Source organism: Scomber scombrus, chromosome 3 (genome assembly GCF_963691925.1).
Source record: "Scomber scombrus chromosome 3, fScoSco1.1, whole genome shotgun sequence".
NCBI classification, from domain to species: domain Eukaryota; kingdom Metazoa; phylum Chordata; class Actinopteri; order Scombriformes; family Scombridae; genus Scomber; species Scomber scombrus.
Window position 1 is genome coordinate 33,858,830 of NC_084972.1, and position 144,179 is coordinate 34,003,008.

Genomic DNA, 144,179 nt, shown 5'->3' on the forward strand with positions numbered 1-144,179 from the left:
TGACTCATTGAGAAGAAGGAAACCACTTGTATGAACCGTCTCCCTCCTCCGGTAAACCTGCATAGCAACTGCAGACACCGTCCTCTCCTCCCTCCGGTCTCCTCGTGCAGCTCCGGTATCGACGATCTCAGCCAATCACGTCGCTCTCTCCGTGTGACGTCTTGTTTGTTGACAACTGCCATTAGCTCGCCACCTGTGTGACGTCACTGCAGCAGGTTGGTGTGGGGAGGGGGGGGGGGCAACCAAAGCGACACAAAGCATCCAGAAAAAGGAGGAGGTCTCACTCCTGCCTGTTTTTATCTGACTCAAATTCAACCTCTACCTTTTCCAGTGAAGTTAGATTAGTAAAATAGTACAATATGTGAAAGTATGAAACATTTTTATTATATATGGACTTCCTTACAGTCAGGGAGAAATAACAATCTCTTGATATTCATCTGTAAATGATGCTGCTCTCTCATTTAAATCTATAAATACCGTAAACAATCTAGTAACTACATAACCTCAGATATCCCTCATGATGTTGGTAGAACTGGTTGTAATGAAATAAACTCCAAACTACCATGAAACTAGAGTCGATAAATAAATCATACTTTATGCATACAGCAGCTTTCATTCAGGTTAAGGTAGTTCAAAGTGCTTCACAGTTGATTGACAAGATGATTATAAAACAGAACAAGTGACAACATGACAAAAAACTGATTTAGAAAATGTAATTAAAATCAGTAAATAAATAAAAACATACAATATTAAATAAATACGTAAAATAAGAGAGAATAAGAGAAAATGTTTGTTAAAAGTTAGAATAAAAGGTAAAAATAGATTAAAAAGACAAAAGAAAAGTAAAATAAAATAAAATAAATAAAGTTTAATAAAAGCTGGATTTAAACTACGTTAAAAAAACAGATTAATAGACAAAAGACACAGAAAATAATAAGAAAAAAACAGAATGATAATGATAAAATAACAAAATATAAAGTAGAACAAAATTAAAACGTCAAAACAAATACAATGAAATAATGGTTGCAATATACAACTTCACCACTAGATGTCACTAAATCCCACTCAATCATAATTAAGTTTAACTTGTTTACTTTGAAAAGCAAGTACAGTTTATTTATATAACCACCTTTCTCAGACACCAGTAACAAAGTGCTTCATAGTCACATAAATAAAAACAAAAACACCCAGAAAATATACAAAGTGAACAGATATAAGAGATAAATTAAAACATAAAATATAACAACAACAAAAACACTTTCTCAGGATAATTTACTGTTTTAACACTGCAGTGATATTCTGTTTAGAAACTACACTTTTGATAAGTATAAGAGACATTTATGTTTACCTGTACTCTGTTTAATAAGATCACATTTAATGCACATGAACAGCTGGTTAAAAATAAAAACAAGATGTACTAATACAGCCAACCTACAGGGGGCGCTGTTTACTCTGCATTACTTTGTTTTTGTGGCTGTGACATAATAGATTTGCTGTTGAGAGACATCCTGTGTGTGTGGCGCAGTTCTTACACAGAGTGATCCCTCCTCTCATGTCTGAAGGATCTGTGCAGTCAGCTGCTCCGCACACACGTCGCTGGATCGATACTCTGCCTGGAAACACCGTAAACTACCGGAACCAGCGGCTCACACACACGGACCGTCTCACAGGCTACGTGAGGGTCGATTAGGTGGGATACAATTAATTTCTGTTTCCCGACAGCAGTTAACACACACACACACACACACACACGCACACACGCACACGCACGCACACGCGCACACACACACACACACACACACACACACACACACACAACACACTCTCTGTTGTTTACATGTCAGCTCTGCAGGTTTGCAGTCTGTGGTCCACGTGAGGCCAACATGTCACACAAAAACTCACAATACAAACAACCATTTACACAATAACCTTATTTTACTGTTTATTATATTTATTTACAAAACAAGTAATCAGTTTGACACTATAACTATTATCATAATTATTATTATTATTATTATTATTATTATTTTTATATTATACATATTCAAATATTACAAATACTCAGATACTTAGAAGTAAAAATACCAATACAGCATGTTACTGTTGTAGCTGCTGGAGGTGGAGCTAGTTTACACTACTTTATATACAGTTAGCTAGTTTAGTCCAGTGGTTCCCAACCTAGGGATGGGGCCCCACCAAAGGGTCAGCAGATAAATGTGAGGGGTGGTGAGATGATTAATGGGAGAGGAAAGAAGAACAAACTAAGTTCTGATACACAAATGTGTTTTCAGTTGTTGGACTTTTTCTCTAATCTTTGAGTTTAGAGGGAAAAATCACTATTAGGTGGAGCTGTTAACAACTCATAGACATCTGACATGTGAGCCGACTACACACTGCTGTTTGGTTTCATCTTTAACAATGTGTTGTATTTATAAAGCTTGTTATATTATCCATTGTGTCAAATCTGCATCTGAAAAGTAACTAAAGCTGTTAAATAAATGTAGTGGAGTAGAAAGTACAATATTTCCCTCTGAGATGTAGAAAGTAGCATCACATGGAAATACTACAGTAAAGTACCTCAGACTGTACTACAATAAAGTACAAGTACCTCTAACTGTACTACAGTAAAGTACAAATACCTCAACTGTACAACAGTAAAGTACAAATACCTTAAACTGTACTACAGTAAAGCACAAGTACTTCAAATTATACTTAATACTTGAGTAAATGTATTTATTTACTTTCTTTAAAAGCAGATTAAAGGTTTCTTCTGGATTTAATGTTGCGTTTTCATTAAAGTAGAAAGAAGAATAAAGTCATTCTCTGTTTAATCAGATCAATAAAGCAGCTGAGCTGTAATTAATCTGCAGATGAACTCCATTCATCCCAAAACGGTTTCATTTAGTAAAGCAGAGAAACACAAAGCGCTCACACAGTTTCCTACAATGAAAAACACTCAGTCAGTTTATTAGATTCACACAGATGTAATAATACAGTATAACACAAACACAGCAATAAATGATATGTTTATGAAGGTTAAAATGTTTCATTTCTATTTAGTCTGTTTTAAAGATGTGTTGGTTTATTTTATGGCAGCAGTTTGTGGTGTTGTTAAACTCTATTTATACTGAGGAGTGTTTCTATTATTCTGTCCATCCCTAGGGTAGATTAAATATAGTATGAGCCTAAAATAAATAACATAACACCTCTTTAAAACAGATTAATATTTACTGAACTTTATAGCTGCAACAATAACCGTTTCAGAAGTTTAAGGCTGAAACGTATTAATATTTTATTATTAATATTTTATTATTTTTTAAGTATCTGATTAAAATGTCAGAAATGAGAGAAACATGTCCGTTAGAGTCAAAGGTCTTCAGAGGTCTTAAACATCAAACATTCAGTTATCAATCATGTATGACGGAGAAAAGCATCAAATCATCACATCTGATCATTTAAAACAGCAAATGCAGGAAAACAGCTTCCTGTTCATTTCCTATCAATCAACGTATTGATTAATTGACTCATCTTATGCGACTTGCTGAATATTTGCTGGTTGCAGATTATCAAATGTGACAATTTCAAACTTTCCAACATTTTTTATCACAGTAAATTGAATAATTTGTGTTTTTGGACGGTTGATCAGACTTAATAAGACATTTATAGACGTGACCATGAGCTTAATAGATAATAGAAATGATCATTAACTAACTAACTGATAATGAAAGCCAGTATTATATTATAGTTTATTACCTGAGTTTACCTCATAAACTGTCCTGGTTGTTCTGTGTGTGAGTGTAACCCTCCGACCCTTTAAACATGAAGTCAAACTGAGACACACAGACAGAAATCAGAGGCAGGTTTCTGTGTAACATTGAGTTTAGTTTGGACTGAAGATGGCAGCAGCAGAGACGACGAGGAGACGAGTCAAAACAAAACCGTTTCTCTGAGAAAGAGAGAGGGAGTCTATATTTAGCCCGGCTCTCTCTCCAGCTGTGACTGCTGCTGCACAGATAGACAGCTGGGGAGGGGAGGAGGGGAGGAAGGGAGGAGGGAGGAGGAGAGGAAGGGGAGGGGGGGGAGAGGGGGAGGAGGGGATGAAGGGAGGAGGAGAGAGGAGGGGAGGAGAGGAGGAGGGGAAAAGGAGAGGAGGGGAGGAAGAGGGGGAGGAGAGGAGGAGTAGAGGAAGAGGGGAGGAGGAGAGGAGGGGAGGAGGAGAGGAGGAGGAGGAGGAGGAGGGGAGGAGGATAGAAGGAGGAGAGGACAGGAGGGGAGGAGAGAAGGAAGGGAAGAGAGGAGGAAGAGAGGGGGAGGGGAGGAGGAGGAGGCGAGGAAGATAGGAGGGAGAGGAGAGGAGGAGGAGGGTAGGCGGAAGGGAGGAGTAGAGGAGGGGAGGAGTGGAGGGGAGGAGGAGAGGAGGAAGGGAGGAGGAGAGGAGGGGAGTAGAGAAGGAAGGGAGGAGAACAGGAGGAGAGGAAGGGAGGAGGAGGGGAGAGGAGGAGGAGAGGAAGGGAGGAGAGGAGGAGGAGGAGAGGGGAGGAGAGGAAGGGAGAGGAGGAAGGGAGGAAGAGGAGAGGAGGAGGAGAGGAGGAAGGGAGGAAGGGAGGAGAGGAGGAAGGGAGGAGCGGGAGGGGAGGAAGGGAGGAAGAGGAGAGGAGGAGGACAGGAGGAGAAGAGGAGGGGAGGAAGGGAGGAGAAGAGGAAAGGAGGAGGGGAGCAAGGGAGGAGGGGAGGAGAAGAGTAGAGGAGGAGGCGGCACTGAATCTTGATTGAGATGCTTTTAAGTTCATGAATGAATGTGTAAGATTAGCTTCATATTGTCCACAGTTTAACTGCTTGCCTCAGATTTTGTTTTATTTGGCAAGAAGAAGAAACGGCTGCTCAGAGATGCTTTTTCAACCAAATCATATCAGTTTTGCACCATAAATCCAATAATTTCCTTCTCATCTTCTCTACTCTGAGCTCTGCTGCGGTTGTTTTTATGTGCGTCCAGCAGAAGGTCCCGCTCTGATGTTTAAATCCTGGTCCGGAGTTAAAGGTTAGGCCTGTAATCAACTTTTATGTGAAAATTATCACAAGTTATTGCTTTGTAGTTCGGCCAGAAACCTGGACCGCCATCACACATCTGTGAGGTAGTTAATTTCTCATTTTTAAGAGGCGCGCTGGCTGATTTTACTGCTGCCCGTTCCTTGTGGCCGGCTTATTGACGCGCTGGTTCCAGTCTGCGTTTGTCACCCTGCTGTGAATACAATCAGTTTGTGTTAGCATTTTGTTCCTGTTTATTGTACAATGGCTGACAGACGACTCAGTTACCTAACCAGGGTTTGAACTATAGACAGAATAAAATGGACGTAACATCCGTGACGTCCCCCATTGGTTTGTGGACTGCTGCTCGGAGGCCAATAGTATCGGATCTGAGCAGCACCATCTTGAAAACGTCCGGTGCATGCTGGGAAAAATAAAAACACGGATTCTACTTATATGGGCATCAGGAGGAGCATGAGGCGCCCTCCTGAACCTGTGAACCAATCAACCTGTCAATCACGACGTAGCCACGCCCTAATGCATACCCTGCTTTATCGTCACATATAAAATCAGGGAGGCCAAAATGTCCCAAATGAACATCATACTGCATTGAAGAAGGCTTTAAACTAGCGATTGAGACCATAAACACATTTTGAAAACGTTTACTGAGGTTAGAAATCAAGTGAGAAGTTGGTGAATTCTCCATTGACTTGTATAGAGACGGAAGTCCTTTTGACACCAAAACGGTCGCCCCCTGGTGGCCTTTTGATAGAATGCAGTTTTAAGTTACTTCCTCGTTGGCCTCATTTCAGAGGACCAGAACTCCCCATCTGGTCTGAACAGACGACTGAAACTTTACTTCACTTTAATTCTAATCCATCTACTATCTCGGAGCACTTCTCACACAGAGCACATCTATTCCAGACTCTTTATTTCACAGAGACCCAACAGTCCTCCCGTGATCAAACACTTGGCGACGGTTAACCAGCTCTCAGCGTCATGATGAAGGTTTCCAAAGAGAACGACTGGCTGGTAAAACAAAGTCTGATCTCAAGGAGTGCTCCAACAGGCAAAACATATATAAAATACAACATGAAACCATTGAAGTATTCATTATGAAAATATACTAATGCCAGTGTGTACAGGTGGGTTTCTGACTCAGCTGAACTCCAGTTTCTCTAACATGAAGACTTACAGCTGGTTTTAACGTCACTTCTTTATATTCACACACATCTGGAAGCTTGTGATGACATTTATCTTCATTTTCTGATATTTTCTACTTCATACAGTGAATCAGTAGTGAAGATAATGTCTAGTTTCATCTCTAATGGGCAACTTGGTTTGTTTTTGCCCTGAGAACCCCCCCCCCCCACAGACGTCTAAAGACCTTTCTGGTAACATGTAATTTCCCAGCATGCATTACAGACCACCGGGAAAGCTTTCAGCGATGGTGTAAAGTGTTGAGCAGAGTAAGATGATCCCATCAGATGCCTCCGCTAAACTGATTGTGTTGTGTTTGATTGGATTGGCGTCCTGGACAGATCATTCTGGGAGGGATTAGAGATGTCCGAGCCGATAACCAGGAGAGGCTGTGATCTCTCCCTCTATCTTCATCTCTTTCCCTCTTTCTATCTCTGCCCTCTCTCTCTGTCTCTCTCTCTCTCTCTCTCTCTCTCTCTCTCTCTCTCTCTCTCTCTCTCTCTCTCTCTCTCTCTCTCTCTCCATTTGATTCCCTGAAACACTCAAACCTCCCAGCTGACAGATATCTGACTTTTTCATCTGTGAAGCTTCATCTATGGTTCAGGTCCCAGCATGATTAACCGCCTTCGGAGCTCAAAGATTTCACATAAAATATGATAAAATAACAACTAGTCAGCTCTGACATATGAGTCTGAACTAGACCACATTAAAAACAACTACAAAAGCAAAAATGGAGCAACTTCAGTTTCCAGTTATCATATGTTCACCTTTCTTTTAGTCTATAGAGTTCCACTGTTTACTCACTGTGTTTTATTGGTATAATAATTCACATTTAATTAAACAGTGGCACTGACTGGATTATTAAACTACTGTTTCATTTTAATACACACCTGTGTTTTTGTCCCAGGTTGACGAGTGTGATGATGGGAGGAGATCAGAGCCATGAGAGGAAGGCTGAGGAGGAAGAGGAGGAGACGTCAGGAGAGAAACACCAAGAGTCAGAAAGCAGCTCAGGATCTGCTGCTGAAGGTAAAACAGCAACTTAGTTTTTTCTTCTTTCCTCTCCCATTAATCATCTCACCACCCCTCACATCTGCTGACCCTTTGGAGGGGCCCCACCCCTAGGTTGGGAACCACTGGACTAAACTAGCTAACTGTATATAAAGTAGTGTAAACTAGCTCCACCTCCAGCAGCTACAACAGTAACATGCTGCTCTAACACTGATGCTTCACTATTAATAATCTTATGATGTCATATATAATAGTTTTAGTATGACTTACTTTGAAATCAACTATTTTCTCTGAAAGTGACTTAATGCAGATATAGTTTGGTGTCACTTTCAGCTCTTTATCATCTCAGAAGCATCAATACAGAAAGTGTTTCTGTGTTTGTACCTGCAGACGCTGCAGAGCTGCCTCAGTGCCGGATGGGGAACAGGACAGTGGACAATACGTGTTTCATGATCTCGTGCACTAACTGGTACTGAAGTGATCCTGCAACACAGAGGATCAGAAGTTAATGTGAGCAAGACTGAGAGAGAAGCTGGAAAATATGGCGTTTGAACTGTGGGCCAGATGCTGCATTCAAGAACCCACCGAAAACCCCAGCGTCACATTCTGCTCCTGAGAGGACGAGTTTGGAGATTCCTGCAGAGTGAATCTGAAGTTAGAGGATGAGTGAAGCTTCTCTGTAACGCTGACTCATGCTTGTGTGCTTTGACCTTTGACCTGCTGTTCTTTAGACATCCTGTATTATACTCTGACAGGAGCTGACTGCATTCCTTTTCACTTGAAGTTAAAATAGTGTGTTCCTGTTACAACCCTGGATGTTTTAGGGGCACATGCAGGTGTTTGCAGTGGAAAAAAAAGATTAAGCGGACAAAATGTTTTATTTTCTTATTGATTTTTTTTCTGTATCACCTCGAGTGTTTCACATAAAACATTCACAGAAAAGCGTTGGGAGGTTTCCCAAATTATACCCTTATTAACACATAATCACTGCAGTGTCTGTTTAGTTTTGGAGGGACTTTGGTACTAAAAACACTAACGCTGAAACATTTGGACGGCTGAAGCTTGATATTAGCTTTTAAATACATTTCTGCGCAGAAGGAGGACTGTGGATTTAGTCCTCCATCACTTCCATTGTAAACATTATGAAGGGATCTTCTAATGGTCAGTATGAACAGGAGGAATCATTACAGCAAGATAAACACACTTCATGATCATTTAAGCTGCTGACTGTGAACCTGTGCTTTAAAACTGCTGTAAATAAAGGAATCATAATTAAGATGACTGGCAGCTTTTATTCTCTATTAAAACTCTCTCTGTAACAAAAATGATGTTTCTACTTGTCCAACTGTCTCTGAACTACGTTTACCGATGTAACAACCTGAAGTAGAGTTTAAACTAGATAATGTCTAGCACCCGTCTAGCACCCTCGGGGCATACGTGCAGGTATGAGAGCTCTCTCATACCTGCACGTAGAAATGTGATTCAAACTTTAAAACGGAGGAAAACTTGTGCTCTCTCCAAAACACCAAACTGTTTTTACATAACATGTAAACTTTTCAAACTATGAGCAGTCAAACGAGGAGTGGAAATCACCTATTCTTCAAAGTTAGAGTGGAAGCGTCAGTTAGCTTGAGTGTGAGAACCAGTAAAAAATAACCTCAATTTTTATATTTATCTCAAGCTCAAGGCCAAACCGTGAAAAGGATACAAATAATTTTTTGTCAAAATGTAGACATAGGTGTTGGGATTCATAAAATGTGACGTTGAGAGACGGGGTCTGCACAAAATTTAAACGGGGGGGCTGCGACCGGTGGCAATACCTGTCTCGCTCCCCATTGACTGTAATGTAATCGTTTTGTTTTTTTCAAAAGAATCTCACTCTGTCTTCACACTGAGTTTACGCGCTCATTTTAAGGAATATCTGAATAAAATAAACACTGTCAGAATCTGCCGGCTTCTGTGTCTCTCACGGTGTTTTCGGTTTTTGGACAGAAGTTACGGTTTTCTCACAGTTTGCAATTGTTTGGGACCTTGTCAGAAGCCAAATTCTGGGGCATTTTAAGAATTTTTTCCAAGCAGATTCTCAAATCGCCGTAGCAACCGTAGAACCTCTGCTGTCCTTGACAGCCTGTTGCTGGGCAGAAACTGAGCTACTTTTTTGTGATTGGCTAATTCCTGTCTGTCTGTTTTGCCAGCTAACCTAGCTAGCTCTCAGCAATAGCGTCCATGTTTAGGGTAGAGGTGGTGACTTTGATTGACAGGTGACACTCGGTAGGGGGTGGGGCTTCAGCGAACTCGGCGGGAACGCCCACAGAGGTGGTGACTTTGATTGACAGGTGACACTCGGTAGGGGGCGGGGCTTCAGCGAACTCGGCGGGAACGCCCACAGCGTTTGGGAGCAGAGACCAGAGGCTGATTTTTACACAACTTTGAAGCCTAATTTAACATATTTAGCAATTTTTTTAATCATTCGAATTTGGCAGGGTGGTTAACAACACACTTTTCTGTGGTATGTCAAACTCAGAACACATATTTATTCTTACTTTACAGGGACTTTAATTTGTTTAAATAAATATTATTTATGCTTAAATATGATTAACATTTACTTAATATTTTCAGGTATGTTAAGTTGAGAATAAAGTACATTACACTTGATACTGACTAGTAAGATGTACTTAATACTTGAAACCAGAATATGATCAGGGTGACCTTTGAACACTGGAAATAAATCGTGTACTCGTTCCGGCAGCAGCCCCGTGGCACTCAAAATTTCCCTGGAATTTTCTAATTTAAACTCTACTTCTGGTTGTCATAGGGACAATATCTAGTTTAAACTCTACTTCTGGTTGTCATAGAGACAATATCTAGTTTAAACTCTACTTCTGGTTGTCATAGAGACAATATCTAGTTTAAACTCTACTTCTGGTTCAGCACAATCTTAAAGGTGTAAACATTTTCATCAGTAACTGTAGTTTAATGACACATTTAGTTCAACTAGTTACTCTCTAACACGACTAATAACAGGCTGATAAATAAAAACAATGTGATAACAGAGTCTCTGTCTGGCTGATAACATGATGTATTTGTGTCTTTATCGTCTGGTGAGTAGATGAGCACAAACCAAAAGCATCCAGCAGGAACCTTTAACTTTGGTAAATGTTGACGTATTGATCCATTGAGGTCAGAGTCAGTGCTAAACATAAGTCAGTGAAACGCGACCTAATGATCCATTAGTCCAGAATAAAAGAAATGAAATGTTCTCCCAAAAACCAAAAATGACAAAAATTAGCATGAAATGAAAACGGTGCTGATGGCGTCAGTGTGTAGAGAGGCTGGCTGTCCGCTCTCATTATCGGGCAGCTGGTTGAACATATTGCATATCACCACAGGAGGCACATATATATCCCTAAAGGAGTATTTCAGCAAAATACCACAAGGCAGATTTATTATGCACATCTGGTAGATTTATACTGCACATAATCTCACAGATGCTCCTAAAACTGTTAATGATCTTTTAGAAATTCATTTAGTGTGAGCTGCACTCATCAACTGTGTAACACTGAACACATTTAGAAACTCACTCTGGACATCGGAGCATCTGCAGGTTCCTTAAAAGTCAAAGTGCTGAATTCAGTTTCCTCAAGAAGTTACTTTAAACTTTAAAAAAGTTTGAATATTTAATAATTTGATGTTCATGCAGAAAACAGTGACACTACTGCAGCGACAGTCAGGAAGTGTTTAGACTTCAGAGAAAAATTAAAGATGAGATCCAGACACGTAAATTAAAATACTTTGCTAGAAACAATGATTATATATCTGATGGGATTTTTCCACATATGATTTTAAGATTCTTAAATTTACATTTCTTCCTTCACCCTCATTAAATCCTGCTTAAAACTAACTATTAATACATATTCTATATATAATAAAGATAAGTAGTCAATGTATATATGAGTGAAACAGAAAACTATTGGGGATCCATTGAAATACATGTGTATATGTGTAACATGTAAGAATCAACTCCTGTGAGACAATGAAGTTTTCACTTTTATTGACATTTCATTGTTAACAGAACATGGTGTGATTGGTATATAATTGGCGTGAGACCAAACATAGAAAAGAATCTGTTCCAGTTATGTTAGCATTTAAAATAACAAAAACTTTGTCTCGTTAGAAATGAAACCGGAGTCATAGAATATCTTCAAGTCTTAAACGTAAACATGCCTATCTGATATAAGCACTGTCATAAAAATGATATAACTTTATGTGCAAAGGATCGTGACTTTCATCTTAAATAAGAGACAGAAATAAAAATACAGAAAAAATGTCAAAAGCTTTTGTCGGTCTTATTTACACGAGCTGATATCTGACTGGACACGATGACTCTATTAAAAAAAATGGTGCATCATTTTGCATGTAAAGAAGTGAGCCAAGGTCAGATTTTTTTCATTTTGATTTTATAATCAACCCATTTAGTCAAAAAACCCAAAAACCAAACAAAAACCAGAATGTATTTACAGAAAACTTCTCCTTTTTAATAAGAAAAACTAACTGAATTGAATCTCTCTTAAAGCTATATCTGATAAAATCTCCCTAGAAGTAGTAGTAGTTTGTGATATTATCCAAAGAACTTCAATATATCTTCAAAAAGTCTTCCAAGACTACCTTTGATATGTTTTATTTCACCTACGTATATTATTATCCTTTTTTTTTTTTTTTTTAAGAAAAGAGAACGTTAAAAACGAAAGGCAACAACAGGCAACTTAAAGGAAGACTTAGAAAGCTGAAGCCACAGGCCAAACACACAGCAACGGTTGCCAGAGACGAGTTGGATTTTAAATTGATGATTGATATTTAAAGTGTACGTGATGGCTAAAAGAAGCAGTTTTACCTCAGCAACGGGACAAATCTAACGACACCTGTTGATGGTTTGAATGCAGTTTTGTGTTGCTAGGCTACCTTTTTTTTAATTAATGCCATTCGAGGTGTGGGATACAGCTTACCAAGGCAGCTATAGGCACATAAACACATTTTTGTTTTACAGGTTTCATAATTTCTTAAAGGAGACATATCAAGCTTGTGAATTTCTGTTGTTTATAACCTGTTCTGACGTTGGATAATAAACACTGAACTGAGCGGCTGCATAAAGGACCAGTAGAAGATAAATAAGGAGTTTTTAACTGTAAATCATGTAAAGATATTCCAGCAGAGACACAGAACATTAATATAGAAGATGTGAAGAATATGTCGGCTTTATGTCTTAATTACTGTATGTTTGTAGTTTGTCTAGGTTGCCTCTGGAGCTGGAGTGTGCCAATTAAACACTGTCATTTTTCTCTATAATTCGTCCTTTTAACTTTTACAGTTATGTGTCATTTTTAGGATATTATGGGAAACTATGAAACCTGTGAAATAAAGCACTGAGCTCTGAGGTTTTCTCAGACGTAGCATCTCTGGCAAGCGTCACTGCTGTTTGTGAGTGGCGAGGTCCGATAACTAAGTCTACCTTTAAAGGCATCTCACTGTTGTCTGAAGCCACCAGAACATCACCAGACCTGGGACAAAACGACGTGGAGCTCTCACTGGAGGTCAGCTGCTCTGCTTCTTTTCTGAAGGAGCTGTGACGCTAAACTCCAGGAAACTTATCTGTATTTTTTGTTAATAGTTATTTCTTTTTTCTGTGGTTTGCTGAACTGGTCTGCCTGGCACACCCAACCTCCTTCCTTCCTCTTTTAAATGTAATGTTTTCATGATGGATGCAGAGTAAGTGGTGATAAAAGAGGAGGAAATGTGACTTGTTGTGGCGAGTGCGGACTGTCTCCACCCAGCTGGCACTCCCAGGCAGACAAATCCAACGTACCAAAGTGTAAAACATGTCAGTTCATCCCAGGTCTGCATACAATATCCATAAAAGAGGCAAATATTCAGAGGACCCTTTGCCCTCTGTGACAAGTTGAATAAATACGAAGAGCAGCGGACAGACGGTGTCCAACATATCATCTAAAAATCTCATGTACATATATTTTGTCTTCATGTGTGTTCCATAAGTAATATGAATAATGCAATCACTATGTTTTCTTCAAGTAGCCTTCTTCCATTTCCACAAACAGACATCTGCTGAAATACACTTTACTTTTGTAAACTGCTAATCTTCTGTAAATCTCAGTAAATATATACAAGGTTCAGACTTTTCTCCCAGACAGATAAAAGAGGGGGGGGGGGGGGGGGGATACTGTAAGCTTTAAATATATCAAAGCAAAGATGTTTTTTACAGGTAAAACATGATGGAAAAGAACGATTTACCTGCTCACCCCCCCTTTACATTTCTATTTCAACAGATCGCCGTCCGTCATTAAGTTCTGCAGGCTGCTCAACGAGCTGAATCTAACTCACCGCTGTGTCCAGTTATAAAACCACTGCAACCAGGACCAGTATTTATCAAAACTTATCAGAATTACACTCAACCAACACAGTAATAAGTTGTTGGCCGAGTGTGAACAACAAAGACACTTTTATCAAGTGAATTACTGCTTCTTACATGAAGGAACAGCCAATCAGAGACAAGGATCGACTCTACATCTGTAATATTGTACAATTTGATTTTAAATAAAAAAAAAAATAAAAAAAATCTTTCAGTTTATTCTGCAGTTCATTTCATGTCTGTGAAATCTTTAAATCTCTAAATAAGAGAATATGTGAATGAACAACAAATATTTAGAATGATTAATGATATAAATAGGTGTGAAATGCTGTAAAATTGTAAAACATTCTGCATTTTTTAAGAAAAGGTACCTCAGAGAAATATTATAATCAGGACAATTTAGTTCCACACTGACGAGTTAAGATGATTAGAAAGTGATTGCTAATCAAGTCACGGCAGATTTGTTCTTGTTGTTTTTCACCCTTGATATCAATTTTTTTTTAAACTGGTGTAACATCCCATCAAATGTTCAAATGCCTCTTCAGCTAATGTGCTATGCATCATTACAAATGATAATTAGTCCAATCAGTCAGAAAACAGAAGTCTGTCTCTGATAAACCATCTACTGAAACTTTGCTACTAAAATCTATTTAACAACTGTTATTCATTCGCTGATTTATTTCACCAAATCTGAAATATTATTATTGGCCCGTAAATCTCAACTTCTTTATCAGTCTGTAGATGTGCAGATGAATTCTTTGTGTTTTATTTAAGCTGACGTACAAATAACCTTTTAAAACCTGTTTGTTTCATTGACTTTCAACAAAAAATGTCTTTTTCTGTACTGAAAGTCTGCAGCTCTCTGACATTTAACGGCATTTTGATAAACACGGGTCCTGATGAAGATGATGTGAGAACAGGACGCATTCAAAGCAACATCAGGGCGGTCGGAGCCTTGATAAAAAACAGTTGCAGGTTGCTTGAACGCTCCCTAAAAGCGCTGCATAAATCAGCAGGAGGGACTGCATGAGAAGTGCTCTTCTTCTCTTTCCCCATCAACATCTGCTGCTGAGGTGCCCTGAAGCAAGGCACTTAATCCCCGATCAGTGCATCAGTGCAGCGCCTCAGTGGCTTGCAAACAGAAGGATATGAAGGACTGCACTGTGAGACCTGCAGTAAGTACCTGATAGCAGCACTGACGTTAGCGATGGTTCTGTATGTGAGTTATTTCCAGCAGACACTCCACCTCTGCCACTTACATTATGAATGAGCACCAGGAACAAACAATGACAATGAGCGCGAGTGAAATTACACGTGAGTGCGTTGAGGTGGGATGGAAACCCCTCATTAGCTCGATGAAATGTTTCCCCCGCCCCCCCTCAGGGAGAGTCGCACTGAGAGAAAGCTACGACTCTCCCTTTCCATCATCTCTCGTGTTAAATTACAGCTGATGACAAACCTGCACTTCTTCACAACTCGCCCGGAGCTCTACTATTTACAAAGTGCACCGACGTCGAGACAACACAGCCGACAACCACCTTCACAGGACATTGATCACATGATATCTACCCCCGTTTTTACCCAGAAGTGCACAAAAGCAGAAAAAACTGAAGTATTTCCAAATCAATAAAGGTTTCAGCTTCAGCGGAGATGTACATGAACACATCAGATCGAAACCTTCACCTGCAGAATGTTTCATCCTCCAAGAAAAATAAGGAAGACAATCAATAAATTAAAGCAGAACACAGTGGTATCAAGATAAACAGTCAGAAAACTGGAGCATCTCTTAACTAGTAATGGCCGCAGTACAGCGTGACATTATCAGCAGAATAACTCCACTTGAATGTTAGTTTTGCCTCAAGTAAACATAAAGGCTAAATCCCTTTTCCTGTCAGATTACATGAACTCATTTTCTAATGATCTGATTACATAATGAGTCATATATTCAGTGTTCTGCAGCTCGTTTCAGACTTAAAATTGTCATTATTTCAGCTTTAACTGAACTACTTCCTCAATAAAAGATCATATTCACATCACCTACATAAACTTAATATTCATGTTAAGCTTGTGGTACCACTTTACAATGAGTCTACCCTTATAAAGGCTTTGTGAATGGTTTATAATTGGCTTGTTAATTAGGTTGTGAAACATTTCTAAATCATTAATAAGGTGTTGTAACTCACTGGCAAAAAAGGGTAGCAGTGACCAGTTGCTTGCCAAATAGTGATCCCATATTTATTTATTGGATTGTATTATTGTATTGGATTCTTAGCTTTGTCTCCATCAGGCAGCATCCTTGGTTTCTATTGTTTGTTGAGTGGATTCTCTTCATGTTGCTGAGAGTTATGAGCATTTATTTATGAGTTACAAAATATTGTGTGTAAAACATATCACCATGCACCAGGAGGAGGTAAACTTAACTTAATAACAAGCTGACAAATAAAAACCTTACTTCTAACTTCTTGCATATTTGTGTGTGACTTTATGAGCAGTTATAAAAATCTATAACTCATAAATGAATGCTCATAATGAGATGAGATAGATGGGGGAACAATCTGCTGACTGACAAATATCTGATCGCCTATTTAACCCATCTTGCCAAATAGTGACCCTGCATTGATGTATGGGAAATTAATGGTTTATAAAGTGTTTACAACCTAATTAATAACTTGCTCACAACCATTTATAAATCCTTTATAATGGTAGTCTTATTGTAAAGTGATACTGCCGAGGTTTAACTTCACTTCAGTTTTGCTCTGGTGTACATTTCTATTTGACTCAAGCAGCTCTGTCCAGATCATCAAACACAAGTGACACAAAGACAAGTTTGGTCCAAATAGGCAATTTTTCTTTGGATAGACATTCATGTTTCCACAGACGCACACACACATGCCCTCCCTGCAGACTGTGTACAAGCTGAAAGGTGAAAAAAAAGGAGCAACATGTCTTGTTCTGTGTTTATTGAACACCCTCCAGGAACAAATATGCGCTTTCCACCGAGTCAAAATAGCGCTGTAAGGATATTGAACGACATCGATTTGTGCTGAATGCTGCGTGTGCTGAATTGCTCTCGACAGCGGCGAGTAATTGCGAGGATATGGGCTGAGAACACATTCAATTACTGCAGGACAGAGCGAGGCGAATAAAGTACAAAGCTGAGCGAATGAGAACAAGGGAGGCAGAGAGGGATATAAAGAGGCTGACATTATGTACACTTTCAAATGTATGGAGTCTCTCGTAGCCTTGAAAATGATGTGGAAAGGAAGCGCTGCTGCAATATTAATGTGTATATATTTATATATGGATAGTACAGTTAAAAACTCTTAACAACTTTTCAGGAATGAGATTAAACAGTAAAGTTTTTCACCTGATGGCAGCATTTTTTAAAAGAACATCTGGTGAGTTTTTAACCAACTAAAAAAAAAAAAAAAAATCAGCAGTGTGGATAAACAGTGACTCAGTCAGGATGTCCCAGCTTGCCCTACAGCAGTGGTTCCCAGCCTGAGTGGCCTTAAAGTGAACCATTATGAGTCACGCTGGAGTTAATGACATTTAAATGAGCAGCTTGTGTATTTAAATAAAGCGTGCTGTATAGTTAGAAGTTCAGTGCTGCTGTTTCAGAGGATAAAGTGTGTCCTGTTTTAAAAGGACAGACTTCGTGCATGTGTCGCTCCCTCTGCATGCTCAAATAGCAGCTGACTAAAACTCCCAAAAACCTCAAAATCAAAGACAATGTTAAGAAGTCGTGTAACACGCCATCAGAAAACTACCTCATGTTTACCAAACAGGCCAAAAGTGAGGAGAGAAGAAGAACATATCAGTTTGATCAGTCACTTTCATGCACCTCTTAATATATCACTCTATATTAATCTGATGTTAATTAATCTCATGTAAACTACGAGGTCAGACCTGAAACATTTCTAAGACTCTGAATCGAATGCCGCCAGTTTAACAGACATAAATAAATCTAACGCTCTATCTTCATTTCTTCTTCACAAAGAAAATAAAACCAGTTTAATAAACTATGAAATGCTGTAAAAATCGAGGTTGATGAGGAGATTCTTCTCAGATCAGACTATAAAAACTCTTTCCACCACGCTGTGCGACCGGAGCAAAATGAGGTTAAGAACAACTCGAACAACCACAGTAATAATCTGAGCAGCACTCTCTCCCCATTATCACTCTCTAATAAATGATGAAACTGATGTCGTGCCAGAAAACAGCTCTCTCTGTAAATGTCCTGTCATGTCTGAATGAAGCCGTGGGGAACATTTCCGTAAAAGTCACCTCTATCCGAATGACAAAGAGCCGTCACTTCAACAGACAGATGAAGCCAGCAGCGTAATGTAAAACGCCTCTGAAAAGGGCTTTAATTTGGGTCTTTTTGAAAAGTGGAAACCCTTCCTGACATCCAGTCGATCAGAATCAAATGTATTTTATATCTGGCCCTTTTTTTTTTTTTTTAGCAGTTTGAATAATCCATACATCCTGCCATTAACTCTGTAAAGCACGATCTGAACTTGACTGAACCAGTATCACAGCTTTGGCTTCAGCCTACAACAACACATTTCAGCTCTTTTTCCAGCTAAAGGCAAGTCTCAAGACAACTGATGTTTCTATTGACACAGAAAGTAACACAAGCAGTTATGGATTTGTTGAAAATGAAAGGCTATTTAGATTCAGGGCCAAAGACAAAGAGACATTTTGGCACTTTTGAGAAAACTGGAGATGAATTACGACAATCAAACAATAAAAGCACTTAATACATGATAAAGAAAGCAGCTGCATTCTTATACGTGATACTGAATGTGGACAAGCAAACTGGATAGAAAACAAGAAAAGAAAGTAGAAAAGAAAAGAAAGATTGAGTGAGTGAACCGAGTAAGGAGAGGCCAGACAGACGAGGAGAAGAGACGAAGGAGGACAGTCAGATTAAAGCGAGGGATGTGGAGGGCGAGTGGCCCCTATTAAAGCTTTGTGAACAGAAGTACTTCATTAAGCTCAGTCGATGTCGCCGCACCACAGCCAGCATACTAATATACACCCACATATACTACAGGTCAAAAGTTTTTATTGAAATTTAAGCAGCTCAAGTCTGTTGAAGAACTTTAAAAAGGTACAAAGGTAATCCGTGAAAACTGCCAGAGGTTAAAAAACAAGAGATTAGTTTAGAATGATAATCGATTAATCATTTTTAAAGAAAGACAATGTCCCAATTTTCTGATTCCAACTTCACGAATATAAATCTTTTCTGGTTTCTTTAGTCGTCTGACAGTAAACTGAATATAATTGAGTTGTAGGCAAAACAAGACATCTGAGAACATGATCTCAGGCTCTGGATGACTAACATGTTGGACCATTTTCTGACACTTTATGTAACAACAATTGATGAATCAATAAAATAGCAAACAGATGAATTAATAAAGACAGTAATCGTTAGTGTCAGCACTAAAACCAACTGTAGCTGATTATTACTGTGTGTATAAAACCTTGGAAGAGGAAGCTAATGGTGTTCTTTTGTTGGATCCAGAGCTGATGACTGGTAGTATTTAGCAGAGCCATGCAGATCCCTCTGGTCTACACCTAGCTGCTCAGGGCTTCATCATACAGCAAGATAATAGAACAACACATTGGGCTTAAGATTATGCAACCAGCACAGTTATCGAGCTGGTTTAGGAGGAACGGGACAGAGGGGTTAAAGCAAAGCAGCTTTAAACTGCAACCCATTTCAGGAACTTCTGCAATAGTGTTGGGAAGAACTTTCTGATAATATTTGATTTCTACTATAAGATCTATATCTACAAAATGTGGCTGCTTTGATGGTTTAAAAAAAAAAAATCTCCAATCGATTGTACATTGAGGCATTAAACTGCATAGATTTCAATAAAAACTGAAGATTGAAGCATTCTAAAACTTTTGACCAGTAGTGTGCTTCCCCCCCGCCCCCTCCATCTCACTATCTTCACACCAAGCTTTATTCTGCCTCCTCATCCTCCCTGTTACTTTCTCTTTCCTCCTTCTCTGTCACTCTGAGCCTCCCTTCTTGGTAGAGCATGGAGACAAAAAAATACAAAAACAGGGTTAAGACAAAACCTGAGGGAACAAAACTAGTTCAGCTCTGGTTGTCTTAGTGCAGCTTGTTAAACGTGAGCAAACGTGTTAGGCCTGTGGAAACACAGATAAGGCTGTTAGACTGATGTTAATCTATTCTATCATTATATGCCGATGACACGATAATGTTCCCCTGAAACCCACGGGTCAAAGATGCATGTTTTGTTTGACTAGGTGAGGGGAGTTTTAAGTCGATAAAGGTCTGAGTTAATGCTGATGAGGATGTTCTTGTTGTGTATGGTGAGAAAAGAGAGAAAAAGGTCCTCTTTGACAGTTTTAGATCTCCACACAACTGAAAATAATTTTAACAAAATTCAGCGATCCGCAGAGAGATCATTGGTTTTCTTTTTGTTATGGCCTTTCTACCTACATTTTATCTTCAAGTTGGATTTTAAATTATTTCTTTTGTTTTTTTTTTAAATTTCATCTGACTTGAGAGTTGAAATAGTTCAAGCTGTTGTTGGAACAGTCTCAGAGGTGGTGTCTGGCTTTGAGGAGCATATTCTGCCCCTACTCCTCTTTCTTTTTATTTTCACAGAGAAGGAGAGTCATGTGTTGTAGGTCCCAGGAGAAAGAGTCAAAGTTCAGTATCGCTCATAAGATCCCATTTCACTTGCAGCCAGAGACGTTGCGGGCGAGACTGAAAAATCTGCAGTTGATCTGCTCCTAGCCAATCAAATCTTCCCGGAGTCTTTGCAGACTTGCCCTTCCTGTTGTCAGCCATGTTTGTTTTAAGCGTCCTTGCCCGGAGAAGAACAGGAGAAAAGACTAAATCAGAATCCTTCCTGTTTTACACAAGACAGGCACAAATCTCACACTCACTCTGATCAAATGTCTACATCTACTCCTGCAGAGCATTTCCAGTGGGCTCCCTTCTTGTAGCAGTAGCTAGCACAATTAGCGTCTTTCAGCATTGATTTTAATTTTTCTCTGCTAGCATACTTGGCTATTAGCCAACATAAGCTACAATATGACGATTGCTCGACCCCCTTCACTCCACGATCTTTGACCTCTTCAAAAGCAAAGTTGCCTGTCATACCCACTCCTGAACGGGGTATTTGTAGTAGTGCTGCGTCATGGTGTTCTGCTGCACTCCTTTGTTTTTGAACTGAAAGATCGTGTACACCAGGACCAGGATGCACAGCGACAGGATGCAGGGGATCACCACGGCGATGGCATTGACCGTTGTCGGGACGTCATTGATGGTCACCATGATGTCCACGTCGTCGAGGGGAAGCTGGCGGTCACCGCGGTTTCCGTTGCCACCGGAGCGCTCCATGTCGGACTGGTCACAGCCCATCCAGTCACGTAAGATGGACTTTGGGTATCCGGGTTCCACCATCAGCTTCTGGTTGTCAAACTTCCAGTAATCCTTCCCCTTGTAGAAGAAGGTGTAGTCTGAGGGGGAAGATGACAGGGAGGATCACAGAGACATGGGGGATGGAGGAGGAAGGAAAGAAAAAGTGGGAAGGAGGTGAAAGAAAAGAGCAAAGAGGAATTAGTGTATTTGTTTTTTTAGAGTTATATAAATGTCTTCCACTTCACCCTCGAACCATAATGAGAAAATTATTCTTGACATGGTGTGTTTAAAAGGAGCTAAAACAATTAGAAAATCCATCAGAGCAGCTGCACTGTGACAGAAATGAATTGAAAACACTTTTACATGAAGTTGGAAGCTAAAAAACATCTTTCTAAAGCAAAAGTGCTCCATGATTAATATGAGAGGCGTCATGTGACCGTCGATATTAGAGGAGAGAAGATTACAGCTTACAGGTGATGTTACATGATGCAGGACAGAGAGCTGCAGAAACTGAGGAAACTTTTTACAATTACTGACATAAACATCTTCACAGTGGCATGACATGATGTTTCCACTAGGGGGCAGCTCTGTGTATTTATATACGCAGCAGGGACTGCTGGTGACTAGCAGCTAGATTAAGTATAAAACGCCATCGGGAAGAGAAAAGTACTCATGTTTCTGTAATTATATATGGTTCAAATAAAAAAAAATAAAAAAACAAACCCTGAAATGTGTACACAAACACGACTAAATCTATTTTTCATTAAAATATGTATTTTACAATTGAAATTGCAGGAGGGGTATGTTTTAAACTTCAAATCAGATTAATACATTATATAGAAAATTGATAAATACTACAAATGCTTTGGCCTGTCACACTAACCACTTTTGTTGGATGATATGTTGTCTTAGAAATAATTGCAAATATATATATATATATATATATATGTGTGAAGTGTGGCAATACTGAAGTCAAAAAAATGATCAAGTTCATGTCCATGTATCATATGATAAGCCCATATATAGACATGATGATGCTGATAATTAGGTTATTGTACGATAAGTTGAATTATTGTGATAGGCCTACAAATGCACTTAAATCTATCGTGTGTGCTACTTAAGAATGAATCTGTTTGCTGAGGTGAAATATATTGGATTAAAAGAAAGCCACAACAGGCAGAAATATGAAATAGCTCCACCTTTAAAGTGTAAAGAATAGAGGCTGAACACATTATGACTGCCATCCAGAAATCTCTAACTTGTTTTCTAAATTCCTCACAGAATCACACTCTCAGGAGACACGACAAATACTGTCCTCCACTACTTAAGAAAAGCCTTTTCTCTACAACTCAAAACATCCGTCTTCAGTGTCCTCAGCTGCCTCTCTCAGCTCTGGTGTCTCCCTGTGGCGCAGAATCTCATTAGAGGCAATAACATTTCTATTGTGACACCAAGCTTATAGGCAGCTACAGTATTTTGGTCCCAGCAGTGGTTGTTTTTTATTGAAGGGCAATATCATGTAATGCCTGTGAGACAAACTCTGTAGCTGGGAAACAAATGGGACTGCATGTGAGAAAGAGAGAGACACTAACACATAGTTTACAACCTAAAAACAATCAGTACAACCTGTTTTAAGCATGTTACGTTTTACCTTTTCTTTAATCTCTTTTATATGATATGTGTTTAGTAAAAATGATCTGTAACTTTCTTCAGGTTGTGAAAATGATGAATTATGAAAACTACAACAAAGATGGCAAATTCAGCTTTCTATTTTTATTCGCATCTTTGATAATTTGTCACATCTCGCTAAAAAGAAGGAATTATACACTAGATAAGCATGAGATGATGCAAATGTTGTAAATTTAGATTCGCACAATTTGCCCTGGTTTGAACACTTTATTTTCGTTGTCAGCGCAGAGAGCTTGTAAGGTTTTATTAAGAGCAAAGAAACTGAAGATGAGCAGATTAAACTGCTGCATATGTGTCTTAATGTCTGACAAAACTCCATTGCAAAGATTAAATGAAATTATAATATTTTAAGGAGAAAAGTTTTAGCTTTCATCTTAAAAGGCTGTCTTCTTTTGCCTCTAAAATAGAATATCCTCCTGATCCTTCGAGCATTTCAGGAGTTTCTGTAGAAAGTTTTAGTGTCCTCAGATGATGTAATTTTGAAAGTCTGTTTTATTTTTGGCATGAGAAAGGTCAAATGTAAGCTCTAAATATCACGAGATTTGCAACAATTAACCATCAATCCACACAAAATCAAGCAGCAGTTATTCTGATAATCAAATAATCATTTTAGTCATTAAAGGAAAATAACAAATATTTGCAGGTTGCAGCTTCTCAAAAATGAGGATTTGAAGCTTTTATGTGTCACACGTGACAGTAAATTGAACAACTTTAGATTTTAAACTCTTGATCGGACAAAATAAGACGTCTGAAGGCATCAAATGTGAATATTTTCTGCTTTCTTCAGTCCTTCATGACAGTAAACTGAATATGTTTGGGTTGTGGCCAAAACAAGTTGTCTTCAACAGTGATCAACATGTTTTCACCATTTTATAGACCAAACTAATTGATTAATGTATAAAATAATCAACCAATTCATAATGAAAATAATAAATAGTTACGGTGTTACACAAATTCACCAAATTATAGACTGCAATTTACAACAGAAAAGTTTTATCTTTCCTCAAACTGACAGCAGAGTGACTCACTGCAGCAGATGATGCTCACCTGTCACTGATTAAACAGACAATCTGCACTAACATCACAAACACATTACACCAGGGCTGAAGTCCTTCAACCCTGCAACCTTTTCACAGTGAGATTCATAACTCATAATGACAATAATCCTTAGTTGCAGGCTTAAATATCAGATGTCTGCAGCTTTAACACACACACACACACACACACACACACACACACACACACACACACTCACTCTAAAGTCCCTGCAGGACAGCTCCTTATCTAACACCAGGACACCACACCCGACCAACCATGTCACCGCCTCTGATCTCACACTCTCACTCACACACACACACACACACACACACACACACACACACACACACACACACACACACACACACACACACACACACACACACACACACACACACACACACACAGAGCTCTGAATCTGGTGTTGTCGACTCCCTCAGAGGCAGCCACAAGGTCATGAGTTCATGATCCAACAAGCAGAAGTGATGATGGGCAGTTTTTTCTTCTAGGGGACACTGTGTGTGTGTGTGTGTGTGTGTGTGTGTGTGTGTGTGTGTGTGTGTGTGTGTGTGTGTGTGTGTGTGTGTGTGTGTGTGCGCGTGTGTATGTGTATGTGTGTGTGCGTGTGTGTCTGGCACGTTTGCTTGAGGCACGTTATGTTGCTATAACATAAACACTGTGTTGAGAAAGTGTCTGTCTGGTCTGTCCTGCAGCTTCAGTGACTGACTGGTTAACTCACTGACTTCTTCTTGTGATTATTTAAAACAGTGGATGTTTTTCTCTTGAGCTCAATTTGTTGAAAGATAAAAATAAATAAAAATAAAAACAATTTCTGCATATGAAATGTAGGTGGATTTAATTTTATAGCAGAAAGTACGTTTGGAGTTTAGAAATCACCTCCAGTATCTGCAGCACAGTGGAGCATTTAGATATTTCCCTCAGGAGTTGGTAGAGAGTAAAAACAGCTAAAAGAGAGAATATTGGACTTATATTCAGCAGATTGACAGAAACACGACTCCTAATGAATGATAATGTTGATCAATAACTGCTGGATGTGGAGTTTTAATGAAGAATCGATAAAAATGATAAAAATCGATTATTAAAAGTGTTTGAAACGAATTTCATTATCGATTCGTTGTGTCGCGTGATTAATGCGCCACTCTCTATGTCGGTTTACTTCACCTGCAGACAGAACTGAGCGGAGCCGTTATCAGCAGAGGTGGAGAAAATGGTCCGACAAAAATCTTCTAATCTGTGGGAGCAGTGTATGCTACATAAAACTAGAAAGTGTGCAGCATGTTGCCATTGAAGTTAGCACAGAGCTAACTAGAAGTTATCTTCTTGGCCAGTGGAAGTCTCTGGTGTGCAGATAGAGCATGCTAAGTGTGCTTTCATCGGGCCAGCAGATTAAAAACTGTATACTATGAAATACAACTGTGATTGTCTTAATGAGCGTTGTGTTAACCTCTTTGACGAGGGCTGACTTTCATTTAAATGTAAAAGTTCTGCACTGTAGGTTTAACTGCAACCTGACCCGGGTCACCTCGCCTGTCTTACTTACTTTTCCCCCCTTTTTTTTAATGCTTTTCTATTCTTACCGTCCACTTTGCTGCTGTAACGCATTACATTTCCCCATTGTGGGGAAAAGATCTTATCTTACCTGCTATGGTTAACAAGATTGTTTTGTGAAGTTTGAGCTAATATAACCAGCTGATACAAATAAAGAAAGGTTGATGTGAGAAACATGCATTGAGAAATATACGTTCATTTTCCATAAGGGAAGCACAAGAAACTTTGTGCTAGATTTGGTAAACACAAAGGGAAGAACCACAGAACTGAACACAGGAGTTGTGATATCAAGACTCCAGCAGAAAAATGGTCAAATCAAAAATGTTCAACAATGAAATGCTGTTAATGTCCGACTATGTAGTTCTGGAGATCTGGAGTTTAAATTTATTATCATTTAATTCACCTCTGCTGGACCATTGACCAGGAAATGTGGTTATTTAGTAGACCTCTAAGACACTTAACTAACACCCTGTATACCACAGCTGAGTGGATATTGGCACTTTGAGTGATTGAAGTCAGATACTCACATCCCTCCCTGCTGATGAATGCCCCCTGCGGTGCGTCCGGTACTCCCTTCCACACAGTGATGGGTTTGGGATATCCCGGGTCGGCCGTGCGCTTCTCCTCGTTGTAGCGCCAGTACTGGTCCCCTTTGAAGAAGTAGGTTTTCCCGACCGGCTCCCAGCGCAGCGCCGTGTCGATGCCGTCTTTGGGGAGGCAGCTGCCCAGCTCCACAAGGCTGTGAGGGTAACCCGGCTCAGCCGTAACTTCCTTAAACACCCAGTACTTATCGCCTGGAAGATGTGAGAAGAAACGAGTCAGCACTGATGATACACATATTTATCATTAACTTCTGTTTTTTTTAAAGGTAAAACCTGCGAGAACTCTGCAGATATCACTCTGGTTATACTACAAAGAACTTTCATTTTGTGTTGATGTTAGCGCCCCCTGTGGACAAAGGCAGGACTGCTTCCAGGAATAAAGAATGCATTTCCCTCGAGCCGTAAAATGTTGGCTACCACGTTCATTTGTTTTGGAATCGAGTAAAAGAAACATGCAACTTATTTTTAATACTTTTTTCTTTTTTAAATATTGTTTCCAGGATGCACAGCGATGAGGTCATGTATCTATTTGTGGATATTAATAATTGATTTAAGATGAATAATTGTAATATGATTATGGTGAAACAAAGTGAATTTTAGTACTGTTCATACAGCTGGGTTACATGTCAGGCTGCTTTCATACCAAATCTGGAAATGCTGCACTTTCCTGCAGGTTTGAATTTATTTGTGCTTTTGAACGTAACAATCAGAAAATAACATTTTATTTCTCAGATTCACTCCTTTGTTCTCGCTACACCACCACTCGCTCTCCTCATTCACTCTCTAGCACACTTGATCACTGCTGCTCTCTCTCTCTTCTTTATTAAAATGAAGCTCATAACAAGTCTAACCTTACTTTAACGTCTTCCCCTCATCCTCATAACATCTTTCTTCTCCTTCATGCTACATGTAGTGTTCACTCTCCTTCGTCTGCGTGCCCTAAATCACATCGTCTGATTTCGTGGGGAATCTGACCTCATGGCACATTTAGAATAACTTTATAGAAACAGCCAATATTCTCACTGATGGTCTCTCTGCTTATGTAGGTCACACAGAGGCATCATGATGAGACTGTTTTATAACCAGTTAAAAGATCTTTGGAGTAACTTTGAAGTCTGAGCTGAATTGATTTCCTTACCTGTCTTGATTTTTCTCCCTTACTTTACTATTTATAAGTAATTATCTAATGTTAGAAATACCAGATTCACATTATTACCAAAATCTAATCAATTGTTCTTTGGCACAAAAACTGATCTGTCTGCTAAGTTTTGCAGAAATGTGATAACAGGTTCACAGGAGACAAAATAAAAGAGACAAAAACATGTCAAAACATAAAAATAACCTGTATAAATTAAGGTTAAATTCACTGAAACTAAATACTAAAACACAGTAGCTTCTACTACTGTTATTGTATTTAGATTAAATACATTATCTGCAGCTGTTTTTGGAAGAGAGATGCAAAAATAACAAAAAACACACAAGAGATAAAATACAGGTTGTTAAATCATAGCGATACTCCATAAAAACTCTTTATCAGCTTATTAAATTAGCCGGACTTGACGGCAACTCTTCTAAACAGCTTGTTCTTATCCTACAGGAACAATAAAGATTAAAACAAAGATTAAAAGAATCCTTATTTTATCCTTTTTCTGACATTGACAGCTTTCCTCCAGGCAGCTATAAGGAAGTTTGACTCAGCATTAATTTTTAAGATACACGGTGCTGGAAGATGCTGTGCGGCCTTTAGCAGAAGCTTTTATCATTATAATAACTCACAGAACCAGGAGTATGTATATTTAAACCCACTGTGTGTGTCTCCTGTGTCTGTGCACTGAAGAGTTACATACAGAAAATGCTATTTACTGTTGCATATTAAAGAACGGTGTGTAAGATTTAGGGGCATCTATTCGCAGAAATGGAATATAATATTCATAAGTATGTTTTCATTCGTGTATAATCAACGGAAAATAAGAATCATTGTATTTTCGTTTACTTTAGAATCAGTTTTTATATCTACACGAGGAGCAGGTCCTCTTCAACAGAGCCCACTGTGTTTCTACAATAGCCCAGAACGGACAAACCAAACACTTGTAAAGAGGGATTTTTGCGTTTTTTGCAAGTTTTGCAGCAACTGCACTAAGTCTCACACGCTGCACCTTCAAGGAAAATCATATTTTATTTCATAGCTTTGGGCACCACTTCTACTGGTAATCTGGATTTATTGTTACAGTCTCAAATATTAAAAAGGAAACAACAGATTCTGGGTGTTTGGGGTCAAAACACTTGCTTTGTTTAAACAAATCTGGTCCTTTGAAAATGTGTGAAAACCAAAAACAGTGAGCCTTAAAGGTCACTAGTAGAGCTCATGAGACTGTGGACATTTGTGTTGCAGTTTCAGAACCATCACACCTCTAATTGGTACCTGTATCTGTTCCTGCTGTGCATGCTGTCCATGAAAAGATCCATTTTTGTTGCAAAATGCATTTAGAGGTTCAACTGAAGGTAATACTCAGCTTCAGAAGTAAATCAAATCAACCGTGTATCCTCCAAAGTCAGCATCCTTTTACTGTAAAACTTTGCTTTTGTGCCTCTGACCGTTTTTATCTGCTGAGCTGCAGCAAAGAGAATTTCATACTAAAAAAAGACTAAACTCAGACTGCTCAAATCTCATATTAGCTTTTTGTGCATTAATGTATGCACAGAATTATGCGTGTTGATTTTAACCCCCATTATCTATTGATATCTATTGAATTACATCTATTAACAATTATATATCTATTGAAAGTGTTTTAAGAAGGGATCTCTCTCAGTTTGGACAGCAGCCAACAGTGCTTTCAGTGTAGATATGAGATTGTGAGTGTTGTTTTAAGAGAGAAAAATGGAGACGTATCCTTTGAAGATAGAAGATAAAAGTTAAATACGCTTTCATAGCACAAAAAAAGAGTGACGATTTAATTAATTTTGAATTAGTTAATCTAAAGTCTTCCACCACCTTCAACAAGCTCCCGAATAGTAAATCAAATACAAGATTTTTACCTCTGAACTAGAAACGCTAAAAGTATTACCTGCTACCAAAACAGCCTCAAACACACTGACAAACAAAAAATCCTTCCTCTCATTCTGTGTGTGTGTGTGTGTATGTGTCTCAGAGTGTGTGTGTGTGTGTCTCAGTGTGTGTGACGGCAGCTGAGAGCTCTGAGAGAGCAAAGCTATTAATATCTGCTCCTGGCTGGCCGCGATAGCAGGACACTCCTTCAGAAGATGTCGGTGTGTGTGTTTCCGTGTGTGTGTGTGTGTGTTTCCGTGTGTGTGTGTTAGGGAGAAAGTGAGAAAGAGTGAGTGAAAGAGAGAGAGAGCGCGCGATGGAAGCAGAAAGAGGTAGAGATGAGTGAGTCCACAGTCAGCAGGCAGGGGATGAGGGAGGTTTCATACATAGATTGAAATTCTATTACTTTAGGCCGGCTGCTCCCTGCTGCCTCGCTATTCTCTATTTCACACTTTATTAAATATATTTTCAGGAGGAGGAGGAGGGGGGAAGGCGGAGAGTCGGACAGAGTCTAATAACACCAGAGCAGATGGTAGACACAGATTTGAACACCCTCGTTGATTTTGAGTTTTTCCCGATGAAGATTGCGAGATAAAAAATCTGTTGATTTTGAAGCAGCCTTGCAAGATCATGCTTACACATACACACACACACACAAAAACTTAAAATCCCAAAAATGCAATGGGCCTCATGCATGAAGCACTCATACAAGCAGACTTGTTATTAAGAGGCATGTACAAGTCTAACTGCTAATGTTTATGCTCATTATTGATTTATTTGTCAATTATTTTCTCCATGAAGTGATTAGTTGTTTGGTCAGACAGTGGTGAAAAATGCCCCAAATGACGTACTGAAATGTCTTATTTTGTCTACAAGTCAAATATATTAAGTCTACTGTCATACAGGATTAGATAAATCAGAATTTGAGAAGCTGGAGTCAGAAAATGTTGACATTTTCTCTTTGGAAAAAAAGAGACTCCAAACACTTAATCAATTATCCAAATAGCCGACTACTAATGGACAACTAATTGATTTTAGTAAATGTGTGGCTTTCATCAGTTTTCTTGTACTTAGAATATTTTCTCAAAGGTAAAAAGGAAAATTACGAAGTCAGACAAGTCATCAGCAGATGTGGAGAAAAACACATTTGACCAAGAATTATAATGTCTTACTCTGAATTAATTTGGAGTTTAAATATTATTTATCTATTATTTATTGTGTAGATGTTTTTTTATTTTATTATACATTTATATGTTGTTATTTTTTCACTATAAATACCGGGAACTCTTTCATTTATTTACATGGCTGGAATGACATAAAAAAACCTTGAATCCTTGAAATATGACTTCAAAATTAAAAAATTAACTTAAACTATATTTAAAAAGTACTTTAAATACAACATAGTTGATCCTTCACACAGAGGAAAAACAAACACACCAATGCCCCACAGACTGTGGAAGGTCAGCTGGCTCATTAACCAATTTTAAATCTCTTTTAAAAACCTATTTTTATATTTATATATATCTCAGAGTGGACACTTTTGGTTTGCTTTTTAAAAGTATTTATTTTATTGTTTTTTGTTTCTTGCTTAATATTTGAATCTGTATGTATATGTAATGTATAAAGGCTATGCACAGCTGTAAAAGGAAAAATTAATTAATTGTATGAAAATGTGTATATTGTACCATTGTTGATAAAAAGTAAATACAAATGAATTACTATTATAACATTGTCTCCTCTAATATCTGTGACTGTCACATCATAAATAAATCATGTCGTTTTTTATCATCTAACTTCATGTCAAACATTCTCTTTTTATTTCTGTCACAGTGCAGCTGCTCTGATGGATTCATATTTTCTAAATGTTTCAGCTCCTCTAATGCGACTGCTGACACTGATAAATGTGTGATTATCTTCTGATTCTCTGAATGAAACTCGACCACAGATGGAGCAGAACAAGAAGCCTTATATGGACATTGTAGGGTGTTACTGATGCTGATGATGATGAAGGTGACATTCATCAGCCTGGAACCAAAGATTTACTAGTTTAGAGAGTTTATTGAATCTGACTTAAAGCAGTTTCATGAGACTTTTAGAGGAATGTGAAAACGTTGCTGCATGAGGCCCAGCGAGTTGCTTTTTAATGTGAAATTAAGTAATGTATGACTAATTAACCCCAACAAGCTCTGTGGCAGGTGACAGAAACATAGTAACGGAGACATTTTTCACAACATGGATCGTATAAGTTATTGAACCTGCAAATCAGTGAGCTAAAATAGACTCAAAGGAAACATCTAGATCCAGATAAAGTGAGAAAGATGTCAGTCACAATGCAAAAATCTGCCATTTTTCTCTTTGTTTGGGTTCTTAAGCATCATGTAGTGATGCCAAAAAGTGTGTGATCCCAGTTACTCACTCTTAGCACCTTCCTCCATCTGTTAGCACACTGTTGGCACAGTGATACTATTTAGTCAGGTTTTTTTTTAGCGATGCCAGTTTGACTTGCAAATATGACACAGTTTTAACCATGAGACTGAGGGCCTAGATCCAGGCAGAGCTGTGATGTACTGATGCAAATGTATGATGAGTGGTCTTTTTCTTCCTACCTTTGAAGAAGACAAATTTTCCATCAGATCTCTCGTACGCAGCGTCGATGCGAGGCGGGAGGCCTTTCCAGAACTGATCGATCTGCATGGGGTAACCCTCCTGCACCTTGTTGTTCCTCAGACGCCAAAACCATCGGTCCTGCAACACAACCGGTCACAAGTGAAAAGTTGAGTATCTCTGGCGACAGCAGAGTTGTGAGTTACAGGAGAGCCAAACTTAATGTGAGACCAGGTCGTCCTCCCAGTCGCTGGTCAGAGATGACAGAAGTGTGATAACATTAAATTAAAACACATCAGGCTTAGAGGGAAAATGTCACAGATGTCTGAAACATCACAAAGAGACTCAACTACATTTCATTTAAGGGGTTGCAATCCAAAAGGTGGATTCATCTTTAATATGTATTTAATAATCTTATCATATGTTTTTATGTTAATCTGAGACTATTGATTTACTTTCATTATTGTGTCATGCAGCAATAAATCAGGATGGGGTATTTTGTTGCAATATTCAACCTCACAACTAGATGCCACTAAATCCTATTCAAACAATAAAAAACACTATTTTGTCTTTTTTCTCCCATGCATTAGAATCAAAATTTGCCTAAACATTTCCATTCCTTCTTTTCTTCATCAGCGCTCCAAATATTCACCATATATTTTACTTCTCTTCATTGTTCACTAAGTTTGCAAAACTCACACAACCTGTCCTCCTCATGGATGTTTTTAACAACAACAATATCTTTATTCGGCAAATTATCTTTAAATATTTGCTCTAATAGCTTATAATAGACTTAGTTATTAGACACCGCCACTCTCAAACAGTGACCTTGCCATCACAGGAACATTTTGAGAAATAATTCAAACATTTCTGGAAGTTAGAGGTGCTCTGGATGGAGAGAAAATCTCAGCAACACTTTATTTCACAGGTCTCATAGTTTCCTATAGTTCCTAAAAATAACATGTAATTGTAAAGGTTCAAAGGACGAATTATAGAGAAAATGGACGGGACGGGAAAAACAAACAAAGTTAAGGAGTAAAGTGGTTAGAAATTATTAAAGGGGATATATTCTGCTCTATATTAATATGCTGTGTCTCTACTGGAATATCTTTGCATGATTTCCAGTTAAAAACTCCTTATTTATCTTCTACTGGTCCTTTATGCAGCCGCTCAGTTCAGCCTCTGTCTTAAACAGGCCGTTTTAGCTCCTGTCTCTTTATGCCCCCCCCCCTCCTGATGAGCACACTCTATTCTGATTGGTCGGCTTCAGGAAGCTTCTACATAAACTAACTATAGTAACAGGATTTCACTTCTTTTTCTCCTCCTTTACTCCAAATGTCAACTTCTCAAATCCATCTGTACATGTTGGAGCTGAATCACATCTGAAATATGACAGTGGAAACACCTTAGCAACCACCTTAGCAACCAACTTTACAGAATGGATGGTCGTTTATAGGCAGGTGCAATGAGCCGCTGTCAGTTCATCAGTAAGGTAGAAAAAACCCAAAACTTTGCCAATGAAGTGTGGAGCAGGTTGAAGCCCTGAGGTTTGACTTGCAGGCAGCATTTCAACACACGTTCAACTTTGTCCGTGTTTAACATCCAACATCAGAACAGGATATAAATATCAGAACAGTACTTCAGTAAATGTACTTAGTTACACCCCACCAATGGGGATAGGAATAATGGATGAGAGGAGAAAGAAGCAAAGAGACAAAGAGAAAAGAACCGAAGATGAAAATAAGAAAAAGTCAGTTTATGAAAGGTATGTGGAAGAAGTAAAGGAAGGCAGGAGGAAAGAGATGAAGCAAAAAGACAAAAAGAGATGAGAGAAGCAAAGAAGGAGGAGGAAGAAGAAGAGGAGAAGAAGGCAAGCATCAATCTTAGCTCATTATCATTTGGCTTCAGTGAATCTAGGACACCGCCAAACACAGTCCCTGCTGAATCACACACACACACACACACACACACACACACACACACACACACACACACACACACACACACACACACACACACACACTATCAGACAGGTGCAGACTCACACAGAGACACAAAGACACACTGACATTCAAAAATGCATGAGCTCTTTCTCTTTGTCTCTCACACACACACACACATAGATACATACACACAGACACACACATAGATACATACACACACACACACCATCTCAAATGATCAAACATCATCCACAGGCCACTAATGCTTTTCTGTCTGAACCCAAACAGAAAAAAAGAAAATCGATGCTTCACATCGAGCAAAACAAACCGTGAGTGTTTCTCACCGAGGAAACATCCCATAATGAGTGTCTCCTTTCAAACGCCCACTGGCTCTCAGTGCTCTTTAGGTCCTAATATGCCCCCCCGTACTGGAGTTAAAGGAAAACGAAATCAGCCTTGTTCTTTTTCCGATCGATGATAATGATGCATTTCTGAAGTCACACAAAAGCTCTTTGGTGAATTTCAGGGTCGTGAACTCCCTCAGAGCACAAATCCAACATCTTCATACAGTAAATGTTTGCTGCACCGTCGCTGCACTCTGAGGAGGCTGAAAATAAAAGATAAAACATATGACTCTTTTCTTTTTACATAGTGGAAATCATTTTAAGTTTAGTCCTGAAGATATTTCATGTATTCACAAAATCACTTAAAACAATTCTCTTTCTCTTCTCTACAATTAATGATCATTTTCATTATTGATTAATCTGCTGATTATTTTCTTGAATAATCAGTTAATCCTTTTAATTATAAAATGTCAGAAATTATTGAAAAAATGTGCAATAATTTTTCAGAGTCAAACATCTTTAAATGGTTCTCCGACCAACAGTCCAAAAAATATATATATTCAGTTTATAATCATCATCACCTCTCAGAAGCTGATATTTTTACTTAAAAAATGATTAAAATAATATTTCAATTATCAATATAGCTGCAGACTGATTAATTGTTGCAGCTCTAAATATGATTATAATAATAACAGTGAGTAACTGTAAATTAATGAGGTTATATTAACAGCTATAACTGACTTTTACCATATATGTAAATAAAACTTTAAACACATGATGCAAAAGAAAAAGGTAAATAACTCTGTCCCCAACCATAATGACAGTCTGTGTTTTTACAAAAGAATAGCGCCCACTCTCCAATCCCACCCCCCCTTTACATTATTATACTATTATATTATCAGTGGTATAAAATCATCTTCAAATGACAATAATATCGTTTATCGTGATTATTTCAGAGACAATATATCGTCCAGTAGAAGTAGTTATCGTGACAGGACTATCGATGATGTAGGGTGATATGTTAGAGAGCTCCTGTGTTAAACAGTCCAGACCATCAGAATTATGAACCTGAGCCAACTGACCCACAAGGACACCAATAAAATATTTTGTCTTACTACTCAGCTCTACACCAAAGTACACACCTGCACACTTCTGAGCAGGTAATGACCTAGTTTGAAAGAGCTGATTTACATAGAATGTGTATATATTCTCTATATGTACACCTGTTCTGCAGCAGCTTCTCGTTCAAACTATAGTCTGTGCTTTAACACTGAACCAGAGTTAGTGTCCACAGCATATCTGAGGGATAAGGGATAAAATGTGATCAGACTGAATGGATCAAATTCAGATAGTGACCCTAAAAAAAAGTTTACACACGTCTCTTTCACAATTTAAGTCTATGGGAAAAAGTCTTTTTGGGCCCAATCACAGCTGACATCAACACTTTATGTAATACTTGTGAAATCGTTTGTGCCAAAACATTGCCAGAATTCAGTGTTTCTACCCCAAATTTGACACATCGCAGGATGAAAAGGCCTCTGAAATATCATTTATTTCAACACAAGACACTAAATCTCTTCATTTCTAAGCTGTAATCCACCACACTTCTTTTAAAGTAAAAACTCTTTTAAATCAAAGCGTTTGGAGAATTACTCTGATCTCATGTTTGTCTCAAACTCCCCCAACCATGAAGTTAATTCAGATTGGAAACATGGAGGGTTTCTGCACCTGTTTTATATTTTCTATTTGGCTGAAGAACTTTCAGAATATAAAGTTGACAGGAGATGTGTTCACTGAACATTAACTGTAAATAAAAGCTCTAATAAATGTAAATGTTTGATTACATGCTTGCCAGCGCTCATTCTGTCTTAATGAGGAGTTAAAAGGTCTGTAAGAATGTGTTTATCAACATTATTGCAACAGAATAGAGACAAAGAGAAGCAACGAGGGAAAACAGTAAAATAATTGACTACATCTGTTTACCTCAGAGATACAAACAGAAACAGTCAGCTGCTTCTGCTCTTTTCCTCCGACTATCTTTACAGTAACATCAGTCTATAAGTCAGCTTCTGGCCATCGAGGCTGAAGAGAAAAAGATAATTACATTCTGCAATTAGGTTCAAACAGAGTCAAACCAATTACGGAGCTGATGAAATGTATTATTTGAGCTCTGCGTTCGGAGTGTAAGAAGTCATTAAGTATTTGACAGCAGCTCCGAATCTCAGCTCTTTGGATTATGACAGAGAATCTGGTTTTAACGAACCACACAGGAATACACGACATCTGGGAAAACACTGCCTCCTATTCTCTTTCTTTCCTTTTTTACTCTGATTAGCTGTAAGTATGAATAGTACAGTTTGTATTATTTTTGTTGCTGTCATGGAGGCCCTTAAATAATCCCTTTAAGAGATAATTCACATCTTCCACCTTTACCTGAATCACTCCATCCTCTCTATGACTTTTAACTGTGGGCTCTAAATTGTTCCATCATCTTTCCTCCGGGTGCTTTTAGTTTTTCACTTATTCTACATTTTCACTCATATGAACAGATGTTACAAGTGTTTTTTTATGACAGAATAATAACTGGATTAGGAATCAAGTTTCTACTTTGTTCTAATCAGTTATCAGTCATTGTGTGTGACAGCCCAGTCTCAATCTACTCAGAGGAGACAAAGGACTGATTTATTTAATATAACCAATATGTTGGTAAAAACCACACAAAGGGTCCAAAAAGAAGCACAAATAATCACAAATCACCCAAAGTAATTTAATAGATGATTCACATCATCCACGTTTACCTAAATCACTCCGTCATCAGCACATTTTAACTGTTTGCTCCAAACTGTGTCATCATCTTATGTCCTTTACAGGAACATCTGTGCATATTTTAAAGGATCGATATTGTCCAAGATAAAGCCAATGAAACATCAGTCCTTTGATTACTGTCGTCTACTTTAATCCACCTGCTCATGTTTCAGTCCTCACAGCAGCCTGCAGTTCCCACACAGCAGACAGCAAAGCTACTATAAGTCTTAAAAATCTCATTAAGGGAGCCATAACTTCCAAAAGCACACTTATTAGAGGGCCTGAACTAAGCGACTGAGACCATAATGACTTGTTGAAAACAATGATTGATTTAGTACTTTTACAGAGAAGTTGAGGCTTTTTCAACAGGACTCAGTTGGAGCAGCTGGCTGCCGTCTGTGACACTTAAAGGGACCTCAGCCTCCAGATGTGGTAGATGCTGCTCAGTAGTGAGACAACAGCAAACTCCTCAAATCATCATATTGAGTAAAAAGACAGAAAGACAGACAGATGGAAAAGAGAGACAGATGGGGGAAAAAACAAACAGATGGGAAACAGACTGAGACAGACAGGAAGAGAGGTGGATGAGACAATTTAGGCAGTTTGGCGGATAGATGAGAATCCACCAGAGACAGAGACGTATGAACAGGTGAGCAGATAGAGAAGTGAAAGAAAGAAAAAGAAAGAAAGAAAGAAAGAAAAAGATAAAGAAAGACAAGCTTATGACCTTTTGTAACATTTAGTTTAATGATCAGAAACGTCAAATTTCTCTTCCTCTTTTCAGTGTGTAACTCTCTCTCTCTTACACACACACACACACACGGTAGCTGGCGGCAGCATATTTTACATGAACACGTGTGCATCTCATCATGTAAAGGCCTTCTGTGTGTGTGTGTATGTGTGTTATGTCATGATAGTGGTAATAAAGCTGCATCAGTGTGTTACTAACGACACTGCAGGCATATGTCTAATGATCAGAGGCTGGATGGTACCATATGCCACTGGGCTGAATCTTTCATCTGAAGAGCCTCACAGTCCTATCAGAGCACACATTTTAAGCCCTGGCAGCTCCGGCGGGAATCGAACCTGTGAAAAAAAGCTGCCAGCGTTGGAGAGACCAGTTCGGCCGTACCTCGCTCACAGCCGCTCAGGCCCCCTCATCCTCTCCACTTAATGTTCAATTAAGCTTTATCTAAATCCCCCGGTGTCACCCTGTTTTATATAGCAACCCACGGCCGTATGACTCACCGTCTGTCGCAGCTAACACCCGTTAATTACACACAGAACGGAACAGGAGTCTCTCCTCGAAACACGATTATCTGCCGTCCAACTTTAGCAGGAAAATGCAGCCTGGATTCTTTTACAATGTAAGATTTTAACTTATTTGATTTTCCTGTTGGATGGACTGACCCCTAAACCAACCTCATCTGCTTCTCCTTCAGTGTTTTTCCAGCTTTTCATGCATTTTCTGCAATTACCGACAAATGAGCATATCAAGAGCATTAAACTGTTATTACCAGAGACTCTGAGTACTGATGCTGTTACTTCTGTCCATGTCATGGGTCAGTGACAAATAAGGGTTGGCAATGAGGCTCTTAATGATCAGGCTCCATCATATCTTCAAGAGCTTATAGTACCTTATGTACCTACCAGAACACTGCGCTCCCAGCATGCAGGCCTACTGCTGGTTCCTAGTATCTCTAAAAGTAGAATGGGAGGCAGAGCCTTCAGTCCGGAGGGCAGACACTCTCTCTACTTTTAAGATTAGGCTTAAAACTTTCCTTTTTGATAAAGCTTATAATTAGGGCCGGCCAGGCTTGTCCTGGACCAGCTCCTAGTTTATGCTGCTATAGCCTAAGACTGCCGGGGGACTCCCATTCCCATGATGCACTGAGCTCCTCTCTCCTCCTCTCTCTCTATCCATCCATCTATATCCATTAACATTCATGTACTATTAATGCATTCAATAACCTAAACTTCTTCCCCGGAGTTGTCTGTGCTTTCTCGTCTCACAGGTAATCTGGGCCTGTAGACGTCAGGATGACAGATTCCAGTCCCGGACCTTCTAGCTTCAATGTTGATTTTTTAATGTGCTTCTCTCTCCTATCCTTCCTCTCTCTCCTTCCTCTCCTTCCTCTCTCTCTTCTATCCTTCCTCTCTCTCCTCTCTACCCCAACCGGTCGAGGCAGATGTTCTCCCACTTTGAGTCTGGTTCTGAGGTTTCTTCCTGTTAAAAGGGAGTTTTTTCTTGCCACTGTCGCCAAGTGCTGCTCATGTGGGAATGTTGGGTCTCTTTAAAATCAAACCTGAAGAGTTCGGTTTAGAACCTGCTCTATGTGTAAAGTGCCTTGAGATGACTTTGTTGTGATTTGGCGCTATACAAATAAAGATTGATTGATTGATTGATTGAAGATGAGCAATTCAAAAATATATTAAAGATAAAGCAGCATCAGGTTTGTTAAAATGTACATTTAGTATTTTTGTTGGTTTTATATCATTTGAAATGACATTTGCACCATTTTTTACTTTATTTTCTTGTTGGAAGCACTGACCCATAAACCAACCTCATCTGCTTCTCCTTCAGTGTTTTTCCAGCTTTTTTCCTGCAATTACCGGCAAATGAGCATATCAACAGCATTAAACTGTTATTACCAGAGACTCTGAGTACTGATGCTGCTATTTCTGTCCACGTTGATACAGTTGAGTGCTGGAGCATCTGCTGCAGAAAAGTATCACGGCTAAAATTAAATTCATTGACAGTAAATATCTTGGCGTGTTGATTTTTCTCCTCCCAGATGACATTCATTTCTCTGAACTGTGCACAGAAGTCATAAAAGTGTTACCAAAACAGTAAAGAAATACCTAAAAATGTTATTAACTACTAAATATGGTAAATAAATAAATCATAATCCAGTTCATTCCTCAGTACAATTAATTAATAAGAGCTACACTGGTCACAACCATATTTAAAAAGATATCATTTGATTAATCGTTATAGAGATAGATGTAACAGTTAATGGTGATAACGATTTTAGGTGATATTGCCCAGACTTAATGTGACATAAACAAGAAATGCACAGACATAAAGGCTGCTGAAATGAATGCTCTGCATACTGAAAGTGATATCAGTCCATTTTCAAAATAAAACTCCAACGTCTGATGGTTTTTCAGCAATAAAGATGAATAAAACAGACAAATAAAGAAACATAATGGGGCCATTAAGTTCTCCTGCTATTGCGGTAATTACGGTAGCCTAAAGACACTTGTAAGGATTTGATTGGGTGACTTATTATTAGATTACATTTTTGGTGATATTGATTTTAGGTGACATTGCCGAGCCTTAATGTGACATAAATAAGAAATGCACAGACATAAAGGCTGCTGAAATGAATGCTCTGCATACTGAAGGTGTTCCAGTAGCAACCAGCAGCCTGGATCTGGTCAATTTTCAAAATAAAACACCAACTCCTGATAATTTTTCAGCATAAGGACAAATACAAAAACCATTTAACTACGTAGCTCAACTAGAAGTCAACTAAATTTAGTTGTGCGGCTATTGCAGTAATTACTGTAGCCTTAAGGCACTCGTCGGATTTTTGGACATTACTGACAGAGACAGAACATTCTGAATCAACCTCTGACCAAGAGAAATTATTGGCTGGTCATTTGTTAATTTATTTATTCATCCATCTTAATGATGCTTTAATTTGTTTTGTAAAACATGTCGTCATAGCACTCATTGTCAAAAGGTTACCCTTCATTTATTTTTTGTCTCGTTTTCGGGGTGAAAGGGGTCATTGGCAAATATTTTTTGTCATTGTTTTCATTGATTAAATACTGAACCAAGAGCTGCACCTGAGAGTCCTGCTTCACCTTCAAAAAATGACACAGCTCTATTGTTTCCAGTTGTTTTGAATCAGTGCTCAGGGGTTCATTGAGCCACAAATTCAATAATCCAGTTGTATTAATTACTCTGAAACATAATCTAACTTTTCTTAACTGATATTCATGCTGCATATTTTTTATTTTCCTCAAATGTAAAACTTATGCTATCCTTTAGTTGTGAACAGTGAAAATGTTTTTTTCTTATCTCGGTCAAATCGTGTCTTACCAAAGAGAAGAGCAAAAACAAGAAAACATCAGTGAATCCCAGAAATCAGTGAGTACTAACAAAATAAGAACAAATCGTAGACGAATGAAAATAAGATGGAGTGTGTTCATATATGGCTTCTTGCATGAGGTCCAATGTCTCATAATCTATCAGTAATCAATCGGTACAGATGGATGACTTTCAAGACTGTGTGTCTCCGCTTACCTTGAAGACGAACATCTCTCGTCTGAAGAAGGCCACGGTGTTAAAGTTGCCGTCACAGATGTTGGGTTTGCCGTTTCCGGGCAGCGCGGGCCGGTCACCGGGCGGACGCGCCGGTCGAGAATGACGGTCATGCTTGCGTTCAGAGGTGGAGTGCGTCCGCCGAGAAGGTAAGGTGGGTAACGGCCTGGTGGGCTCCAGCATGGCTGTGGGGATTCCTGGTGGAAAAACACATGAATCATTCCACTGTGGGGATTTATTTCTCTTTGTTTTTCTGGTTATATGAGGCGATTCAGTTTGGTTGGGAACACAAAGATCCACAACAACATGAGTCACACTGTTATTGACTGATTTTAGTTGTGTAAACACGACTTTTTATGTAACATCTTCAGAGACGCCACACGAACAGATCGACAACATGAGTAATTTTTCTGTGATTCATTTTCAGGTGCAATCATTTCTTGCTGAGTACAGAGCACAGTGCTGAAGCTAGACAGATAAAAAGGGGAAGCGCAGCCAGAGTTTGTGTTTCCATTGTATGACGCACCAATAATTTTCTTCTGAAGCCACAAACAACAGGCTTTAATTGTAAATGATTTATATATAAAAGACAATTACAGCCCATTCCTGCAGCCTATATTACAAGAAGAACAATAAATCTATCCTCACAAAGCTTGCTGCTATTTTTGTTGGATGAATAGAAACCTGCACACCAGCATTTTGAAATAAAGCCCTTCACTGAGAGTGGATGGTTGGTATTTTCAGGTGCCTGAGAGACAGAGCAGCGAGGCAAAAAGGATGAACTCACAGCAGATAAAATAACAGGCTTTGTTATCCACACTGAACACAAGCACAGTGGAAAAATACTGTTGACCGCACTGTTTCGGAAGTTTTCCCTTCCGACGTTGACTCAAAATGTCACCCGTGTGTCATGACCTTTAAAGTTAAGATCCTTCTTTTATTCTGAAGGAAAAAGATAACCTTCCTGCTATGAACCTCACAGAAAACTAAACCAATATAACTGCAGAAAAAAGCTGTCAGATGAATAAATGCAACAGATTCTGCACAGTTATCAATACAAATGAAATGATTAATGTTCTTGGAAAGACTTTCATTTTCTTGCCTCTGACAATAAATGTTACACTACATTACAACAGAAGCTGTCATGATTATTTCAGAGGAGAAAGAAAGCGTGTCAGGAAATGTGTCGGCTGCTGACAGGCCGTCGCTCTTCTTTGTTCTGTTTTAGTAAAAAAAACAAAAACACAGTTTACTGAAATCGTATCTTCTCTGAGATGGAACAAAGTGTCCCTGGTGTCGACACGAAACAACAGACCATAGTTTTTAAAAATGTTTCTCTTTCCAGGGAAAGGTTATCCAGCACTGTTTATTATCAATTATCAGCCTCACACAGATTACGATTAATATATATTCACCTAGTCGATGTTCTGCTGCTGGACACTGGATAACAGTTCTTCATAATTCAGACGCACTCTGGGCTTTATGATTAATAATTAATATTCAAGGTGTGTTCTTGCTTTTGCTTTCAGGGCTCAAGTGAAGTCAAGCGTTCAGGCCGTCAAGTTTCACAGCAGGCGAAGCCAAAATTTAAAGTAATAATCCTTAAAGGTGATGTATCATGCACATTTCCAGCTTTACTTATATTCTTTATTTATATTCTATTATTTATCTTCTACTGGTCCTTTATGCAGCTCCTCAGTTCAGCCTCTGTCTGAAACAGGCCGTTTTAGCTCCTGTCTCTTTAAGGGTCCCCCCCAATGTACGACCCAAAATAACTTTAACAACCATTGATACGGAGCGATGGCCATTTGTGGGCATGTGCAACCAAACTGACGGCAGTTTAAAGCTGCAGTTGGTAAGTCTTACAAAAGTAACTTTTTGTCATATTTGCTAAGACTGTCACTATGTAAAGACAGCATTACATGAAACTAGTAATCTGTAAAAAAAAAAAAAAAAAAAAAAAACAGGCTCATTTAGCCCCATCTACTGCTCCTACTGCAAATTGGCAAATTGCTAGAATCCAACGCGACCGGACAAAAAGAACCAATCAGAGCCAGGATGGTGTCTGACAGCTGTCAATCACTGCTCACGCACACAGCCCCCTCCCCCTTCCTCCTCAGCTCGGGAGAGCGGCTTCAGGAGCGTAGAGAAAGTAATGGCGCAGCAACAACCATCAGCGAGGACAAAACTACGATACCTCCGTTACCAACAACAGCATACACGGTCGCATGCCGTCGCGCGCACATCAGCTTCTTCTGGGGGAGGGACTTTGGAGGCAGAGCAGGAGTGCAGCGGAGAGGGAGGGGGAGGGATCTGAAAGTTGTACTTTTTCAAATTTGATGCTAAGTCCTCTCTCTCCTCAAAGTTACCAACTGCAGCTTTAATGAGGAACTAGAAGTAACGAAAAGTCTGAGCAGGCTGGATTTTGACTTGAGAATTTTTATATACGTCTTCAAAAAGTTGGCAGATTGTAAACATGAGGTGTAAAAACCATCTCATGCATGGAAACATAAGCAGTGCCCTTCTAGTATCAGTATAATTATGACTACTTAAAAAGAATATTACTCTGATGAAGGTTTCCTGAATAATAGTTATCTTCAAAATGGTGGAAATATGTTCTTGGATACTGTTTGAATCCTTACCGTAGATTTTCTGTATGCCCTGCAGGTCGTCCAGAGGCAGTTTGAAGTTATGTGTGTCCATGTACTGGTAGAAAGGAGCCATGATAGCGCTGGGATCGTTGGAGTGCTCCAAACCCAACGCGTGACCCAACTCATGGACCGCCACCAGGAACAAATCATTACCTGGAGAGAGAGAGCGAGAAAAAACAAACTGATGAGGAGGATCAAGGAGGAGGAGGAGGAGAGGGAAAGAGAAGGGCTTTTTAAGATTATTTCACAGCAGAAATCAGGTTATTAAACAGAAAACAAGAGACACTTTGTTCTTTTTTTTGTTCAGCTTAAGAAAAGAAAAAAAACATACATTAGGCTACCAAAAAACCCTTCAACATGTCCCTCTTGTCTGAGCCGGAACAAAGCCTCCCCGATGTAAACACAATGGAAAAGACCAAAGACACAGCGTCAAATGCACTGCAAAAATGAGCTATAGTTAGTCTGTGATGCTGTTGAGTCATCGGCGGTGAAACAAGAGTCTCATATCAAAGAAGAATTTGTGTTAAACGAGAGAGAGAGAGAGAGAGAGAGAGAGAGAGAGAGAGAGAGAGAGAGAGAGAGAGAGAGAGAGAGAGAGAGAGAGAGAGAGAGAGGGAGAGAGAGAGAGAGAGAGAGAACCATCTCATAGACCTGAAGCTTTGTGTGTCCAGCTCTTCAAATGCTGAGGCTTGATTACTACTTAAGCCAAGGGCAAACTGTTTGCTGCCACGTTCTGTAAAATTTGTAATTTACATGAAATGAGATTTTAAAATGATAATCTGTAAATGTATAAATAATGTTTTGAATGTTACAGCTGAAGAAAAAACGATTTCAAATTAAATACCCGTGTTTTCATATTCCATGCTCGGTGCAAACTTTAGAAAAATGTTATGAATTTCATTTTGCTGTGACAGATGTATCTTAATGAAGCTAAAATGTTTGCTAAAATATGTCCTCCGAATAAGACCTTTCTGTTCTGATTGGTCAGCTTCAGGAAGCTTCAACGTAAACTAACTATAGTAGTGGGATTTCACTTATTTTTCTCCTTCTTTACTCCAAATGTCAACTTCTCAAATCCATCCATACATGTTACAGCTGAATCACATCTGAAATATGAAAGGGATGGCCCCGGGGCACCTGGGTAGCTGAGTGGTTAGGGCGCATGCCATATAAAGGCAGCCTGGTTCGATTCCAGCAAGGGACCTTTGCTGCAGGTCATTCCCCTCTCTCTCTCTCCGTTTCCTATCAGCCTCTCTACCATCCACTGATTAAATAAAGGCACAAAAGCCATAAAATTAAATTTAAAAAAAAGAAAAGCACTGACCATAAGCCCCTGAGAACGGTGCAAAGTTGTGAAGTCAGTTTGACATAGTGGCCAAACTGTATAATTGGGCCTATCACATGATGCTCAGTGATCCAAGAAGCATTTTTCTCCACACACAATTGTAAAAGGAGCATCTATAAAGTGGTGAATAAATGTTTCTGATTGAAAAAACTTGCGTTATTATCAGACATTGATCCATTCAGTCCGGTAACATTTGGAAAATCTATAAGAGCCCCACAGTTAAATTATTTTATCCACATTCAAAGTGAGCGGAGGGACAAACAGAACTGGCTCGGTCACCTCTGAGCATGCTCTATGGACCCAATGATCAGGAAGCATGACCAACATCCAGGTAACTTTCATGCTTCAAACACCACTGAGCAACGTTCTGAGCAACGTTCATAGGAATGACTGGGGGGCATCTTTATGACCTGTATCCAGTTTTTATACCAATAGGTGACGACACACCTTGCTATGTCCATCTTTATATAAAGGTTACGGTTTGTATCAAAGTGGTGGAATGACCAAGAGTAGATAAAAAGAACTGGATATTGCTGCACCAGAAAAATTGATATTGGTTTAACACTGATTTATTAATCTGTTTATTTTGCTCTGTACTTGTGCCTCTCAGATTTAGCTCTTCTCTTTTCACACACCTTCACATACAGACACTCTTCTGTATGCTGCCGTTCCTGTCATCCCTCTCCTCCTCTGCCTCCTTTTTTATTATCTCTCTCTGTCACTGCTGCTCTCCTCCTCCTCCCTCCCAGCCTTTATCTCTCCTCTCCCTGCGCATCCCTTTCTTCCATGTCGCAGGAAAAGATAAAGATGATTTTACAGCACAAGACGTACACTTCATGTACAACGTCTTGAGGGAATTCCCAGCAGGCTCTCTCTCTCTGTCTGCCTCTCCCCTTGTGGTTGGTCTATAGTCTGACTTGGCTCCCCTCGGCGACGATAACGGCTTCTTCTATCATGTTCTCCCCTGCAGTTGTCTGCGCACCAGTGATAAAGATGGTGTTTGATATAGCTGCGATGAAAACTGTCTCTCAAGTAATCCCAGTTTGACATGTCCACAGAGTCTGCTAGGTTCCACTCGGGTGGTAGTCCCGCTGAAACGTTCATTTTTAGCACAAATCTGTATAAGTGGCAACTGAAATTAACTTTCTGGCTTATCTGCTAAGTACTGGTGTAAAAGTCAAGAAGAAAAAAATGGTTGGTCTATCATTTTAATAGATATGATGGTGAATGTATGACCACTGCTTTGACCCTGTAATTGTGTGTGTCCTGAGGAACACTCTCATTCATTACATTAAAGGGTCTGGTGGTTCTTCAGATTCCTGGCTCCAAATAAGGCAGGACGTAGTGAGAAGCCAGCAAATAATTTATGGCTAAAGGCCCAAACTTCCTGTGTCACGGGGATGTTTGACCGTTGTGTGACGTGTATGTAAATGTTGTCAAATGATTAAAATATTTAATCACTATTAATAAGATTAATTTGGTCTTGTGGATAGAACATCTGGCTTTGGAGCTGAATCTGACGTTCATAAGACTCTTTTCTTTCTCCATGTCTGCTTGTTATCCAAAACGTTACTGCTGCATCGCTTCCTTATTTCTAAACTACAGGCTCAAACCCAACCTGCACGCGTTAATCGCACGTTAAAAAAAATTAACGCAGTTATAATGAATTTGCGTTAACGCGTTATTAACTTTGACAGCCCTAGTAAATGTATGTAAATGTATGCCTCCTCGTTAGGAACACCTGTGCAATATTCTACATTTTTTAAGTTTATACATTGCCAATTTTTGTTGACATTGTCAAAAAAAGGTGATAATTCCACTGTATGTTTATTATTGAGGTCGTACTGAGTGGTGGTGGTGTACTGGGATGAATTATATTGACCGATGTTCCTAATATTTTGCCCCCCTCAAGTATGTTAATGGAATGGACAAAATATTAGGAACACCATTCAATATAATGCACCCTAATAAACCACGATCACCAACTATAGTGGGTGATGGACCTCAATAATAAACATCAAGTAGAATTATCACCTTGAGTGCTCGGTGGTAAGCACTGTTGCCTCACAGCAAGAAGGTCTTGGGTTCGATACCCAGCTGGGGCAGGGCCTTTCTGTGTGGAGTTCTCTGTGCTTGCATGGGTTTGTGATGATTAATTCTCCTGTCAGTGTCCATGACGGATCTGGAGTTGGTCCCTGGGTGCTGTACAATGGCTGCCACTGCTCCTAGTACTTAGGATGGGTTAAAATCAGAGACTGAATTTCACTGTACAACTGTATGTGTGACAAATAAAGTATCTTGATCTGAATTAGACTGCACAGGTGTACCTAATTAAGAGCCAAGTGAGTGTGTATAAGATATGTTTGCAGGCATGTAAAATCAATCTGACATCAGTTCGGAGTCGATGAAGAGCAACGAAGAGTCAGAGCAGGGTTTGTTTGACCAATCACTGACATTTTCTTTGTCTTAAAACATTATAAAAGAGGTACGTTTGTCTTTGTATAGTGAGACAGAGGGATGCTTTGCTTTGTGTCATTATCTACTTATTGTACAATAATAACTGTTTAATCCTCAACTCAGCAGTGTTTGGTGTATTATTTATTATTTGTGTCAAGTATTTTCAGACAATTTCCACCACACTGGTAAAGTACAAAAAATGAACTGCCAAAATGTTCTTTCCAGCCAAAATCATTCATATGCAGTTCATTTTTTTTGTCATCTTGTTAACCGACCTCCCTTTTTTCAAACCCACGTCTAGAAACTGTTCCTGTGTGAAATGTTCTTTTAATTAGCGGACAAGAACAGATTTATTCAGCTCTTGCTCCGTCACTTCTACAACGGATGAAGTCTGTAAATCATGAAAACAAATGGTGGACTGCACTGCCAAAAAGAAGCAGCTGAAAAATTAAAAGTTTTAGGGAGTTTTCACAGCTTTTTTGTTTAGTTCTTCAGTTGAACAAAACACAATGGACATAAGGGTTCAGATTTAAATATGCCAGTAAAAATAGCAGCTATGTAAAGTATGTGGTACATTGTAGGAATGTAGCTTTGCCTCCTGACAGCAGACAACCAGGATAAAGACTTTGTATGAGTTTAAGTGTGTATAGGGGCAAAGTCTGACCCACACTTGTTTTAAAAATGTGAAACTGAAATGTCAGAGACTTCAAATGTTACCAGCCAGTGTGGAAGGCAATCTTTAGCAATTTATCCACCAAAGACACATTTTTTTATGGCATTTGAGGTTTAGGGAGAGGTCATTTGAGACCCAGAATTCAAACACTTACAGATGGGTAATGTTTCATTCTGGACACTGGCAGTGTGAGTCTCTCTCTGCCCTTTTCAAGGATTATGTTCTTTCCTCTTGTTTATCTTCAGCTTCTGCATTTTTGGGCTTACTAGAGAGCAAACAGAGTCAAGCTGTTTATACATAAACATGACAAACTATTCATTGATCTTAATGTCTGCAACAGCACTTTGCTTACAGCAGCAGGGATGAGACGAATGTCATGACCTGGATTTAAGGCGGCATTATTCATCATTCTTGTGGGATTATGAGCTTGTTGGAAGGGGAAAAAAACAAAGAAGGGAAAATAAAACATGAACACCTTTGTGAAAAACAGCAACTGTAACAATTACCAGACTGTATGAGGAAGAAGTATGTGAAAGAATATGTGATTTGCATTATTTTTTGTTATCAACCTCAGCTGTACTGCAAATGTTTGAATAATCAGTGGAGAAGCCCTTGAATTGACCTACATTTCGTTTTCTGAATTACTAACTGCATGACGACCCTGTAACTGGTCTACACTGAGCTGATTTCTTAACTGACATGTCAAAGAGAAACCTGTTTTTTGTAATCGGTGTAAGGGATTAGGGAAACCTGGCTTCAAGCAGATGCTTATAACGGTATATATATTATAAAGGTATAACAGGGTTTTTAATCAGCTTTTTACAACTGTGCATACCAACAGACTGCAGACAGAGAAAACAAAGCACAGAGCAGCTGGATGAAGGGAGAGAGCGATGTGTCTTTGTATTTAAAACAAATTCTTTCCAAAGTCCAACAGAAACCAAAACAGTAGTCTGCAGAACTCTAAATAAATAACACTTTTCCTGCTTCTTGCTGCTTTTATCATGACTTTAACTATTTATTATATCCCTGAAGGACATGCTTTTGTGTGTATATATTTACTTAATTTTTTTTTTTTACTACAATCACCAACACCTGAATATGGTATTTTGTTCTCTTTCATGTATCTACATGGCTGGAATTACAATTAAAATTCAATGAATCCATGAATCCTTTAATCGTCCGTTTCTCACTGCACTGTCAGTGTGCTCCAACATACGCATGCAAAGAATAAATAAATAAATAAATATAATTATATAATTATAAAAAGCAGAATCTTCTATCACTAATTATTTAAAATCTAGTTACTAATCTGTTGCATGTATATTCAGACAGTAACCAGGTTACAGTGCATGAAGACACATTCCCCAGTTACCCCACTTGACCTGGTTTCGCTGAGTAACCTGGTTACCTGGTACATGTAAACACTGACTGCCTCTTTTTAACTGTGTCATTGTACACAGAGTAACACAGGGTGACAGTCTTGTCTCTAAATGACCTAAAAACATTAGCGTGACACAGAGCAGACTGACAGCGCCGTCAGCGGAGGAGAGTTTCAGGAGAGAGACTCTGTGCTGAACTCAGATTTTAAAACTGAACTAAAACCAGGACACAAACTTTTTTATTACTATGGCTGTGTGGAAATCTGATTCAGATGTTTTCACATCGCAAATGATGATCAACGGCAGCTGGATTGTACTCTAACTGGATGGAGGCATACATTTCTAAAAATGGTCGGGAGGTTATATTGAAGGAATAACCATTAGTAATAATGTTGAGTATTTATAAGAACAAATATACATACAGTACTGTGCAAATGTTTTAGGCAACAGAAGTGAGGATGCTTTCAAAAATACTGACATGAATAGTTTTTATTCATCAATTAACTTGAATTAAATCAGTATTAGTAGTGAGCAGCTTTGTCTTTAAAACAGCAGCAGTTCTCCTCGGTACACCTGCACACAGTTTTTCAGGTAATCTGCAGGTCAAATGTTTCATATTCAACTGTTTCAGTCTCTTGTGTCTCTCCTCCAGGTGTTAACAAGTTAAAAACAAAACTGTCCCTTAATTGTGGCAGAAAGAAGAAAAAAGCAGGTTTTAAGCTGAGGTGAAAATGTGGCCCGTTTGTCCTCCTGACGCCCTTCTGAAGCTGATACCACAAATTAGTTTTTAACAGCGTCTGAGAACTTTGCCGTGTCACTATCTTGTCTCTAATCTTTCAATTACTGTGTGTGTGTGGAGGGATTTTAGAGATAAAGAGCTGCTCGTGACGGTGTGTGCAAGAGCAACTCAGCAACCACATATGTGCGCAAACACACATATACCGACACTTACAGATGATTAACTGATGAGTATAAGCTGTATATATTGACTCCATGATGCATTAACATACAAGCATCCTGAGCGGCTACATATTTCCTGGAACAGTTCATACTGGAGTGAGACTCACACACTGCTTGTAATGTGGTACAGCAAATTTAGAGCTCCTCTGTCAAAGCTAATTCTCTTCTCTCTGCTAAGCTCTCCCCCCTCTATCACTCCCTCTCTCTCTCTCTTCATCTCTCACTCCCTCTATCAACACGTTAGTTATTCAAGCAGAGGGAATCTGGCATAAGTCATTTGTCAAACGGAGATAGAAGAAGAGAAAAAAAAATAGACGGGGAAAAAAAACTACAAAGTCTTTTTTTTCCTCCTCCATTTTTCATCCAATGACTAAATAGCACAGTGCTCAGAGATAAGGGAGTGACGACTGAGGATATCTTCACAGTTAAAGCATTTCTTTTCTAAATACATTCACGCAAAAAATGAACAATCATTTAATCAGGTGGTATTTCGTAAAAGTCAGTCAGTTTGTTTACATGAACAACATTCAGGCATAAGAAGCTGACAAGGTCAAAAAAGGCTTTAAAGAGACAGGAGCTAAAATGGTTTCAGACAGAGGCTGAACTGAGGGGCTGCATAAAGGACCAGTAGAAGGAGTTTTTAACTGGAAATCATGTAAAAAAAATTTCAGTAGAGCCCCAGAATATACATATAGAACTTGAAATGTCAAGAATATAAACACACACCTGTTGACAAGCTGAAACCTACAAAGACTAGACAGACCACACATAAAGACTGTTTCAATTAACTGGCACCAAATGTTTTAGTCTTTAACAGTCAGAAGGAGCATAAACCTTATGACAGAGTAATCCCACACTCCACTGCTGTCAACCCACTGGAGTTCTGGAGAAAGACGACCCTACAAATCCTGCAAGAACCATACGATTGCATGTTTTTGTACCAAAACAAACATGGATGACAACCAGTCGCTTGTACAAATACATAAATGGTTTAATATATGCTGCAGTTTGTGCTGGAAACTCTCAAACAGAAGAACAAGAAAGGAAAAAAGGTGAGTTTTTTTGGGTGAGATCATGAATCGCTGGTAATGTGGACTGTAACTAGTGATAAGGTGTAAGGTTTATAAAAGAGGCTAACTTCAGGTTCTGGTCTTTGATTTGATGTTGAAGAGACGTTTGTTCTCTTTACAGATCAATCAGCTTTTCCACCATTTCACTTGTCCACAAACTGCTCGTTATTTCACTCTCTTTTATTTATTTACAGTTTATTTACAGTTGAAGTGTGGTGAGTGGATAAAAATCACAGATATGAACTCTGTGAGAGATATAATATAACCTCTAGTTATATTAACAGTCTGAATGAAGTTCTCCATTTGACGGAGGACAGCAGAATCTAATTCATTCATTCAAATTTAACTGAAGGAAAAAAAGCAGAAACTTTTATAACGCCTCACCGTCATGGTTGGCGTTGCCCAGCGTCCACGGCTCGTCAGAGTCAAAGTGTGTGTCTCCTCCGATGCCGGCGCCAGGGAAGTACGCGTGGGCCAGGAAACCCCCCTCACCATCAAAAGGAGAGCTGTCACCATGGAAACCGGAGGCAAAGAAGATCATGATGTCAGCCTCCTTCCCCTCGCTTTTGATTTCCGAGTACGGCACCTCCTGAACGGCATAAGAGAGGAGCAGAGCGTAGTAAAGAAAAAAGAAAAAACTCCTACAAAATGAGAAAACTGTGAATTATATTAAGGTTCTTTTTAAATTGTGGAACAAAATCTTATATTTGACACCAACTGTTAGTCAGACAAAACAACTGAAGACAACAATGTGGCCTCTAAGAAATGATAAAAGCAACAATCATTGGCAGATTGATAATGAAAGTTATTGTTATTTGCTGCCCTGATAATGTGAAGCTGAAATGTATGTGACATGTAATCATCTCTGACCTGGAAGGAGAGCGGAGTGACGGTCTGCCACACATTGAAGGCTTGTCGGATCGCTCTCTGGGTGTCCTTCTCTCCCACTTTAGGGGTGAAGTTAGAAATGCTGCAAGAAAGAAACAACAGAGCTTTACTTACAAATATACACAGAATGTGAACGAGACTAAAGACTAAAAAACAGAAGTAAGCTGCTCTGGAAACTCTCTATTCTGATGCTGGAATTTGGGAAAGCCCCTCCTTCAAACTCTCTTATTTGATTTGTTAGACAACAATTTGTGTCACTTCTTACATACAAACAAGAGCAACGATATGAACGCCTTTCCAAGAATCACTGTTAGAATTGTATCATAACCGTATACACATATTTACACTATTGTTGTGTTTGTGAAATTTTGCCCTGCTGGTGGCACTAGATGAAAATACAGTTTATTTTAAAGACCAGGTCATACTGTCCACTTCCATGTGACAGTGAAGGAACATGCCAACGTAATATGTCGTCATCTGCCCACGTCTGAGAGGGTCTGCAGCCCAAAATTTGAGGACTGTGCGCCAACAACAAGGATGCCAACTGTAAAAGTACAAGAAAGACAGGAAGGACGATTGTTTCATGTAGTGTATGTATGTGCTGTATCCCGATACTCAATAAGCCGTCACATGCTACTTTTTCTTGTTCTATAACATCCAAGAACTCCTCAGCTGTATTCAGACTGAAAATGATAGAAGTTTCTGTGGTGGCGTGTTCTTGCTGTCAGTGAAATACGATCAAGCAACGGATTACTTTTAAAGGCTTCAGAATAAACATTACACAGCAGTTTGTGTTCATGCATCTGTGCATGCAGATCTCTGATTGTCATATGTCTAGAACATGCCTGATGTCTGCGTTTAAGACATGGACACAGAAACCAGGAACAGGACTTAAAAACTTTAAGTATTGATTGCCTGATTAATATTGGGACACTTTAGAAATATAATCTTAAATATTTCAGTTTTTGAAAGTAATTGTTTTAATTAGGAATTTGAGATTTTTGTATTTCTGTTATTTGATTTGTTTTTACACCTTTTAAATCTTCACGTCTCGGCATCATTGAAAATGAGAGTCTCCATTAAAATCATCTAGGAGAAAATCATTAAAAGTTGACGATGATGAGGAACATGGATGTTTGAACCAGGTTTCATGTAAATCCATCCAATAATTGTTGAGATATTTCAATATGAACCAAAATGATGGACTGACCGAAACTGCTGTCCATACCACACAAGTATGTTGGCAAGTCATGTGATCCATCGTTAATATAAATGTATTGATTACAGCTGCTTTGACCACTCAACACACTACAGGGAGTAAAGTTCAGGTTACTCCTTTCCTGGAAATGGAGTTAAACCAATTAACCAGTGAGCCACCAGGATCCCTCAAATTTACTAAATGCAGATTATAAAAGCAGATGCTTCAAACCATACTCAATGTTAAATTCAGATTTCTCCACTTATTTTATTTTCGGTGATCATTAATCTATCCCAACCTGCATTTTTAGTAATATTTTGTGAGATATATTCAGTATATTCCAATTCTTTAGGTTTGGTACTCAGAAAGTGTCGCAGCAGCGGCACAGTTAAACCTTTTCCCTCCGTCGGGTGATGCATGTGCAGCAATAAGAGACGAATGAGGCAGAAAGGTCATTATAGAGTAATTGCAGGAGAGGAGACGTGCCATCCATATCTATTCAGCTGTGAGAGAGGGTGAAGGTATATCATTACATGTTTTGTATGTCACTTCACTGTCACTAAACACTTTCATCTAGCATCTTTTAAAAGAAGAAAAAAAAGAGAAGCTTTTAAAACCTCTGGTATCACTTTCTGACCGTGCCAGAGAATACGAGAGAAACGAGGAGGAGGAGGAGGGAGAGGGGTGTGAGAGGACAGATGGAGTGATTGTCTGAGGCAGAGAGGTGGGGGGTAGAGGGAGTTGGAGGAGGTGGAAAAAGAAAAGCTCGGACAAGAGCAGCAGGGGGGGAAATGCTTTGTTCCCATGTAGAAAAATACATTATGAAAGTAAATCACAGGATTGTCGTGATACAACTTTTATACACGAGCGCACAGCAGCTTCCTGATGTGAATAAATAAATTCATCTGGCTAAGAAGTGGAAATGTGTAGTGCACTTTCTGTAGTTTCACGCTGGGAGCGGATATGTACAGGTGAGCTGTGATGGGAGTGAATATAAAACACGACTGGAATAACAAAAAAAAGGAAGATACAGAGAGTCTGAATGAGATGTTTAGAGGAAAATTGTCCTTAAAAGGAGATATACAACTCAATTTAAACAATCATATTGTTCTTTTTGCCTTTTGTGTTTTCTCTTTTGTTGACTGCTAAACATGAAATATGAAGAGGCTGTTGTAGAGTCACAGGGAATTACTTTACAGGTTGTATTGTGTTGGAAAGAGTCGGTGCTGTCTCAGCTAATCTCAGAGTGCCACACTCTCTTAAAGTAAAGCACAACTGAATTTAAGCCTTTTGCTGACAGGCTGTGCTCCGAATTGCAATGTAAACAACTCCTCGTGAGATACATAAAGCAGGTTTTGAACTGAGAGGAGAAAAATCAATTCAAGCATGTTTTCACTACAATTTTATTGTGTTTTTGTATCAAATAACCATTTTGGGAAACCAAGAGGGTAGGAGGAATTTAAAACAGGAACTCTCTGATAAGCCACCCTTTGTAAATGGTTTATAAGCATTAATAAATGGCTTTATTAAAAGATTAATAAATAATTTACTAATATGTGTAAGTAATTTATAAGCCATTTATAAGGATAACTTTTGGGTCTTACAGATGAAATAAAGAGCTAAAAACACGACTCAACTTGATTGCAGTTACGCTTTTTTGGCTCTTGGTTGGAAACAGGAAACAAAGTCCACTGTTAGGTTAATGCTACATGCACCACTCCTCCTCTGAATGAGGAAATATGTCCACATTCACGTTAGCTGAACTGCATCGCTGCTCCACCTCACTGTTACTACAGCAACTAGATGGTAGCTGTCACTCAAACCAAGCAATAGAGCCAGACCAATTTATCAATCAGCTGACATAATTGGCTGATATGGGTCTATCACAGATATATTGGTATCATAAGTTACATAGGCAGCATTTCATTTTATTCTTCATTCAAGTTTGATATATGCATAAATGTCTTTTTTTCTCTGTGTGTTTTATTTATAGCTATTTATAATTATTGGATTCTCAGTGAAGCTTAGTGTTTCAGTATTATGATGTCATTTATACAATAAAGTTTATGTTTAAATTCTAAAATACCAAGCCTCCATTATATCATTATTAAGAGGTGTTTGATAATCACATTTGAGGGATCATTACAAAAATGTGTTTATGTACTGTATATAATCTGTACATACAAGATAATCAGCCAATAAATCATTATTAGATTGTTTTTTAACTCCCTAAAATCAGCATCTGCCCCAAAAATCCAGTACTGGTGGGACTCTACTGACATCTTATTGTGACGTTTTTCTTTAGCAGACACTCTCTGCATTAAAATTCCTTTTATAAAGTTTATTTAAAAATCCAACTTTCCAATCTTAAGCCCAATGATTAGTGTGTATGTAAGTGTGTGTGTGCCACGCAGACAGCTAGGTAGCAGTTTGTCTGATTTAAGTAAATGGTGTGGAACGTTATGGCGCTGAAGCCGGCCAAATGACCTGTGGCCAAAACACACAGATGGCACCACGCACGCACGCACGCGTCTAGCACTTGAGTGGGATATGCAAAGACAGCAGTTTTAATACATTTAAATAATAAAATGTTTTCAGAGAATTAAAAGGAATATTTTGGTGAGGTGAGAATGAGTGACAATCAAAGTGGTGATGAACCTACAAACATTCAATTAAACAAGAAAAAAATCAGCAGATTTAATTGATAATGAAAATCATCGTTCGATGAAACCCGAATCCAAACTAAAACTGTCAATCTCATGGTGGCGCTAGATGTAAAATCAGACTATCACCATCGTACAGAGTGTTAATTCATTCAAACATTCTGGATATCTGTGCACAATGTAATGACAATACATCGAAAAGTTGCTCAAATATTTCACTGAAAAACAAAAAAAAACTAAACGTCATTGTGGTGTGAGAGGAAATGTTAGGATTCATCCTCTGGGGAATTCAATAGAAATGTATATAATATCGCAGTTTTTATTTATTTATTTATTAACCTTTATTTTCCCTCGAAAGACCAACGCCAAACAATATCATGTGGGTAAAGAAAAGAAAACAATGAATGAATACAAGTAAACAGATAAGATTAAATTGAAATTACAAATATTTGCAATCAATTAAAACTAGATGTGAAATAAGGCCTATTTTATGATGATGAGATGAGATATTCCAGTGCTCTATAAAGCTGTTCTGCTATCAAGGCAAAAAAAAAAATCTGATACTTCGACTTTATCACAACGACATCACTTCATGAACACACACATCATCCACAGAGGACCTTCAGTCAGAAAGAGCAGCTCCAGATGCAGATGTTCTCTTTCTGTTTCTGCCTCTGATCCTCTTTCAAGTCAGTTTCAATCAAATGTGCTTTGTTGGCAGGAAAGTTACGAACAATGCTGCCAAAGCAGCAACATAAAAGTTCAGTATCTCTCTCTGTCTTTCTGTTTCGTCTTTTTCCTCTTCCCTTTGTCTTTTGCTCTCTCTCTTTCTGTGTTTTTTTTATTTTTTATCCACCTCCCTGCCCTGAGGCATCAATGGAAATTTTCATTTACAGATACAGTTGCATAATCCTGCAGCTCCAGCATGTAGCAGTGGGAGATAATTTACAGTTGCCAGCAGCCCTAAAAATTCCTCTACATGCATCTTTTTGCATCGCCTTCAGTCATCATGTTACTTCAGCTGCTCCGACGCTGCAATGCAGAGCTGAGAGCAAAATCATCCTGACTGAGCTCATCTGTATCCTGAAGAGCATTGGGCATCACATATTACTCGTTAAAATAATATTTACATTACTTATTACTCCACAGCTACATGTTTAATCCTCTGTGTTTAACACGTGTAGAAGGACACAAGGAGACATTACGGTTTAACAAGCAGCCAGACGACATTTTTTTCAGTATTTTCTACAACAACTAGATTAAAGGTCGAGTGTGTAAGATTTAGTGGCATCTACTCCTCTTCTTCTCCTTCCAAGCATGGAGGAGGACCTTTGTTGGCTGTGAAACTTGTGAAAAATATGAAAGGTCATCTCTAGAGACACTTTTTAGTTTGTCTATTCCGGGCTACTGTAGAAACATGGAAGCATGAAGATTAATTTTGGTTTTCACGTATATTTTCTTTATATGATGAGACAGTTTCTCATTTGTGATTTCACAAATACTGCTCGTAGGTAAACTCAGGTTTAAGATATGACTCAGATCCTTCTGTTTATTCTTCCATTTTTCCTCATTAAAGGATTTTAGGGGCAGGTTTTCCTCTTTTGAATTGAGAGTCAAAGGATAGACGATGATGCACTGCTATACAGATTGTAAAGAGAGAAAGAGAGAGAAAAAAAAATTTGACTGGAGGGGGACTTTAATGGATTTATGTTGTTTTCCGCACTAGATTTAACATTAACAATTGACAAACTGCACTATTTTAAACTGCACTACTGGGCAGTAGTATACTGTTTCACTTCTAAAATGTGTGCAATATTAATAACAAACTCAAGTATATTATCATTACACCAATATTACTCTCAACATACTGTTTCCTATTGTTCATATTGCTTGTATTTACTTCTTTATTGTTCTTTATTTTTTTATTGATGCTCTTTCTATTTTTGCTCTCCACTTTGCTGCTGTAACACTGCAAATTTCCAGGTATAATTAAGGATTATCTTATCTATCTTATCTTACTATAATACAAATGGTGGAATTTTAAAAATGAACTTAAAGAGGTTTAAAAGTGAGTTGTCTGATACTGATTATCAGCAGAGCGCTTAGTTAAGCTTCAGCATCTAAAACACACTTGACTTAAAGCATGAGAATCTATACAAACTATTTTCTCGAGGCTCCAAATAATGTGTTTTGTACTTAACATTTGACTGAGAGCGAGACTATCAAACTGTACTAATGTGAATAATGTAATCTAGGCAGCATTATGTCTTCTCAAAAACATTAGCCAGTGCGAATTAGTTACATATTGGGTGTGATTCATAGGAGACAGAGCTGGCTCTAGAGACGGTTCGGCGCATCAGAAGAAGCAGAATTAAGTTAAAAACGATTGCAGTAATGCAGCTTAAACAGCAGACAACAGAGTATCGACTGCAGGAATGTGACAGCTGATCGCAGGTGAAACATGAGGAGGAGGGCCGAGGAGACTCAAATACAGTAAGGGGTAACGAGATAGCACTGTGATCTCACACAATGGGTTTTATGTAACGCTGCGGAGTGGGAAGCTGTAATGCAGAAGAGATGGGATGCCTTCAGTGTCTCGTGGGAGCGGCGTAATTTACATCAGACCTACAAAGCTCTGAGTAGGACGGTGTGGAAGAAAAGGAGGAGAGAAGAGATCCAAGGAGGAGAGAAATATTTATCAAGAGTAGCAAAAAACAAGTTGTTAAAAACCTGCATAACACAGAAAAAATGTGTAATAGTCAGGACTGTTTAAAATAAGACAAAAATAGAAGAGAGGGAAGGAGGAAAATGAGGGAGGGAGAAAATAAGAAAGGTGGGTAGAATGACTCAGAGTGAGAAACTCTTTAATGTCAATTAAATTGGACATATTTTCATATTTTGTCACATTTTGTAAATGCTATATATTATATTATGCCATTTGTTTTACTGGTTTTATGTCCCATGGATTGTTACCTGATTCAAAGTTGTCTTTCACTCTGGTGCCTGTTATTAAGGTCAAAGCAGGCAAGGTGGGCAGCATGGACAACTATCGACCTATTGCTTTAGCCAGTGTACTGTCTAAAGTCCTGGAGAGCATTTTATTAGACAGATTGTCTGCTTTTATATGCACCTCTGACAACCAGTTTGGATTTAAGGCTAAACACAGCACTGATTTGGGTATCTATGCTTTAAAAGGAAATTGTTGATAGATATAGAAGACAGAATTCTTCTGTTTTAATTGGGTTTATTTAAATCGCAGAGTGATCAGTGAAACCGTGTGGTGCATTTATGTGCTGAAGTGAAGGTGGGATAACAGAGTGCCACCATTCAGCTGCCACATACCACTGCATTCCTTTACTATGATGTCTGGAAACTCAGCAGGAAATACAAATATTATTACACAGGCCTGTTATAAAAACTCCAATTGTGACAGTTGTATTAAATGAAAATCATTTTTTATTTTTAGCTACATGACAGCTTTTAAAAGGCACCAATCATAATTACTTTGAGTTATAACTGTGGTTTTGGTTGTTGGTGTGTGTTTCTGTGAACCTGAACGTTTATTTAAAAGATTTAGAGAGTTAAACGAATTTTGCAAATGACTAAAAACGCTCAAATCTGGCTGCATGTTTTGGGAACTGACTGGTTCCAGAAGTTGTTATTTGGCTTTAACATGAAAAAAACAGTGGTATGCTCTTTAAACCAGCTCATGACTAAGTTTAGAATCAGGCCAGTTATGTCAGAGCGCTCGGTGGAGTTTGAGGTCACGACACCTGATTAATTGATTAATCTGATGGATGTCTGATCAGAAAGTTTGGTCAGCTAAACAACATGATAAAAAAAAATAGCAGGTGTAATCACATTTGATGAAATATTTGGTCATTAGTGCTGTTGAAACTACAGCAAGAACAGCATGAAACAAAGCCCCACATACATGTACAGTAGTTGTATTTCTATTTGATTCATGCCATTAGATGTTTTAGAGAATAGAGTGGGAAAGAAAGACGAAGGTTGGGAGACCTACAGAAAGAGAGACAGAGGTAGAGAGAATTAAGTGGGCAGAGGGAACACAGAGTCGGGATGTGTTCGGTATCTCGAGGGACGGCTGTAATCTGCATTAGACCTATATTACATGGCTTAGCTGCCGGCTGGATTGTCGGATCACGTGGTGGAGGGTTTTTACTGTATGTAGACAGTAGAACACAATAGAATAAAAGGGTGGACAGAGAGGAGGAGCGATGATAAAGACAGAGAGACGAATGGGTGGATGTAACGCGAGGATATGTGATGCATTCAGGGTCCTGTGGGACAAAGCTAATTTACATTAGGCCATGCCAAGTTCAGACCTAGAGAGAGAAGTGAGAGGAAAGTGAATGTAAAAGAGGGAAAGGAAGGGGAAAAAAGAGAAAACGTTGATAGGCAGACAGATGGGTAAATAGATAGATAGACAGATTACCTATAGGAGATCTTTTTATCTCTCCATTTCTGTCCCGTCAGAGCGTAGCGTTTATTCCTCTGCCGGCGGCTGGTGTGAGGATGATCTGGAACGCCACAGCGAGGCCTCCTCATCCACCTGGACACAAAACCACCATGTTAGTCAGGCTGAACAGGACCCTTTAGAGGCGGCCTCTGGAGCAGTTCATTTGAATACGTTAACTTGATCAACATTTTTTTTTTACTATTTTCTGACATTTTATATTAAAGTAAACAGTTGTCAGACATATTAATTTGCCTATTAATAATGACAATAACGGCTGGCTGGAGCATTATCAACAGCTGATCAACAGATATGCCAAATGTTCTGAGAATCAATTATTAAACTTTGGTCATTTTCTAAAGACAAAAATTCCAAAATTCTCTGGTTCCTGTTTCTTAAATGAGAATATTTTCTGGTTTCTTTAGTCCTCAATGACATTAAACAGAATATATTTATGTTGTGGACTGTTGGACCACAAATAAAAATATTTATGACAATTAAAAACAATGTAAAACATAAAAGATAACAGAAACAATTAATAAAGACAATCAAGTCCAATATGCAATATAAAAGGTGGAAACAGCAGCAATACTTCTTGTAACAAACAACTTTATGTAGACAAAAACAATTTTAAGGCACATGGGTTATATTATTACATAATAATGACAACTTTATAAGAAATAAGGACAATCCTCCACATGTTGGAGGATGGAGGAAAGCGCAGCAGACGGACCCAAATGCAGAGACTGAAGAACAATGTCTTTACTCCGAAGAAACTGAACTAGATTTGACATAAACTGGCAAAATTTAAAAGGGGAACAGAAAGGGTCAATTTCAGGCAGGACACACACTCTAAAAAATAAATAAGATGGCACAACTTAAGTTAAGTATCTAATTGTACAGCTTTTTCTGAGTTTACTAAACTTTAAGAACAAATGTTGACCAAGTGTAAAGTTTTACATTCCCATTTATTGACACAATGTGCGCCCAGTTCAAAAATTTAAGTTTGTTCAACTGATTCCCTTCTCTTAGAGCTACTTGGTCCAACTTCTGTACAAACTAAAATATTAAGTTAGCACAACCCATGATGTTGGAGAGTCAAATAATTATTTCTCTCTTGTATCAAGTTGGCCCAACTTTTCTTCTAGTTAAAATATTAAATTAGCTCAACCCTTTACAGTTTACTCCTACTCATTGTTCTTCTCTGGAAGTTGTCCCAACACAATTTGCACAACAATTAAATACACAAGGATCTCATTTTAAAATCTTTATTTTTTCAAAACTGTTTATAATTACAACAGCATCCCTCATTAAAAAAAGTTTGTCTCTAAGAACACAATATAACAACAATCTAGTTCAGGTCAGCAATTTTAAAAAGGTAACCGAAAAAAAAAAAACTCTGCTCCTCCAGCAGCTCCAGAAGGCCAACCGTCATCCATCTGATGCACTGCTCCACATAAGCAGACCTGCCAACCTTGGATAAAGTCTTTGAGTACCACTTTATGCAACAACAACAGAAATTGGGTCATGTACATGTGTGCAGCAAAAAACATCAAAATATATTTTGAATATCCAACTGATTTATTGTCAGATTAGACTAACTTGAAGTAACTGTGTTGGTAACTGAACAGCAGTGTTTCCCCTAGAATTTTTTTCAGGCCCGGTGGTACCCACCGAAAAAACCCTAAACAGACGCGACGCGTGTGGCACACGCACAGCAAGGCACAGCAAGCAGTCTGCAATTCTGCAATTATTATATATGCATTCAAATTTTTGTTCACCCAGAGCGTATTCAAGATCACAAGGAGAGAGTGACTTATTAAGGTGCATTTATTGCATACAAATGGAACATGCTACATTGGCACTTCAACCACACAGTGTGCATCGTTCTCTGCTGCACTTGATTTTTCTGGGTTTTGTGAAGAACTTCACCAAGGCCTTGTCGTAGGGGAACTTGGCCACAGGGGGACCATTGATAGAAACTCTCATGCAGGCCCCCAAGTGCTCCCCCTGCAGCCTGTTCCTGAGGTCTGTTTTCACCTACCAAAAATGAGAAAGCTTATTTAGTAAATTGTTAAATTTAAGGATCATTTATTGTGTGTGTGTGTGTGTGTGTGTAAAAAATCATTGTAGGCCTATATTACTGAATTATATCACTTAAATGAAATCATTAGGCTTAATCTAACCTTTAATCAAAGTTGCATGGGCCTGAAAGGCTGCAGCGTGGTGGTCTGAGCCCATATGAGCATCAAGTGCATCTTTTCTGTACATTGCAGAAGGGATCTCAATGAAAACCCTCTGGGATGGTCCTCTTTTAACGGGCTGTTTATGCTGACGGCATAAGCGACAAAACATCCCTACACATAATTGAGATTCTATCAGTTATAAATATTTTTTTTAATAAACACATACGTTTTTTATTCATTTTATTATAACAGAGTTACATACATTTGACAATGCCTGGGAAAACTAGCCTATTGTCTGTGTTATTTTCATCATTATTGCTTACCAAAAAAAAGAAAAGAAAAGAGAGAGAAGCTCCTCAATCACAAAAATATAAGCTAAACAACAAATTGTAAACTTACCATGGGGAGTGTGGTACAACCAAGGGCTGTAGTTGTGGTTGTTAAGCCATTCGGGATCCCAGCCAGATGTTCTGTGTTTAGCTGTATTTTTTTTTGCTGGGTCAACGTTACCAGTCGGACCGGGCCCGCGGTCACCCGTCGGACGGGGGTCGGTGGTCAGACCGGGCCCGCGGTCACCCGTCGGACGGGGGTCGGTGGTCGGACCGGTGTCAGAGGCAGTAACCGAGCAGCCCCCCTCTCCACTGCAATCTGCCCCCCTTTCTTCCGTCTCACCTGCACCTGTCATTTTTTCTGGAGTTGCCTCTGTTACTCTCCCTTCATCTATTTTTCTTGGCTCCGGGGTCTGGCAGAAAAATTTCTTTATATTAAGTTGTTTGTCACCCGCGATATTTTTTCTTTTCTTCGGCGGCGCCATAGTTGGTTAGCAAATCTTAAACATCCCAGAATATATGCCCGCGCTCTCAGCAGCGGTACTCGCATCGTTACTAGGCAACGAAGCAGGTTGACTCGCTTTGCGCTGCACAGAGGCGCTCCTAATGATAACTGATTTATGAATGAATTGAATTGGCTTAATTTTGGCATATTGATTGTTTTTTTCTTGGCCTGGCGGCAGGTCACCTTGGCCAGGCGGCCCGCCAGGCCTGTACAATGGTAGGGGAAACACTGAACAGTCAAACTGAAATATTTACAGTGCCTCAATGTAAAGTGACTCATTATTAGGCTTTACATGATCAGGATTTTTGGGGCCGATCACCGATCAGTGAGTTTAAATAAACCGATCACCGATCCGAACACGTGAGGGAGCAATATGTGTATTTAAATAACTTGTTCATTTACTGTTTACTGAGTATAAACAAAAGTATTCTCAAGCATTTTTGCCAATGTTTAACAATCAAGCTAGCGTGGATCAAAGTATGCCAGCAAACATTGCAATGCCAGGTTCTCCACAATATTAAATGGCAGGTCGGCCAGCACGATAAACTCCCTGAGTTTCCTTGTGCCACCCCTTGCCTTCTCACTGTCACGGCTATACGGACGGGTACTGTCTAAAGTCGTTTGCTTTAGCATCCGTTTCGGTGTTCGTTTTTCTTAATCCACGCTATGGCATGCTCCTCCTTGTGTTCCTTATCAAGGTGCCTGATTAAATTTGTGGTGTTGAAACATTTTGCAGATGCTCCCCCACGAGGTACTTTAGTGTTGCACAGATTGCAAATAGCAAATAGTTTGTGTTTTATCTGTCTCATTTACTCCGAAGAAGTCCCACACCACCGACATGTTTGTTTGAATCCGACAGCTAATGATTCAAGATTCAAAAAACTTCATTGTCCGTCACATCGTGACAGGGCTCAAAACTAGCTGTCGGCTTCAAACAAACATGTCGGTGGTGTGGAACTTCTTCGGAGTAAATGAGACAGATAAAACACAAGCCATCTGCAATTTATGCAACAGGAGCATCTGCAAAAAGTTTCAACACGACAATGACGACATTGATCGGATCGGCGAATTAAGACATTACAGCCGATCTCACAAATTGCATAAAACGCAAAATATCGGCCTTGTGCCAAAATTAAATAACAAAATAAAATAGCCTACTTCGAGCAGCAGGTTATCTGGTATGACTACGAGCAAAATTAGAAGAAAGTATTTAGCACAGTTGATGATGATGCTCTAGTATTGACGCGACTTCTTGTAATAGTCTATCAAACGGTTATTTTCATTATTCTTGTAGGAAAACGATAAAAGAGGACAACTGTTCTTTTTCAATAACGTAAATGAAATATCCAGCAGTAATAACTATAACTACCTCATTACACCAAAATGACAGTAATGTCACACACAACGTAATGTTTTCCAGACAACAAAAATTGTATATAATGAACTATAACAAATTTAGTGAAATCCTGAGCAAAAATAATAATAAAATAAAAGATTTTCTAGATTAGAAAAAACTATTAATCACTGCCCACTGCGTGACGTTGAACCAGGGAATCTGTGTGTCCACCATGAAATAGGATCATCATTGACTTTACATTGGTATTGTTTCTGTGGTGGAATTTCGTGTTAACAGTTTGTGCCCGTCACGTATTTCTGTGAGATCAGGTTGGGTAGGCTGTTGTGGATATCACAGGGCATTATCAAGCTTTTTGCATACTTTTACCGGTGTAATTTGATGTCAAAATGCATGCCTGTTACGTAAAATGCGTACAGGTTGGCAGGTCTGCATTAGCACCCCTCTGGTTGAAGAAAACAATGAAAATATTATAAATGTTGATCAACAATGTAAGATACATTTCAGAAAATATCTCGAAAGCTTGCCACACAAGTATTTAGACTTTCACTTGTTGAACACTTTATAGTGTTGTAAAAATGTACTTAAATGAATACAATTGGCAATGTTTCCCATCAATATCCACTTAATTACCCATAATGAAAGCGTAAACATTTACAGAAATGTATGCAAATATGTCAAGAAAAAAAAAAGATTTCCTTTTTTGATTTTTAGTAAATTTGCAAAAACGTCTAAAATGTGTTTTAACTTTGTCAGTATGGTTTATTGAGTGTAGATTGATGGAGAAAATGACAATTTTATTTATTCAAAAATTAATTTAAACTATAACACTATAAAGTATGCAATAGAGGAACGGGTCTGAATACTTTATGAAGTGACCGTTCATAGCTAAATACCACTGGATGAACACAGAAAACATTTTGACATGTTATAGCAGAAAGCTGACATGTGTATTAATGACTGAGCATTTCTGGTTCACTGTTAATGTTAATGGAACTTTATGGAACTGAACCATCACTGTTATTAAGTCCCCCAGTATTTTACCTGCTGTATCGAGTCAAAATGGCTTCTGTGTAAACAGTCCATAATGTGAAAAAAATACCTCTGTAACTCTAAAGGGAGCTTCATAGAAAGCCACTCATGGTTTTATATGGCATCCATAATTTTGATAGATTTATGCACAAACTCTATTAAGACAAATCATTTCAACACACTCAGGACCTGCATGCAAAAGAATGGTCAGAGTCTGAGGTTTAAAAACAGCCGTTATATCAGACTTGCTTAAAAAAACATGTCAATACTGTCCAAATCAGCTTACCTGACAGGTCTGCACCACTGGCATTGTTTCTATAAGGTTGAGGTTGAGACCCTTTACTCCTACACTTTTCTGATGCGCAGGGATGTCTGTGGTCTGCATGGAAACAAATCATATTCACTTAATACTAGTTTCACAAAGGTTAACCATTACATGGTTCTGATTGTGAGAAGACAGGAGTGAGGCAATGAGAGGAATAGTCCACAATATGGTGATGCTTACTGTCAATTCACACCATGGATTAATAAACATTTATCTCTGATTTCTTGGATTAACACTATTCAGTAGTTTAACTGAGAAATTATGAAAAACTTGACTCACTAGTTCCAAGAAGAGGCCTAAATCTCCATCCTTGATCTTGAACACAAGCATCTTCACTACTATCCTTTCCTCTCAGGGAGAATGTGTGGTCCAGCACAGGAAGAGCTGATACTGAGAGAAACCACTATCTGAGGGTCTGCAACCACACAAAACAGGGGCACAGATGATGACTAAAAATACTTTATACAAATATCAGATAGATACATAGAATACATAGAATATTTTTACAATTACAATTTTTAAAATTACAATGTATTTATATGATAAAAACATACAAAAAAATACAACTTATCATGCATTCATGAAAGAATATGAGACACTCTATGCAACTGCCTAACCTGCTAACCGGGAATCACAACTTTCATCTTAAATTTCACTTTAAGCCACATTATCCATTTGTGCCCAACAACAGCTGAGTCATTGTCCGAGTGTCAACCAATCAGCAACGCCCTGCACCATGCCAAGCGCATGCACACAAACACACACTTTGGATAGTTCAAAGCTCAGTTAGTTTAGTTAGAGCAGCACAGTGGTAAGTGAGGCAGTGTCAAACATTCATGGAGGTGAAAGGAGGACACGTGACATGGCGGGTGGCCATCTTAGATACTATTAACTGACTGTACATTGTAAACCTTAATTGTAAATCCATTACTGGTCTAGTCCGAAAATGTTTTGCGTTGTGCTTGAAACACCAGCGGTTTTCTAATTTCATAACTTTTCCAGAAATTTCATGACCGTGTGAACCCTGCTTTGACTAATCTTCATCTACTTCTCAGCTAAATGCACTCATCATTACTGTTAGCTACCGTTAGCCAAATGTCTGTGCTACCTCTGAAATAACGTCTTGTCCTCGCTCTGCTCACATATACCTGACAGCCCATATAATGTTCACTCAGAAAAAAATTGGCATTACTGCTGGTGACATTTTTACCGTCGAATAAAGTTAATATTTATTTTAGTTACTTACCACCATGCTGCTGCTAGTTTAACTGTCAAAAACTGCCGCTCTGATCTTTATAGAACTGTGTGTGTGTGTGTGTGTGTGTGTGTGTGTGTGCATGTGACGCGGTGCAGGGCGTCGCTGATTGGTCGACACTCGGCCAATGACTCACCTGTTGCTGAGCAGAATTCAAGGCAGTCACTAGCTAAACTAGCCTCATTAACGTTAAACGATGGGTGCATTTTATAATTACATCCCAGAGCGAGCGTTTGGCCCCAGATCACATATTGGAAGATATTAAACAGCTAAATATAGAAATTGATGATTACTGTATTCATATTAAATTAATCTACTGAATTCTGTCATGGTAAAAGTGGGAGGTCCATGTTCATGCAGCCTGTCTTATATCTGTTATCTTTGATATCAGATCAGGCCATCCCTAATTCAAAATTTTTCCAAAACATTCACCTAATTCCAAACAATTTCCAGGCCTGGAAAACAGTTTTTCTAATTTCATAACTTTTCCATAAATTTCATGACCGTGTGAACCCTGCTTTGCCTTATGTTCATCTACTTCTCAGCTAAATGCACTCAACATTACCGTTAGCCAAATGTCTGGGCTACCTCTGAAATAACCCGTCTTCTCCTCGCTCTGCTCACATAAACCTGACAGCCCATATAATGTTCACTCAGAGAAACATCAACATTACTGCTGGTGACATTTTTACCGTCGAATAAAGCGTTAATATTTATTTTAGTTACTTACCACCGTGCTGCTCCGTGTTTAACTCTCAAACTAACTGCCGCTCTGAACTTTCTAGAACTGTGTGTGTGACGCGTTGCAGGGCGTCGCTGATTGGTCAACACTCAGCCAATGACTCATCTGTTGCTGGGCAGAAATCAAGGCAGTAACTAGCTAAACGAAGATCCGGCTAATCCAAGCTAAACTAGCCACATTAAACGTTACTGTATGTTCTGAGTACTGTGCTACCTGAAATAACATCTACTCGCTCCGCTCACACAAACCTGACAGCCCATATAATGTTCACTCAGGGGAAAAAAATGTATTACTGCTGGTGACATTTTACCATGGAATGAAGCCTTAATATTTATCTTAGTCACTTACCACCTTGCTGCTCCGTGTTTAACTGAAACTAACTGCTGCTCTGACCTGTGTGACGAGGTGCAGGGCGTCGCTGATTGGTCGACACTCGGCTGTTGCTGGGCAGAAATTGAGGCAGTAACTAGCTATACAAGACCCGGCTAATCTAAGATAAACTAGCATCATTAACGTTACTGTATGTTCATAGTAGAAAAGACCTCAACAGCAGCCATATAACACCAGACTCAATTAATAGGTTATCATATTATAGCTCAATGTAAAAGCACGTTTTTCTGAGGAAATATACTTAAATAGTAATTACTTACCAGTAAAGTACCTTGGATCGGGCTCTCCTGCATCTCCATGTTAAAGTTAAATCGATGATGCGCAGTTTGATCAAGGGGGGTCAAAAGGAGCGGGAGACATATTTAAAAATAACAGTGTATGTATGCTTATAATGCATACATGCACTGTAGTGTTAAAATAAATAAAAAACGTCAAATATATAAATGAAATCACTGCCCAGATAGCAAAATGAGATTGAATCAAAGTTGAAATACCATCAGGCAGAAGCGTTGAATCTATGGTGATCTCCAACATTGAAACTAAATTGAAATTGCTCATTATGTTTTACCCAGGCGGGGAGTTCTGGTCCTCTGAAATGATGCCAACGCGGAAGTAACTTAAAACTGCATTCTATCAAAAGGCCACCAGGGGGCGACCGTTTTGGTGTCAAAAGGACTTCCGTCTCTATACAAGTCAATGGAGAATTCACCAACTTCTCACTTGATTTCTAAACTCAGTAAACGTTTTCAAAATGTGTTTATGGTCTCAATCGCTAGTTTAAAGCCTTCTTCAATGCAGTATCATGTTCATTTGTGAAATTTTGGCCTCCCTGATTTTATATGTGACGATAAAGCAGGGTATGCATTAGGGCGTGGCTACGTCGTGATTGACCGGTTGATTGGTTCACAGGTTCAGGAGGGCGCCTCATGCCCCTCCTGATGCCCATATAAGTAGAATCCGTGTTTTAATTTTTCCCAGCATGCACCTGAAATTTTCAAGATGGCGCTGCCCAGATCCGAAACTATTGGCTTCCGAGCAGCAGTCCACAAACCAATGGGTGACGTCACGGATGTTACGTCCATTATATATACAGTCTATGGTTTTACCTCGAATCAACGATTCAATGATTTTCAACCAAAACTGACGCTAATTCAACATTGATTCAACGTTAATCAAAACAGTACAATTCAACTAGGTTTTATTTTATTAAGTTTTGAAACAATTGCTGAATTGACATTGATTCAACCGTTATCTAAACGTCAGTCTGCAGCTATGTTGGTTGATTTTATTTAGAAATTATGTAAGTCAAAAAATATTGGTTCAACCATCATCTAAAAGGCAGCCTACATCTAAATTCTAACTGTTTTAAAACAGTGAGTTTCTCCTGAAATACATCTGAATTTACCTTGAACTATACAAAGCATCACTGAAATACTGTCCAGCAGTTGAAGAATAACATTAATGTGCATGTACATTAATGTTACAGTTTTTATTCTTTAGTCTGCCTGATAATATGTTTTAAACAAGAATCAACTTCGCTTAAATAACATAAAATAACAATTTATGTTGTATAAAGACTAGAGACACTATTTGTTTGCTCTCCTTTGTTCAGTATTTCTTTAGATGTAAAAGCAAGTCAGCAGCACACCTCAGTGTAGGTAAACAGTTGGCTGAACTTAAATCTATGCGTTAACTCAGTATGTATCCTCCAGTATTTTAACAACACAATATAAAATGTTTTCTCAACTAATTCAGTTGCAAAAATTTGTCCCAACCATATAAAGTGCCTTTGTTAGAAAAACTGTGGAGAGTGTGGTGAGGACGGCAGAGAAGATCATCAAGGTCTCACTCCTCAAACTGACATCTATAAGGACGGATGCAGGAAGAAAGCCCTCTGCATTGTGAAGGACTGTCACCATCCAGCTCATGGACTGGTTGACCTTCTGCCTTCTGGCAAGAGATACCGCTCCATCAAAGCAAAGACAGCCAAAATGTGCAATAGTTTCTTCCACCAGGCAATACCAATTATAAATATGAATTAATCACTGCTACTTTTATGCCTGTCTTAGCTTAGGATTTTTTTTTAAATTAAGTGTGTTTGTGTATTTATCGTTTTATTTTTATTTAACTTTAGCACAAGGATCCCAGGTAACGCAATTTCGTTCCTCTATATGTATTTTATAAACGATATAGAAGTTGACCACAGGAAGTAAAGCTAACACAAACACAAGGATACAGTATTTCAAAATAAACAGGAACCAAAACACAAATAGAAAGTCCAGGCAGGATGTGAAAAACACATTCTTGATTGGACTCTGTTTGAAAATGACCTAAATTTAACAAAAAATGACTCATCTGTTGACATTAAAGCCCAAATAGATATACGGAGTTAGTACACGTTAATCTCTGCTTTCTGCTGGAGTATCAGTTAATTCCCCTTCTGAACGTTTGTTAGATTATATCAGCTATCTTTGGCTTTTATCTCACAAACACAGCCGTCTCCTTCCCCGGTGACTCACTCTATAGTCGTCTCGTCCAGTATTCCCGTCACTGGGATGCCGTAGAAGCGCTGCATGGCGGCCACAGCGGACTGCATGGCTTTCTCCTGCCGCAGGTCTGACGTGCGGACGTCGTGAGGCAGCAGATAGCCGTAGTTCTTCAGCCACGTCTGACAGAGAGGGAACAGAAAGGTTAAAGGTTACGATAAATAAAGAAAGAATCTACAACTCTCTAATAAAATCTAAAATCCAAGTTTAACTACTGAATAAAAGTGCAGAAAACACATTCTAACATACTGTATGTCAGTGATGCTGAATAATAAACTAGAAGTATTGAGCTCCACTAATGGGAGTAAGACTTCTTTGACTAATAGATTAGTTCATTTCACTGAAAACATGTGAAATGGCTCCTCCAGTATTATCATCCCACCACAAATGAACCACACAGCCATGCAGAAGGATCTCATAAAAGATTAAAGATCAAAAATGTTTGTGAATATTTCAGTGATGTTATTTTCCACAAATGACTAATGACTCCACAAAAAGATCCAACTGAACGATTAGATGACTAATCAGCAAAGCGAAAATAAAAATGAAATGTGTGTTATAACTTTTGTTATACAAACAGTAGTGAGTATTTAATTTAGACTTTGAGTGCTCTTATCTCACTGAAATCAATATGTGGATGATCAGATTTTTAGTTTAGTTTATTTTAGTCATTAAACCTGAATGCATATGTGTACATACAGTAAATAATCACGTCCTTGTTTTCTTCATCTCCATTAGAAACAGTGACAAACCAGAAGGAAATAAATTAAAACTTGAAGCCGTTTCGAAAAGGTGTGGGCTGAAGCATTTGTTTCAAAAAACTAAATGAGCATGTTTTGAGCATTTGTAGGATCAAAAGTAGAAAGACAGAAGCTGCATTCAGTCTGTTCAAACAAATTATGACACAAATTAAAGGTCTGAGACTCCTTTAAGACTACATTTTATTACTTGTCATTTAAATAAGGTCAGTTTTTTATCTTCATCACCAAAATAACACAATTTTTTAACTCTGAATGAAGCTGAAATGTTAATCATCAACTATTTTGATAATTGATTAAATGTTTTGAGTAATTTCTTAAGAAAAAAATGGTCTGTTTAGTCCTCTATGACAGAGAACTGAATAAATCTCAGTTGTGGTCTGCTGGTCTGGACAAAATAAGACATTTAAGGTTGCATCTCAGACTTTGGAAAAGAGCAATTGACATTTTTCAACATTTTCTGACATTTTCTGGGCCGAACAGCTAATCACTTAATCAATAATTGAAATAATCATTAGTTGCAGCCCTGCACAGAACACATCTCTGGCTATGTGTCAGAGTGAGCGTTTACAACCACAGATTTTATGAACTGGATGCAGGTTTACGCACCTATATGATGCATTAATGACACAGAAAGAGTAGGAAAACATGATCTTATTTCAGTATTCTGTAGAAAAATGTTGCTTATTTATAGCAACCAGCAATTTCCACACAACGGAGGAAGCAATTTGAAATTAAGTTTTTTTTCTTTGATGTGGGAAAGCAGAAAGAGAGAAAAAAAGGATGACAAACTGAAGAAGAGAGAGGACACAAAGAGATTAATCGAAACTGAAGGAGACAAAGTGAGATAAAGAAAGAGATGAAAGGATGAGGAAAGAGCTTTCCCTCCCGAATCACAGAAAATTTGATTCACACTGATCCAAAAATCGATGCAGAATCCACAAGTTTCCTCGGATGATTCGTATTATGTCATATTTTTCACTTTGCAGCGCGCCTGTCTCTTTAATGTGACATAACACAATGTCACAACCCTCCTGAGAGAGAGAGAGAGAGGAGGAAAGAGGAGAGGAAAATGAAAAAGAAGGGAAGTTAAAAGAGCAGCAGAGAGATAGAGGGGTTGAGAGGGAGAGGAGAGAGCGATAACGAGGGGGGGAGGTTGAGCCCTTCTCTACAGTAGGTCATTAATATTTCAAAGTGTGTGCCAGCCTCTCCCAGCCAGTCCAGACCCATCAGCCAGCACTCAGCTACAATATGAACGTCTGCCTAACTACCATGACGGACGCAGGGAGGTTACCAGCGCTGAGGGATTCAGTCTGTCACTTCCCCCCGGAGAGAGAGAAACAGACTCACAACACAACCTCACACACACTTTACACAAACCCTTCAAATTATCTGCAGGACGACATCAAATTATATTTCATGATCATGAATATTTGGTCATTATAAACTGATTTTTGTCCACTAGTTTACAGCAGAAACTGCAGAAGCTGATATATTGAACTTGTTATCAAATAGTTGCTTATTTCCATATCCAGCAGTTACTGATCAACATTAAAATCCATTAGGAATCGTGTTTCTATTCACCTGCTGAATGTAAGTCCAATATTCTCTCTCTTTTAGCTCTGTTTATATTCTCTACCAGCTCCTGAGAGAAATATCTAAATATTCCACCAGCTAGTCTACAGATAACTGTGTCTGTTTGCTGCTTGGTGCTGAGCTGGTAGCGTACAGTGGCATTTTCTCAGAAAACAACACTATGAGAGCGCTGAGAGTGAACCAGAACAGTAAAGTTGCAGCTGGACAGCTAAACAATGAGCTGAAACTCAATGTAAAGCTCTGTAAAGCCGAGGAGGAGCTGCAGAGTCACTCATAATTCTCTGTAGGTTCATCAAACACATTACACACTGACAGAGAAGACTGTGATCTTATTAATAAAAAAAATATAAAAATATTGATTGTAGCTGCTATAGGATTAGGTGACCTCCTCCTGATGAGCACACTCTGTTCTGATTGGTCGGCTTCAGGAAGCTTCTACATAAACTAACTATAGTAACAGGATTTCACTTCTTTTTCTCCTTCTTTACTCCAAATGTCAACTTGTCAAATCCATCCGTACATGTTGGAGCTGAATCTCATCTGAAATATGAAAGTGGAAACACCTTAACAACCACCTTAGCAACCAAGGCTACAGAGTGGATGGCCATGTATAGTAGAGTGCGAAGAGACAAAAAACGTCACAAATGAGTGTTCAGAGCAGGTTCAAGTTTAGCAGCTTTGACCATGTTTAACATCTGACATCAGAACAGGATATAAATAACTAACACTACTAAAAGCAGGATATGTCTCCTTTAATATGTAATTTTTGGAAACTCCTTCAACAAATAATCGTTGCAATGCAACAGAAAAGTTCCCAAAACTGCTGAACTGGAGGCTCAAGAACTTCAGATCTATTAAATGTCTGACTGTGCACTGCATTACACACACACACACACACACACACACACACACACACACACACACACACACACACACACACACACACACACACACACACACACACACACACACACACACACACACACACACACACACACACACACACACACTCTCATGCACACACAGCACTCTGCAATGAAGTCTCTGAGGATCTCAACACTGCATTAGTCAGTATGTTTATGTGTGTAAGTGCATCCCTGTGCATACTGTATGTGTGTGTCCTTTCACCCCTAGATGTACACTTATGTGTGTGTGTGTGTGTGTGTGTGTGTGTGTGTGTGTGTGTGTGTGTGTGTGTGTGTGTGTGTGTGTGTGTGTGTGTGTGTGTGTGTGTGTGTGTGTGTGTGTGTGAGTGAGTGTGTGTGTGTGTGTGTGTGTGTGTGTTTGTGTTGATGAGTGGGCCAGCTGCTGGCTTGGAGGAAGCAGTTTGAATTAAATAATTCACCAGCTGCTATTATACAACAATTACTACAGTGCCATCAAAGCTCTGAACACACACAAACACAAAGACCCACACACACCCACACACACCCACATGCCATTGACACAACATGTGGAAGGAACATAAATCACTGGCAAGAATAAAACCTCCATATGTGAACATGTTTAATTAATATTCTTCTCTGACTTGAACAAAATGGGTTCTCATAGCTGATGGGCAGAGAAACACTTTCAGTGACAAAAACTCTGAGAAACACAACTATTCAGAGAAGATGAGGAAGGAAGCGATGGTGGACAAAAATGAGCAGATTATGTCATCAGGACGTTGATGTATAGGGTAGGACTTGAAAAGTTCCGTACTTCCCTACACATCTTATACCCTTTTTGTACAATGAATGGTTATTATTGTGTTGTTTATCTACAGTTTGCTGTCATTACTATTTTGTGTTTCGTTATTGATCAGAACCAATAATTCAAATGTTCTGAACTGAAATATCAATACATCCTCGGTCAAGGTTTCACTGATCAATAACCTGAGCAAGAAGAGCACAATCCAACATTGCGTTTTATACATTAAAGGTGGTCACTGGTCACACTTGGCTGTTTTGTAGCTTTGTCCCATGTAATATGAACATCATAACTCAGTGGAATGTCTGTTACTGCTGCAGAAAATCAGTAAAATAGTATGAATAATGAGACTGAGAAGAAAATGCCTTAATAATACAGATGATAATAAAGCCATGAACAGCAGAAGTATATAAGCTGATTTAAGCTCCACTGATGCAACCAGTTTCCAGTGTTTCAGTTTGTGGGATGCAGCTTCAGAAAGCCTCCGCAGGCCTCTGAAGACAGCGAGGGAAAGAAAAATCAAATAAAACACATCATAAAACTAAAACAAGCTCATTGCAAAATCTATACCTTGTGCTCTTTTTATTTTGCTTTTTGCTGACCTCACAAAATGAATTTTCACGCCTACAGAGCAGAAAATTATTATCATCAGTCCGGTACGAGCGGTGCATAGAAGGAAGCAGAGAAGGTGGTGAACAGTGTCTGTGTCACAATTTTATCTTAAATCTTCATTTTCTTGTGCTTGGAGCAGAATCTGTCATTGATTTAAGGGTCAATCCCTTTTTCTTCCTGTGCTCAGCTGGTTGATATGATGACATCCTCTGTTTTTACAGTAGTTGACTCACTTTTACTTTGTAATTAAATGAAAAGAGAACAAGATGAGTGGCTGAAAAGCTTTGAAATATTGGACCTGCTGGGAACAAAATGTGGGTCGGGACTGTCCTCAGTGGGAAAAGAAACCAGTGCATGTATATGCAATATATCTGGCAGTAGAGGAGGTCGGGGTGGATGGTGGAGCGTATGAGTACTTCAACACTGGAGAACAATATTTTAGCATCTTATGAATCCACTTAACTTTAAAACTAAAAACTACCAAGTAATAACCACCGTTTTTAAAATACATGGATCATCTGGTAACACTTGAAGCTAAGAGTCCACACCACATGTCAACACCAAAGTTTAATACTTTTCTTTAACCCTGTAGTACAAAGCAAATCATATGTGATCCATGAGTTTTAGAGAGCTCTACATCATCAGTGTAAAAACCTGATGTATACGATCAGATACATGTAGTGCACAGATAAACCACCAGGGGGCCTTTTATTTAGTTCACCTATTTCTGTTTTTCTTTTATAATTTCATTCATTTGAAAGTTTTAAGTTTTGTTTTTTTTTGCTTTACACACCTTGTGTTCTTGAGCCTTTACTGCTTGGTCCCTGACAAACGAAACATTAATTAATCATTTCAATCATCACGATTTATGAGTTATTAATGATGACGTTTGTGTCAGTTAAAGGTCTGGGCTGAAAAACTGACTACCTCTGCCTCGTTTCCAGATAACCATCTTTTCTGAGAGCGTCTCCACTCAAACACACGGACATGTTTCCCTGAGCAGTAACTGAGAGCGAGTGCATGCAGCTGTCTGTGGTGATGAAGATGATGCTGAATGCATTTTAAAGTCAGTTATATTATATTTATATAAAAGGTCTTGGAGTCCTTCTGTAAATCATGTAGCACAGAGGGTTGGAAATACTTTGTGACCAGATGAAAATCTCTGGAAAAACAAACTAATTTGTGTTCTCGATTTAATAACTACTGCTTTCAATTTACCTCTTTAGTCTGTTCCCCTCTTGTAAAAGGCCTCCTCTCTCTAACACAAGCACACCATGTTCTTTGCACTTATTATGAATCCACCACAACCTTGAAGCTGCATTTTCATGAACTGGATCCCATCTACAGGAGCATAAACATTTACATGGTTTTCTGGGACATTATAAACGATCTCAGAGATAACACTGTGTTGTGCTTGAGGTATATCCACATATCTTACAGCAGGCAAATTGTGGTCCATGGGCCAAATTTGGCCCTGCAGCAAAACATATTTGGCCCTCTAATGAAAATTGACTTTCATAGTTTATATCAAAACGTTTCATCATTTTTCACAAATCTACAGATAAAAAAATAAACACAAATCTCCTGTAAATAACAATTATTGTTATTATTATTATTATTGTATATATACTTATTACATCGAATCCTGCCCCCACATCAGCAGTCATGCTATCTGAAGTCCAATAAACCTTCCAGAAATTAAAGTTTAATACGTGAATTCAACAACTTTTGGCAGTAGAATTTAAATGCTGTGTCAATGCCAGTTTCCCTTTTAGATACAATCTTTAACAGTGTTGTAAATCTGTTTTATTCTTAAATAAATTAAAAGAAATAAACATATTCTTTTTTTGTGGATTATGGCAAAAATGTCTAAGTGGTGTATAAATCCACTTAAATCCACTGTACGTGGATAAAATATTTATCATTCTTTTGTGGTTACACCATTTAAACATTTTTTTTTTACTCATAAACATAAAAACCTCCAGCACAGAGGTTTGGAATGGCACCTAATCCAGCTGTCCACCTGATTGGCTGTGTCTCTGTCTCTCTGTCTCTCTGTGTCCATCTCTCTCTGATGCTTGAACCTGTGCGTCAGCCTGCCAGTGTGTCTCCGTCTGTCTGCTGTGATAAAAATAGACCTTATCTCCTCCCTGCTAAACTATTTACCGTCTCTCAGCTTGAGTGCAATGGGTGCAACCCGCCGGGCAGTTCTGCCATCCAATGTGTGTGTTTGTGTGTGTGTGTGTGTGTGTGTGTGTGTGTGTGAGTCCTGATAAGTGGACTCTTTAGCATACGGAATATTTTCTCTACTACAAGTTTGTGGAACTATCTCAAGGTGTTAAAACTAGTTTGCAGGCTTCATTGAGTATATGCAGACCTTAATAGAGTGTCTGCCATTTATTTACATCAGCAACTGTGCACAAACAAACTCAACTGAGCTCCAAACTGAATATATCTCAACTTTTGCTGCATTAATGTCAGACAAAAAAAAAAGCAGCACCAGTGACTATCATCTTTAAAGGGTCTCAATTAGGGGTTCATGGTTCGATGTGTACCTCGGCTTTGGTATCACAGTTCGGGCCAGTATAAAAAGAAATCTAGAAAATAACATTTTGGTCCTTAATTTTAAATGGAAATATATTTTAATTACAGTGTTGCAGATTTATGGGTTATTCTGACAGCAGCGACACTACAGGTTACCCAAGCTATCTTTGCAAAGCCAGCTATACACGCACGAGCTGCAGCTACAGCTAACTGGTATGCTGCCAAAATGCTCCACACATAGGAGTAAGTGGATTATTAAACTAATTTGACAGTTATTGTTTGAGTGTATTCTTCATAGGACTGCATGCACTGACCCGTAACAGTTCAGGACAAATACACATACTGTTACGCCAGTCCGATAGGTGAGCAAGTTTTCCTGCATCCTTTACGTTAAGAACAAGACGATATCTCTGATTCTGCTATATATCGATTTGGCACCTGTGTTTCTATGTATTCTATTACTGGATAATTAATACATCATTTATGTGTAAATGGTATTTTATTGAGATCATTTTATCTATTTTATATTCTGTTGGGCAGTTTTTTCTAACAATTCATCATAATTATAAAGCTCATCATATGATTTGTATGTAAAATCTGAAAAGAAAAGATTATTTCACTCAGGTATAATAGAAGTACCTCAAATCTTGTTAATATGAACTTAAATCTGATGCTTTTTAAACATGCTGATGTCCAGACCCCGGCCTCGTCTGAGCAGGATATCAAATTCTTATTTGATCGTCATATCTTCTGTGAGAGGCGACAGAAAAGGCGCTCACCTTTTCCCGTTCTTACAAACATCACGTACCATATTAAGATCCCACAGGAGAAATCAAGGTCAACACAGACTGCAGCGTTGAGCAGCGGGTGATTAATGGATGAAATCACTCTGCTTTGTCACCCGGAGAGCCCTACGTCTGCTGATGTGTTTTTTTATATTTGTATGGAAAATGAAAAAAAGGAGTGAGCATCGTGTTCTCGGGGAGGATTCCCTCGCCGGCGGAGGTCGGGGAATGAAGAGGCAGATTTGGAGATGTTTGGTAATGAAATTCACTCCCGTCTTTTCTGCACTGTACTTCCACAACTCGATTAAAAGAATGAGACAAAGCAGGAGGAGATGATGTGGAGACAATCTCTGACGTGATCAAATTTATCAACTAGCATAAACTCGGGGGTTTTCCTTCCTCTTCCTCTGAGGGAAAAATGATGTTTAAACACACAAATGAATGTGAACGAGCTCCACTAAAACATGGATGAAGTCAACAGTGTATATTTGCATGTATGGAAAGGCCACTGGGAATGTGTGGGGACCTGTCTCCTTCACTTACTGTTTCAGATTGAATTTCTCTCTAAAAATGTTTCCATTTTTCTATTCTTCTCCTAAATTCTTCTGACTTTGTTTCTGTGAGGTTTGTCCAAAGACAAACTCTCTTAAATGTGTCATTTATTGCATCCTGATGAATGTCATCTGTTCATGAGCAGGGGAGTGTTGGTGATATTTCACCATTAGAATAAGGATCAATCATGTTTTTTTTGTGTCCATGTGGTTTAGTCAGTTGGGGAGTTCCGGTCCTCTGAAATGATGCCAACGCGGAGGTAATTTAAAACTGCATTCTATCAAAAGGCCACCAGGGGGCGACCGTTTTGGTGTCAAAAGGACTTCCGTCTCTATACAAGTCAATGGAGAATTCACCAACTTCTCACTTGATTTCTAACCTCAGTAAACGTTTTCAAAATGTGTTTATGGTCTCAATCGCTAGTTTAAAGCCTTCTTCAATGCAGTATGATGTTCATTTGTGAAATTTTGGCCTCCATGATTTTATATGTGACGATAAAGCAGGGTATGCATTAGAGCGTGACTACGTCGTGATTGACAGGTTGATTGGTTCACAGGTTCAGGAGGGCGCCTCATGCTCCTCCTGATGCCCATATAAGTAGAATCCCTGTTTTTATTTTTCCCAGCATGCACCTGAAATTTTCAAGATGGCACGGCTCAGATCCAATACTATTGGCCTCCGAGCAGCAGTCCACAAACCAATGGGTGACGTCACGGATTCTACGTCCATTTCTTATATACAGTCAATGGGTTTAGTCAAATTTAAAGGGTTAAAATATGAAAATAAACATATGAATAACTTACACACATTTTGTGGACCCAGCATCAAATTTCTGCTTTTAATCCATTTTGAGAGAATATATTAGATGATGGTAAAATGTCTAAGTGGTGTAACCATAAAAACTTTGTACCAAATAATTCAACTTGCTTAAAAACACTAAATTCTCAATAAAACACCATATCAACTAGTTCGGCTTGATCTTACATTATAACTTTTATATTAAATAAAGGTAATGGAATACAATTGTTCTAAATATTACATTTAATCTGGGGAATCGTGTCAATCAGGAACCATTTAGTTGTTTTTTTTAAATGAAGTAATTTTTTTGTATGAGTACACTTAAATACACTGTAGGATCTTGTGGTATTCTATTAAATCTACCTGCATTTGGAGCTGCAGTGTGCTGACTTTTTTCTTGCTTTTACACATTTGTTATTTGGTCCAACACCTGCTTTTCTTACTCTGGATGTGCACATCTACCACAAACTTTTCTGTACATAAATTAAGCACTAAGGTTGCACGAAATGTCTAAAGTGTATTAATAACTGCGGACAGCTTTTTAAAATATATAAATTCAGGGAATTATATACAACACATATCTATTTTACTCCACTGTGTCTCACCTACACTCCACTACTGAAAACAAACCTGTGTATAAATGTGACAGCTCCTGTAAATATACAAACCTCTTTTTCTAGGAATTGGTGTATCTCTCTCTCACACACACACACACACACACACACACACACACACACACACACACACACACACACACACACACACACACACACACACACACACACACACACACACACACACACACACTTCCATCTTCCTCCATTTACGGCCCTCTCCGTCTCCATCCAGGCAGCAACACAACAACAGCTCCTCGCCGCCAGGGACGCATTTGTCACAAATGTTCAGAAAATCTCTCTCTCACACACTTTCTCACACTCGCACGGTGCCTACTGTGATTGTTTCTCGTCTGTCAGTTGAATGTGAGCGCCACGGCACATGTGGGGGGTGGGGGGTATCTGAAGAGACGCCGGCTGAGATTGTAAAAGCCCTGACTGGTGGCTTGATTTCTGGTTTCCTGACATCTTGTGAGGAGCAGCAGGGAGAGAGTGGAGAGCTTTACCCGTCAGTTTTGATTTGATTAATACAAAAATATATGAAGTATATGGAGTGAAATTTCCTCATGAGTGTTGAGCGTCCAAAATGTTTTAATAAGTAGTCTGTCCTTTTTTTTTTTTGCTTCCCTTTAAGAACATGACTGGTGCTGCAGCTATATGTTTATTTTCAGTATAGAGTTGTGAAGTGTGAGGAGCTATTTGAGCCGCCCCCAGGTTCCCATTCATTTTTCCTATCCTCGAGTTTTATGACTCAGAGTTTGAGCACTTCTGCAATTTCAGATCAACATCAAACTCTCACAGTTGAATCATCACTACAAAAGATGTGTTAGAAAATATCTGCTTCTTTGATGAGATGTCAAAGATACAAGGCTATGGACATAAAGACTTTGAGGTAGAAGTTAACTACAACTCCCAAGGTGCATTTTGGCAAGAAACATCCAATAACAGAGCTTAAACCTCTGTTACATCCCCTTTTATGGCAGACAGAAGTTAAATAGTACAGTGTTGAGAGAGCTGAAAGTGTAATCTGCAGCTGAAATCAATTTTTTCATTTTGAGTAAATTGTGGATGAATTCAGAAACTATGGCGACACAATGAAGCAATTAGAATGTTAGGTTTTGATGATCAAACGTAGCCTGCTAGGTTGCACATCCCTGAAACTCTGCCTTTTAGTAATTCACAGATCACTGAACCAATTAGAGCTGAATTTGTGGTCAGGCAGTTGGTACCCCAGTGGTTACCGCACCTGCCACAGTCACAACATCCTGGTTCGACTCCAGCAAGCAAGGATGTTACTCTAGTTTGAGGTGCAATCTTGGGGGGTCCTCTGCCATAAAAACGTTTTCAAATTGAATCCCATTTCCTGTATTTTATACATACATTTAGAGACTAAGGTGATACAAAATCCAGGAAATATTAAAGTTGGTCATAATGAAAGTATAGTAGCACCTACCTAGACTGGTCAAATCTCAGAGTCTCTTTAAAACACAGTTTCAGATTTGTGAAAGATTTATTCTATTTGTGAAAATTCAATAAAGGCTGATTTCACAGTTTTTCCCCCATATGTAGACCACTTTAGACCATGAAGCAGGAATAGATGAAAAACAGTGATCGTCCCTGGAGATGACGCCATGCGGTTAAAAAATAAAAATAAACACATTTTAAAGTGGGGAGATACAAACAGGATTTTGAAAAGTAAGGGGGGCATGTCCATGTAATAAAGGTAATATCGGTCAATATTATCATTTTTTACTCCCGAATATCCAGTATCAGATACCTAGAAAAAGGTTCCACTAACTCACACTTAAGATACTGAGCTGAACAAGTTTTCATATTTGTGAAAAAAACAACCTAAAAGCAGAAGCTGAGCAGCGGCTGCAGAAATGCTGACCGTGATCTGTAGTAACAGCACTAACACAGTGAAGGTTCAGGGTTCAGCTCCCACCAGGACAATGCAAGCTTCAAATATATGCAGTCATGTAGCCGTGAGGCACTTTGGATAAAAGCATCTGTCAAATGGCATACGGTCGCTGTCGGGTTGAAGATCCTCCGTCTGCAAAATGTCAAACTTTTCAGAAAACCAAAAATAACGGCTCCGTTTTAGCTCGATGACGACACAGTTTGGATGTTTGTCCAGACAGTTTTAAAAGTTTTAAAGAGCCAGACGTCTGTGGAGTGAGAATTTACTGAAAATGTTAACTGAAGCAAAATATTACAAAATCTGTCCGATGTACAGATGTATGGTGTTGTTGTTTGATTTTGTTTTTTAGAAATATAATTTAGTTTTTGTCTTTATTTTCCTATCTTCACAACCTTCATATAAAGCTCAGCAAGCTGTGTTTTTTTTGGATATGAAATGTGCAGTAAATAAAACGTTTTCCTGCCTTGCTCAAAAACTGACATTTATTATTATATTGAAGGTTCAACCAGTTTGAAATGTAGATATTTACATCACATTCATTTGATGTCATTCATTTTGATTACTCAAGTGTTAGAAAATGGGTCACAACAGTATGTAAGGGTTAACAGTTTTTGGACAACAACAGAGGTCTAAGATAGAGGAGGAATACTTTAAATACTCCAGGTAGCTTTTTAAAAATGTTTTGTAATGGAGCAGCGCAGGGAGTAAAACACGGCTGCTGTTCTACACTGTAGGTTTCATGTTATCATTTGATGCACACATTCATGTATTTTCTATGGGGGGTTTTTGTGCATGTTTAATGTACCTGAGTCGGTGTGTTTATGTCTCTGTGTTTTCTATGTTCTACTTGGCTGCAAGACAAAGTTGTAAACCAGAATCTTTAAACTGATCCCAGAATCATAAACGTGTCCTGACTGAACCTTGAAGTGAAAACTGTGAAAGAATACAGAAAGTTATTTTGTCTGAAGGTTTTTCACTAACAGCCGAACTTCCCACGTCTTCCAGGCCTCCTCCTCTTCTCCTTTTCTCTTCTTCTTCTTCATCCATCCGTCAAATCTCCATGGATCTGTTGATAGATCTGTTCATCCATCTGTCAATCACACCACACTGAGCCAATGTTTCACAATCGCTGCTGCTGCAATCGAGCCTTTTGTTAAAGCCTGAGTAAGTTTTAGCTTGACGGTGATGCCGTGATGATCTTTGGAGCTCTGCTGTTTCTGCACGTTGTTCACAGACGTCACTTTAACTGCGACGGTGGTACTGTGAAAGGTATGAGCTTTGTCAAAGTAGAATTTAAAGCAGAGCTGTTACATTAGATCCTAATCTAACCCTAGAGGTGTACCTAATAAAGTGCTCAGTGGGTACACATACTGTATACACACAATTTCCAGTTGAACAATATACTTTATTATCATATATAACAGCAACAGGGTGACAGGAAAATTGGTAATTTAATTATTTTGATTACTTCTGTACTGAAATGTCAATTGATTCTTGTTTTATCAGCATGTGCGTGTGTGTGTGTGTGTGTGTGTGTGTGTGTGTGTGTGTGTGTGTGTGTGTGTGTGTGTGTGTGTGTGTGTGTGTGTGTGTGTGTGTGTGTGTGTGTGTGTGTGAGAGAAGTGTGCAGTGTTATATGACACCACAGACATGAGATCATCGCTACGAGCCCATCGGTCCCATCTGGGCGTGCTTCAAAATGGTTTCACATGACATAAACCTGCATGTGTGTGTGTGTGTGTGTGTGTGTGTGTGTGTGTGTGTTTGTGTGTGTGTGTGTATTTGGCTGTGGGTGTGCTTGTCGCTTGCATCAGAAACAGGACGTTTTATATCATTCTTTATTTGAATGTTGTGATTATTTTTCGATTACTGTGAGACGGACTTTGAAAATAATGAACCCGTCCTTGAAGATCTGGCAGGCTTTACACTTCATTTAAACAATTTCATCAGGAAAACTTTGAAGATGTGTGTACACCCTAATCAGGCTGACAGTTACTTCAATAGGCCAGGTCTTTAAGTTGAGATTTTCTTGTTGTAAATGTGTATTTTGTGTTTTTATTAGTAATAAATCCCATTTCAGTTAAAGAAAAAAAACAATTCAATTACTTTATGATCAGTGATGAACATTGTGGTGCGACAGCGGGACGATCTGTACTAGCTGCAGGCACATAGTATAATTAAATTTACATCTTGGTGTGAAATTGTTTCCTCTTCCTGTGCGACTACAGCGATCAAACGTTATCCGTGCTCTGGGTCCTTCTGCACAGCACCCGGGGAGCTTATAGAGAGGCAAGATGCTTTTTCTCTCACAACAGACGGAGCCCTGCCTCATATTCATTTTTAATTAGAAACTGCACTTGCATTTCCGTCCTGCTCGGTGTCTCGTGTTATGAGGCCCCACCACGCTGCTGGACTCTCATCTAGAGCTGCAATCTTCAGCCACACATGCTGCAAGAATGTGTAGCGTTGTATTCTGTTAAAAGTGATCTGATTGGGCTTTTTCCTGCTGTATGTCCTGCGCAATGGATTTCCATTTTGGTTGCAGTTTGTGTAGTGTTTAACACACTATAAATAAACCATAATATACAGTACGAAGGCATAAATTGAACCTTGAAGTCGTACATTTAGGTGTTGGCAGCTCTAAACTACAACAAGACATAACTGAATAATATGTGAAAAGCCATTATACATTACAGTAACTCATGCACATGTGTAGTTAAGTTTTTTTCCTTCAAACTTGTTTTGGGGTCACTTGCAGCTAAAAACATACAAAACTTTGACACAGAGTATCAGCTGATGTCGACCAAACCGTCAGTCATGATTTCTTTATAACTCAAATGCAAGTCCTAGAGGTCCACTTAATAGATTTCCACCTCATCAAAGCATTGCCGGATCTACCATCCAGGCAATCTGCTCAAGGGCCTCTGGGCAATTCATGACTTTTTGTCAGGCTCCATAGAAATACAACACAAGGCCCGTTCTTTTGACGTTGATAATTATTGTCGCTATTGGAAATGTATGTCCACCCAACAGCAAAATTATATATTCATTCACTTTCAAAACTGCTAATTCTCTAAAGGGTCACAGGGCTGTGACCCTTCCCAGCTGGAGCCAATCCCAGCTGTCATTGGGTGAGAGGCGGGGTTCACCGTGGACAGGTCATCAGTCCATCACAGGCCTAACATATAGAGAGACAGATAACCATTCACACCTATGGGTCATTTAGATTGACCAATTAACCTAATCTGCATGTTTTTGGTCTGTGGGAGGAAGACGGAGAACCCGGAGAAAACCCACGCATGAACGAGGAGAACACACAAACTCCACACAGAAGGGCCCCAGGGGGCACCCCAACCAGGGGGTTCAAACCAGGTAGGGAGGTCCGGTCCTCTGAAATGAGGCCTCGCGGAAGTAACTTAAAACTGCATTCTATCAAAAGGCCACCAGGGGGCGACCGTTTTGGTGTCAAAAGGACTTCTGTCTCTATACAAGTCAATGGAGAATTCACCAACTTCTCACTTGATTTCTAACCTCAGTAAACGTTTTCAAAATGTGTTTATGGTCTCAATCGCTAGTTTAAAGCCTTCTTCAATGCAGTATGATGTTCATTTGTGAAATTTTGGCCTCCCTGATTTTATATTTGACGATAAAGCAGGGTATGTATTAGGGCGTGGCTACGTCGTGATTGACAGATTGATTGGTTCACAGGTTCAGGAGGACGCCTCATGACCCTCCCGATGCCCATATAAGTAAAATCTGTGTTTTTATTTTTCCCAGCATGCACCTGAAATTTTCAAGATGGCGCTGCTCAGATCCGATACTATTGGCCTCCGAGCAGCAGTCCACAAACCAATGGGTGACGTCACAGATGTTACGTCCATTTCTTATATACAATCTATGGTTCAAACCTAGAACCTTCTTACTGTGAGGCGACAGTGCTAAAACATTATCCTACTGGAATAAATAAAAGTTATTTTCAAGAAAATTAAGTCTCATGATTGACTGTTTTATTTGTCAATTTGATGGCTGGGCAAGTGATGGGTAAGCACGCCACATTGCACTGTGGGTAGGTTGTATCAATAAGTGTGAGAAAAATTCAACTGGTGTTAAGTGGACACCACCAGTGGTAACCAAAATCCCAGCAGGGCACATAAGCATCAGTGCCCAGAGGCCCCTATGCGGACTAATCCAGCCTAGCATCAGAGGTGCAGTCAGGGTGCATCACATGATACAAAAACTGCAGAACTCATGAATGGAGATCTTTGTTATGAAACTGAGTCCTTAAATTTGAGCATAAAAGGATGTGATGTGCTGGTGTAAGAGTTCATTAGTGAGTTCTTCAATGTGTTCATTGTTAAAAATTGTTTGATTTTACAATTATTTATCTTCAGTCTTGATATAACGACTTCAGCTGGTTCAGTTTTTGTGTGTCTTCTTCGTGTTTTTCACAAACGGGAAAGAGTTTGGTGTCTAGTGGTGTTTCACGTTTACTCTGTTGTTATCTTTCAATGCATGTTTTTCACAGTTTTTTTTGTATCAGTGAGTTCTGAAAATGACTCGAGCCCACCTGCAGAGTACATACTGTCTGCTTTATAACAAAGGACAGAATGAACAGAAGCAGTTTCAGGTTGTGATTTATCTTGTCCTCTAGGTGACGACAAACAATGTCGGACTTTTATTTTGGAAGCAACTGTCACAGCCTCATATGCAAATTGAACACTTCAATGCCAAGTGCAGGTTTAAAGGTGATGGCAGCAGGACAAACAGCACCTTGGAAATAAATGCATATGAATACATTTTTTACATAACACGTTAAAACTCTAAAGACATAATGCATAAAATGTGCACATAAAATGAATTGCATGTTATTTGGTTTAATCCTGTTAGGTTTGCAATAAGAATGACTCACATCACAGAGGCAAGGGGGGGGGGGGGGGTCGGCTGCAAATATATATATAATATATTTAATATATTTTTATGGATCTATGGATAAAAAAATACATCTATCAGGACTTTGGGGTCACTTACTCACTGACCCCTTATATTAGAACCAGGACTTACTGATTTTTACATTCCTGACAGATGATGTTGCTTCTTGACTAACTTGTGTTAATCTTTATGTTTTGTCGTGTTTCTGAGTTGCAGCAGATTGAGAGAGGAGAGAGATGGGGTTGTGCTTTTTCTCACTGTGTGGCTGTAATTTTGTAATTTTCTGAGCTCACCATCCACACATCGCTGCTTGCAATAACCTTACAGGAGTTCTGCGACTGGTTTGTCCCTGACATGCTGCTTACAATCAATACAATAGCCTCATCAAATGCACAGTGACAACACCTCTTATTTACAGCTGCAGCTCGCACCGAGTGTGCGGTCAAGTGTGTGCGTGGGTGTGCGAGAAAGACAATGACTGAAGAGGAGGGAAGTGGGAAAAAAACTCGAGACTCAGACAAAGAGGAAGAAAGATGAATAAAGAGAGAGAGAGGGGAAGGGTCGTAAAATAATCAGGCTGTCGATCAAAAAGCAAAAATGTTCTGAACGTGCAGCAATTGCAAAAAAAAAGACTGAATATAAAGTACAACCTCCGTATGTGAATGTGAGTCACTGCGAGGAAGGCAAATCAGGACAAAGACCTAAGACTACGAGTAACAGCCGTGAATTCACACCCGCCTACACAGAGTACACACACATACACACACACACACACACGCACACAGCTCTGATAAATGCAGCATTGCAGGCTCATTTAGCCCATTTCTCGGGTGTAATGTAGTTTTTACAACACCCTGGGGACCAGCCTTTATCCCTGAGCTGCTCTCCTCTCTGGAGGGAGGAGAAAAAACAGACAGTTAGAGGTTCAGAAATACACTCATCTCATAAAACCATCAACTTCACTGCCTGCACCGTCATCATCCTCATCCTCATCATCATCAGTGATCTGCATCCTTGACATTTTCTCAGTCATCACAGTCACCGTCACATATTCATTACCGCCAGGATTTTTTGTTTTTACAGTGATCAACAAACCTGTCATCAGTCTGCATTCAACATCACCATCACTGTTCTCAGCAGTACAATCATCACCATCATCATCACCGCCATCACCACCACTGTCTGTCACAGACTGATGTTCCTTGCATCTCAGTCCCTACCTGTTTGCTTCCACATCTGACACTGGTAACAGCCTTCTATCAGACTGGGACCAGATATTTTAAAAATCTCTGTGATTATCACTTACAGGTGCCCAATATGTGATAATCACAACAATGAAACGGTCCCTGGAACCTCATTACTGTTAATGTTCAGCCTCAAAATCACCTGAAGCCTCTTTCAGCTCTGAAGTCGACTACTTCTGGATAAGACTAATGATTTTGGTTCATTACATCTAGAGATATGTAGTTTATGAAGTCATAACAAATAAATGGTATAAGGACTGTACTTGTATAGTGCTTTTCTAGTCCTTCGACCACTCAAAGGACTTTTACACTACATGCCACATTCACCCATTCATCGGTTCGCCAACCTGCTCATCAGATGGAGACTAACTTTCACACACATTAATTCGCCATTGGCGCAGCCATCAGGAGCAGTTCAAGGTGTAGTATCTTGCCCAAAGACACATCGACATGTGGACTGGAGAAGCCGGGAATCGAACCGCCAATCTTTCGATTGGTGGATAAACGCTCTATGTCCTGAGCCACAACCGCCCAAATATCATCACTTAAGTATCTGCCAGATGTTTCAACAGAGACTGTCACAACAACTCTCCATAAAAGAGGCCACTGAGAGATTCAGTCGGCTCGTATCTGTAACGCCGAAGTCCAGATGAAGTTTAAAAATGTTTATTGATTGAAAAACAAATGAGACTGACAGGCAGCTGTTGCGCTAAAATTATTAAACAATACCTGATGTGACATGATGTGAATATTGTGGTGATGATGGTCAACAGAAAATAGCTCTCTCTATCCCTAACCCTAAATACTAAAATGTATTTCCTTGACAACTGATCTCGGGCAAATAATTCATTAATAATAATAAATTTTGGGGTTTATAGACATTTTGGACCATGAATTGCACTATTAATTGATCATGAGGTGATTATTCTTGGTGGCCTCCATTTAAACTGGTTTACCTTGGCATCTAATAATCTTGAAGAATTTTTTTACCAATCTTAATTTTAGCCCCAATCTGAAGGATTTAAGGAAGTCAACATGTTTTTTTGTTTGTTTGTTTATGACTTTTAACTTGTCTGGTGGGGCAAGTCAATTTCTCTTTCACTTGACCTACAAAAGTCAACCTGTCCTGGACAAGCATGCAGGCAACCCTTAATGTCCAAACCTGACGGGAAATTAGTGTTTAGTAATAATGAGAATAGTGTGTCATTAAAACATGAAACTTATTATAACATGAGAAGGATCATCTTAAAAGGTTAAAAGGTTTCTCAAGCAATTAATTTGCCAACACTTGCCTGGTATCAAATCCAGCCTTCTCTTCTGTACCTCAGACATAATACTCAGAGGAGTGCAATACCACCAGAATGATGCTTTAAAGGCTATCAGGCAATTTTTTTATATATTCTGTCAACAAATCTCATATGCAGAACCAAAACTAAGAACGGGTCTCCAATGGAATAATGAATGAAATCGTTAGTTGCAGCCTTAAATACTTCTCTACTCACACTTCTTTAAAGCCACAGTGACATTTTAAAAACGACTTATTTTTGCTCTCTGTCTTTCTGTAATCTGTAAACATCTTTTGTTTGTCGACCAACCAATTAATTAATCAATCAAACATCATTAGGATAATCACTACCACTAGGTTAATCTATTGTTTGACCATCAGCAGGTCAACTACAGCCCACACAACGTTAACCTACCAGCCAGCCAAAAGTATTCCAAAATACAAAAACTGTTTCAGGTTTTGACTGCAGAAATTTCACCTGTTGTGCAAACAGGCGAACAGACAAAGGAGCATGGACCAGTCAGACCGAGACTTGAAACCCTTCTTCTTTCTTTCTCTCTGTCTGTCTGCGAATAAAAACCAACGATCTGTGTTTTCACTGCACCAAGCTGTATCTTCCCTCTTTGATTATAGGCTGAGCGAGCAAAGCAGTGTGCTTCCGTGTCACTGCAACCACCTGAAGTGTGTCTCGTGCTGAGGTGGGTGGTCAGACATACAATTTGATGTCTCATGGTTCACTGTGCTGCTGATGGTTGCTCAGAACTTTGCTAAAGGGAAGTAAAACTAAAATAATATTTTAGAAAAGTTTAGTAAGGGTTCATGGAGACACTGAGACAACCCTCACCAAAGTTTCCAGTAGTTCTTTTAGATATAAGTGTTGTCTCTGATACCATTGATCAAAATATTCTTATTGAGCACCATGAGACTTGGGTTGGCATCTCTGGGAGAACATTGGTTCAGTGTTATGTCCCTGTTGGAGAATCATGTATCAGGGAAATATAAGTTATCTTTTGGTGTTTCTCAGGGAAGCTGCCTTGGTCCTCTGCTTTTTTCTGTTCATGCCTCCTTGAGGTTAATATTTATCAGAGAACAGAAGCTCACATTCCACAGCTATGCTATGCTGATGACACACATCTGTATATTTCTTTGGACCCAAGTGATCACCAAACCCGTTGCCATTTCACAACTGGTCTTTCTGCAGTAAACAAGTGGCTGCAGACCAACCAATGGTTTAACCAAAAGTTAAATGGTCACAAAACAGAAATGATTAGTTGGTCCAAAAACAAAAAGAGAGCTGGTTCCTACCAAATTTGACAGGTTGGCTCAGAAGGTTACATGAGACGTCACGAACCATGACATACATGAAGGTGACCAAGGCAGTTTTCTTTCATTTAAAAAAATATTGTGAAGGTTCAGCAGATCCATACAACAAAATGATGAAAAACTGGTTCATGTGTTTATTTCAAGTAAATTAGAATACTGTAATGTGTTTTTCTCTGGTCTTACAAAACAACCCATTGATAAACTACAGTTAACTCCAAGTTTCTTTTTAAAGGCTCAATAGTTTTTTGTCATTTTATCAGGTGTGCTGCATAACAAATATTACAAACAAAGCCATTCAGTTCGATATGGAAATCATATTGCTATATGATGTCTATCATATTGAGATTAAATCTTGGTGTCTGTGTTTGACTGACAGCAGCTGGCAGGCTACCAGTGTTACAGTGTATGAAACTATGTATGTTTGTGAGTGAGATATGGAGACTATGTCATCACTTTATTCTAGACTTGATTGGTTGTATGGACACAAAGACTCTATGACAGCTATGTAAGTAGTAGTAGGAACAGTATTTGATGTAAAACTATGGAACATCATGAAATCTTTTAAAATATATATTTCTCCCTTTTGGTTTTTGGATTTTTTATTCAAAGGAGAACACAGGACAAGTAATTTACAGAGCAGATATGCTGTTGTAGCAGGAAAAAAAAGTGTTTAATTTCAGTTTGACTTAAACACATTTAACATGTCACAGATATGTTTGCATGCAGCTCTGCAGACATCGCAACCTCAAAGCAGAGAAATTTCCTCCCAGAACTACTGTATAAAAGCTATAGAAATCTCTATCACTCATTAAATCCCAGCATTAAAGCTTATTTCAAACTTTAACATGACGTGCACCACCATGTGAAGCAAATAAATACAGAATGCTGCAACATGATCAAAACATGTTTTCATGCAGCTTCACAGAAAACATCAAGGCACACAGACATATGACCTCAGCAACCAAAGTTACAACCCCATCTCCACCGCGGAGCTGTCATAAAAAGATCTCAGCATGTGCGCTCATAATCATTTCAGAGATGAGGTGAAACATACAGAAAGTCAACCAGCAAACACAACTTCACAGCCTCGTTTACAACGTCTCTGATCTCTAAAATCTTACACAACAAGGCAGGCAGCTGGCAGACAATCTGTACACCAAACCTCTTCCAATTATACAAATAAAACGGGGGATGCATTTAATAATTAGTGTCAATTAAGATCTACAGCAGAGCAGAAGAAATCACAGTCAGATATGTTTTCAACCCCGTCACGTCTTTGTTGTGGGACTGGAGCTTTGTTCATGCAGTTACTTAACACAGTGGCTCCACATGGACACAAAGAAACCTCGATGCTGTGAAAATTCAAGGCTGAGCCACGTTTCAATTGGCTGGCTATGACTTCTCAATAGAAACCTTCTTTAAAAATATCACACAGTGTCATTTAAACATGTTCTAGGTGAAATATGGAGGAAATGCTATTATGAAACAAATATATTTCAAAATGTTCCTTAAAGCAGGTTTAAAAGATGGAAATATTTGATGAAAGAGCTGCTACTGTCATTTTATTGCACACTGCACAAAGAAGTAATGCAGATAAATATGCAAAAACACACTAATCCAATAATATGACAATGAGATGCTCATTGAAAACATTACATTTAAGATGCCATTCTTACTATATTCCTGTTTGCATTAAAGAGGAGATATGGAAATGTCTAATAATTGTCTTATGAGTTGATCACTGGCATGCAAGTAAAGCAGTTCTTCTGTGTATCCTCAGACATTTCCACGCAAATTGGCTGAAATATTGACTCGAGGATTTGGGGCAGCACAAATTTTATAGCAGCTCTTCTGTAATCAAACCTTGAATTGTGGCTCATACTGTACCAAACATTTGTGTGCGGTCACATTAGCATGACATGTAACAACAATAGCACAGTGAGGATTATGATTTCACAGGGAAAACATCTCATCCTTTGCACAGCAGCACCATGCATGTCATACACCCTGGCTGTTAGCAGCCACGCTCTACACAGCCACAAGCGCTTCCTTTGTCTGAATGAAAGTGTCACTAGCAACACAAACATCACAAAATAAAGCGTCTGCCAGAGCTGAGGCAGGCTGCAAACACTCGATTTCATAATGCATGACCCAAATTGTCAAAAGCAGGGTAGCATGCATATTTAGCACCGAAGAACAATGCATCACATCACACATGTAGACAAACAAGAGAGACCTGCTGAGGCGGAGAACATACTGGGAGCATCATTTCATCATCAACCCTTCACAGTTTCATTATTTCATTATCAACTCTCTCTTTCTCTGCTTTTGTGTAACAGAAACCTGTTTTCAAGACACGACAACGACTGTCCATCATTTGCAAAAGAGTTACCAAAACATATCTCTGTCTGCACCTCTCCCATCTATATTTCTTCTTCTCTCCTCCAACTCCCTGCCATTTCCATAAATTATGGAGGAAGGCTATATTTGGACTGAGTGGAGAGGGGGGGGGGGGGGGGGGGGGGGGGGGGGGGGTCTGGAGATGCTTTGTTCAGCACACATGAAAGTAGCACATTCATTGAGGTTCATTTTAATGCTCTCTGTATGCTGATGGGTATTTATTGACTATGTGTGGGCTGAAACTTCTCCAGTCACCAGAGATATAAGACAATCAAAAGCCCTCCCTGTCCATTGTGTGTCTCCAGTTGTGCACAAGAGACATGGGATTAAAAAACCAAATCTCCAATCAACAAGCATGAACAGCGGGCTGTAATTCTGTCATACAACGTGTGTTAAAGCCGCTTCTAATGAGGGACGACGGTGTTTTGTTTGACACAGTTCTCGGCACCACACCATTTTTGGACTCCTCCGCCAAAAAGCCCAAACAACGGAGGGAGCAAATTATGCACATTTACAATTGTGGAGCCCTCACAGCAGCCGGGAAAGGAGCCTGGGAGCAAACGGAAACAATTAAACCTGATGAGCAATTAAGCCACCTTTTTTTGTAATTAGTAAATTCAGCTGGAAATCCAAAAGACCACAGCGAGGATTCTCAAACACGCAGATTGCTTTTATTAATTAATTTCCCTGACTCCTGAATCTTTTATTTCCCTCTCCCTCCTTGCAGGAAGGGTGGATATCACTTTCGTGGCAGAGGCAGGCAGGATGAGATAGAAGGAACGGGGGTGAAGAGATGTGAAACGCGCATAAAAACATCCAGAGGAGCGCACGAATCCGCTCCAAACCTGTGTGCGTAAGATGAAACAGAATGATGTTCATTCCTGTGCATGCAAAAACACACTTTCTTCTAAATAACCGTGTTTGTGTGTGGATGTTACCTCCACAATGAACGTATTTTCCTCTCCGCAGACGGAAACGACCCAGAACAATACAGGAAAGTAGCAGGTTTTCCAGCACAGTCCAGGGAGCCCCGCTTTCCTCCTCCGCTTCACTCCTCCTCCTCCTCCCGTCGCCATGGCTGTATCCCCGAAATCCCCCCCTCCGTTCTCCGCCGGTGATTTCCAGGCTCCTGCTCCGCTTGTTTACCGGAGGAAACAATCCGTGTGCTGCTGATGCTTCATCACATCTGATTCTGTTTGTGTGCGTTGTCTCTCAGTCGCCTTGACTGGGGCTCATTGCGCAGGCTCATACAGGTACAGCTGGGGAAGCCTGGTTACAATAAAGCGCGGATGCAGGTTGGTCGATGTGCTCGGGTATCATTGAGGAGGAGAAGAGGGGAGGGACGGACACAGAGAGAGAGAGAGAGAGAGAGAGAGAGAGAGAGAGAGAGAGAGAGAGAGAGAGAGAGAGAGAGAGAGAGAGAGAGATGTGATGTGATGGATGCTGCTGCAGTAACGCTTCGCCAACACCAAGAGCGCTACAGATGCAGAGGCAAACATCCACCTTCATCCACCCCGCGGACCAGCGGACTGAGCCCCCGCGGACTTCAAGTCCTACATACCTTGACATGTTCATCTTCATCACGTCAAGTCTGTCTGACCTCAACCGCTTCCACAGAGAAACTGAAATTCCTGACCCTGTAACTAATTGCAAATATTTCACACAGCCTATTATAACTATTATTATCACAATAATTGTTTTTTATTATTCATGATGATAATTGGTAAAATTCTTTACATTGTCACTTTATAGTGTATTTCTGCGAGATTCTGGGTCATTTTGAGAGTGAAGCCTGGTGAGGTCTGCACTCCAAACAGACTCTCTGGAAGTCTGCTGAAAGTCTGCTGGAGGCCACTTGAGGACTTGATGAATTGTGGGTTTGGATCGACCACAGCACTCTCAAATTAATATGCTGTGCTTTGAAGTCCAGACATTTAGATTAATCCATACCCTCATATCTACTCCGTGCACCAGCCAATATTATGGTAGCCTTGAGGTTCAAATCACAGCAACAGTTCACAAAACTCAGGATTTGCGACATCACAGCTAGCTTGGAGCTAATCATAGTTCAGTATGCAACTTACAGAAATATGATGTGGAAACTTGAGGCCATCAATGCACATAAACTGGGAATGGGCTTTACGGTGAAGTAGTACTGGCCTTTTGTGGGACCTACAATGCTGGGTATTGTTAATTTATCATGTACTACATTTTCCCCAGAAGCTTTAAGACAGCTTGTCCTTGATCCAGGGTTTCTTAACTTTAATCTTCCGTTCTTTCCTAAACTACTAAAGAGAGTTATGTCTCAATACCTTTCAACCCATAAACAAGAAAAAAAATCTATATGAACCTTTTCAATCAGCTTTCAGGGCCTGGCATTCAGCAGAAACTACTCTGACCAGACTAGTAAATGATCTACTACTTTTTATACTGTATACACAATTTCCCACTCTGTGCTTCTATTACTGGACCTCAGTGCAGCCTTTGACACCACTGATCACTGTATTCTATTAGACTAAAATATATATTTTTGGTGTCTCTGGCTTGGCCCTCTCTTGGCTTAAGTCCTCGTTATCTGAAAGAACAGTTTGCTAAAAAGTCCATCTAAATTGGGCTTGGTTCTTGGCCCATTGCTTTTCTCTCTTTTTATTTTGCCTCTTGGCCAAATTGTATGTTATTATAGAATACATTTCCATTGCTAAGCAGGCAATACTTTGTTGTATGGGCCTATAAGATGATCACACTCAAATAACTATATTAAAGGCCTGCTCGGCTGCTTTGAAAACTTCACTGTCACAACATTTCCTGCTTCTAAAGTTAGATAAAACTGAGGTGATGGTCATTGGACCTGTTAGTGACAGCCAGTAGTTTGATCAAGTAACATTAAAGCTCGACAACTGTGATTTCACAAAGTGTAGCAGCCAAGAATTTTGATGTTATGTTTGATTTCAGCCATTCCTTTATAAATACATGAAGGAAATCACCAAGGGTTCCTTTTTATAAAGCTTATACATTATTAGTTTTTGATCATTGTACTTTAATGTCTATAATTGAGTTTGCAGGTGGTGGTGATATACTGATAACATCCATATAGAAACTATTGCAACATTGTGGCTCTGTGTTATCTGACCCCCTGCTTTGCACACATCAATGGTTGTTAATTTGCAAAAGTGAAAACCGCCCATTAGTTCAGTCTAATATTTTACTTTTGCATGAAAACGAAGAAAGTCAAAATTGACCCTCTGGGGGCTCTACAGGAAAAACCCTAAGGTCACCAAAGATCTCTGAACCCGAAAAAATGATATCAATAACAAAATATACTTGCAGATCTGGTTTATACCTGTTGTAGTCTCTCTGTCTTTAGTTGAGGTAAATATTTGATTTTAACTCCAATAGTGGACCTTGAACATCAGGGATGGATCAGTTAATACACCCACCTTTAGAGAGGCCTCATTGGTTCCTGGTGTCATTGTCTTATAAAGCTTATACATTTTTCAGTTTTTGATCTTTGTACTTTATGTCTATAATTGAGTTTGCAGGTGGTGGTAATATACTGATAACATCCATATAGAAACTATTGCAACATTGTGGCTCTGTGTTTTCTGACCCCCTGCTTTGTACACATCAATGACAGTTCATTTGCAAAAGTGAAAACCGCCCATTAGCTAAGTCTAATATTTTACTTTTGCGTGAAAACAAAGAAAGTCAAAATTGACCCTCTGGGGGCTCTACAGGAAAAACCCTGAGGTCACCAAAGATCTCTGAACCCGAAGAAAATGATATCAATAACAAAATATACTTGCAGATCTGGTTTATACCTGTTGTAGTCTCTCTGTCGTTAGTTGAGGTAAATATTTGATTTTAGCTCCAATAGTGGACCTTGAACATCAGGGATGGATCAGTTAATACACCCACCTTTAGAGAGGCCTCATTGGTTCCTGGTGTCATTGTCCCATTAGACTTTATCATTATTAGTTCTGAATTACCTGGGGTTCAGTCTGTTGGACACGTCTAATTTTTTCAACCTCAACAATCAAGTTTGAGAACATGGGGTCTGGATGCTCACAAAATGCACCAGGATATGATGATACATATGCCCTTGGGTTGTATCAAACAGCTTCATCCGGCTCATGTGTCCTACCTGATATCGGCATAGATGATTCCCTGCTAAAATACTCTGGTGTGAGTTCCAACGCTGAACTGCAGACCTACTCGAATGAACTCCTCAACAATGTGCCAGGCTACGTTGAGAAGCTGGGATCTGACTTCAGTCCCGAATGCTGTTGGAATTGCAGCAATGGTAATTTCCATGGTAATGGAGCTGATCATTAAGAGCTCCACACAAACACAAAGTGAGAGTTCATACAGTATGCTCCAACGTGTATTTGGTGAAGAGAAAGCCTCAAGTGTTCGGGACATGATGGTAGAGTATCTGAAGCGTCATCGTATGTACATCAGCGACAACCAGCGTTTGCTGGTAGAAATCCGTAGACTAGAAGCAATGCTGAGCATCCAACTCACCAGCCTCAAAGACTCCCTGCTGTATGACAATCAGATGAGCTCCAGAGGGTTCAAAATCTGGGTCAATGGAGCTGCCTTCCACGTCCAGATGCTGATCCATGAGGCAGGGCTGAGAGTTCAGGCTATAGAACATGCATCACACTATGTTGAGCCAATTGAAGCTGCCATCGATGAATATTTGCAAGACCTTGGTGCCTTGCTGGAGAAATACAAGACTTACAAGATTAGTAAGACTGAGCTTAAAGCAGACAAGGAGACATTCTGCACTATTTCACATGCACCATACATCAAGGGAGAACCTATCTGTGGAATAAGGGAATTGAATTGTATTGTTAGAAATACTGAGATAGCAAACTGTGAGATGCATCATGAACACGAATCCAAGCGCATATGTGATGGTTGTGACATGACTAAGGCTTTTATAAATCATGTCTTCTCAAAATATGAACCCATCTTGAACTTGAGGAATTATTTTTCAGATTTGAAGAACAACATTAACTCTCTGATCAACCAACATGATTCTTTCACTGTTCCATCATCAACCTATAAGATACATTTCATCAATTAGTTCATTTTTTGTTCTTAAAAAACCCCAAACAACTTCATCTGTCTTCTTCCTCATCAGTTTATTAATGATTTGTGATGATGGGTTGAGAGGATTTCTCATGACTTATTTTTAAAAGAAAAGATTGATTTAAATTTATTTATTTAAATCATTTAAAAGATTGTAAGCAAGATTTGTTAAAATACTTTAATCTTCTCATTTACGTGTATGTTTGATCTATTTTTGAATTGTTTGTATTACAGATATAGGACTGTGTAAGTACTGTGATTATAGCACTGTTTTACTTTGCTGTTCTCCTGACTAAGATGCATTTCTTGCTTTTTCTTTTACAGAAAATATTCAAAGATTCCTACATAAATGTGTTGTGGCTCAAATTGAAGATACTATACATTTTAATTTGTTTGAAATGTTTTTCCCCAATAAACACTGTTTAAAGTTTGATAAAAGATGGCAGTAAGTTAATTATGTTTAGTTTAAGTTTAGTTTATTTATTTATTCAAACATGTTCAAAGTACAAAACAAAATAAACAGGCTGTGAATTATAAAAGTAATGAGAGCAACTGTTTGAGACAGACAACATAACAATAATCATCCAATGTTTGAAAGGGTGTAGGATGAAGTAAAGAACATTTCTAGTCCTAACCCTTTTTCCCCCTTTGAAAAAAAACCTCTAAGTAATTTCCAAGCCAAAAAGGGAGGAAAAAAACAAAACAAAAATACACATTCAACCTTTGTGGTTTACAGTTTTATTTGTTAATAAGAGCTACCAACCATGTGCTATGAAGCATTTCTTTGGTTGTTTATGTAAGCAGTATAGCGTTTTTTCCTTTGGAGTAAATAAAAAAGGGCCAATTAGTCATAACTAATAGTTATAGCATATAGAAACTTTAAGGGAAAATAATATTTTGTCCTCTTTTTGTACCTAAAACATAACTCAGTCAGTTTCAGGTGGTTATTCCAGGCGGCCTGCATGTAAACACTGTCAGCAGCAAGTTTTACTCGCAGTGAACTAAATCAGAGTGCTGCCACCTTGTGGTGTAAATATTCATCTACATGAACACCAAGAAAAAAATTCTCAATTTTCTTGACGTTTTTAAGCCTGTATGCTGCTCATATACAAACAACAAACTGGCTTCACGTCAGACCAGACACTGAACCGAAGTCCTTACCCACAATCCTCCCTGCTCACACATAGGTAGTGTGTGAATAAACACCATCTGAGAAGAGAAGGGAGCCAACAGCCCAACATCCATCTCTGCTGTCATATCTCAATATTATCTATCATAAGAAGTGTCTCTTCACTCCTTCTCTGTCCTCTTCACCTCCTCTTCCCTCAGCTGTTCACCTTTGCTTCACCCCTACTCTGCGTCATCTGTCGGCTCAGTAATCCAGTCTATAGGCCAGTTTCTCACACTGTTGCCCCCCCCCCATCACCTTTCTTGTTGTACAGCTTATTTTTCTAAACTTCTTTAAACCTCTGTCTTTGCGTCTTCTCACGCTTCTGTTATTCAGTGCTCCATCCCTTTTTTTCTGTTCACTCATTTTGTCTCAATCTTTCTCTCCAGCCAGTCAGATACCCAATTCACACCTCCCTCTCCCTCCTGTTCAGTTATAACAGCTTCTCATTTCTGTGTTGTGACCCACTTACCAGCAGCTGACATGCTCTGATCTGGTCCAGTTTTGGGACTCTTGCTCTGTCGCCTTCAATGTCAGAAGACATTTACCAACAGTCAGGATGTGATGTAACAATCAAGTGACACACGAACATCGAACCTGTAGTGACTAAGCCCTACACTTTAGCTGCTACTGGCTGTAATCGTTTAGGCTTGTACTCACAACATAAATGATAGGCTATTCAGTCTTTTTCAGTAGATGAAAATAATGCTTTAGTTTCTTACCAAAATGTCCTTGCTACGCATTATCTGCATTATATTGTATTGTGTTGCTAATATTTTGTCCACACCATTAACATACATTAGGGGAAAAAATATTAGGAACACCTGTCAATATAATTCACCCCAGTGCGCAACCACCACTCAGTACGACCTCAGTAATAAATATAAAGCAAATGAAAACTGAAAATGTTTAAACTTCATAAATATAGAATTTATAGCAGAGCTGCTGTATTGGATTCAATTAGATTTCACAGGTGTTTCTAATGAAGAGTGTGTTTGTGTTCATGTAACAGCACCCTTTAGAGGCGGAAGTGAATTATGATGTGGGCAAAAGGGAGAATTAAGATGATGTTATTATTGAGCGGCAAAGTCCAAGTAGTGAGGAGGTCAGGGTGGATGGATCAACAGAACATCTGCTTTAAACCTGAGAGATCGCTGTTCATTTCCTGTTTCCAACTTCAGTGCTAGTCATGAGTCCACCTCTGACCCTAAAGCAGCTAGAATCAATATTTGTCATAACTGTATGAGTCAAAGAGTGTTTTTTGTAATTTTTCTGTTCATAAAAGGCCATATTATATAGAACATGATTCAAGGGGAAAACATCCAAGGGGGTGAATACTTTTATAGGCACTGTAGATGTTGTGTTTTGGGGAAAAACACTTCAGACAAAATTTAATTAAAAAAATTATAGTATCTTTAATTTGAGCCTTAAAACATTTTTGTAGGAATCTTTGAATATTTTCTGCATCAAGAAAAGCAAGAAATGCATCTGAGTCATGAGAACAGCAAAGCAAAACAGAGCCATAATCACATTACTTACACAGTCCTATATCATCAATACAGACATAGATCAAACATACATGTAAATGAGAAGATTAAAGTCAATTATAAATATTCTTTACAATCTTTTAAATGACACTTTCAGTCAATCTTTTCTTTTAAAATGAATTCACGAGAAATCCTCTCACCTCATCATGCCAGTTCACAAATCATTAATTAAATGATGAGGATGGAGTTATCTTTTTTTTTTAAAGAACAAAAATTTAACTAAATTGGGTAATGTATCTTAGGCTGCTGATGGCACAGTGAAATCACTATCTTGGTTAGCTAGTGAATCAATATTGCTCCTCAAATCTGAAAAATAAGTCCTCAAGTGCAAGATGGGTTCATATTTTGAAAAAACCTGATCCATATAATACTTCATCATATCACAACCAGTACATGTACTCTGTGTCTCATGTCGATGATGTACATAACAGTTGGGTATCTCAGTATTTCTAATAATGCAATTTGTTACTGCCACTCCACAAGCATCGTTGGCGCAGACGAGCTCTTTGGATGGCTCAAGCTGAGTAGAAGTCTTCTTGTATTCTTTGTATTTCTCCAGCAAGGTACCAAGTTCATTCAAATATTGATCAGTGGCAATTCCAATTGTAATAACAGAGTTTGATATATCTCTTCCAGCCTTAACGTCAATCCGTGCCTCATGGATCATCATCTGGAGACGGAAGGCGGCTCCATTGACCCAGATTTTGAACCCTCTGGAGCTCATCTGATTGTCAGTCAGCAGGGAGTTTTTGAGGGCTGTGATGCGGAGGCTCAGTACTGGTTCCAGTCTCCGGATTTCCACTCGCAAACGCTGGTCGTTGTTCAAGTACAGCTGATGACGCTTCAGATATTCTGACATCGTGTCCCGAACACTTGAGGCTTTCTCTTCACCAAATACACGTCGCAACATGCTATATGTGTCCTCAGTTTGTCCTTCGGTGCTCTTGACGTAGATTTCCAGAATCATGGAAATCACCAATGCTCCAAGTCCAACAGCATTTGGAACTGCATTCAATCCTCCCAAAGCAGCTCCAACCTTTTCTATATAACCTGGTATGGTTTTGGCCAACTCATCAGAGTAGGTCTGCAGTGCAGCGTTGGAGTTCAAACCAGAGTATGTCAGCATGGTCTCATCTATGCCAATATCAGGTAGGACACATGTCCTGCGTAAAGCTGATTCATACAAACCAAGGGCGTATGTATTATCATACCCTGGTTCGTTCGTTGAGCATCCAGTCCCCATGTTTCGTCTCAAACTTGGTCTGTGTGGTTGAAAAACTGAGATGTGTCCAACACACTGAGCACCAGGTAATGCACAATGTATAAAGTCCAGAGTCATATATAGCCAGGGCGACAACACCATGAACCAATGAAGCCTCTCTGATGGTGGGTGTATTTTTTGATCTGTCCCAGATGTCCCACTGTGTCCAAGGTCCACCATTAGAGCTAAAATTAAACATTCACCCAACAAAAGACAGAGAGACTACAACATGTAGAAATCAGATCTGCAAGTATAACTTCAAATTAATATAATTCTCTGATGATCTTCAAATTTTTTCCTGTAGAGCCACCAATTATTTTCCAATGTTATTCTTACATTACTGGAATTCGTATCAGAGTATTTTGTAATTTATTGATTTCAACGTGCTGTGTACTTAAGAAAGGCCACCAGGAACCAATGAGGCCTCTGTAAAGGTATCAAATATTTACTCAACAAAAGACAGAGAGGCTACAACATGTATAAACTAAATCTGCAAGTGTATTTTGTAATTAATACCATTTCCTTCAGGTTCAGAGAATGAATCCTAATGAATCTGGTGACCTTCTGACTTTGCCTGTAGCACCACCGGAGGGTCAATTTCGACTTACTTCATTTTCACACAAAAGTTTAAAAAAATTCTATTTCTAAAGGACATATTTCAAGTATTTCAAAATGTTTCTTTATGATAAATGTTCCTTATGTCAATCCTTCCTTTTAAGATGAATTCATGAGGAGTCCTCTCAATCATGTCAGTTGTAATCAGTCCTCCTGTTCATACTGAGCATTAGAAGATCCCTTCATAATGTACTTAAAATGGAAGTGATGGAGGACAAAAAGCACATTTGAAGGAGATCTTTTAATAGTCAGTATGAACAGAATGAATCATTACAGCGAGGAAAACCTCTTTACTGTTCATATGGACCCCTGACAGTTGTTATAAGACACATGGGAAAAAATTGTGAATCGTAAATCTGTCCTTTAACTTTGAGGATTTGAAGACGGCAGTTGTGCTGTAACCTGAGAGCTCTGCCTGGTTGATAAAATGGAAACATGTCACTTATATACACAGAGGCCATGTCATTTAGTGTTTTCTAGACCAGAAGCAACATTTTTAACATAATTTTATAATAGACAGGTAGTCAATGAAGTGAAGGGTATGGTCAAACTTTGTGGTTCTGGTCAAGATGTGTGCGGCTGCATTTTAGATAAGCTGAGCTGTTGAATGGATTTTGGGCAGTAATATAATGCACAGTGTGTGTTTCCTCACAGTCGATGCTTTTGAGACTTTTAACTGACTGACAACAGCCGAAGAGTTGTGCTGCAGACGCTCTGCTGTGTCATGTAGATGAATATTTAAACCACAAGGTGGCAGCACTGTGATTTGGTTCACTGAAGGTAAAAGTTGCTGCTGACAGTGTTTACATGCAGGCTGCCTGTAAATAAGCACCTGAAACTGAATGAGTTATGTTTTAATTGCTAAAAGAAGAAAAAATATTTTTCTTCATGATAAAGCTTCCTTATGCACATGTGTAATTATTAGTTATTACTAATTAACCGTCTGTGTGGATTATGACTGTTAAATTAATTGTATTTACTAAAGACACGAGAACCAGAGAATTGCTTCATAGGGGAATATTTTTAATTTGAGCCTTTCAAACATTTCTGTAGGAATCTTTGAATATGTTCTGCAACAAAAAAAGCAAGAAATGCATCTGAGTAAGGAGAATGTCATCATTTAATCATCAAAAAACAGAGTCATCAAATCACACTTTTAGTCAATCCTTCCTTTTAAGATGAATTCATGAGAAGTCAATCATGTCAGCTTACAAATCAGTAATAACCAATTAACAGAAGAAGTTGAAATTTAACACAATACTTCCCTTAACATCTAATTTCTTCAACATCTTTCTCTCAATACTATGTCATATATGCATGGTATTTAAAAGGACAGGTTCACAAATTGTCAAGTCTCTCTTAAAACAACAGCAGGAGCCCAAATGGACATTGAAAGTTGTTTTTCTTGCTGTAATGATTCCTCCTGTTCATACTGACCATTAGAAGATCCCTTCATAATGTTTACAATGGAAGTGATGGAGTTCTGTGTTCTGTGTAAACATGTATTTAAAAGTTGATCTGAAGCTAATATGAAGCTTCAGTCGTCCAAATGAGTCAAATCTTCATCTTCTATGTTTCAACGTTACAGTGTTTTTAGTGCCAAAGTCTTTTTGTTACTATACTTCCACCACAGCTCAACAGGGAAACACAAGATACACAAAAAATGTGAACCTGTTCTTTAAGGTCAATGAGCTGAAATAACAAACAGTAAAGTGATCTTATGTTGTTGATAGAGTGAATGCATCATGTTGATTAATTAGAAGAACCTTTTCTTACATCATATGTCAGTTCACAAATGAGTAATAACAAACAGAGTTATCTTTTTTTTTTAGGAACAAAACTTGAATTAAACAAGGACATGTATCTTAGGCTGCTGGTGGCAGAGAGAACTCACTATGTTGGTTAATTAGGGAGTTAATGTTGTTCTTCAACTCTGAAAAGTAATTCTGCAAGCGTGTGATTGGTTCATATTTTGAGAAAACATGATCTATATAAGCCTTAGTCATTTCACATCCAGTGCAGCGTTCTTGTGATTCGTGATTATGATATACGTAACAGTTTTCTACCCCAGTATTGTCCTCATTATTTACAATCCAACAATGTTTCTCATACTCATTCCATAAATAGAGTTTAGTGTTACTCAACTTGTATGTTTTGTACATCTCCAGCAATACTCTAAGATCCCTCAAATACTGATCAGTTGCAATTTCAATTCTACCAACATCGCTTGATACATCACTTCCAGCCTTAAGCTTCAGCCGTGCCTCATGGATCATCATCTGGATGCGGAAGGCGGCTCCATTGACCCAGATTTTGAACCCTCTGGTGCTCATCTGATTGTCTTTCCGCAGAGAGTTTTCAAGGGTAGTGATGAGGCTGCTCAGGTCTCGTTCCAGTTCCCGGATTTCCATTAGCAAACGCCCGTCATCCTTCATGTTCAGCTCATAGCGCCTCAGAATTTCTGCCATCTTGTCCCGAACACCTGAGGCTTTCTCTTCACCAAATACACGTCGCAACATCGTGGATGTGTCTTCGGTTGGTTCGTCAGTGCTCTTGATGAGGATCTCTAAAATCATGGAAATCATCAACGCTCCAAGTCCAACAGCATTTGGGACTGAATTCAGTGCTGCCAAAGAAGCTCCCACCTTTTCTATATAATCTGGTGTTTTTTTGGCCAGCTCTTTAGCGTAGGACTCTAGCTCAGCATTGGAGTTCAAACCTGAGTATTTCAGTAAGGACTCATCTATGCCGACATCAGGTAGGATGCATGTGTTTTGCAAAGCTGTTTGATACAAACCAAGGGCGTACGTGTTATCGTACCCTGGTGCATTTTGTGAGCATCCAGTCCCCATCTTCTCAATTTGTTCTGTGAGATTGAAAAAAACTGAGACGTGTCCAACTGAACTGAATCCCAGGTAAATGAGCATGTAACAGCAACGTTTAGTCATATATAGCTGGGACGACAACACCAGGAACCAATGAGGCCTCTGTGAAGGTGGGTCTGATTTTTTATCCGTCGCTGATGTCCCACTCTGTCCAAGTCCATTATTAGAGATAAACTCAAATATTTACCTAAAAAGAAAGACAGAGAGACTACAACATGTATAAAACAGATCTGCAAGTATATTTTATGAATGATATAATTTTCATCAGGTTCAGAGAATGAATCCTAATGACTGGTGATCTTCTGACTTTTCCTGTAGAGCCACCAGAGGGCCAGTTGTCAAGCAAACCATCAACACCCATCAAAGCTACTAAAAGTCCCAATCTTGTAAATGGAATCAATTTACAAAATGATCACCAGCACACTTAGAGGGCCTGAACTGAAAGATTGAGACCGTAATGACTCACTGAATAAACGGACTTAATATTTCATTAAAGTTGACACTTGTTGAATGTGAGTCTGTTGGAGCATGTAGTGACTGTCAGTGGTAACGTATCTAGGTGGTTTAAAGGTGTCTACTATTTAACTTATTAATTCATGTAAATGAGACTTTTATAATTGAAAAAAAATCTTTTAAATCTGTTCTTAAAACCTACTTTCATCTTTCAGCTTATCTTGATTTTACTTCTTTTTTAAAAATTGTCTTTTTGATGTATTTATTTTTAAAACATGTTCTGACATTACTGGAATTTGTTTTACCGCAAATTCAAACTATTTTGTAATTTATTTATTTTAATTTGCTGTGTATACTCCAGGAAGGACAGAGGACACCAGGAACCAATGAGGCCTCTGTAAAGGTAGGTGTATTTGTTGATCGGTCCCTGATGTTCAAGGTCCACTATTGAAGCTAAAATCAAATATTAACTCAACACAAGACAGAGAGACTACAACATGTATAAACCACATGCAAGTATATTTTGTAATTAACACCATGCTCTTCAGGTTAAGAGAATGAATCTTAAGGTCTTTGGTGATCTTCTGACTTCTCCTGTAGAGCCACCAGAGGGTCAATTGTCAAGCAAACCATCAACACCCATCAAAGCTACTAAAGGTCCCAATCTTGTAAATGGAATCAATTTACAAAATGATCACCAGCACACTTAGAGGGCCTGAACTGAAAGATTGAGACCTTAATGACTCACTGAATAAACGGACTTAATATTTCATTAAAGTTGACACTTGTTGAATGTGAGTCTGTTGGAGCATGTAGTGACTGTCAGTGGTAATGTATCTAGGTGGTTTAAAGGTGTCTACTATTTACCTTATTAATTCATGTAAATTAGACTTTTATAATTGAAAAAAAATCTTTTAAATCTGTTCTTTCATCTTTCAGCTTATCTTGATTTTACTTCTTTTTTTTAATTGTCTTTTTGATGTATTTATTTTTAAAACATGTTCTGACATTACTGGAATTTGTTTTACCGCAAATTCAAACTATTTTGTAATTTATTTATTTTAATTTGCTGTGTATACTCCAGGAAGGACAGAGGACACCAGGAACCAATGAGGCCTCTGTAAAGGTAGGTGTATTTGTTGATCGGTCCCTGATGTTTAAGGTCCACTATTGAAGCTAAAATCAAATATTAACTCAACACAAGACAGAGAGACTACAACATGTATAAACCACATGCAAGTATATTTTGTAATTAACACCATGCTCTTCAAGTTCAGAGAATGAATCTTAAGGTCTTTGGTGATCTTCTGACTTCTCCTGTTGAGCCACCAGAGGGTCAATTTTGACTTCCTTCATTATCAAACAATAAGTAAAAAATGACACTAAGCTAACATATAGGATATAGGATGTGTGTGGAGCTGGGCGCCAGACAACACGCAGCAACAATGTTATGATATAGACATTTTTAGTGTTTAGAAATAAATGAGCTTGCACCAAATTAAAAAGGGAAATCACTTCTAGGGGTGTAATTGTAGGAACACTCATCCTTGTCAATTCTTAGAGTGTTTCTTTAAAGGCGGCAGTAAAAAATCATTACAGTAATTGAGTTGGCTTGAAATAAAGGCAGTTTTTCTGCATCCTTTTGATTAATAAATGGTCATACTTTAGCATGTTTCTAAGAAGGAAAAATTGTGTTTTTCAGCTGCTTGTTAATGTGGTTCTTGAAGCTTAGGTCTGAATATAAAGTAACGTCATGACTTGTGATCTCAGATTTAATCCAGGGAGTTAATTTCCCCAGATTATTAAACAGTATCTTCTTTTTTTTGGGCAAACAAGTACAAGAACGGTAGTTATAGAAGATAGTTTTATCTTCATTTAACTTTAAGAAATGTTTCGCTCATCCATTTATTTATTACCATTAGACAGGTAGTAATGGGGTTTAGAGCTGCAGCATCGCTTTGTTCAGCAGTGACGTACAGTTGTGTATCATCTGTGTAAATATGGAAACATACATTACGCTCTCTGATGATGTCACCAAGTGGCAGCATGTGGAGTGAGAATAATAAAGGACCGAGGCCAGTGGCGATTTTAGACCCTTTTTAGGGGAGCTCAAGCACCCCTAAATATAAATACATTTTTATTGTTTTGGTTTTTTTTAAACACTTGCAGGGCACTGTATGTCAAATTCTCATTTGGAGCTGAGCCCCCCTAAAGGTCTGATCCTAGAATCACCCCTGACCGAGGCAGCTCCCCTGTGGAACCCCAAAGCGGTAGTCCTGTTCCTCAGTCACATGATCTCCAAGACTGATGTAAAACTTTTTCCCATTGATTTATGTTTTGAACCAGTTTAACACACAGTCTGAGAGACCAACCCACTTTTTGAGATGATTGATTAGGATATTGTAGTCAATCGTATTAAAAGCTGCACTTAAGTCTAATAGGAAAATATTATAGTACATTATTTTCATCAGTGTAGTCTGAAATTGCTGATTATTTCCAATAAGAGCAGTTTAAGTGCTGTGGTTTAAAAATGACAGTGTATTGCTGCCACGCCAGGAAAAGACAAAAGCATCAGTTTCACGTTATAATGCGAAAAGAAACTCATTGTGTCAAGCCGAGGTAGACCTCCCATGATGCACTAATAACACTTTCTCTATACCACAGCGTCACAAAATGGTCTGTTGCTAGTATGTGGAGAGGGGCACACATCATGTCCTCTATCTGATGTGATTATTTTCCTACATGCATTCAGTAGATAAAGTGAAGCTTAATCTATGGATAAAACATGCTGCGGCCAGTTCATCCTATCATGAAGGCTATGGAGAGAGATCTGTCTTTGTGCACCTCTTAAAAGGAGTCAGAAGACCACAACCTGTGCGCTCCTTGGAGTGTGTGTTAGTGCTTGTGGACTGTGGTGACTCCTCCAATGTCAGATCAATGAATGACGCTTCCTCCAGAGGGTCGGACTTGTTCATCCTTCTGTATACAGCTGGATGAATGAGTCTGACCCTCTGTGTACAACCCCATGCATTTTAAAATCCCTCTAGGTGTAAGAATAGTTATCATGTTACCATGTCTCAACCCGAGTCCCAAGTACAACTTAATCAAGTGGTTTAAATGAGCCACATTCATATCTGTTCTCTGCACACCGTTTTCTCTTCATATATCAGTTTCACGTTATAATCTCTCATGTTAATTTTCTCCTCCTATCCTTTACCTTAGCATTTAGCACAGTAAGAACCACAGACATCATTACTCAGGTGTTCACTGGAGATGAGACAGACCTCATGCTGCTATTTATTTTTCACTTTTTTTCTTACATTACTGGAATCTGTTTTACCATATCTAATCTAAGTATTTCCTAATTCTTTGATTTAAGGACAAAGGACACAAAGAACCAATGAGGCCTCTGTAGGGGGGGGGGTGTATTTGTTGATTCGTTCTTGATGTCCAACTATATCCAAAGTCTACTTCTACAGTTTAAAATCAAATATTTACCTCAACAAAATACAGAGAGTCTACAATTTATGTAATTTTCTTCAGGTTCAGAGAATGAATCCTAATGACTTTGATGATCTTTAATGACGTTTCCTGTATCACCACCAGAGGGTCAATTTTGACTTCCTTAATTTTCACACAAAAGTTAAAAAATTTATATTTCTAAAGGACAGATTTCAAGTTTACAAATGAACAACCAAGAATGTGTGTGTTAAGCAGAGGATCAGAAAATACATGACCACAATGTCATGATAGCTAATACATATATGGTTTTACTATTTAGAAATGAATGAACTTGCTCAAAACCCCTAAAATCACTTTTTGAGGCAAATCTGTACACGACACTTGTCCTTCTATTTCAGTAATTTGCTCTCCAGGTAGTGATAAATGTACTGAATGGGTAACATCATGGATTAAAAGCACAGAGGCCCCCCTCAACAATAATGTAACAGCATGACAATAATAAAAAAGACAGCATGAAAACAATATGTCTGCATATAATTCCTGAAGTTTAACTACTGCACAGGACAGATGTACTTATCTAGCACTTTGAAAATCAACATTATAAATAACTGACTATGTATATCTGTTGTTGTTTTTTTCTTCTAAAATTTTAAAACATACCTACATTTTCCACCCAAAGCTATCAGTTTGCACACAAAGTATTGATCAGATTCTGACAAATATCACTCTTCATTAAACAGCATTAAAGACACATTAACACAGTTTAAAACACAATACCAACATTCATATTCCAAAATAAACAATTCCTCCTGTTCATACTGAGCATTAGAAGATCCCTTCATAATGCACTTAAAATGGAATTGATGGAGGACAAAAAGCACATTTGAAGGAGATCTTTTAATAGTCAGTATGAACAGAATGAATCATTACAGTGAGGAAAACCTCTTTACTGTTCATATGGACCCCTGACAGTTGTTATAAGACACATGGGAAAAAATTGTGAATCTGTCCTTTAACTTTGAGGATTTGAAGACGGCAGTTGTGCTGTAACCTGAGAGCTCTGCCTGGTTGATAAAATGGAAACATGTCACTTATATACACAGAGGCCATGTCATTTAGTGTTTTCTAGACCAGAAGCTACATTTTTAACAGAATTTTATAATAGACAGGTAGTCAATGAAGTGAAGGGTATGGTCAAACTTTGTGGTTCTGGTCAAGATATGTGTGACTGCATTTTGGATAAGCTGGAGCTGTTGAATGGATTTTGGGCAGTAGTATAATGCACAGTGTGTGTTTCCTCACAGTCAATGCTTTTGAGACTTTTAACTGACTGATAATAGCTGAAGAGCTGTGCTGCAGACGCTCTGCTGTGTCATGTAGATGAATATTTAAACCACAAGGTGGCAGCACTGGGCCTGTGAATAAGCACCTGAAACTGACTGAGTTATGTTTTATGATCAAGGTTCTATATGCAGGTATAATTATTAGTTGTTGTTAGACAATATTAATTAATTAACCCTCTTTGTGAATTATGACTGTTAAATTAATTGTATGTACTTTATTGGAAAGACACTAAAACCAAAGAAATGCTTCATAGGGGAAAAAACATTTCACACAACTTTTGTGGTTGGAAGGGACTGATTTGTGAAAACAGATAACAGATGAAAGTAGTTGTCTAAGGAGTCAAACCTACTGATGCATATAAATTGAAGTTTGCATCTTCTGACCTATGTCATCCTGATAATACTGAATACCGATGCATGGACTGCAAGCTTTCCAAATACTCCTAACTTATTACACTTAGAGGGATAACATAAAAGCTGAGGAGTAGCTTTAGTTTATAAATGACTGAAGCATGTATGTTGCATGCATGCATACAATTATGTGACAATTCAAACTTTGAACCCACTCTGAGCAAGTTGAATCTATCTCACTTTATATTATATCACTTTATAATATATACACTGTATATATGTATACACATGTTAATAGTAATAGACAGGTAGCCAATGAAGTGAGTGGTATGGTCAAACTTTGTGGTTCTACTCAAGACGTGTGGCTGCATTTTGGATAAGCTGAGCTGTTGAATGGATTTTGGGCAGTAGTATAATGCACAGTGTGTGTTTCCTTACGGCCAATGCTTTTGTCACTTTAAAGTGACTGATAACAGCTGAAGAGTTGTGCTGTAGATGCTCTGCTATGTCGTGTAGTTGAACATTTAAACCACAAGGTGGCAGCACTCTGATGTAGTTCACTGCAGGTGAAAAAAAAAAAATAGCTTGACACAAATTAAATTTTATAGAATTTTTAATTGAGCCTTAAAATATATATATTTTAAAATACATCTGAGTCAGGAGAACATCATTAGATAATAACCATCACAAACAGCAAAGCATAACAAAGCCATAATCACATTACTTACAGCCTAATATCTTCAATACAAACAATTCAAAAACAGATCAAACATACATGTGAATGAGAAGATGAAAGTAAATTAAGAAAGCTTCCTTACAATCTCTTAAATGACACTTTCAAACTTTTCTTTTAAAATTAATACAGATTTTTTTTTTAACAGATTAAGTTAAAAGTTTGTACAATATTTTCCTTAAAGTCATTTCTATTCCATTTCTGTATTAAATATGCATGAGTAGTGATATATGACGGGTTCACATTTTTTCTTAAGAAAACAGTCAAGTCAAGTGCCATTATGAACACAGCTTATATAATAGCTTTGTTTTTTCTTGCCATTCTCTTATGTTCATACTGACCACTAGAGAATCCCTTTATAATGCACATTTACAGTGTAAGTGATGGGGAACCTGTCCTTTTAGGGTAGTGTGCTGAAATAACAACAACTAAGCTTACATTAAGGGCCTGATATCCTAAGATCCCAAATAAAAAGTACTAAATTGCGTGTGTTTTCCAACAGATTGCATGTTTGGTTAGCGTACGTTTTGCGGATGATCTACTATGAATAACGTAATAATGTGTGAATGACAACAGGCGTAGACAGCAGTAATTAAATTAGGGTTTTGTGTCTTAATGGAGAGTTTGGATGAGCAGAAAGCCCACAAGCACAGAAATGAAATTTGATCCTATAGAATTAGAGGTTCTTGTGGAAGATGTTAATAAACATATTGAGTTACAGCCAAATAAAATATTACCAGAAAAAAAACACTATGTGGGAGAGTATTTGTGGAAAAAGTCAATGCTGTTAGTAAAACCAAAAATATTCTACTCCGAAAATATTAACACACAAAATCTGTTCAGTGTGTATTCATTGTGCCTCCTTCTCCTCCTCACCATAATAACAGCCGGTTAATACCTGCCCTTCAAACTTATTATATATAGATGCAGTTACCATCAATAGAATTACCTTCAGGTTTGGTAAAACGCCCCATATTGCATATTCATTATGGCAAACATACAAAATGGAAAGCGTGTATTATCTTAAACATTTGAAAGATACAAGCCTCAGTGCGCCATGTTAGTAGACCAGAGTGAACATTTTTATGCACACAAACCTTTAGTAAATCAGGCCCTACATGGGGGGAAAGTGATCTTAGGCTATTGATGGCAGAATGAACACATCTTGTTGGTATATTAGAACATTAATGTTGTTGTTGATGTTTGAAAAATGATTCCTCAAGCTTGAGATTGGTTCATATTTTGAGAAAACATGGTTCATATAAGCCTTTACCATACCACACCCATTACAGGGGTTTTGATTTGAATATATTTCACAGTTTTTCTCAGTATTCCTAATAAAACAATTGCTAGCATCACAATAACAACCAAATCCGGGACAGGAGCAGTCACTGTCTGCCTCAAGCTGAGTTGTGCTAATCTTGTAAGTCTTGTATTTCTCCAGCAAACGTTCAAGGTCCTGCAAATACAAACTGATGGTAATTTTAATTGAGTCAATGTAGTCTGATGCACCTCTTCCAGCCGGAATGTTCAGCCGTGCCTCATGGATCCTCATCTGGACGTGGAAGGAGGCTCCGTTTACCCACATTTTGAATCCTCTGGAGCTCATCTGATTGTCATGCAGCAAGGAGTTTTTGAGGCTGGTGAGATGGATGCTCAGCATTGCTTCTAGTCTCCGGATTTCCACGAGCAAACGCTGGTTATCGTTTATGAATGTGCGATATCGTGTCACAGATTCTGACATTGTGTCCCGAACACCTGAGGCTTTTTCTTCACCAAAAACACGTTTGAGCATAGTGTATGAATCATCTTTTGTTTGTGTGGAGCTCTTGATGAAGATCTCTAAAATCAGGGAAATCACCAACGCTCCAAATCCAACAGCATTTGGAATTGAAGTCAATCCCCCCAAAGCAGATCCCAGTCTGGTAACGAAGCCTGGCACACTGTTGACCAGTTCATTAGAGTAGGTCTGCAGCATAGCGTTGGAGTTCACACCAGAGAATTTCAGCAGGGATTCATCTATGCCGACATCAGGCATGACACATGTGCCTAAAGCCCTTTGATAGACAACAAGGGCAACCGCATCTTCATATGCTGGTGAATATTGTGAGCATCCAGACCCCATAATACCAAACTTGGATCTGTCACACTGAAAAAAAAAAGACTGAGCCCCGGTAATACAGTGTGTATAAAGTTCAGAGTCATATATAGCCAGAACGATGACACCAGGAACCAATGAAGCCTCTGTAAAGGTGGGTGTATTTGCTGACCGGTCCCTGATGTTCAAGGTCCACTATTAGAGCTATTATTAAATATTTACCTCAGCAAAAGAAAGAGAGACTACAACATGTATAAACCAGATCTGTGGCCACAATGTCATGATAAATTATATATAGATGTTTTCAGTATTAAGAAATAGACAAACCTACTCAAGTTTGCTCCATAGGTGGTAAAAAATTAACTGAGTAGGTAAGCATCATTAAAACCATAGAGGCCCCCCTCACACAAATAACATTAACAAAATAAAGAAAAAGTAACATTGGCAAGAAAACGATAATGTAACGTTAGCATGATAATAATAATTTTAAAAATATGTTAGCAGGAAAACAACAAAGATGTTGGCTGCTGCACAAGACAGATGAACTTATTCTGGTTTGTAACGTTAGCACTCTTGCTGTTTCCTCATAATGTACACTGGACTGTTGTGTGTACAGGCAATTACAAGATTTATTAAACACTATATATCACTAATAAGAGGCTATGTACACATGTTGTTTTTTTCTGAAAATTATAAACATAACTAAAAGTATGTTATGTGGGCAGTTTAAAACACAAAAACAATAAGATTCCAAAATACACATTGAAGATCCCTTCATATTGCACTTACAATCTTTGAATGTAAGTGAATGAGGACAAAATCCTCAGCCCTCCTCCTGTGCAAAAATGCCCTTAAAATTGACCTGAAGCCAATATAAAGCTTCAGCCGTCCAAATGAGTCAAATGAAGTAAATGCCTTTCATGTTACAGTCTATTTAAACTTAAAGTCCCTCTTTTGGTACATTGAATTTTATAATGGACAGGTAGTCAATGAAGTTAGTGATATGGTCAAACTTTGTGGTTCTGGTCAAGATATGTGTGGCTGCATTTGGGATAAGCTGGAGCTGTTGAATGGATTTTGGGCAGTAATATAATGCACAGTGTGTGTTTCCTTACGGCCAATGCTTTTGAGACTTTTAACTGACTGATAATAGCTGAAGAGTTGTGCTGCAGACGCTCTGCTGTGTCATGTAGATGGACATTTAAACCACAAGGTGGCAGCACTCTGATGTAGTTCACTGCAGGTAAAAGTTGCTGCTGACAGTGTTTACATGCAGGCTGCCTGTGAATAAGCCCCTGAAACTGATTGAGTTATGTTTCAGGTACATTAAAGAAGAAAAAATATTACTTCACACAAACTAAAATTTATAGAATTTTTCATTTGAGCTTTAAAGCATTTCTGTTAGAATCTTTGAATATTTTCTGAGTCAGGAGATCATTAGATAATAACCATCACAAACAGCAAAGCAAAAGAGACATAATCACATTACTTACACAGCCTGATATCTTCAATACAAACAATTCCAAAATAGATCAAACATAACTGTGAATGAGAACATGAAGGTATATTAAGAAATAATTCCTTACATCTTTTAAATAATACTTTCAGTCAATCTTTTCTTTTAAAATGAATTATTGAGAAATCCTTCATTTGATCATCTCAGTTAACAAATCACTAAGAAACACAACAACAATAACACAATAACAAAAGATGAAATTAAAACTTTGTACACTATTTTCATTATACATATATAACACAGTGATGGGCAAGAAATTATGTTGAGTAGTGATATGTAAATGATGGGGTTCAGTTTTTGATGTCTGTCCTAAAAAGGCAGTGAACACTGAAATAGCTTTGTTTTTTCTTGCCATTCTTCCTGATCATACTGACCATTAGAGAATCCCTTCATAATGCATTTACAGTGTAAGTGATGGGGGACCTTGTCACAAAGACTACTCCAATCTATAAGGGGTGGGGGAAGTGATTTTAGGCTATTGATGGCACAAGGAATGCATCTTGTTGGTGAATTAGAGCATTTATGTTGTTGTTGATGTTTGAAAAATTATTCCTCAAGCTTGTGATTGGTTCATATTTTGAGAAGACAAGATTTACATAAGCCTTTGTCATATCACACCCATTACAGGGTTTTGGAGTCGCATATACTTCACAGTTTTTCTCAGTATTCTTAATCAAACAATGGTTTGCATCACAATAACCAAATCCAGGACCAGAAGGTAAGTAGCATCTACCGCTTGTCTGAAACTCAGTTTTACTGATCTTGTAAGTCTTGTATTTCTCCAGCAAACGTTCAAGGTCCTGCAAATACAAACTGATGGTAATTTTAATTGAGTCAATGTAGTCTGATGCATCTCTTCCAGCCTGAATATTCAGCCGTGCCTCATGGATCCTCATCTGGACGTGGAAGGAGGCTCCGTTTACCCACATTTTGAATCCTCTGGAGCTCATCTGATTGTCATGCAGCAAGGAGTTTTTGAGGCTGGTGAGATGGATGCTCAGCATTGCTTCTAGTCTCCGGATTTCCACAAGCAAACGCTGGTTATCGTTTATGAATGTGCGATATCGTGTCACAGATTCTGACATTGTGTCCCGAACACCTGAGGCTTTTTCTTCACCAAAAACACGTTTGAGCATAGTGTATGAATCATCTTTTGTTTGTGTGGAGCTCTTGATGAAGATCTCTAAAATCAGGGAAATCACCAACGCTCCAAATCCAACAGCATTTGGAATTGAAGTCAATCCTCCCAAAGCAGATCCCAGTCTGGTAACGAAGCCTGGCACACTGTTGACCAGTTCATTAGAGTAGGTCTGCAGCTCAGCGTTGGAGTTCACACCAGAGAATTTCAGCAGGGATTCATCTATGCCGACATCAGGCATGACACATGTGCCTAAAGCCCTTTGATACGCTAAGGCGACTGCAACCTCATATGCTGGTGCATTTTGTGAGCATCCAGACCCCATGATACCAAATTTGACCTGTCACGCTGAAAAAAATGACATTGTATAAAGATATAATCCAGAGTCATATATAGCCAGAACGATGACACCAGGAACCAATGAGGCCTCTGTAAAGGTGGGTGTATTTGTTGATCCATCCCTGATTTCCAAGGTCCACTATTAGAGCTATTATAAAATGTTTACTCAACAAAGACAGAGACACTGCAACATATAGGAACCAGACTTGCAAGTATATTTTGTAATTGATATAATTTTTATCATTTCTTCAGGTTCAGAAAATGAATCCTAATGACTTTGATGATCTCCTACTCCTCCTGTAGAGCCCCCAGAGGGTCAATTTTGACTTCCTTCATTTTCACACAAATATAAAATATTACACTGAGCTAATGGACAGATTTCATATTTACAAACAAAGGATGTGTATGAAGCAGAGGAAAAGAAAAGACATAGCCATGTCATGATAGCTTATATGGATGTTTTCAGTATTTAGAAATAAATGTTCTTGAAAAATCACTTTTTACAGTTGAATTATTATGTAACACTAATCCTCGCATTTCATAAATGTACACAGAAAACACAAAGTTTGCTCAGCACGTAGTGAAAAATTAACTAATGGTTATAAGCATCATGGATGAAAAGCACAGAGGCCCCCTGCACACAAATAACTCCAGCAAAAACAAAACAATGTAACATTCTTATGAAAATAATAATGTAACGTTTGCATTAAACAATAATAAAGAATACATCATTTCAGCATGAAAACAACGTGATGTTAGCATATCATTTCCACAGTTTATTCCATTGTCAGATTTGCTTATTCTGGTTTGTAATTTAAGCACTCTAAAGAACACAAATAATGCATTTATTTTATAGAGCGCTTTTAACAAAACTCAAAGACACTTTATAGAATCAAAGACAAATTAAAAACAATAAAACCATACAGAATAAATGAAAACACAATAAAAGAAATGTAGAGAAGAAAAAACAGATAAAAGAAAACAATACAATCAAACATTAAAAGTGGATTTAAAAAGGTGGGTCTTTAGAAGAGATTTTGATGAGTTTAATACAATCATGGAGAGATTTGGGGAGTGAGTTCCAGAGAGTGGGGGCAGCAACTGAGAAGGCTCTGTCCCCCCAGGTCTAGACACTGGATTACAATGTTTACAGGCCATACAGTATTTTATCAACATTATTGATCACTGACAAGATACTATGTACAGCTGTTGTGTTTTTCCGTCTAAAATACATTTTCCACTCAAAGCAGTTCGCACACAAAGTATTAATCAGATTCTGACAAAAATGGTTTCTCTTCATTAAACAGCCTTAAACACACAGTAACAGTGATTTGGACAGTTTAGGACACAAAAACTACAATCATGTTCCAAAATAAACATGTAAACCAGTTTTTCTTGCTGCAATGATTCCTCCTGTTCATACTGACCATTAGAAGACCCCTTCATAATGTTTACAATGGAAGTGATGGAGGACTACATCCACAGTCCTCCTTCTTTGCACTGACTGTACGGACACACTGTGGATTTTTGCCCCCATCACTTACAATGAAAACACTTTTTCATAGTTCATATGGACACCTGAATGTTTTTAGACACACTGGAAAAACTGAGGTCAATGAGCTGAAATAACAAGAACTAAACTAAAAGGAGAGAAGGATCGTAGGTTGTTGATAGCAGAGTGAACACATCATGTTGGTTGATCAGAGTTAATATTTTTCATACATATCTTAGGTTGTTAACTTCAGAGGGAACACATGTTGGTTGATATGGGAGTCAATGTTGTTCTTGATATTTGAAAAATAATTCCTAAGGCTTGTGATTGGTTCATGTTTTGAGAAAACATTTTTAACATAACCCTGAAGCACATCAGAATATGAACAACCTCCATCTGAAAGAATTTTTATTTTACATTTTGTTTCAGTATTTTCAAGATTACATGTACTGTCAATCGCCACGCTTCCAGGGCCATAATAACTGAAATAATGGATGGAAGCTATACTGGTGTGGTAAGTTTTGTATTTCTTTAGCAAGTTGTCAAGATCATCCAAATACATATCAATGGTGATTTTAATTGAATCAACATTGTCTGATGAACGTTCTCCAGCCTGATCTTTCAGCCATGCCTCATGGATCATCATCTGGAGGTGGAAGGCAGCTCCATTGACCCAGATTTTGAACCCTCTGGAGCTCATCTGATTGTCATGCAGCAGGGAGTTTTTGAGGTTGGTGAGATCCTGGCTCAGCTGCAGCTCTAGTCTATCTAGTTCTTTCCGCAAACGCTGGTTATTGTTCATGAATGCACGGTAGCGCTTCACAGACTCTGACATCCTGTTCCGAACACTTGAGGCTTTCTCTTCACCAAATACACGTTTGAACATGCTGTATGAATCTTCAGTTGGTTCTGTGGAGCTCTTCATGCAGATCTCCATAATCAAGGAAATCACCAACGCTCCAAGTCCAACGGCATTTGGGATTGAATTTAAGCTTCCCAAACTAGATCCCAGCCTCTCGACAAAGCCTGGCACACTGTTGACCAGCTCATTAGAGTAGACCTGCAGTGCAGCACTGGAGTTCAGACCAGAGTATTTCAGCACGGACTCATCTAGGCCGACATCAGGTAGGATGCATGTTCTGCCTGAAGCAGTTTCATATAAGTCAAGAGCGATCCTATCATAATGTTCTTGTGAGTATCCAGATCCCATGTTTAAACAGTCAATCTGTGAGCCTCTGAGAACGAAGGAGAGAGATTCACAAGGTGCAAATAAAAGTTAAAATCTCAGAACAAACAACAGACTGAACCATGTTATTCAGAATGTATAAAGTCCAGGGTGATCAGCCTTAGATACAGCAGGGTTGATGTCCCAATGTGTCCAAGGTCCAATTTAGAGCTATAATCAAATATTTACCTCACCAAAAAACAGCAAGGCAATACCATGATAAAAACAGATCTGCAATTATATTTTGTAATTGATGTCCAAGCATTTTGAACATTTTACAGAGCTCACTGGTCCCGTTGTTACTTGGGTGTATTTCAGCCTCACGTTTTTTATTTGGTGGAATAATTCTCAAAGACAACTAACAGTAACAGAACCAGAGTTGTTATGAATATGAAAAGAAGTCAAAATGACAGATAGCTACAATGAAACACTTAAAGTGTTTAATTTAGTTTAGTTTATTAGTATCCTTACAAAGTTTGCAGTTTTTGCTATAAGGGGTTGCAGTGTCGTTGCATCAATTCATTTCTGCATGTATTAAATGGATCGACATTAAATTTGGTGCACTCATGCCTCACAGAGAACAAATCCTTATGATTTTGGTGATCACCTGACTTTTCCTGTAGCGCTACCAGCAAGTAACGTAAATGTAAATGTATTGTTTGGTTCATGACCTAATTAATACAAAATAATATTGTTTGGTACCAACTGCCAAATATTATCTCGCAGAACTAAGATGGTGATCATTGTAAACATTATACCGGCTGAATATCAGCATGTTAGTATTGTCATTGTGAGCATGTTGGCATTTAGCTCAAAGCATCAGTTTGTGTGGCTTCATAGAGCTGCCAGCATGGCTGAGGACCCATTCGGACAGGATGATCATTCCCCTGTCTGTGTCCTGTTGGCCTCTATGCCATGTAGCCTACTTACAAATAATGCCAAAAAAAGGCTGAAAATAAATCTTTTTTAAAAATGTGGATGCAATTTAAGAGACTTGGGGTAAGTTTTATTAAAGGTCTGCGTGTGTAAAAACGTGTGCAAACTTGACATCACCCGCAAAAATGTGCAAGCTGATCTACTAACGCAGCGCACTGAGGCTTGCGTCTTTCAAATGTGCAAAATAATACGCACTGTCCATTTAGGATCAAATTTCATTTTGTGCTTTGCGGGCTTTCTGCCAGCCAAACTTTCCATTAAGACACAAAACCCTCATTTAAATACTGCTGTCTGCACCTGTTGGACCACACACACAATTTAATAAAGGGTACTGTCATTTGTCCCTACTTCCACACACTGCTTCTCAGATGCTTTGGTGTTGTGATTGCACAGCTTTGCTCACTGTCTTGATCTGTTTCATGTATTAGCTTAGTCTACTGACAGGTCCAAGTACATGCTGCAGGTCAAGAAGACAACGCCCTCTGCTGGATCAGAAGTCAAACTACTTCAAACCATCTGTTGCATTTACAGACTGTACATTTTTGAATTTGAACAGATTAGAGTTTAAATTATAATAATTCATCATGTTGTAACAAAACTTTAAATGTCAAATAACATGTGACAGCCTGCTGAATCTTATAAAGCTCCAAGATCTTATAAAGTTCATCAAATAAACAGATTTATTCCAGAGTTAGTCTTTTGTGTTAAATTCCTTTTCCAGTGACAAAAAGGGAAATTTGCACTAGAAAGACTAATTTTGGAAGATATCCGTTTGATTGACGAACTGAGATAGCTGAAGCCTCGTATTAGCTTCAGATAAATGAGGACTGTGGGGTTGTTTTTTTTTTTTTTAAAGTTTTGTTTGTAGTTTTTTTTTTTTTTTTGTCCTGTCTCTGTCCCAATATTTAACAATAGTGTTATTTTTCAGTTACTTTCTCAGATTGGCTTCCTTATTATTATTATTATTATCATTATTCCTTATTTAGTGAAGTCCGTTTTCTGTTAAAACTACCCTTACCTTTGTTACATTTTTAACCATTTTACACAAGTTTTTTTCCAAGTGCTGTGTGAAATGTAAGAAAGGTAAGAGTTGCTTTAATTATGTTGTCTGTGTTACTTGATTTTATATATTTTTATTCTGTTTTTTAGCTACTTTTACTGTGTACTATACTCATTTTTTTAAGGTTTTAAAATTACTATTTTTATATGCCATTTTATATTCAATTCTTTTTTAACATTGTTTTATACTCCTTTCATATTCTTTTTCTGTGAAGCACTTGGTGTATGTCATTTATTTTGTTGTAAAGCACTTTGAGCTTCATTACTGTATGATACGTGTTAAAACTTGGTTGATTTGTATGTTTTACAATCCTCATTTGAACCAATGTAGACAAAAAACAAACATTAACATTTTGATAAGCATAATTTAAGATCCATGTGTAGGTATAACACATGTTTCCATTGCTTTTATACTGTTGGTTCTTTCTTCTCATATGAAACACACACACACACACACACACACACACACACACACACACACACACACACACACACACACACACACACACGTCTCTGTTTCTACATCACTGATGACTGACACTGTTTGTATTGAACCTGTTGTGTTACCGAAGCCTCAAATAGACACTGTTTGGCTTTGATCCCTCACAGTTAGATGCAATACGTTCCATTGCAACAAAAGGAGAACCACAGTCGACCGCGTCCTGAATCGAACACGCCCAAGTGGAATTTTGCATACGACATTGATCTCTTTTGTTTCTGTCAAAACTTAAAAACAAACCTGAGGGCAGATTTTGTGAGGCAGGGTTCATTTTACATATTTTGTTTAGTTTGAAAGTTTTTTGTTTCAGTTTTTAATAATGAGTGTCTGCTCATGTGTGGTTAAGGACCCAAATAATCTTCATAAGGCCTAAAATAGTTTCTGACTTCAGACATGAGTCTGTGAATAAAAACAGGTTAAAGTCAGGCAGCAGTGAGGGTCAAAGATCCAGTTCAGGCCGGAAACGCTCATCAGGAGGGGAGCCTTAAAGACACAGGAGCTAAAGCGGCCTGTTTCAGACTGAGGCTGAACTGAGGGGCTGAATATAAATATGAAAATGTACAGAATATGTCCCCTCTAAAAAGCAGGGTTGCACCACTTCAAAATAGCTTCAAATGTTTAAATGTGTCCCAGAATGCTTGGAGGACAATACACCGGATTTCCTGCTACACACACACACACACACACACACACACACACACACACACACACACACACACACACACACACACACACACACAGGCTGTACGTTCAAAACAAAAGAAAACAGGAGTCACGGGACATACAAGGTTCAAAATACATACACACACACACGCTTTAACATACAGTATATGCACTCACAAACACACTCCAGCTCTGATACTGTGTGTACACACTCAGTCAGCAGAAAATAGCTCCGAGCAGCAGGAAGAGCACTGCATCCTGAAGATAAAATCAAGATTCACAACAATTAGATCCTCATGTGGTCACAGGAAATGCTGCTGCTGCATCAAAGCAGGAAGTCCTGTAATGTTTACACTTAATGTTGACTTTATCTCACTAACTTCTCTGAATACACTGACTTTTAGGAATGAAATGAGGACTAGATTAGCCTAGGCTTAGGTGTATATATTTTACATCTTCTTCTGTCTGAATTCCTCTAATATCCACATACATATATGTAATACTTAGATATTCCTCTAAGTTTATTTCCATTTACTGTATTTAATATTTGACACGTTGTATACAGCACCAGTCAAACGTTTGGACACACTGACTCTGAGTCAAGGGTTTTGTTTTTGTTTGTTTTTTACATTGTAGAGCAATACTGAAGACATCAGTATTGCCACAGAGGTGAGTGTGGTTGATTGTGTGGATGTCTGAGCAACACAGAGTTCACTTCTATGGCTGACTGTCAAAAAACCCAGCAACAGTTTTCTAGTCTGAAACATGACCAGGGAAGCTTGTGTTACCTCATCTGCCCTACAAACCACCTCCAGACAGCAGAGTTTATAGTTTTTATGAGTCACGGTTAACTCAAGTGGATCAATAACTCTCTAAGACCATCAGGTCCAAGCAGACGAGTAAAATATGAATACAACAATATAAAACTAGAACATTCCAGGGAAAATTTGAGTGCCACGGAGGGCTGCTGCCGGGATGAGTACATGATTTTCAGTGTTCAAAAGTCACCCTAATCATATTCTGGTTTCGAGATTTGCACTAACACTAACTAAGTAACTTTTACTGTCGCAGTATTAAGTACATCTTACTAGTCAGTATCAAGTGTAACAGATGTAAGCAGAGAGTAGCACACAGAGCACAAGGCAGTAGCAACATGCAATAACTTTAAGCACTACACTACAGCACTTGACGCTTCACACATACCCTGTGTTAGCACACAACACAGACACACACACACACACACACACACACACACACACACACACACACACACACACACACACACACACCATACCTGCCTGCATTTGAGCAGTAAGAGTGTCAATATAAGAGGGTATCAATGTACTTCATATATATATATAGAGTAGGGTGACCAGACGTCCCCGATTTCCGGGGACAGTCCCCGTTTTGGGTGACCTGTCCCCGGTCAAAGCTGTCCCCGAAAATGTCCCCGATTTTGACACTGAATGGGTGAAAAATGCGCGCAGACTCAAACACCAGTTATTACGTTAGCCATTTAACGCATCGCCAGAGAAGACGTCCTATGACGTACAGACGTTATCAGGACGTACGACCAGACGCAGCAGCGTCAACAACAACAATCTAGAGGCGGGAAAAAGGAAAGAAAAGTAGAGCAGCGGTCATAAATGGTATGTAACGTTAAAGTAAGTTGTTTATCTGAATTGAAGACCTAACGTAATGTTATAAAAGTCAGTGAACGTTAACATAATGACAATGTTTTCATATCTGTCATTAGTGACGCTGTAACGTTAACGTTAGCATGAGATTACCAGGTGATGACATTGTATGTGGCTCTGTTTTGGAAGAGGGGGAGGTGGAAGACTGCTTTGGTAGCATATGATTTTCCTGTATGCATAGGGACATGAGACTCTGTTAAAATAATAAATTAATTAATAATAAGTCAATGGTTGATAGTTGCGTGTGTTAGGCTAACTTCTGTATTTTGTGTCGGGCTGTGTGGGTAACTAATGACTGTAGTAGTTATAAATGCAGACCATCTGATTAGCTGATGCCCTTGATGCCCTGAGTCATGTATAATATTAATATACTCATATGTTTTGACTTGGTAATTATTATTAATTACATCTTGATGATATTTACTAGCTACTGGTCTGGCAGCTGTCTTTGCACATGACACTTAACTTTGGAAGAGAGAGGTTTTTTCTAAAGTATTCTACATTTGTGTTTTTGACACTGCTGTGCGCTACTGATACATGATATTTGTGGGTGCTGTTATTTTGATTTATTAACCAGGTCCTTTTGTGTAATAAAAGCTGGTTAAAATACATGAAAAAGTACTTGTCCCCATTTTTTATTTCATAATGATAATATTTAATGATTTTTCACCGCCGAATTGAAAATGTCCCCGATTTTCATTTCAGAAATCTGGTCACCTTAATATAGAGTATCAATACTAGCTCGGCCGCTAGCTCGGTTAACTGGCAAAACAGACAGACATGAATTAGCCAATCACAAAAGAGTAGCTCAGTTTCTGCCCAGCGACAGGTTGCTAAGGACAGCTAAAGCTCTATGGTTGCTACGACGATGTGAGAATCTGCTAGGAAAAAATTCTCAAAATGCCACAGAATTTGGCTTCTGACAAGGTCCCGAACAATTGCAAACTGTGAGAAAACCGTAACTCCTGTTCAAAAACTGAAAACACTGTGAGAGACACAGAAGCCGGCAGATTCTGACAGTGTTTATTTTATTCAGATATTCCTTAAAATGAGCGCGTAAGCTCAGTGCGAAGACAGAGTGAGATTCTTTTGGGAAAAAAAGACGATTACATTAGGGTCAATGGGGAGCGAGACAGGTATTGCCGCCGGTCTCGGCCCGCTCGTTTAAATTTTGTGCAAACCCTGCCTGTCAACGTCACATTTTATGAATCCCAACACCTATGTCTACATTTTGACCAAAAATTATTTGTATCCTTTTCACGGTTTGGCCGTGAGCTCGAGTTAAATATAAAAATTGAGGTTATTTTTTACTGCTTCTCGCACTCAAGCTAACTGACGCTTCCACTCTAACTTTGAAGAAAAAGTGATTTCCACTCCTCGTTTGACTGCTCATAGTTTGAAAAGTTTACATGCTATGTAAAAACAGTTTGATGTTTTGGAGAGAGCAGAAGTTTTCCTCCGTTTTAAAGTTTGAATCACGTTTCTACGTGCAGGTATGAGAAAGCTATGTGACTCCGAAAAAAGGTGACATTAAGGTGAAATTTTGTGGGTTTAAAAAAAATTCCCATTCATTCCAATGGAGAATTATTCCATCTTCGATCGAGCCGCACGTTTTGGTCAGGCAGGGAGTTCCGGTCCTCTGAAATGAGGCCAACGCGGAAGTAACTTAAAACTGCATTCTATGAAAAGGCCACCAGGGGGCGACCGTTTTGGTGTCGAAAGGACTTCCGTCTCTATACAAGTCAATGGAGAATTCACCAACTTCTCACTTGATTTCTAACCTCAGTAAACGTTTTCAAAATGTGTTTATGGTCTCAATCGCTAGTTTAAAGCCTTCTTCAATGCAGTATGATGTTCATTTGGGACATTTTGCCCTCACTGATTTTATATTTGACGATAAAGCAGGGTATGCATTAGGCTGGGCTACGTCGTGATTGACAGGTTGATTGGTTCACAGGTTCAGGAGGGGCATGACTCTTTTTTTTAACTTTTCCCGGCAAGCACCTGAAATTTTCAAGATGGCGCTGCTCAGATCCAATATTATTGTCCTCCGAGCAGCAGTCCACAAACCAATAGGTGACGTCACGGATGTTATGTCCATTTCTTATATACAGTCTATTGTTTTGATGTATATATTGTCAGGGTTTTCTCAATGTTGCGGGACGAGTTATTTGGCGGAAGAACAATAATAAGTATGGAGAAGATTAAGAGATGCCTGGGGGAGGAGGAGTGCCTCAGAGCTGCGCACCCGTGGCACTAATGACTCCATTAGCTAAATATAAAGTTATGCATGAAGATTCTACTACAGTAAAAGTACTGCAGTATTATGAGTGATGTAGTATGCAGTATTACAGTAAAAGTAGTGGTTTGGTCCTCTGACTGATATATTATTATATATGACATCATTAGATTATTAATAGTGAAGCATCAGTGTTAGAGCAGCATGTTACTGTTGTAGCTGCTGGAGGTGGAGCTAGTTTACACTACTTTATATACAGTTAGCTAGTTTAGTCCAGTGGTTCCCAACCTAGGGGTGGGGCCCCTCCAAAGGGTCAGCAGATAAATGTGAGGGGTGGTGAGATGATTAATGGGAGAGGAAAGTAGGAAAAACAAAGTTCTGATACACAAATGTGTTTTCAGTTTTTGGATGTTTCTCTAATATTTGAAGCCAAAAATGTTGCGCTCAATATAATCTTTAACAGTGATTTGTTTTTTATTATTTTATTGCGATTTTTGTTGTCAGATAAATATAGTGAAGGAGAAATAAAAAAGGTTTCAATCCAAACTGCATGTAGTAGAAGCAAGTTGCATAAAAGTGATAAATACTCATGTGAAGTAAGCACCACGTTAGTTTGTTTAGAAAGGGCTCCAAAGATAATAACAGTGTTAAAACATGGCTTTTTCACTTTTTTAACCTTAAATTCCGTTTAATGTAAGTTATTGTTCTTAGAGATTTTTTTTTAACTTCAGCAACAGTGCAGTAATTTATCACAATATATTGTTTGTGGGAATAAAACCCTTAACTCTGTCAGGACTAAAGCCAAACCGTTTATGAACAATGATGCTGTAAATCTATTTTTAAAGCAATGTGTTCAGTTAAATCCACTGACTGTCACACCCAGTTTGTCCGAAGTGCAATGAAACAGATGCAGTAAAGACAGAAAACCTGGTACGCCTCGTCCTCATAAAACAACCAAGAGACAACCTGTAAAGCTGTAACCACGACTACGCAACAAAAACAACATGGTATCCTGTAACCAGGGCTCCATGGGGAAAAAAGAGGGGAAAAAAGGGCTAAATAGGTATTCACATTCAGTACGTTGGTTCAAGGTGTTATTGTTTTGGAAGATTCCTCCCCAGAGAGGAGCTGGGTAATGATTTGCAGAGCACTACTCCTAAAAACACACAGCCAACTGATGCACACAGTGGAATGAAAAAGTAAAGTCCATCGTGTGTACTCTACTTTCTGCTAACAAACCCCAATGAAATGCTCCACATTTTAAAGATGTGGAAACTACCGTCACATGACTCTACAGCTGATGGTGATGACACAAAATGATGAATAGTTAGAAAGAAAAAAATCCTGACTTGCTGCTGAATTAACTATTCAGTGTTTATTATACAGGGAGCAGTGAATCAGTGAATTAAGGAGAGATTTCGGACAGCCTTAGACTCCTAAAATCATCCTGAGCCCAAAAAGATATTCTGCAGGCTACAGCTGTTTTTATTTCTTCTTTACATCCTTTCAGTGATCAACAGAATCAGAGCAAATCTGAAGAAACTTCTTAATAAAATGGTTGATTACAATAGAATACAGGAAAAGCAGATAAAATTGAACAAGGACCAGTTGTGTTAATAAGAAGATGGTGAACAGGTGACAGGAAAGGGGAACAGGTAAGGAGCTGATTGGCTGAGGATGACACAGGGAGCAGAGCAGAGCTAATGAGGCTGACACAGGGCAGCTGTGGAGGGAAGAGCAGACTGGGGTCAAATCTCATATAACTCGTCGTCTTCTTAAATCAATAACATAAATGACCTAAATGATCAGAGGTTTCATTCTTTTGTCAGGCTCCACAAAAAATGTCACAAAAATCGGCCCATTCTTTTGATGTTCATAGTTAGTCAACCTATATGTCCAAAACGAAGTATGGAGTTACTAGATTTCCATCCGACAGCAGCGTTATCCAATCCCATTAAATAAAAGTTGTTTTCAAGTAAAATAAGTCTGAAGATTGACTGTTTTATTTGTCAGTTTCATAGCTTGACAAGTGATGATTGTGCCTCGAGATGACTTTTGTTGATTGATAATTGGTTAGCAGGCCACAATGTGCTGTGGTTAGTTTGTGTCAATGAGTGTGTGGGGAAATTGATCAACTAGTGGAATGAGCATGGGTCAGGGACAAAGGGTTGGCAAGATGGGTAGTTTAAAAAATATGTTTAAAAAACAGTTTTAAAAGCAGCATCAGGTTTGTTAAAATGTAGATTTTGTATTTTTGTTGATTTTATTGAAAATTTGAAATGACATTTGCACCATTTAAAAAAAAAAACAAAAGTAAGACTGAATGCTCCTGAAAATGTCAAATGGTGTAACCACACAAGAATGATAAATATTAAGTATTTTATCCACCTACAGTGTATTTAAGTGGACTTATACTAATAATTACTACATTTAAAAAGTATAAATGGTTCCTGATTTACGTGATTCCCCAGATTAAATGTAATATTTAGAACAATTGTACTCCAATACCTTTATTTAATATAAAAAAGTTATAATATAAGATCATGCCAAACTAGTTGATATGGTGTTTTATTGAGAATTGAGAAGTTTTTATGGTTACACCACATTTTTGCCATAATCCTCCCAATAAGTTGATGCTGGGTTATAAATTATTCATGTTTATTTTCACATTTTAACCCCTTTAAATTTGACTAAATGTCTTGTATTCATGGCATAAATTGAGCCTAAGAACAAAATTGAATATGCACGATAACCTAGATGGTGATGATCCACAGAGACTTTCATTTTGTGTTTGCTTCTTTCACATAAATAGATGTTTTATTCCAGGATTTCTGCTGTGTGGTGATATCATTTTCCAGTGTAGTTTTGGGACTTTATTTGTGCGCTTTTTCTTGAATGCTCCATTGTTCATATTTCTGTCCTTGTAGTCTTTTATTCTGTCACATTGTTCATAGCTCATGGCCTGTGACCGAGCCTTTGGGCTGGATTTCCTGAAAGGAAAACATACAGAGGCTCAGCAGGGAAAGGTGATCTCTAAACATCCTCGTCTCCACTGACCTCATAGAAACCACAAGATGGTTTTTGCATCACTTGTTCATATTTAATAAGACGAGAAGATCTGTCCGGAGGAACTTTGTGAAGTTCTGTTGAATCCGAATACTGAACAAAGTGTCTGTTTAGTGTTGTGTGATTTGGTTTTGAAGGCTGATCACAGTCATTCAACAGTGCAAAACTAAAACATGGCACAGAATAAAACACTAAAAGTCAAATGTCAGTCAGGTGTTTTTGTTTGTATTTTAGTGCTTTTGTTTATTAGTCCTCTCAGTGAATATGTGGAAAAGTGTGTCAGGTGTGTTTATGACAGAATAAACCAAACCGATATAAATTAGAGTAAATGAGTGCAACAGGATTCATTTAAATACTGTAACAGGCAGATAGAGATTTTCTATCATGTTTAAATCCATTTTTGTGAAACATTGGGCCTCATGCAAGAAGCCAAATTGATTATGGTGCAATCCACATCACAATCAATCAATCAATCTTAATTCAGGACACAGTGAAGGTCCATAGTAAAAAAACAACAACCAGACAGACATACAATAGATACATAAATATAATACATACAAAGGTCCACAATAGGTAAAAAGTTCACAGATCATCTGAAACAATAAGATGTTACCTATTAAGGTAATTTAATGTATATAATTAATGTAGTTGACAGTGATCATAAGTCATTTTACCTGAACATTGATACTTTGGAAGGATTTTCTGCTCATGAAACCCCCCTCATGTACCCCTTCTTTTATACAAATTTGAGTGCAGTGCACCAATGACATTAGGGAGAGCTGTAACACAAAATAGGCCAATGAGTATCTTGTGACTCTAATGTAACACTTCTTTTGTAATCTGTAATGCATATTAGCTGCAATTTTGTAGAACTCCTCTTTTATAAGGCATACTCTTCTGTGGCCAGGGAATGTGATGAAGATATTTGCCAAAGACTTTACTTCCAAGCACACACTCCGGAGGGTGCAGCAAATAGTACCTTTGTTCACATGTTCCGCATCTCCAACAGAATACAAATACATGCCACTTACAAACCATCTGTGTAAGGGTGAGAGCGTGGCTACGAGCCCTGTGGTGGGTTATTTTCGGTCCCAGCAGTCTGCAGAGATAACAGATCCCATCACTGGAAAATCTGAACCTCTCATATAAGTACTCATCAGGAAATGTTAGTGGGTCCGACCTGTCCCAAAAGACTCTTTCTCCTAACTATGAGTGCCTCATCATCGAGTATGTCGTTCAGAAATGGGCATGCCATTGACGAAACAGGACACAGGTGAATGGGACTGTGAATGCCTGTTATGACCTGGCTCAAGTGTCTACAGCATAAGGGAGACACACCATGGCAGTTAGTTAACAAAAAGGTATTTATTTAATCCAAAATAAACCAAATTAAAGTTGCGCCAAATTAGATTAAATGATGATGTGTGAACATCAGTGGCATCAGTAATGTATGTGATGGATGAGTGAATATGTGTGTGAGGGTGTTGTAAGGTGTGAAAATCAAAATAACTACAACCAAAACTGCATTTCTGAAAACCAAAAACCAAACTAAGGATGGGACCTGAGCAGAGAAGGTTAACCAGGAGGTCTGAGCTCTTGCACAGTCTACCCTTGAATGGAGAAGGAGTCTCTGAGCCCAGGTGCCTTAAGTCACTGCAATCAACCTTCACCTGCAAGGAAAAGAGAAGTTAACCACGCCCACACATGAACCCACAGGAGCATCACAGCCCTCATCACTGACTTCATTGAAATCACCTTTGCAACATCATCAACCATTTCTAATCATCTCAAAATCTGCAATTATAGATGTAGGGTATTCATCAAACTTCTGACAGCAATGTGAAAAGCAGTTTTCATACATAGTCGGATAATGACTATCACATGAAATAGGTATTATAGAAGTATATTTTATATATTAAAATGTTTTTTATATAAATCATTGAATTAATGACAGTAGGCTTCTTTACTGCATGCTAATAAACAATCAGAGTATCGAACGCCATAAAATAACAGTGAAACAAATGTATTTCCGATCAGAGTGACAGCTGACTGAACGAATTCAACAGGATGAACTAAGCCTGGCTGTTAGCCTGGTCGAGTCCCGGCTAAATTCAGCCAGGATAACCGGAAATCTTGACTCAATCCGCTATCTAGGTTTTTTGTGCAACAGCCCTCTGATCTGTGTGGAGGGATGAGACCGTAATGCTAATAAAATTAAAGAAAATATATTTCCATTGTGTTATTTAAACGACCTCATCTCATCGTGTCCTCTTTCTTTGCAGTGGATTACCAATGGAGAATTAGCACCACCTGCTGTCTGTCTCCTTATTCTCAGAAACTTGCGTTAATTAAAATGTTCTTTTCCTTACATTCTGGAAACTTGTTAAAAATGTTCACTATACTCGGATGGAAACCTGATTTATGAAACTCATTGTCTCACACCTGTTGCCCCAATTAGCCAATTAGGAAGTTGTGGAAGTGAACCTATAAGAGGGTTAAGCTGAGGTATTGTGACCTGCCCAGAAACTGGTTGCTTTTTTAACTGTCATGAACAAACCATGAAACTAATAAAGAAGTTTTATTAAATTCCTCAAGCTCCTGCTCTTGTGTGCATAAATACCTCAAGTTTGCTCTTTTGCATGTTTGATTTCAGCCCTTTTTTCTTTTTCTTTTAACCAGTGAATATCACATTTTATCTACTGAGCAACAGGAAATAGGAAGTGCACCAGCAGTGGAAATTAATACATGGTGAGTAAGGTTGAGTTCTGTAATTTATTGAAACAATTCTTTCCCAAAATTTCAATCTATGCCACGTTGTCACATTTTTTATATCTGGAAAGACAATATTGCATCTGTTTTTACATGTATCCCAGCAGATAATAACGGGGGGTATGGTCTGTTTGAATATGACCCCATTCATATATCTTTTTCTGTATTGTAATCAAAATACATTTGCATTACTGCCACACTATTCTCGGTGCATTAAAGTTAATCTCCTCAACCTTGTGAGACTCAAAACGTTTCAATGATTTTAAAGGTGACAAAACATCTGCGCACAACAGCTTTCAACTTCAGCTTTTTGCTTTTATTAAATTTTCAAGTTCATCTTACAAATTAAGACCAACTGAAATACAGAAGTTCACATTCTCCAGTAAAGACACTGTAACAAATAAAATTATATAAACAAATGCTTCCTTAAAAACAACCCAAAATCCTGACAGTCAGTTCATGTGCTTTATACAATATACTGCATTTACATATAGTACATAAAGTCCTTAGACAGAAAAAAAACAATACTAACAAACCAAACTGGTTCTGGAGTAAGCAGTAAACAAAAAACGCACACAAAATGAAAACACATATATCAAAATAATTGATCACTGTCAATCGTTATTGCTCCGGTTTTCATTTCCGCTCCATGCTGAGAAGGAATTAGTTTTAAAGCCCTGTAGTGCCAAGCGATGAAAAACTACTGTTCATCAGCACAATTCATCACAAAGACAGTCAATAATACAAGGATTATTAACAGTATCTGATCGCGGTTAATTAACACTATATACAAATTTACGTTTTTGAAAAAAATCCCTTAAAGAAACGTCTACTGAAGAACTTAATATTAATAATAATAAACGTATTTATGGGTATGAGAGCTACTGCAGTGTGTAAACAGTTTATCTGCTGAGAATATTTCCCACCTGCCTCGCCTCAAAAAGCCCTTCACTTTCTACATTTACACCTGATTACCCAGAATTGTAATGAGATACAACACCAGGAAAATCATTGCACTGCTTTCACTGTTACTGTCTACAGCGAGCGTGTTCCATGTAGCATCAGACGCTTATAATAGGCACGTGTGTACCTTTTAATTAACACTTATTTTAAAGTCACTGCAGATATTACTGTGGGTCTAAAATGTGTAAACCTGAAGGCAGGATGATTAAGGCACATGTACAGTATTATACAGGAGTGTTACAGGAACATTGTAATCGAAAATAAAATAATGTATTAAACGAAAGAAACAAACTTGGGGATGAAGAAGTTTTCTTTACATTGGGGTCATGTTTTTACATATTTTTGATTTAAAAACATTTCAAGACTTTGACTTCAGGACTTTTTTTGTTTGTGCTGTTTGATTGTTTCAATTATGTGTATGTATGTATTTTTGTTGTTTTCATGCTTCGTGTCTGGGGAAAAGAAGTCAGTGTCTCTCGAGGGATTTATTCTATTATTACAATTGCCATATATAAACGTAATTTCTACAGGAGACAAAGTTGACAAAAGACTGATAAGGTTAGTTTCTCTCTGTACCATGTGTGATGAGTGAGGTGCAGCCACTGACTCAGTTGCTAAAAAGCAAAGCGGGAATCAGCACTAACGTTAGCAAGCTAGGCTGTGGAATCATGTAACAGCATGACAGGCTCTCGCTAATTGTGTATGTTTAAAGGCACAGACGTCGGATATCGCTAACAGTACATAACCAGCGTTACATTGGCTGTTTGAAAAATAACTTTTTAAAAATAATATAAGATCTGCACAGTAGCTGCAGAATCATCATTTATATTTCCTTACTCAAAAAGTGAAATTTCAATTCAACTTCAAGATTATTGTATGATTACTGAGTTTAATGAAGAAAAAGGTAGTGGGAGACTCCACTGAAAAAATATGAAATCGTTAGTCTTAGCTAGCAATTTAATAGTTTTGAGCCAAAAAATTTACATTTTCTTTAACCTGAGGGCAATCTGTCATAATGCTTCAGCACACAGTTCAACTGCCATGTTACAATTTGACAGATGTGCGTTAGGACCAGGCGGGGAGTTCCAGTCCTCTGAAATGATGCCAACACAGAAGTAACTTAAAACTGCATTCTATCAAAAGGCCACCAGGGGGCGACCGTTTTGGTGTCAAAATCCGTCTCTATCCAAGTCTCAATCGCTAGTGTAAAGCCTTCTTCAATGCAGTATGATGTTCATTTGTGAAATTTTGGCCTCCCTGATTTTATATTTGACGATAAAGCAGGGTATGCATTAGGGCGTGGCTACGTGGTGATTGACAGGTTCAGGAGGGCGCCTCTTGCTCCTCCTGATGCCCATATAAGTAGAATCCGTGTTTTTATTTTTCCCAGCAAGCACCGGAAATTTTCAAGATGGTGCTGCTCAGATCCGATACTATTGGCTTCCAAGCAGTAGTCCACAAACCAATGGGTGACGTCACAGATGTTACGTCCATTTCTTATATACAGTCTATGGTTAGGACACTGATTTATGTAAAAATGTTGAGACTTTTAGTAACAACCTTGTTTTTCTTTTCTACAAATGATGACTCTGGAAGCTAGCGTCTCTAAAGTCAGATCAGTTTCAATGAATACATTTGTAAATGTACAATTTTTTTGTAAACTATGACCCCACAAAGAGTCACAACCTGACTGTACTTGTAATGGCTCCTCACATGATAACAGAGTCGATATCAAGAATCATGGAGGAAAGCAGACGAAGGACTGCCTGTTGATTTGACTTTATAAAAACAACCAAGGACACTTGGTTCTCCATGTTTTCACTATAAACATGTAAAAAGAGACACAAATGCAGAGAGTTTACAGATCAGTCTGAGCTCGTCACTTAATTAGAGGTCTTCAGCTCAAAGCGGCTGTACACCTGTCTGGACTTCATCTTGTTGTATTGGTTCACCAGGTCCAGCTTGCTGTGACCAAGCGTCATTCGCTTCTGGTCATGTCGGTTGATGAGCATGGGCGGGGAGACTGGTGGTGGCGGGCTCTGCTGGCTCTCTGGCTCTGTGGGACAGAGGTCTGGGCCCCCCCAGGGAGAGGAGCTGTGAGGGGAGGGTGGCCTCCGGAAGTTGAAGGTTTCTTTGTCTTTGTCTTTGTTGGAGGAGGGCAAGAAGCGCTCCTGGAGTTTGTTGAGGAACTGGTTGGAGGAAGTCCTCTGCCTGGGGGTGAGTTTGCTGTCGTTGGCCGGTGAGGGTGTCGGGGTCTTGGGGTTTGGGCTGGGGGTGCTGGAGGCGAGTCCAGCGCTGTTGAACTTGCTCGGTTTGTGGTCGTACAACCCCAACGCCTGGAACTTGGAGGAGGTGCCGCCTAGATTGGACCTAATGACGTCACCTGGGTTGGGCTTGCTCCACTCGATGCCCATCGGTTGACCGTAGGTCTGTGACGGTCGCTCAGGACCTGAACTGTGATTGGATCCTTTGCCGGAGGGGACTCGTGGTGTTGGAGTGACCTGACCCTGAGGGGTCTGGGTTTGTCCTCCTCTTTCTCCTCCTCTCCTGTCAGGGCTGAGGTGGGAATTACCGTTGGACTCATTCATGTCGTGACCTTGATTGACCTTGTACACCGTGTTGGAGGTCATCCCAGGTGCAGCTTTCACACTGGACACACTGTCACTGGAGCTGCTGGAGTGTTCAGAGCACACCTTTTCCCTTTGCCTGCAGCATGGAGAGAGAGAAAGACCAACAAACACAGTTAAGAAATCTATTACTTGTGAAATTAGATACAGACACACTCAGAAAATACTGGAGGTATTTTATAAAACTACTTATTTACGTTTATATTACAGAACACTACAAACAATACAGCAAATACAAAAATATACAACAGATTTTTTAGGAATATACAGCAGTTATTTCTGGAGCCTGACTGCAGGCCAATAGTAGCATACTGTATATGATACTTTACAAAAACAGAAACAGTATTTACTTTTTTACTAGAGTTTCAGACATTTTGTGTCTTAAAGCTGCAGTGTGACTTTTGTCTCCCCCTTCTGGCAGTGAGAGTAATAACATGTTTACGTCATAGCATTAGTCTACTCCGTTACTACTGCTGCAGCAGCAGCTGTAAAACAGTGGATAAACTGTCAATATCAGAATTGAATCCATTCAATCTGATAATATTTGGAATGTCTAGAAAAGCTGCAAGAATAAATAATTTTATCTGCATTCAAGTTAGCAAAGAGCTAACCAGAAGTCTGCATTCACGCATTCATCTTGTTAGCGAGGTAATGTCACACCCAACACCAGATTTAGCAGATTTGGCAGTGATGGACATAATGAGCATTGTGTGAGCTCATTAACTCAAGAAAATTCAAGATTAAATGAATGGAACAAAAAAGGCTATTATACAAAAAAATCGAAAGAGCAGTGATCTTTGAACATCTTAGTAACAAGACTTCTTCCTCTCAGTACCTGTCAGAGAATAAATCCAGCCCCATGCCCATGCCCATGCCGGGCCCCATCACGGCCTGGTACGACGGGAAGTAGGGCATCCCCTCCTCCTCTGGGTTGTAGAAACAGTCGATGATCTCAGAGTCAGCGTACAGACACCGGAACTCCCGGTCGAAGCTGTCGGCGATGCGACCTGAGAAATGCATCACCATGTTGCTGTGGACCTGAGCTGACAGCCAGGTGAAACTAGAGAAGAGAGAAGACAGAACAGGGTATTAAACTGGAAAAGCAGCATTTTCAGGCCCTTCAAGCACAAGTTCACAATTTTTCCAAGTCTGTCTTAAAACAACAGTCAGGAGCTCAAATGATGATTAAAACCTGTTTATCTTGCTGTAATTATTCCTCCTGTTCATACTGACCATTAGAATATCCCTTCATAATGCACTTACAATGGAAGTGATGGAGGACTAAATCCACAGTCCTCCTTCTGTGCAAAACAAAGTTTTTAAAATTTTGATCTGAAGCTAATATGAAGCTTCAGCCGTCTCAGTTAGTCATATTAACCGCTTATCTGCCACATTTACAGTCTATCAGTTTACAAATCACACCATATTCAAATGAAGCTTGACAACTCCATTGTGTTAACTCCCAATGGTAAATAGGAAGGGATGATGTGTTCTATGTGTCTTTGTAAATGTTTTTGTGTTGTGCTTCTTCATAAAAAAGTCAAAAACTAATAAAACTAAAATATTAAAAACACAATATTCACAAAATTGTGATTTAGACTTTGTAACTGATGTGTAAATGATCTCCCTCCACCTGCAGCTGATAACACTGCAGATCAGCCTGGATGAAGTGTTAACAATTTCCTGGACAGTGTTGAGTCAGCCGGGTGACTCATCAGCTTATCGACCAGATAACAGGTGCACCGACGCTGCAGAAGTGTGGCTGGCTGAGCAGTAGAAGTAATGCTTCATGGCTGAGCAGAGGACTCAGAGAAAGAGAAAAATACAAAATGTACTGACTGCAGTGTCTTTACCAGCAGCTCTGGGACACGAGGTGTCCAAAAAGTGAGCAAAGGAAGAAACCAAATATTTCATATTTAGAGGAAGGACAAGGGAGCTTACAAATCCACAGAAAGGAAACATATTCTGCACATTTCCATCTCTATATTTATATTCTGGGGCTCTATTGGAATATATTTGCATGATTGTAAAAACTCCTTCCATTGCAAAACCTCATAAAGACCATGACTCTAATCCTCAAAGTGTTTTCAAGCATCATGAAGAGCCTTTAATAATCTCTGCAGAGACTAAACCACATGCAGCCCAGCACTACATCAGGCATATTTAATATTCATGTATTTAAAAATTATATTTAAATAGTCCGAAAGCTGTTTGCAGCTTGCTGAGCTGTGAGAGACGCATGCAGAGAGTGTTTAACAGCAGCAGGATGACTGAGGAACCTGCAGGACAGCTTTCCTCTGTCATAACTCACTGCTTTGTTTGACAGATTTCACCCGAAGTGACATTCCTGTATTGTGAAATGTGTTTTGACTTGTAGTGATGAACCTACAGAGAATTATCAGTGACTCAGCAGCTTAAAGTATCTATAACATTTATTTCTATAATATGTCTTCTCTGTTGGTGAGCTGAAACTCACTACAAAGCTCTATAAAAAGAGGTTTACAGAGCGTTATAGTGAGTTTCAGCTCATTGTTTAGCTGTCCGGCTGAAACTTTACTGTTTTGGTTCACTCTCAGCGCTCTCATTGCGTTGTTTCCAGAGAAAAACACTATTATCTTCTGCTGCTTAGTAAGACTCTGTATTGACATGTATAATAAACTGTTTTTTTATGTAAAAATATTAAGACATTTTGTACTTTCTTTTGGATTAATGGATAACAGTGTATCTACTAAATATCAATGAATCACTGTTATTTGCTTTTCAAATAAGTTTATCTGTTTCAAATCGATTGGAATACATAATCCTCAGGTATCAATGTGTGACCCAGCTAAGGACGTTTAGAGTTAAGAGGAAGTTTGAGGATAGCAGAGGCGAGAGAGACAGAGAAAGAGGCGTGCTGTGGCGATAAGACAACATTTGCCTTGACTGAGCCACCTGGCAGCTCTCCAGACCTCACCCTTCATTCCACAGTCAAAGCGAGCATGCCTGACCCCACCCATACAGGTTACTCCACACCTGAAACCTCCCTTAATCTGCAGCTAAAAAACACTCATTTTAAGAAGCTTCGGAGCGGTAAAGAGAAGATACTGTATGATAATCAGAAAACCACCTACATGCATGGAAAAGGGAAGGAGGAAGGGGACATGAAGTGACTTTAGGAGGAAACCAGAGGGAAGCTGGTGACTCACCTGAATCACATGACTGATTGTACAAAGACATAAAAATATTTGCGGGTATGATGATCTCCCTCGTAAATATTTCTCATTGGTTTTACATGTAGTCATGAATAAGATGCTGGTTGATAGGCCTGTCAATATAACCAAAATGTTGGACCATTTTATACCACTGATATAATGATAATATAATAGTATAATAATGTAAGGGGGGGGTTGGAGAGTCGGCGCTACACTTCTGTAAAAACACAGACTACCACTATGGTTGGGGAGTTATTTACCTTTAATTCTTCTTCCTCTTTAATAGCCTCTTAGCTGCTAATGTGAAGTGTTGCAATACTGAGGTCAAAGGTCCAGTTCATGTATCATACGATAAGTCCATATATAGACATGACGATGTTGATAATTAGTACGATAAGTCGATGATTATTGTGACAAGCCTACTGGTTGATCTTGTAATTGTGAAGCCATTACTCAACAATAAAATCTGACTTTAAGCTGGTAAATAGCAGCTACATGCAGCACATTACCATATTCACCTGACTATAAGACGATTTTTTTTTCTGCACAAATTTCGGGATCATCTTATAGTCAAGGACGAGACAGAGTTGCACTACAGGTTATTTGTAGCCTTAATGTTGGCTAATGAGTTAATTCCAGTCTGTTTATAGTCAGTCAGCACTATAAGTGTTCGTCTCTTTTAAGCCTGCAGCAGTTTCTGAAGGCTTTTTCTGTCACAGAGGAAATGAGGTTACAGTGGAAATGATGCCTTGACTGCAGAAACACAGCAAGGATCTCACTTCACTGCTTGATCTGCAAATAAGTTACGTGTATAATTTCTGTTTGCAAAGAAATCCTGTGATGCTGAGGAGAGCAAAACTCAGGAGAGACTCAGCAGTGAGATATTTCCCCATCAGGAGCAGCTGAGATTGTCAATAAAATGAGAACAGCTGGACCACTTGAAAAGAGCCTTCATCTGGTTAGTCTAACCCATTGTTCCTCACCAACCTTAGTTTAATCAGCAGGTGGCAACCAAGACACAGGAACATGGGAGGAGTTGTCACATTTATTAACTGACAAATAGCCCGAACTGTGCAAACACTGTACTGCTGGGGATCTCAATGCTTCTTGGGTACATTCACACCTCTACTTAGTGCTGCCCACTTGTAATCAAATCACCCTGGACACGTTTTAATGCCAGGTGTGAACACAACCCAAGAGACGCATCGGTAATTAGAGAGCCATAATTAAAATATCAAACAGTAAATGTGCTTTGTAAGGTCTCACATTAATGAGGCTGGACAGCAGTTTGCAGTGTGAAGTGGAAAAATAAAACTGTCATCATCAATACTCCCTTGGGCACTATTTGCCTCCACTGGTGCATTACACTCACATTTATACACCACAGTATGTGTACACACTGAAGTGCAAACATCCAAAGAAAGTAGGTCAACCGCAGTTAACAGAAGAAACCTACGAGCATTATTCAGATCTTTAAAGTACTGAACCGAGAAAAGAAACTAGAGCTGCAACCATTAGTTGATTATTTATTTACTTTACTTTGCTTTTTGTGATTTTCTGTTATATCCTGTTCTGTTGAATGTTAAACGTGGTCACATTCCCAGAACTTGAGGTGTGAGAGTGAATGAAGAGAGGGAGAACAAAGCCGTGAATCAGATGAATGAAATGTTTTTTTTTTTATCACAGCAGTTATTTTCTAAAGCACACTAACTCCTCCTCATAACCCTGCAGGAGAGCAGAGTCTAGATAAATACACCACCACACATTCCCAGTGGGTCATAAGTGATGATTGAGAGGGATTATATTTGTATGAATCTATACATTATTTTATTGGATGTAGGAAAATCCTGCATAGTATACCTTTGGAAGAGACTAAAACGACCTGTTAATAGACAGAGGCTGAACTGAGGGGCAACATAAAGGGCCAGTAGAAGATAAATAAGGAGTTTTTAACTGGAAATCATGCAAAGATATTCCAGTAGAGACACAGAATATTAATATAGAGCTAGAAATGTGCAGAATATGTTGTTTAAAGTCTCCCTCCACTCAAAAACATGTTTTTCTTCTAGTTCCTTCAGCTTGCTCTCTTCTCTGTGCAGAGTTAGTTTTCACATTCATTTGCTGAAGAAGGAAAGTTTACTCTGTGTTCACCTTGAATGTCAGTTTAACAAAGTTTAACACGTGTACCTATGAACAGGATTTATGACATCACAGCCAGTTTAGAGCCAGCCGTGGTCCGGGAGGCAACTTAAACACGTGTGATGTTTAAACTTGAAGACTGCAGTGCACAAACACTGAGAACGGACTTTACAGTGAAGGAGGAAAACTTTTAAAAAAACAAGGAAGAGTGAGCATATTACTCCGGTTTTAGCTGCACTTCATTGGCTCCCAGTATCTTTTACAATAGATTTTAAGCTTCTTTTACTGGTTTTTAAAGCTCTAAATGGTTTATTGGGGAGCGGCCGACATCGCAGACTCTCAGAGTATAAATACACACAATTATGCGGACAAGAAAACAGGAAGTACAGCATTCTTTAATTATGCTGCAATGATGGAATAAACTACCTAAAGCTCTTTATATATATGAAAACTTATTTATTTAATCTAGCTTTTCTTTTTTCTTTTACTATTTTATTTCTTTTATATATTTTCTGTTGTTTTATTGAAATTTTTAGCTAGGACCTTGTGATTGGCATTTTAACTGTTACTAATTGTTTAATTGAGATAATAATTAATAATTATTACTGTGAGCCCTAAAAGAAACATGAGCAATGCAAAAAGCTGGAAGTCAAAATGCAAGACAAGCAGAAAGAAGAGACATTTCTACAGTAAACGTATAACAGTGAGATCCAGTAAACTGAACTCCACACTCACTAAACAAGCACTGCTGTTCGGAGCGTCTACTTCATCTACTTGCTCGTGTGTAGCTGTAATTATATCTATTACTCAGCTATTCTCATAACAGTTTCAGATGCAGTGAAGTCAGTCGGCAGCACAGCACCGGCATTGTTACAGAGCTTTTCCTCCTGTCGTGTTAGTGCTGCTTATCAGCCGGGATGCAAACTAAATGTCAGGCTATTAAATGTGAGCAATCCACTGTTGCTATCACGCACCTATTTCTATGTTCACACTTGTTGCATTGACTCCTTCTGTGTCTCTTTACTTCTGTGCTTTCTCAACCTTTCTTAAAGATCATCAGTCTGTGAACTTCTTTTTATTTCAGAGTAC

General features: G+C 38.6%; 3 protein-coding genes and 1 long non-coding RNA gene across 5 annotated transcripts in view; 1 reads left to right on the forward strand and 3 right to left on the reverse strand.

The window, feature by feature from the left end:
- Positions 1-1,574: 1,574 nt before the first annotated feature.
- Positions 1,575-8,547, forward strand: LOC133978013 (uncharacterized). Its single transcript, XR_009924985.1, has 3 exons — positions 1,575-1,690; positions 7,133-7,254; positions 7,627-8,547. It is a non-coding gene; the product is annotated as an uncharacterized LOC133978013 (long non-coding RNA).
- An 11,617-nt stretch (positions 8,548-20,164) lies between these two features.
- Positions 20,165-71,594, reverse strand: mmp24 (matrix metallopeptidase 24). Its single transcript, XM_062416348.1, has 9 exons — positions 71,443-71,594; positions 60,785-60,901; positions 52,450-52,549; positions 51,964-52,168; positions 43,684-43,845; positions 41,024-41,238; positions 31,619-31,757; positions 25,892-26,158; positions 20,165-21,166 (listed from the first exon to the last, which is right to left on the reverse strand). Exons 1-9 carry the CDS (start codon positions 71,517-71,519, stop codon positions 20,802-20,804), a joined length of 1,647 nt encoding a protein of 548 aa, XP_062272332.1. The 5' UTR covers positions 71,520-71,594; the 3' UTR covers positions 20,165-20,801.
- Positions 71,595-113,293: 41,699 nt separating this feature from the next.
- LOC133978033 (uncharacterized) lies at positions 113,294-118,541 on the reverse strand. The gene is made up of 2 exons (XM_062416358.1): positions 118,524-118,541; positions 113,294-115,572 (listed from the first exon to the last, which is right to left on the reverse strand). The coding sequence occupies exon 2, from the start codon at positions 115,554-115,556 to the stop codon at positions 114,567-114,569; it is 990 nt and encodes a 329-aa protein (XP_062272342.1). The 5' UTR covers positions 115,557-115,572; positions 118,524-118,541; the 3' UTR covers positions 113,294-114,566.
- A 15,920-nt stretch (positions 118,542-134,461) lies between these two features.
- Positions 134,462-144,179, reverse strand: part of fam83c (family with sequence similarity 83 member C) — a 20,154-nt gene continuing 10,436 nt past the window's right edge. For both annotated transcript variants that reach the window (XM_062416344.1, XM_062416343.1), the window contains 2 exons: positions 138,593-138,817; positions 134,462-137,836 (listed from right to left, as the gene is read on the reverse strand). In XM_062416344.1, the coding sequence (XP_062272328.1) occupies positions 137,014-137,836; positions 138,593-138,817 (1,048 nt within the window). In that variant the 3' untranslated portion in view covers positions 134,462-137,013. The remainder of the gene's footprint in view (positions 137,837-138,592; positions 138,818-144,179) is intronic.

Excerpts from the sequence above, each read along its gene's own strand:
- LOC133978033 (XM_062416358.1), bottom strand. The coding sequence starts at position 115,556 with ATGGGGTCTGGATGCTCACAATATTCACCAGCATATGAAGATGCGGTT.
- mmp24 (XM_062416348.1), bottom strand. The coding sequence starts at position 71,519 with ATGCAGTCCGCTGTGGCCGCCATGCAGCGCTTCTACGGCATCCCAGTG. Across the intron at positions 26,159-31,618 it reads AAAATTTGTCTTCTTCAAAG|GCGATAAGTACTGGGTGTTT; the intron begins GTAGGAAGAAAA and ends CACATCTTCCAG. Across the intron at positions 21,167-25,891 it reads ATTCATCAGCAGGGAGGGAT|ACTACACCTTCTTCTACAAG; the intron begins GTGAGTATCTGA and ends CTTCCCCCTCAG.